Consider the following 113774-nt stretch of genomic DNA (forward strand, 5'->3'; position numbering starts at 1 on the left):
GTGGAGGCCAAGGCTCTGTGCAGTCAGGTTCTTCCACTTCTAACTCAAGATAATAATTCTGGATAGTTCTCACTATATTGGGTCATTATTCTGCTGAAATCATAAAAGGGTCACAACATGGGAAGCACAACATTGTCAAGGCTGCCATTGTACCCTGTGGCCTAAAGGTTTTACTGGAACCAGGGGCCGAAACCATGGAAACTGCCCCTGCCCCATTACTCCAGTTTTACATTGAGTGTTAAAGGAACAGTAACATTAAAAAATTAAAGAGCTTTAAAGTAATAAAAATATAATGCACTGTTGCCCTGCACTGGTAAAACTGGTGTGTTTGCTACAGAAACCCTACTATAATTTATATAATAAGCTGCTGTGTAGCCCCGGGGGCAGCCATTCCTGCACCGGTACAGCTGGGGTGTTTGCTACAGAAACCCTACTATAGTTTATATAAATACCCCGCTGTGTAGCCCCGGGGGCAGCCATTCCTGCACTGGTACAGCTGGGGTGTTTGCTACAGAAACCCTACTATAGTTTATATAAATACCCCGCTGTGTAGCCCCGGGGGCAGCCATTCCTGCACCGGTACAGCTGGGGTGTTTGCTACAGAAACCCTACTATAGTTTATATAAATACCCTGCTGTGTAGCCCCGGGGGCAGCCATTCCTGCACTGGTACAGCTGGGGTGTTTGCTACAGAAACCCTACTATAGTTTATATAAATACCCCGCTGTGTAGCCCCGGGGGCAGCCATTCCTGCACTGGTACAGCTGGGGTGTTTGCTACAGAAACCCTACTATAGTTTATATAAATACCCCGCTGTGTAGCCCCGGGGGCAGCCATTCCTGCACTGGTACAGCTGGGGTGTTTGCTACAGAAACCCTACTATAGTTTATATAAATACCCCGCTGTGTAGCCCCGGGGGCAGCCATTCCTACACTGGTACAGCTGGGGTGTTTGCTACAGAAACCCTACTATAGTTTATATAAATACCCCGCTGTGTAGCCCCGGGGGCAGCCATTCCTGCACTGGTACAGCTGGGGTGTTTGCTACAGAAACCCTACTATAGTTTATATAAATACCCCGCTGTGTAGCCCCGGGGGCAGCCATTCCTGCACTGGTACAGCTGGGGTGTTTGCTACAGAAACCCTACTATAGTTTATATAAATACCGCCGCTGTGTAGCCCCGGGGGCAGCCGTTCCTGCACCGGTACAGCTGGGGTGTTTGCTACAGAAACCCTACTATAGTTTATATAAATACCCCCGCTGTGTAGCCCCGGGGCAGCCATTCCTGCACTGGTACAGCTGGGGTGTTTGCTACAGAAACCCTACTATAGTTTATATAAATACCCCGCTGTGTAGCCCCGGGGGCAGCCATTCCTGCACTGGTACAGCTGGGGTGTTTGCTACAGAAACCCTACTATAGTTTATATAAATACCCCGCTGTGTAGCCCCGGGGGCAGCCGTTCCTGCACCGGTACAGCTGGGGTGTTTGCTACAGAAACCCTACTATAGTTTATATAAATACCCCGCTGTGTAGCCCCGGGGGCAGCCGTTCCTGCACTGGTACAGCTGGGGTGTTTGCTACAGAAACCCTACTATAGTTTATATAAATACCCCGCTGTGTAGCCCCGGGGGCAGCCATTCCTGCACTGGTACAGCTGGGGTGTTTGCTACAGAAACCCTACTATAGTTTATATAAATACCCCGCTGTGTAGCCCCGGGGGCAGCCATTCCTGCACTGGTACAGCTGGGGTGTTTGCTACAGAAACCCTACTATAGTTTATATAAATACCCCGCTGTGTAGCCCCGGGGGCAGCCATTCAAGCTGGAAAAAAGCAGAAAAGGCACAGGTTACATAGCAGATAACAGATAAGTTCTGTAGAATACAATGGTGTTTTATCTGTTATCTGCTATGTGCCTGTGCCTTTTCTCCTTTGAATGGCTGCCTCCATGGCTACACAGCAGCTTATTTATATAAATTATAGTAGACTTTCTGAAGTAAACACACAACTTTTACCAGTGCAGGCAGCAGCACATTATATTTTAGTTACTTTTATACACTTTATTTTTTTGGTGTTACTGTTCCTTTAAAGTCAAGGCCGTCAGGAGCAGGAAGTAGGGACTAAAGAGGTAGTTGGCTCTGGGGAACAAGCAATGGTCCAGTGATGGGGTATCAAATTTGTAGTCAGATCTCAGGCAGAGATCAGGGCAGGCAGCCATCTTGATAGTGAGGAACAGGACAAAAGTCAATAAGTCGAATATCAGATAATAACTGAACAAAGAGGCACAGCCAGGAACTCCATCGGCCACTGATCCATGGTCCTGGTGGAACCTTTATTTTGACTATGGAGCCAGAACATTGGTGATGTGATATAAGAACATGGGGCTTGGTAACTCTGTTGTTCTGCTAAAGGTTGGTGGCTCTCTTTCATACCATTGCACACCTTCTGCCATATCTCAGACCCGTCCAGTCTCCTCCACGTCATCAAGGCAAATATCTATGTAATGTAATTGAAGTGCCATATTTCTTCATTTATTTGAGGAGTATATTGCAATGGCAAATCCTTGTTGTTGGCACTATATGGTCCATTGTGGTGCACTTTGGTGGGACCCTCCTCTGTATCTGAGACTGGGGCTGTGCAGGCACAGGGCTGGGGTAAGTGGCTGTGGGACAAGCCCCTGTGCTGTGTGTGTAATATCCCATTTACTTATCTGTGTATAGAGGGTGGGACACAATACATGAAAAACTGCTCTAAATGCCAACACTAACTGCCCCACTGATCCTGATAACTGTTCCCTGCTCTGATCTGCTCAGTCATAACCCACCCACCAACCAACCAACCAGGAGACACTGAATGGAAAGAAGAACCAAATGTAAGTAATTAGCAAAGCTTCCTCTTGTGCTATTAGGGCTCTGGCACACGGGGGAGATTAGTCGCCTGCGACAAAACTCCCTGTTCGCGGGCGACTAATCTCCCCGAGTTGCCTACCCCTGCCATCCCACCGGCGAACACGCGGCGGGGCGATTTCAGGAAATCGACGAAAAAGACTCACGAGTCTTTTTCGGCGATTTGCGCGAAATCGCGCTGCCGCGTCTGCCATCCCGCCAGCAACTTACATGTTCGCCGCATACTGAAGAGTCTAAACTGGAGGCTGGCATAAGGTCTGGGCAGAGCACAGTTTTCAAGCAGTTACGGACATATTTGAACCCAAAGGTATTAAAATAAAAGCACTTACTTCTATATAACATTATTTTACATAGTTTAGTGCATTGTAAAAATGTATGGTATATATCCCCTTTAATGCTCCCAACTCCAATTGCAGGAACAAGGAACAAATTTTACACAGATCAGCTGGGATTCTCATTGGAGGATTCTTTTGCATATTTATGCAGCCACTGGCTCTGGGGAGCTGGGAAATGTTTCATTAAACAAAAACACTAAACCCCACATTACATTACAGGGCAACACAGGAACCAGTGCAGGCTGCGTATTATGATTCTAATTATTAATCAGCTTCTATGGCAGATATTACCTGATGTGCTGTTTTGATAATTTACTATGTTCCCTAAGCTCCACCTCCCAACAGCAGCCCAGAGCCCACTGAGCATGTGCAAGCCCTAAATCTTACAAAAGATGGTCTAACAAAGTAACAAGATGGCGGCCCCCTGTGGACAACTTTGAAAGCATAAATCATTACTGTAATTAGGCTTCTCAATCCCTGGGCTTGTGCAGTAAGTTCATAATGTTTATATTTATGTTCAGTATCAAAATACAGCATTTCTACTGATTTTCAATGTTAAACTTTAATACCCTGACAGCAGAGATGTGCGAGAACATAAATCGTTTTACAAGTTCCTTTGGGGAATGGAAGGGGGATCCAAATCAAATGTGGTTTTGATATGAGTCAGCTGTTATGGTGATAATATAATAATATATTCCTTTATCTTTATACATTGTAGTATAGGTTGTAAGACTTACTAACCAAGGATAATAGAATAAGGGGTAAGAATCACAGGAGGAATATGAAATTGTGTTTTTGAAAGGTAATAACATCTCTGAAGGGCAGTAATTATTTGTTAATGAAGCCATAGTTTAGTAATATATAAGAAACCCACATAACGTTTAAGGTGTAGTTAATTAAGATTGATATTAAATCCTGCATATTTATCATCTAGAAGGCGGGGCAATAACTGATCTCCCCAGTCATTATGTTATACCCCATGAGTTATTTGTATTTATATGTCCAGTAATATACAAATTTGTGAGATATTTTGACTAAATCGTCATTAGTACCTGATTATCAGCTCAAACTAGCAACATTATGTAAAAAAAAGTTATTAATATTAGTGCTGGGCGGTATGACCAAAAATTTATATCACGGTATTTTTCAAAATTATATCGGTATCACGGTATTTGACGGTATTTTTTCCCCATGCATGATTAGGTGACCACCCCAAACACCCCCCCCCGCCACCCCAAACACCCCCCCATCCGCACCCCCCCCACTTCACATAAATATAAATTACTGGCCAGGCAGCCGCAGGCACCCCCATAAAATATGCAGGCCAGGCACCCCCGACAGCGCACATTGGTGTTCAGTGAGTGGAACTCAACTTACCTGGTTCCTCAAGCTCCAGCGATGTGTCCGACTCCGAGTGATGCGTCCTAGCGACGGCGCTTTTGTAGAGTGTGCGCACTGACGTCACGCGCGCAACCCGGAAATACTAAGAAAAATTGCCAGGAGGCGCGCACACCGGTATGCCGGTATGTTAAAAATTTATATCATTTTTTTTTTAAAAAACGGTGTTCGGTATATACCGGTATACCACCCAGCACTAATTAATATTGCATTTCTTAAATTGGTAATGAGCCTTGAATATATAAAATGAATGAAATACTTTTGTTTGCTGTATAAAGATGCTGATGCCGTATCAACAGGGCAAATGTGTGATAAACGGCAGGAAGCACAAGTGCCGCTCTCTGGGATTAACTCACATATTATTATGATGAATTGGGGTAACAGCATAAATGGAAAATGTACTCACATTAATGAGCACGAGGATATATATTATTTTATACCTCAAAGAAATAATAAAGTGAATTTGATCATGTACCTCACTTTTCAACTTTTATTGAATAGATCACTAGACTAATAGGTTTGAGTTTTACCCACCTTTGTGTATTCCTGGGCACTTTGGGTACATTTATATGAATGTTTAGAAGTGTCTCTGTGTAACATGTTTATTGATATTGTTTCTCATCCATGGAAATGTAACATTATAGGTTTAAATTAGTTATTACTTTTGTAAAAGAGTAAAATAAGGGTTTATTTTTTTCCCCTTATAGTACTGACCGTACCGTACCCCTAATTTCATTTGGTTTGTTTATGTTTTGTTAAAATAATTCAGTTTTTAGTTTCTTTGTAAATTCATCATACACTTACATAATACACAAAAGCTCACATTTTATTTCTTTTTTTTTTTCCAGACAGTAACAAGTTCTGCATGGAATGATTGGGTTATTATATACCTATAAATATATATATATAGGGTTAGTGACACTGATATTCAGTGTAGGTCAGGGATAGAGGAGACACAGAGAATATTCATCTGTCGGTAACAGGAATGGAGACGTCACCCAAGGAAACCTGATGTAAAAGTGATGGAATCGTAACAGAGACTGGGATTTAGGATAAAATTGAGGACTATTTGGAGATACAAAGTGGAATTTCAGCAAATGACAAATGGAAGATGATTGAAATGTATCATTAACCAGTGATAGTCTGGCTACATTTGGACTCTCTTCTAAAGAGGTTGTATCTGTGCCTGTTATTCCAGCTGGTGTTTCCCCCACAGACTGTGTTTGCTGTTAAAGGCCTACCTAAGGGGGGGGTGATGAATCTGTTCTTAAGCTGAGCCAATGAAACTTATTATTAATCCTGCAACAACTGTGTCACTACCCCCAGTGTTGCCCCTGCCTGCTACAGTATCTGATACTCACTGACTGATAATCTAATAGCCTTCCCAAGCCTGCATAAGCCTAAAGCAGTACCGCTTACCCACGCTGCACCTGTTCCTGACTCTGTATAGACTGGGTTCTAGCTCTGAGGAGCCAGAGAATGGCCAGGGCCTAAACAGGGTGTTGGTGAATCCCTGTACCAGTGCGGCTCCCTTATTCCCCATAGGGACTCAGTAGCTCAGGCCTGAATGGGTGTCACGTATTATTGTGTTCTGAGCCTTGCAAGGCCAGAGAATCAAGGAAAGCTCTTACAGGGAATGGATAAAGATTCCCAAGAGATGTTCCTGGAATCATTCACAGAAGTAATGTTTGCAGTGTCGGACTGGCCCACAGGGATACCAGGAAAACTCCCGGTGGGCCCAAGTGTCAGTGGGCCCTCCTGATTCTAACAATTTGACCTAAAAGTGGCCATACACGCTAAGATTCCAAGGTCACCAAGCGGATCTTCTCCCGATATCCCCACCTACGGGTGGGCAATATCGGGCAAATTCAGGCTAATTAGAATGACTGGTTTAGGTGCAGTCGGTTTGGGGACCGGATCAACAAGCTGATGCGGTCTCCAATCCGACTAAATTTTTAAACCTGCCCGATCAATATCTGGCCGATTTCAGACCACATATTGGTCAAGTAGGCCTGTCGTTAGTGCCCATACATGGGCCCATAAGCTGCCAAGTCAGTGTAAGGGACGGATATCGGCCGCTAGAATCAGTCCGTGTCTGGCCACCTTAAGTTTGGGAACAAAGAGACTAAATATAAAGAATAAAGATTATAGCATGTTGAGTGAGAAGCAATGAAAAATAGTTTAGAGAGTGGGCACATGGTGTAGGATTTTCTGGTGGGCCCCTGGCATCCCAGTCCGACACTGAATGTTTGCCAAGTGCTGTATAAAATAATGTGTTAAGAAATAACAAGAAACTATTCATTAAACTGATTTCTGGACACCTGTAATACTATTGGCTCCTGCTTAGGTACATGATGGTACTATGCTGTAGAAAGACGGGATGAAGAACTTAACAACTACAATCAAATAGAGAGGGATAAGGGAGGTTACATGGAGAGTTCAATACTAAAACATTGGGGGACAATGACTAAAGCTGAATCCAAAAGGAAATAAAGTCCATCTGAGTTGGAAGAGACAGGCTTAGGGATAGTTAGATTAGAGCTTATATCCTATCGCTGTTTCCCATCTCATTACATGATAATGAATTGTTATTACATAATATTTACATCATGGACATTTCACAGGTTCCAAGAGACGTTTGAAGATCTGATGAGTTTTTCCCATGGACTTTACATCCCTGAGTTTCAAATAAAATTATAACCTTGTAGATTGTAAGCTCTTTTGGGCAGGGCTCTCTTCCCCTCCTGTATCGGTTACTGATTGCTTTATATGTTACTCTGTATGTCTAGTGTATGTAACCCACTTATTGTACAGCACTGCGGGGTATGAGGGCGCTTTATAAATAAATGTTAATAATAACTTATACATAATAATAATAATAATAACAATAATAATAATAATAATAATAATAATAATAATAATAATAATAATAATAATAATAATAATAATAAATGTGTTGAATGAATAGGGGATACATTTGAGGGGAATTATGTAAAATATGTTCATACAGAATTATAGTGACACAGTATATGGAATGTACCCCTGCCAGTCACACTGACTTGTAAGTTAATTTGGGAAAGGACTGAGCCGCCTTTTAACATATGTTCTTGCCTTTTATAGATACTTGGGGGGTCGGGACATACTGACACCCGGCATATACCCTGGGGCACAAGCCTCTCTCTCTTCCCAGGAGGGACAGACAGGTCTCTCTTCCTGAGAGATGGGCACACACCCAGGCACACACACACACACACATATATGAAACATACACACATATCACATATACTTAACATTATATTTATATGCATTAATTATACAGAATATTCCTGTGAGCTGCCAAGGGTATGAGTGACTGGCTGTTTGTACTCTGCATATAATTTGTAACTCCACACAATAAAGATATTTTGTTATCACCTTGGTGAGTGGTACTTTGACCATAATACTTACACAAAAATTTTATAATAAATACTGTACATGATATTCTACAGTAAAAGTGTTGCATCTCCACCAGGAAGTACTGCAGAACATAGAATCTGCTATCTGAGGCACTTCAGGCCTTTTATTCACAGAACACAGATTCAAGGATTAAAGCTGTGTAGAGTATTATGTTTACTTGCAAAGCCAGCAATAGGTAGTCCAGTGGCTCCTTCTTATTATGTTGGGTTGAAAACCCCACAGACTGTTCTTCGACTTGGCTTATTCTTACACTACTCCTCCTACAGTTTTAGGGGTACAATACCCAAACTCCCCACACTTCTTCGCCCTATAATGGAGCAGGTTGCGTGTGCTTTTCTAAGGGATACCACCCCCTGACTTTTTGTGGCGCTGCTTTGAACACCCCCTGTTGTACAATATAGGGATATTATAAGTCAGAGGAGTTCCATGGCCATATAAAGGTTATTTGTGGCTCTTGTATATTATATGGTGAATAAAGTACCCCCTATTGTAACATATAGGGATAATATAAGGCACAGAGGAGTTCCTTATAATATATAGTGAATAAAGTGCCCCCTATTGTAACATATAGGGATAATATAAGGCACAGAGGAGTTCCTTATAATATATAGTGAATAAAGTGCCCCCTATTGTTACATATAGGGATATTATAAGCCCCCGAGGGGTTCCTTATAATATATAGCGAATAAAGTACCCCCTATTGTAACATATAGGGATATTATAAGCCCCCGAGGAGTTCCTTATAATATATAGTGAATAAAGTGCCCCCTATTGTAACATATAGGGATATTATAAGCCCCCGAGGAGTTCCTTATAATATATAGTGAATAAAGTGCCCCCTATTGTTACATATAGGGATATTATAAGCCCCCAAGGAGTTCCTTATAATATATAGTGAATAAAGTGCCCCCTATTGTAACATATAGGGATATTATAAGCCCCCGAGGAGTTCCTTATAATATATAGTGAATAAAGTGCCCCCTATTGTTACATATAGGGATATTATAAGCCCCCAAGGAGTTCCTTATAATATATAGTGAATAAAGTACCCCCTATTGTAACATATAGGGATATTATATACCTGAGGAGTTCCTTATAATTTATAGTGAATAAAGTGCCCCCTATTGTAACATATAGGGATATTATAAGCCCCCGAGGGGTTCCTTATAATATATAGTGAATAAAGTGCCCCCTATTGTAACATATAGGGATATTATAAGCCCCCGAGGAGTTCCTTATAATATATAGCGAATAAAGTGCCCCCTATTGTAACATATAGGGATATTATAAGCCCCCGAGGAGTTCCTTATAATATATAGCGAATAAAGTGCCCCCTATTGTTACATATAGGGATATTATAAGCCACAGAGGAGTTCCATTGCCATATAAAGGTACGACCATTGAAGAATGGAGTGTTCAGCCTTGAGAATATTACCTTTGCAGGTGCTGAACAGTGTATATAACCTGGCACGGGACAGAGTATATAGGAACAACCATGTTTGCGGTAGCACCCAACACCCTCGTGGAAAGTTGCAAAAAGTGGATTATTGGCTCCAAAAAGTGTAAATAATACACAATGGCTCAGGCTTGAGAAAGGCCAAGTGGGGCCCAAAACGTTACCTTGTATTAACTATACTCCCTGGTGCAACTTGCACCTTGAGTCCGGGGCGCTACATATACAGGTTTTATACAGGCCATGGAACTCCAAGGTGACTTCTCATATCCTCATATTTTACAACAGCGGGTACTTTATTTATTATAATATACAAGGTCTAAGCTAAAAAACTGTAAAGCAAAAAAGGCATGTATAAAAATCAACAAGAACAATCATTTTAGGGCAAACTTAATTGGGAGGGTAATGTGAATGAGTCTCCCCTGAGCAGCTCTGAAAAAACCAAGAGGCAGAATGAAGTGAAATGAGAAATCATTCTTTATTAGACGTATTCTGTACTGTTTAATATAACAACAAACAGAAACATTTAGTTATTTTTTATATAAAAGAATCATATATAGATGATTATATAGATTATATATAGATGATTTCCTATTGTACCCCCACCCCCACCCCATACCCAACAGCAACCATAGCCCCCCAATCTATACTGGAACTAAACAAAACCTTGGGGGTATTTCTCTTTCATAACAGGGTAGAACTGGGACCCTTATGCTGCCCAACCTGGGTCTGTAGGCTGCCTGGCAATGGTGTATATGTACAGCCCCTTCGTCCCTGGTTTGAGAATAATAGCCCCGCATATTACTAACTGAAGAAAGAGGCAATAACTTTGTTCTTTACAGCATTTAGTCCGCGTTGCATTCTTTCCATCACTGTTTTTGATTCTTGTAGGTGTTTGTGCTGCTCTGGGAGTAGGGCCTCCCCACTGCTGATCTTCCTGATGATCTCTGCATCTTCTCTCACTGCCTTTAGGGACTGGATCCTCTCCTGAAACCCAGGTTTGGCTTCTTGTTCCTCACTCTGTATCATCAGGTCGATGTATTCAGTGGCCGTCAGGGGGTTGGGTCTGAGGGCAATTTCCTCCAGGCGCTTGAGGCTCTGGGATGATTTGTCAATAAGTACCAGCACAACAGCTTGTACATTACAATAGTCATCCTCAAGCTTTTGGAATATCTTCTCTGCATTCATAATCTCCCCAGAAGCTTCTTCATACTTTGCTTTCAGCTCAGCGTAGGTCTTTTTCTCTTTTATTGTCGTATAACTGAACTTGTATGCTTGATTGTGATGCACACTCCAGACACATTCGCCCGGGCACATGGTACAGTAGCCATTTGTAATAGCTGAACAGTGGATTTTGTCCTTGTCATCGCCATAAATGCAGTAATCATGGCAAGTAAAATGGCATTTTGCACAGTTGGTAATGAAGTAACCATTGACTTCCTCCTTTACAGAAATGTTTCTCTCTACTTCATATTCAAAATCCTTATTTGCATTCATAAGATCCTTGTTCTGCTGCAAAGCCAACTCAGTTTTCCTTAGTTCTTCTAATTTCAGCAGCCCAGCCTTAATTTGTGGCTGTAAAGCCTGAAGGCAAATCTCCAGCTGTTTTCGTTCCTGAAGAACCTCCTTGGTCAGCCTAAGACTTTTGGCTTCTTTTTGATTCATGGACTGGAAAAATGTGTTCATGCTTGATCCCCCCATGGCCCAGAACATTTGATTGAAACTGTAATTGCTTGGCTGGTTATCGGCAAACAGGGCCGAGTTATTAAACTTAAAGTGAACTGGGTCCCCATTCTGGTCCAGAGGGCAGGGAATCTCAGCGGTTTTAATTGCATCTAGAACTGGGGGTCTTTCCCCATCTGAGAAGTTGACGAGAACCATGATGTTGTCCTTAATATCCTTTCCAAAGATTGAAAACACTGAATTAAAAATATATTTCTGGGAATGAGTTAAACGAGCCAAAGAGGACTGAACTACAAAGCACACGGCATCGATCTGGTCAATGCCATGGTTACTTGAAAAGAATCTGTCAATAGCTTCTGTGATCTTTTTATCCTGCTCTATCCCTCGAGTGTCACCAAATCCTGGGGTGTCTATCAGGGTGAGGGAATAAGGAATTCTGTATTCTTCATGATGGTGAATGACATAGGCTGTGACTTCAGACGTCTGGCTGTGAGCTTCAGACTGGTTAGTGACCTCGTGTACAAGTTTGAACCGAAAGTCGTCTTCCCAGTCCACTCCCAGGATGTAGTTGGCCATCCCATTGATCAGTGTTGTTTTCCCTGAGCCTGTAGCCCCAACTAATAAAGCCACTTTCTTTGGTTTCCCTGGATTTTTCTGCCCTAAATTGTACTTGCGATATCCCTTATTACTGAACTGGGATGAGAGCTGATACACAGAAGGTTTTGTTTCACGTAGTAAAGTGCTGCTGCCAAGGAGTTTTGCCTTCATGTTAGAGAGTTCTTCTCCAAATGTTGGACCTGCAATCTTGCTGGACCTTGAGTGAAATTCTTCTCCACGTTTTTCAGCTGCACTAGTAGGAAGGGTTGTCTCCTCTTTAGTAAGAGAAAAATAAGAAAAACATTATAAATATGTTATATTTTTGAGCAATACATATTATTTCTATTTATTGTAAGCTTTTATGTTTGTATTTACAACTGTGTTCTTTTGCATTTATTCATGGTCTTGAATAATGATGAGCAAATCTGTCCAGTTTAGCTTTGTTTTGCAAAATGGCAAATATTCACAAAATGCATTCAAGTCAATGGATGTTTTTTGCTGTGACTTTTTCCAAGAATAGTCACCAACTAGAAAGGGAAGTTTGAGAACAAACTTCATGTTGGGTTGAAAAAGATGGAAGTCACTGAATGGGCTCCGCCCACTTTCTCTAACCTTGGACCACAGTTATATAGTAAAAACCACTGTGCAAAGTTAATGACCCTGGTTTTAATAGTGTCTGAATGGCAGCAACTTAAATTTCCCCACTGAAAGTCAATGAGTGACATCTGATTGGTGGTTGGTGGCTCCGCCCCTATTTCTAACCTGGAACTGCAGTTACCCAGTGACTAACTCTGCGAAGTTTAGGGGCTGTAGGATTAATAGTTACAGAACGGCAGCAATTAAAATTTAAACCAATAAAAGTCAATAGGTGAATTGTGATTGGTGGTTGGTGGCTCCGCCCACTTTTTCTAACCTTGAGTCAAAGTCACCCAGTGACAAACAGTGGGCACCCTGGCATAAATAGTGTGAGAATGGCAGCATTTTAAATTTAAACCAATAAAATTCAATGGATGAAATCTGATTGGCTATTAGTGGCCCAACCCACTTTTCCTATTTTTGAACTGCAGTCCCCCAGTGACCAACTTTGAAAATTTTGGCATTCATTGTGAGGCTGACAGCATTTTACACCATTGAAAGTAAATAGATGAAATGTGATTGGCTGTTGGTGGCTCCACCCACTTTTTTCTAACTTTGAATGGCAAATACCCAGTGACTAACTCTGGAAACTTTAACAACCCTGGAATTAATATTTAAATAATGGCATCAGTTTAGATATAAACCAATGAAATCTAATGGGTGGAAATGGATTGGCTGCTGGTGGCTCCTCCCACTTGTTTGGGAACCCTGACATAAATAGTGTGAGAAAAGCAGAATTTTAAATTTAAACCAAAAAAATTCAATAGGTGAAGTCTGATCGGCTGTTGGTGGCTCCACCCACTTTTTAAAACCTAAAAATGCAGCCCCCTAGTGGCCCTGGTGTTAATACTGTGAGACTGGCAGCAGGTTTAATTTCCCATTTAAAATCAATAGGTAAAATCTGATTGGCTGTTCACAGCTCCGCCCACTTTTGGGCATCCAACAATCATCATATTTTCATTCAGTCTGAGCCCATGACTGTGTGATTCAAGTTTGGGGGGTGTGGCCTCAAAGCTGTAAGTTTGGCAGCAGTTTCAATTTCCCCATTAAAGTCAATGATTGAAATTTGATTGGCTGTTGTTGGCCCCTCCCACTTTGGGGGTCATCAAACAAATGTCGCTGTTTCATTCGGGTGACCCCATGATTATGTTATTCAAGTTTGGGGGGTGTAGCTTCAAAGCTGTAAGTGTGGCAGCAGTTTGAGAATCTTCCCTGTCAAAGTCAATGGGAAAATTGGGGGGTTCGGAGCGGCGCCACAAGAAGAAGACGAAGAAGAAGAAGAAGAAAAGAAGAGATATAGAGATAATGATGGCATTTTCTCCCGTCATTATATGGCACAGGAATCAGACATGGGGATAAAGGGACAGACTTGTTCAGTGCTGGGAAACTGTGCTTATTGCTCCCAACTCCAATTGCAGGAACAGAGAACAGGGAGCCGGATTTACTCACATCAGCTGGGATTCTCATTGGGGGAAAGTTTTATTGGGCAATATTGCTTTAAGAATACAGCCCTGATGTTGCTGGACTACAGCTCCCAGCATGCCTCACCCTTCATTATATGTTACATTATTCTGGGATTGGTGGTCCGGCAACAGCTGAGTAACGTTTGGTTGAGCCGCGCTGTGTCGCAGGGTTTAATTCCCCATTAAGTCAGATTATATTTTATACAGCTCTGGTTACTGTGCTGTCTGATACTCTCTTAACTTTAATAAACTACTTATCTTCAATCAAACTGACCAGTCCAACAGTCTCTTTTTAACACGGCTCCATGTCCCACTTTTTTCTGTTACCCCTGGGTGATGGGGTGGGACAGCTCCTGCCCTAACAACTGAACACCCCTTGGTTGCACCGGTACAGCTGGGGTGTTTGCTACAGAAACCCTACTATAGTTTATATAAATACCCCGCTGTGTAGCCCCGGGGGCAGCCATTCCTGCACTGGTACAGCTGGGGTGTTTGCTACAGAAACCCTACTATAGTTTATATAAATACCCCGCTGTGTAGCCCCGGGGGCAGCCATTCCTGCACCGGTACAGCTGGGGTGTTTGCTACAGAAACCCTACTATAGTTTATATAAATACCCCGCTGTGTAGCCCCGGGGGCAGCCATTCCTGCACTGGTACAGCTGGGGTGTTTGCTACAGAAACCCTACTATAGTTTATATAAATACCCCGCTGTGTAGCCCCGGGGGCAGCCATTCCTGCACTGGTACAGCTGGGGTGTTTGCTACAGAAACCCTACTATAGTTTATATAAATACCCCGCTGTGTAGCCCCGGGGGCAGCCGTTCCTGCACCGGTACAGCTGGGGTGTTTGCTACAGAAACCCTACTATAGTTTATATAAATACCCCGCTGTGTAGCCCCGGGGGCAGCCATTCCTGCACTGGTACAGCTGGGGTGTTTGCTACAGAAACCCTACTATAGTTTATATAAATACCCCGCTGTGTAGCCCCGGGGCAGCCATTCCTGCACTGGTACAGCTGGGGTGTTTGCTACAGAAACCCTACTATAGTTTATATAAATACCCCGCTGTGTAGCCCCGGGGGCAGCCATTCCTGCACTGGTACAGCTGGGGTGTTTGCTACAGAAACCCTACTATAGTTTATATAAATACCCTGCTGTGTAGCCCCGGGGGCAGCCATTCCTGCACCGGTACAGCTGGGGTGTTTGCTACAGAAACCCTACTATAGTTTATATAAATACCCCGCTGTGTAGCCCCGGGGGCAGCCATTCCTGCACTGGTACAGCTGGGGTGTTTGCTACAGAAACCCTACTATAGTTTATATAAATACCCCGCTGTGTAGCCCCGGGGCAGCCATTCCTGCACTGGTACAGCTGGGGTGTTTGCTACAGAAACCCTCCTATAGTTTATATAAATACCCCGCTGTGTAGCCCCGGGGGCAGCCATTCCTGCACTGGTACAGCTGGGGTGTTTGCTACAGAAACCCTACTATAGTTTATATAAATACCCCGCTGTGTAGCCCCGGGGGCAGCCATTCCTGCACTGGTACAGCTGGGGTGTTTGCTACAGAAACCCTACTATAGTTTATATAAATACCCCGCTGTGTAGCCCCGGGGGCAGCCATTCCTGCACTGGTACAGCTGGGGTGTTTGCTACAGAAACCCTACTATAGTTTATATAAATACCCCGCTGTGTAGCCCAGGGGGCAGACATTCCTGCACTGGTACAGCTGGGGTGTTTGCTACAGAAACCCTACTATAGTTTATATAAATACCCCGCTGTGTAGCCCCGGGGGCAGCCGTTCCTGCACTGGTACAGCTGGGGTGTTTGCTACAGAAACCCTCCTATAGTTTATATAAATACCCCGCTGTGTAGCCCCGGGGGCAGCCATTCCTGCACTGGTACAGCTGGGGTGTTTGCTACAGAAACCCTATTATAGTTTATATAAATACCCCGCTGTGTAGCCCCGGGGGCAGCCATTCCTGCACTGGTACAGCTGGGGTGTTTGCTACAGAAACCCTACTATAGTTTATATAAATACCCCGCTGTGTAGCCCCGGGGGCAGCCATTCCTGCACCGGTACAGCTGGGGTGTTTGCTACAGAAACCCTACTATAGTTTATATAAATACCCCGCTGTGTAGCCCCGGGGGCAGCCATTCCTGCACTGGTACAGCTGGGGTGTTTGCTACAGAAACCCTACTATAGTTTATATAAATACCCCGCTGTGTAGCCCCGGGGGCAGCCATTCCTGCACTGGTACAGCTGGGGTGTTTGCTACAGAAACCCTACTATAGTTTATATAAATACCCCGCTGTGTAGCCCCGGGGGCAGCCATTCCTGCACTGGTACAGCTGGGGTGTTTGCTACAGAAACCCTCCTATAGTTTATATAAATACCCCGCTGTGTAGCCCCGGGGGCAGCCATTCCTGCACTGGTACAGCTGGGGTGTTTGCTACAGAAACCCTACTATAGTTTATATAAATACCCTGCTGTGTAGCCCTGGGGGCAGCCATTCCTGCACTGGTACAGCTGGGGTGTTTGCTACAGAAACCCTACTATAGTTTATATAAATACCCCGCTGTGTAGCCCCGGGGGCAGCCGTTCCTGCACTGGTACAGCTGGGGTGTTTGCTACAGAAACCCTCCTATAGTTTATATAAATACCCCGCTGTGTAGCCCCGGGGGCAGCCATTCCTGCACTGGTACAGCTGGGGTGTTTGCTACAGAAACCCTATTATAGTTTATATAAATACCCCGCTGTGTAGCCCCGGGGGCAGCCATTCCTGCACTGGTACAGCTGGGGTGTTTGCTACAGAAACCCTACTATAGTTTATATAAATACCCCGCTGTGTAGCCCCGGGGGCAGCCATTCCTGCACCGGTACAGCTGGGGTGTTTGCTACAGAAACCCTACTATAGTTTATATAAATACCCCGCTGTGTAGCCCCGGGGGCAGCCATTCCTGCACTGGTACAGCTGGGGTGTTTGCTACAGAAACCCTACTATAGTTTATATAAATACCCCGCTGTGTAGCCCCGGGGGCAGCCATTCCTGCACTGGTACAGCTGGGGTGTTTGCTACAGAAACCCTACTATAGTTTATATAAATACCCCGCTGTGTAGCCCCGGGGGCAGCCATTCCTGCACTGGTACAGCTGGGGTGTTTGCTACAGAAACCCTCCTATAGTTTATATAAATACCCCGCTGTGTAGCCCCGGGGGCAGCCATTCCTGCACTGGTACAGCTGGGGTGTTTGCTACAGAAACCCTACTATAGTTTATATAAATACCCTGCTGTGTAGCCCTGGGGGCAGCCATTCCTGCACTGGTACAGCTGGGGTGTTTGCTACAGAAACCCTACTATAGTTTATATAAATACCCCGCTGTGTAGCCCCGGGGGCAGCCGTTCCTGCACTGGTACAGCTGGGGTGTTTGCTACAGAAACCCTACTATAGTTTATATAAATACCCCGCTGTGTAGCCCCGGGGGCAGCCATTCCTGCACCGGTACAGCTGGGGTATTTGCTACAGAAACCCTACTATAGTTTATATAAAATACCCCGCTTTGTAGCCCCGGGGGCAGCCATTCCTGCACTGGTACAGCTGGGGTGTTTGCTACAGAAACCCTACTATAGTTTATATAAATACCCCGCTGTGTAGCCTCGGGGGCAGCCGTTCCTGCACCGGTACAGCTGGGGTGTTTGCTACAGAAACCCTACTATAGTTTATATAAATACCCCGCTGTGTAGCCCCGGGGGCAGCCATTCCTGCACCGGTACAGCTGGGGTGTTTGCTACAGAAACCCTACTATAGTTTATATAAATACCCCGCTGTGTAGCCCCGGGGGCAGCCATTCCTGCACCGGTACAGCTGAGGTGTTTGCTACAGAAACCCTACTATAGTTTATATAAATACCCTGCTGTGTAGCCCCGGGGGCAGCCATTCCTGCACTGGTACAGCTGGGGTGTTTGCTACAGAAACCCTACTATAGTTTATATAAATACCCCGCTGTGTAGCCCCGGGGGCAGCCATTTAAGCTGGAAAAAAGAAGAAAAGGCACAGGCACATAGCAAATAACAGATGAAACACCATTGTATTCTACAGAGCTTATCTGTTATCTGCTATGTAACCTGTGCCTTTCCCCCGGGGGCTACACAGCAGGCACTAAAAGTTAATTTAAAGGTGAACAACCCCTTTAATGAAAAGTGAAAATGTTTGTTTAAAGAAAGTTGAGATCTTTTATATAAATGTAACTTTTTTTCAGTTTGATTTATTATTACCTGGGATGAGCTGATCATTGTGGCCATTACAGCGAGCTCCAAGGGAGGACGGACGCCCCTGTCCTGTTGACTGTCCAGAAATCTTTTTCCGCGCGTGGCCGCTTGTGCCGCTCATCCTGCCAAAAGGAACAGAAACAGGAATATAACAGCGAGACGTTAAACGCGCAAATCAGCAGTGATGAGCGAATTGTTTCACAAAACTTGTGCAAAATTTTGGCAAGAAAATTTGCAGTGGCATCAAAATAGGTGCGGTCACATAAGAAAAAGGCTTGTGCGTCAAAAAGTTTTGTGCACGTCACAATAGACATACAGCACTCTATTAAAGGAGACATGTAGGATAAACAAACCCCTAACCCTGTAGGCAATTAGGAATAATATCCGGTGCTGGTTTTACTTAGGGTTAAACATTAACCTTTTTTCTGCCAACGACGTATGAGAAACGTTGTGGCAGAAAAAGGATTTAACTGCCAATGACGTGTCTCATACGTTTCTAGCGATGACAGCCCCCTGGGCAACGAGCTGGGGGGGCTGTCATGTCAGTCCTGCAACGCAATGGTCCTAGAAGCAGCAGACGCGATTGCATCGCGTCTGCTGCTTCTTCCTGCTTCCCCCCAGCACCGACCTCTTCAGGACAGAAGAGATGGCTTTTTTGTTGCACTTACACACATACACACACACTTACATACATTTACACACACTTACATACATTTATACACACTTACAGCACACAATTTAGCAGTTTTATTTTTATTTTGCACACTTATATACACTTATATACACACTTACACACTGTCACACAACTTTTACATATGTACACACATGTACACACATGTATACAAAAACTTTTTTTTTTTTCATTTTACCACTTTGATTTTAGTTTCTTTTCCCTAAAAACTGTTTATTTTGACAGCATGACTATTGGATCAGATATTCTGACCACTAATTACACTGTCATGTGACTTATTTTGTTGTTTCACTGATTTGCACAATTTTTGTGGTTTTATTGCATTTTTATCCCTGTATTAGTGTTTCTAATCTGTTTTTTGCGTAGCTTTGCCAGGTGTAACTTTGGTGTACAAAAATAACTTTATCTATTTTGAATTCATCAGAATGTGTACTTTCCACAAATATATGGTTTTCTGGGGGTCTCTGTATAGTTAGGGGGGTTACGGCACATAATACACTGACAGGGGTCTCTGTATAGTTAGGGGGGTTACGGCACATAATACACTGACAGGGGGCTCTGTATAGTTAGGAGGGGGGTTCCGGCACATAATACGCTGACAGGGGGCTCTGTATAGTTAGGGGGGGTTACGGCACATAATACACTGACAGGGGGCTCTGTATAGTTAGGGGGGGTTACTGCACATAATACGCTGACAGGGGGCTCTGTATAGTTAGGGGGGGTTACTGCACATAATACGCTGACAGGGGGCTCTGTATAGTTAGGGGGGGTTACTGCACATAATATGCTGACAGGGGGCTCTGTGTGCAAAAGCTGAGTTGGCAGGCGAGAAATCCTTATGCGCTATTTTCATTTTGGGTTCAGTACATACCGCAGACTTTGGTATATCTATGCATATTGGGCATCAAACTGCTCAGTAGCCCTTAGGTGTTCCTATTTGGGGTGACTTGTCTTTATCTGATCTTTATCAAGAAATTGTGAGAGATTGTAACATTTTTATGCGATTTTCTGAAATGTCATAAAAATCTGCAAACTTAGGAAAGCTTTACAGCTTGGTACTTTGGAGCAAAAAGAAATGTTTACCCATTATAGATTCGGGGGAATGTGTACTTTGCAAAAATATATGGCTTTCTGGGGTGAGCGTACTTTTTTGTAGCTTTATCCCACATAAATGATGGAAATTTGTTGATTTTGCAGGAGCTGAAATGATAGATCATATGGGGGTATGTTCCCATTGGGGCCCCTACATGCCACATACTTAGGTAAACCTATACATATTGGGCATCAAACTGTTCAGTAGCCCCCTGGCATTCATATTTAGGGTGTTTTATCTCGGTACCTAATGCTATGTGGGAGATAAGATGCTGCAAAGTGGAAGCTTTGAGGGGATTTTTGGAAATGTCATCAAAATTGGCAACTTTAGAAAAGCTGTGCGGCTTGGTACTTTGGAGTAGAAAGACACGGGTACCCATTTTAGATTCGGGGGAATGTGTACTTTCCAAAAATATATGGCTTTCTGGGGTGAGCGTACTTTTTACTAGCTTTATCCCACATATAATGATGTAAATGTGTTGATTTTGCAGGAGCTGAAATGACAGAAATGGCAGATCATATGTTCCCATTGGGCCCCTACATGCCACATACTTAGCTAAACCTATACATATTGGGCATCAAACTGTTCAGGGGACCCCTGGCGTTCAAATTTAGGGGGTTTTATCTGGTTACTTTATGACCTGTAGGAGATAAGATACTATAGACTGGAAGCTTTAAAGCGATTTTTTAAAAAATTCACAAATTTTGATAAAAACCAATAACTTTAGGAAAGCATTGCGACTCGGTAGTTTGGAGCAGACAGACAGTTGTGCCTATTCTGGATTCCCCAGAATCTGTTCTTTCCAAAAATGTACAATTTTCTGGGATAAACCTTCTGTTAGTGGGAGTTTTGGCCTTGAAATCTAAAGTATGCAGCTTTCTGGAGCAGTGCTTTGGGAATTTGGTAGGTACTGCTGGGAGTTTGTGACCTATACTAAGTGAGAAATCGCCATAAAACTATATATATTTGGTATTGGCACGTTCAGGAGACATGGGACTTTCCAAATCAGTTGTATATTTGTGCATAAAATAATTTTTGTTTCTAGTATGTGTTTATATTATGAAATTTTTTTTTTTTTTTTCATTTTTAGACCTTTAGAAGCCTATATCTTGTTACAGAATTGGAATTACTCAAAAATGAAAAAAGCGATATATTGTTTTCCTGGGTAAACTAAAAGTCCCCCCGAGGAAAGGCCCCTAAAGTTAATCCTATCTGTAACAATGGCCCCTTTATTGGAGCTCCCTATAGATCCTCTCAGGTCCCTGTCTGGGTTTCAAATGAGGGGTTGGCGTGTCCTAAGAGTCCCTCTAGGTAGATAGGGGTAGGGGAGCCCTGTTATAGTACCACTCTAGGGGTGTAAGGGGGGAATAGGGACCCCATGAATGAGGTAGGTAGATAGGGGTAGGGGAGCCCCAGTTATAGTACCACTCTAGGGGTGTAAGGGGAGAACAGGGACCCCATGAATGGGGTAGGTAGATAGGGGTAGGGGAGCCCCTATTATAGTACCACTCTAGGGGTGTAAGGGGGGAACAGGGACCCCATGAATGAGGTAGGTAGATAGAGGTAGGGGAGCCCCCTGTTATAGTACCACTCTAGGGGTGAAAGGGGGGAACAGGGACCCCATGAATGAGGTAGGTAGATAGAGGTAGGGGAGCCCCTGTTATAGTACCACTCTAGGGGTGTAAGGGGGGAATAGGGACCCCATGAATGAGGTAGGTAGATAGGGGTAGGGGAGCCCCAGTTATAGTACCACTCTAGGGGTGTAAGGGGAGAACAGGGACCCCATGAATGAGGTAGGTAGATAGAGGTAGGGGAGCCCCTGTTATAGTACCACTCTAGGGGTGTAAGGGGGGAACAGGGACCCCATAAATGGGGTAGGTAGATAGAGGTAGGGGGGCCCCTGTTATAGTACCACTCTAGGGGTGTAAGGGGGGAACAGGGACCCCATGAATGAGTTAGGTAGATAGAGGTAGGGGAGCCCCTGTTATAGTACCACTCTAGGGGTGTAAGGGGGGAACAGGGACCCCATGAATGAGGTAGGTAGATAGAGGTAGGGGAGCCCCTGTTATAGTACCACTCTAGGGGTGTAAGGGGGGAACAGGGACCCCATGAATGAGGTAGGTAGATAGAGGTAGGGGAGCCCCTGTTATAGTACCACTCTAGGGGTGTAAGGGGGAACAGGGACCCCATGAATGAGGTAGGTAGATAGAGGTAGGGGAGCCCCTGTTATAGTACCACTCTAGGGGTGTAAGGGGGGAACAGGGACCCCATGAATGAGGTAGGTAGATAGAGGTAGGGGAGCCCCTGTTATAGTACCACTCTAGGGGTGTAAGGAGGGAACAGGGACCCCATGAATGGGGTAGATAGATAGAGGTAGGGGGGAGCCTGTTATAGTACCACTCTAGGGGTGTAAGGAGGGAACAGGGACCCCATGAATGGGGTAGGTAGATAGAGGTAGGGGAGCCCCTGTTATAGTACCACTCTAGGGGTGTAAGGGGGGAACAGGGACCCCATGAATGAGGTAGGTAGATAGAGGTAGGGGAGCCCCTGTTATAGTACCACTCTAGGGGTGTAAGGAGGGAACAGGGACCCCATGAATGAGGTAGGTAGATAGAGGTAGGGGAGCCCCTGTTATAGTACCACTCTAGGGGTGTAAGGGGGGAACAGGGACCCCATGAATGAGGTAGGTAGATAGAGGTAGGGGAGCCCCTGTTATAGTACCACTCTAGGGGTGTAAGGGGGGAATAGGGACCCCATGAATGAGGTAGGTAGATAGAGGTAGGGGAGCCCCTGTTATAGTACCACTCTAGGGGTGTAAGGGGGAACAGGGACCCCATGCATATGCAAATTCAGATTCAGATTCTGATCAGGTTTCAGCCATATCCCCATAAAGATGTGGGATTTATGCAGAGGTGCATCCCTACTTATAATAACTATATTAAATGAGTGAATGTGAGAAGCAGAGAGAAATGATGAAATTACAAGGAGATGGGAATCACTTACCTTCCAGCAGTGGATAAATAATAGGAGACCTGTGCTGAGACCCAGACTGGAGCTGAGCTTGGGGAACCCAGAGAGGCAGTGGGGCAGCTCAGTGATTGGGTCCCAGGGAGAGAGGGGTCTCTGGGAGAGGAGTGGGGGATACTGGGGTCCCACAGCCGTATATATAGAGGCACCAAGGGAAAGTGAAAGGAACTTGCCTGAACCACTGGTTTCTGATTAGAAACTGCCTCGCCCTTTCCCTGATGAGCAGCAATTTAACTGTGAGATTAGATAAGAGCTCTGAGTGTTTCTGGGAAATACATATATACTGTATATAGCAAGTACAGGAGCCAAGGCATAAAATACTAAGCAGAAAAGCTGTGCAACCTCAGCAACGTGTAGTTAGTAACCAGTAACCAGTAGTTACCCATCCTGCACTGAACACAAGGCTGGCGGGTAGTTAGTGTTGAACTGTAACTTTATTCTTCCAGGAGAGCAGGGCTGGCCCCAAGCTAAGCGCTTACATGTTTCTTATTACTGATACCCCTAGATCTCTCGGCTGCTTCTGACCCTGGGGACCCCCCTCCCCCAGTTCCCCCATTCCCTTGGCTCTCATTACACTGCCCTGGTTTTCCTCTTACCTCTCATATCTCCCCCGTACAATGGGGCATTATGCTCTCCCTTCCTCTTGCCTCCCAGAGGTACCTGTCACAGTTACCAACTCACTATCACCCCATATCCCAGCCCGGTGCCTTGGGGTTACCCCCATTCTGCCCTGTCCTTCACTCCACATATCCACTCACTTATCCCATTCTGTCACTTTCCCCCAACAAATATTTCCAAAATAAGATAATTTATCCCTAAATAAGCTTCCAAAATTCTTATTCCCTCTCTCATCCGATCCTGGCTGGACCCATAACTCTCTATTAATTGTTCTCCCCCCCAGAGACTCCAGTTCATAAAGAATACTGCTGCCAGTCTCATGTACCTCTGCACCCACTTCTCCTCTGCCCTCTCTGTACTCTCTGTGCCACTCTGCCAGTCTCTGTGCTACTTTGCCAGTCTCTGTGCCAGTCTGCAAGTCTCTGTGCCACTCTGCCAGTTTATGTGTCACTCTGCCAGTCTCTGTGCCACTCTGCCAGTCTCTGTGCCACTCTACCAGTCTCTGTATAACTCTGCCAGTCTCTGTGCTACTTTGCCATTCTCTGTGAAAGTCTGCAAGTCTCTGTGCCACTCTGCCAGTTTATGTGTCACTCTGCCAGTCTCTGTGCCACTCTGCCAGTCTCTGTATCACTCTGCCAGTCCCTGTGCTACTTTGCCATTCTCTGTGCCAGTCTCTCTTCTGTGCCAGTCTGCAAGTCTCTGTGCCACTCTACCAGTCTCTGTATCACTCTGCCAGTCTCTGTACCACTCCCCTTCATCTGCCAGTCTTTGTGCCAGTCTCTCTGCTGTGCCAGTCTGTCAGTCTTTGTGCCACTCTGCCAGTGTCTGTGATGTGCCAGTCTGCCAATCAAAATTTAAAAAATGCCCCTCACATTGAGTGGTAACTTTGCCCCCCTACATCTCTGTACTCATCTCCAGATACCAACTTACCTACTTGTTATTCTCTTCTACTGCCCCCCTTCTCTCTCATTCCCTCCTCACTCACATTCAACAGGACCCCCCTTCTCTCTTATTCTTCCCTCACTCACTCACACTCACTAGGGCTGCCCCCCTTCTCTCTCATTCCTCACTCACACTCACTAGGGCTGCCCCCCTTCTCTCGCATTCCCTCCTCACTCACACTCACTAGGGCTGCCCCCCTTCTCTCTTATTCTTCCCTCACTCACTCACACTCACTAGGGCTGCCCCCCTTCTTTCTCATTCCTCCCTCACTCACACTCACTAGGGCTGCCCCCCTTCTCTCTTATTCTTCCCTCACTCACTCACTCACTCACTCACACTCACTAGGGCTGCCCCCTTCTCTCTCATTCCTCCTCACTCACACTCAACAGGCCCCCCGTCTCTCTTATTCTTCCCTCACCCACTCACTCACACTCACTAGGGCTGCCCCCCGTCTCTCTTATTCTTCCCTCACTCACTCACTCACACTCACTAGGGCTGCCCTCCCTTCTCTCTTATTCTTCCCTCACTCACTCACACTCACTAGGACCCCCCTTCTCTCGCATTCCCTCCTCACTCACACTCACTAGGGCTGCCCCATTCTCTCTTATTCTTCCCTCACTCACTCACACTCACTAGGGCTGCCCCCTTCTCTCTCATTCCTCCCTCACTCACACTCACTAAGGCTGCCCCCCTTCTCTCTCATTCCTCCCTCACTCACTCACACTCAACAGGCCCCCCTTCTCTCTTATTCTTCCCTCACTCACTCACACTCACTAGGGCTGCCCCCCTTCTCTCTCATTCCTTCCTCACTCACACTCACTAGGGCTGCCCCCTTCTCTCTTATTCTTTCCTCCCTCACTCACACTCACTAGGGCTGCCCCCTTCTCTCTTATTCTTTCCTCCCTCACTCACATTCACTAGGGCTGCCCCCTTCTCTCTTATTCTTTCCTCCCTCACTCACACTCACTAGGGCTGCCCCCTTCTCTCTTATTCTTTCCTCCCTCACTCACACTCACTAGGGCTGCCCCCCTTCTCTCTTATTCCTCCCTCCCTCACTCACACACACTCACTAGGGCTGCCCCCCTTCTCTCTTATTCTTCCCTCCCTCACTCACACTCACTAGGGCTGCCCCCCTTCTCTCTCATTCCTCCCTCACTCACACTCACTAGGGCTGCCCCCCTTCTCTCTCATTCCTCCCTCACTCACACTCACTAGGGCTGCCCCCCTTCTCTCTCATTCCTCCCTCCCTCACTCACTCACACTCACTAGGGCTGCCCCCCTTCTCTCTCATTCCTCCCTCACTCACTCACACTCACTAGGGCTGCCCCCCTTCTCTCTCATTCCTCACTCACTCACACTCACTAGGGCTGCCCTCCTTCTCTCTCATTCCTCACTCACACTCACTAGGGCTGCCCCCCTTCTCTCTCATGCCTCACTCACTCACACTCACTAGGGCTGCCCCCCTTCTCTCTCATTCCTCACTCACACTCACTAGGGCTGCCCCCCTTCTCTCTCATTCCTCACTCACTCACACTCACTAGGGATGCCCCCCTTCTCTCTCATTCCTCACTCACTCACACTCACTAGGGCTGTCCCCCTTCTCTCTCATTCCTCACTCACTCACACTCACTAGGGCTGCCCCCCTTCTCTCTCATTCCTCCCTCACTCACACTAACTAGGGCTGTCCCCCTTCTCTCTCATTCCTCACTCACTCACACTCACTAGGGATGCCCCCCTTCTCTCTCATTCCTCCCTCACTCACACTCACTAGGGCTGTCCCCCTTCTCTCTCATTCCTCACTCACTCACTCACACTCACTAGGGCTGCCCCCCTTCTCTCTCATTCCTCCCTCACTCACACTCACTAGGGCTGCCCTCCTTCTCTCTCATTCCTCACTCACACTCACTAGGGCTGCCCTCCTTCTCTCTCATTCCTCACTCACACTCACTAGGGCTGCCCCCCTTCTCTCTCATTCCTCCCTCACTCACTCACACTAGGGCTGCCCCCCTTCTCTCTCATTCCTCACTCACTCACACTCACTAGGGCTGCCCTCCTTCTCTCTCATTCCTCACTCACACTCACTAGGGCTGCCCCCCTTCTCTCTCATTCCTCCCTCACTCACACTCACTAGGGCTGCCCCCCTTCTCTCTCATTCCTCACTCACTCACACTCACTAGGGCTGCCCCCCTTCTCTCTCATTCCTCCCTCACTCACTCACTCACTCACACCCACTAGGGCTGCCCCCCTTCTCTCTCATTCCTCCCTCACTCACTCACACTCACTAGGGCTGCCCCCCTTCTCTCTCATTCCTCACTCACTCACTCACTCACACTCACTAGGGCTGCCCCCCTTCTCTCTCATTCCTCACTCACACTCACTAGGGCTGCCCCCCTTTTCTCTCATTCCTCACTCACACTCACTAGGGCTGCCCCCCTTCTCTCTCATTCCTCCCTCACTCACTCACACTCACTAGGGCTGCCCCCCTTCTCTCTAATTCCTCCCTCACTCACTCACTCACACTCACTAGGGCTGCCCCCCTTCTCTCTCATTCCTCACTCACTCACTCACACTCACTAGGGCTGCCCCCCTTCTCTCTCATTCCTCACTCACACTCACTAGGGCTGCCCCCCTTTTCTCTCATTCCTCACTCACACTCACTAGGGCTGCCCCCCTTCTCTCTCATTCCTCCCTCACTCACTCACACTCACTAGGGCTGCCCCCCTTCTCTCTCATTCCTCACTCACTCACACTCACTAGGGCTGCCCCCCTTCTCTCTCATTCCTCCCTCACTCACTCACTCACTCACACCCACTAGGGCTGCCCCCCTTCTCTCTCATTCCTCCCTCACTCACTCACACTCACTAGGGCTGCCCCCCTTCTCTCTCATTCCTCCCTCACTCACTCACACTCACTAGGGCTGCCCCCCTTCTCTCTCATTCCTCCCTCACTCACTCACACTCACTAGGGCTGCCCCCCTTCTCTCTCATTCCTCCCTCACTCACTCACACTCACTAGGGCTGCCCCCCTTCTCTCTCATTCCTCACTCACTCACTCACACTCACTAGGGCTGCCCCCCTTCTCTCTCATTCCTCACTCACACTCACTAGGGCTGCCCCCCTTTTCTCTCATTCCTCACTCACACTCACTAGGGCTGCCCCCCTTCTCTCTCATTCCTCCCTCACTCACTCACACTCACTAGGGCTGCCCCCCTTCTCTCTAATTCCTCCCTCCCTCACTCACTCACACTCACTAGGGCTGCCCCCCTTCTCTCTCATTCCTCACTCACTCACTCACACTCACTAGGGCTGCCCCCCTTCTCTCTAATTCCTCACTCACACTCACTAGGGCTGCCCCCCTTTTCTCTCATTCCTCACTCACACTCACTAGGGCTGCCCCCCTTCTCTCTCATTCCTCCCTCACTCACTCACACTCACTAGGGCTGCCCCCCTTCTCTCTAATTCCTCCCTCACTCACTCACTCACACTCACTAGGGCTGCCCCCCTTCTCTCTCATTCCTCACTCACACTCACTAGGGCTGCCCCCCTTTTCTCTCATTCCTCACTCACACTCACTAGGGCTGCCCCCCTTCTCTCTCATTCCTCACTCACACTCACTAGGGCTGCCCCCCTTCTCTCTAATTCCTCCCTCACTCACTCACTCACACTCACTAGGGCTGCCCCCCTTCTCTCTCATTCCTCACTCACACTCACTAGGGCTGCCCCCCTTTTCTCTCATTCCTCACTCACACTCACTAGGGCTGCCCCCCTTCTCTCTCATTCCTCCCTCCCTCACTCACTCACACTCACTAGGGCTGCCCCCCTTCTCTCTCATTCCTCCCTCCCTCACTCACTCACACTCACTAGGGCTGCCCCCCTTCTCTCTCATTCCTCACTCACTCACTCACACTCACTAGGGCTGCCCCCCTTCTCTCTAATTCCTCACTCACACTCACTAGGGCTGCCCCCCTTTTCTCTCATTCCTCACTCACACTCACTAGGGCTGCCCCCCTTCTCTCTCATTCCTCCCTCACTCACTCACACTCACTAGGGCTGCCCCCCTTCTCTCTAATTCCTCCCTCACTCACTCACACTCACTAGGGCTGCCCCCCTTCTCTCTAATTCCTCCCTCACTCACTCACTCACACTCACTAGGGAACCCTCCTTCTCTCAAAAGACCTTTTTCATTTTCTTTGAGAGTCCATTCCATGTATCTTAGCAGATCCTGTGATAATTTAGGCCAGAACCCCATCTGTTCCCATTAATACCCAAACTCACCCAGAATCCCCTTATTTATTTGGAACTGACAAACCTACACTTCTGACTGTCAGGCACTGGGGGCTCTATAGGTTCAGCTCTGAGTGACACAGAGGCGCGTGAGTTGCCAACGTGCTGTACCCTCCGGCCTGAGTGACACAGAGGCGCGTGAGTTGCCAACGTGCTGTACCCACCGGCCTGAGTGACACAGAGGCACGTGAGTTGCCAACGTGCTGTACCCACCGGCCTGAGTGACACAGAGGCACGTGAGTTGCCAACGTGCTGTACCCACCGGCCTGAGTGACACAGAGGCGCGTGAGTTGCCAACGTGCTGTACCACCGGCCTGAGTGACACAGAGGCGCGTGAGTTGCCAACGTGCTGTACCTCTGGCCTGAGTGACACAGAGGCACGTGAGTTGCCAACGTGCTGTACCCACCGGCCTGAGTGACACAGAGGCGCGTGAGTTGCCAACGTGCTGTACCACCGGCCTGACTCCATCATAGCGATGAGCGAAATATTTCACCAGGGTGGATTGGGGCAAAACTCTGCATTTCACCATTGGTGGATTTTTTTGCAAAATGGGCATAAAAAATTTGTCATGGTCGTGTCAAAAAACTTGCACGGTAGCCGTTTCCAGTTTTACGCAGTTTCCGGCAAAGTGAAACAGACTCATCGCTACTCCGTGATACTCACATAGCAACAAGCAGAGCCGGCACGTCCCCCAACTGAATGCCGGGCTTTTCCTTTCATTTTCCTGTAACTCCACTGATTCCGCTAAATGTCTCCCCTCCCCAAGCTCTTCGGGGAAAGGATGAAACAGAGTTAATAATTAAGTCTTTGTTCTACCGGCCCGACCCACTCCCATGGTTCTGTTCCTCTCCCCGTGTCGCCCTGACATAGTGACAAAGGCAGCCGTCTCACCGGCGCATCCCGTCGCTCCCCTGGGTCAGACTCACAGGGATGTGAAATCTAGTAGGGACAATTATCTTCAGCAAAATGACATTTGGATCCTATTAATGAATGTTTATACACAGAGCTAAATGCAATTAGTTGCTAATTTTAAAGGGGATATAAACCCTGCTGCATAGCATTGCTCAACCAAAGTTTAATATAAGAAATCACATAGGAAAAAAATCAACGAAACGTTACTCAGCTATTGCCGGACTACAAATCCCATATAATGAAGGGTGAGGCATGCTGGGAGCTGTAGTCCAGCAACATCAGGGTTGTGTTCTTAAAGCAATATTGCCCAATAAAACTGCATTAAAATGCAAGAAATCCCCCAATGAGAATCCCAGCTGATGTGAGTAAATCCGGCTCCCTGTTCTCTGTTCCTGCAATTGGAGTTGGGAGCAATAAGCACAGTTTCCCAGCACTGAACAAGTCTGTCCCTTTATCCCCATGTCTGATTCCTGTGCCATATAATGACGGGAAAATGCCATCATTATCTCTATATGTAAGGTACCAGCAAGGGGCCTGACACAGTGCTGGCAATCAGAATTCTCATTGGTCACTTCTCTTGCATCTTTAAGTTTTGGGTCAGTAGAATTGGTTGGTGAATGGGTTTCCATGTGTAATTATGTTTTTCAGCAACTTTAATAGAGAACTAGGGGGCGCAGTGGGACGGCTTTATGGTTGGGTTTATTGTCCCTTTAGAGGTGGCCATACAGCTCCTGCCCTTACAACTGGAACACCCCTTGGTTTTACCTGGAAGGTACAAAGTTTATGAGGGACTGGAGGGAGTCAAGCCCGACTTGTGGAAACCAAAGACAATGAACAAGTTTGGTGTCTGGGGGAGCACAAGGAAGGTGGGTTCCCCTTAGGGCCTTCTTGCTTTCCCATAACCTGGGCAGGTAGGGGCATTGCCCACAATGCATCGTTCAGGAGGAAACATCTCTGCACACTTTTTGGGGGTGCCCATTGCACAGGCCCTGCTTGGTGCCCCAGAACATGACTGAGAGACTGCGTGCCCATATGGAAGGGGCAATCCTGGAGGCCTGACATCTTATGAACTGTGTTACGGATGGTTTGTTGTTTTCCAGGAATTGCCTCCTTCTATGGAAAGGGAGGATGATAATCCAGGGCTGTCGCAGGGTAGGTCACAGCCGGCTCTGAGGCTACAGTATCGGGGAGAGCCCCCAATAAAAAAAATGTTCTGTGACCAGGAAGCTCTTCCCATATATATATATATGGAGTGTGTGTGGTGAAAGATACAATATGTGCATGTAAGAGAAGCCCCTCCCATATATACAGTGGGGGAGGGGATACAATATGTGTTTGTACCCAGGAGTTTGGGTTCCTATAAAGCACTGTCTCCGGGTTGGGGGGGGGGGGTCACATTTTGCTCCTCCCTCTCCCCATGTGATCCTGAATCCAGTTGTACATCCCATAAATACAGGGAGGAGCCCATACTTGTAAAACAACTCTTATGGGTTTAAATTTGGGCAGGGGCTTTTTTTCTTTTTCTCATTGTTTTTCATTTATATAATTTTTTTCTAAATCATCAATAAACTGCCCCCAATCTCAGTGATAGAAAGGAAACCCAACGTAGAGCTCCCAGGGTTTAGACAAAGCTTTAGGGGCCACAGCTGGGCCTGGGCCTCACGCATCTCTTCTACTCCTTGCACTACAATTTGGCCCCTTACAGAACCAAAAGAAGCCCCCGGCACGTCTCTACTCTACCCCAGTGCAACACAACCTGCTAAGCCACATGCCTATATCACTGTGCATAACTGGTATGGCCGGTATGGTGAGATGGAGCTGAACAGAGATTTTTGCGCAACCCAATAGCCATGGGCAAGGGTCTTCATTCCACTACTCCCACTCTATATCTTCAGATGATGTATGAATGTTTCCTCAGTTACACAACACACTGTATAAGAATTTTGACCTCCTCCACAGAGAATTTGGGGTTGGGTAGGGGAGAGGCAGCCATTTGCTGGAATGTGAGGGATAACAATATAAAAGTATGTAGCCATAAGTGCCAGACTTGTTCATGGGTGAAAATCTGTGCTTATTAAACACAATTAACCATTTTTACACTTGAAGCTGTTGTGACTGATCAATTTCAGTGCACTGGGACTTCCAGGTAGGGTACCTAGATAGATGGATGAACTACAGCGGAGTTTCGTCCCCCCCCCCCCCCCACCTGAGACTCCTGCTGAAAGAGCCACAGAGCTCGTTAATAATTACCCGAGGAGCTATTAAGCCCTCTAGTTTTCTGCCGCAGTCTTTCACCGAAGTCCCTGCACACAGGAAAATAAACACTTATTGGTGTGCATGATGAAATCCAAGATGGCGGCCGCAAAAGAAACTGATAAAACGCAAGTACCGTGTTTTCCCGAAAATAGGGCATCCTCCAAAAGTAAGGCACCCCCCCCTTTTCACCCCCCTCGGAAAGTAAGGCACCCCCCGAAAATAAGACACCCACCTCGCGCCATCGAGCCGTCACCACAGAAGCCGTCTGAGCGATGCGACTTCCTGTTTCCCCTGTGCGCTGCCTGCGTGGTCTCTCTGGCGCCGTCGCGCTGTCGCGCTGTCATAACACATTGAGTGGTGACGTTGCGACGGCGCGAGAGAGAGCACGCAGGCAGTGCACAGGGGAAACAGGAAGTCGCATCGCTCAGACAGCTTCCATGGTGACGGCGCGAGAGAGACCACGCAGGAAGCACACAGGGGAAACAGGAAGTCGCATCGCTCAGACAGCTTCCATGGTGACGGCATGAGAGAGACCACGCAGGCAGCGCACAGGGGAGAGAAGGCAGGCGTAGACAAGGCGCAGGTACCGGTAAGAACGAGAATGTGACACAGGAGGATCAGAGGACACAGAAATAACAGAGGGGGCAATAAAAAAAGGCACATGAGGATCAAAGGGGCAATCAAAGGACACAGGAGGATCAGAAGGGGTTACTAAAATGGTAATCCCCCCCCCCCGATTCTCTTGTGTCATTTTGATTCCCCCCTCTGTGTCGTTTTAAGTGATCGCCCTCCCCCCACCCAGATACGGTTATTACCATACAGGTAATAAATGTCCTTTTTTTCAACAATAAATGTGTACTGTATTCTTCGTCATGGAAAAATAAGACATCCCCTGAAAATAAGACCTAGTGCATATTTTGGAGCTTAAAAAAATATAAGACAGTGTCTTATTTTCGGGAAAACAGGGTACGAAATATAATGCACCTACAAATATAAATTACAAGAAAATAGCAATAGAATTGGCTAATCTCATAAATCCAAACCTTACACAAGGCAATTGGCAGAAAAGTAGAAGAGAGAGAATCCACTTTAGATGATTTGTGGCCTCCATTATTCAGTCTCTGGGGAAAACAAGATCAGAATTGGAGAACAAAACAGATGACTTGGAAAACAGAACAAGGAGGAATAATCTGCATCTTGTGGGCTAACCAGAGTCATATAGCAACGATTCTCTTCTTGACTTACTCATTTTTTTTACTGAAGCCTGAGCGTGCTTCATATCACCCAAGTGCAAAAAACGTGCTCACATAAAGTGCAACACAAGTGCAGGTGGGTGCAAGTTGACTTAGTCCCAAAAGGGACTGAAGTCTGTAAAAACCCCAGGGCACCGGCCAAAAGGCACAAGTGAAAAGGAGTCTTCAGGCCCACCTTCGCCCCTTAGGCTAGGGTGAGCCCCTTTATCCCCGACCTCCCCGGCCAAAAGTCACAGGAGGAGGCAAGGGTCTTCGGACTCCCTTCACCGCAAGGCTAGGGGAGTCCCTTTCTCCATCTCTCTCCCCACCGAAGTAAAGGAGAGGTCCGGACATCAATGGACCTCCGAAGAGATCCCGGCAACAATTTGCGCCCGCTCCAGGGGCCGGTTTCAGGGAGAGAAGGAGCCTAATGGCCACACATCCCTCCCCTAGATTAGTGCAGCCCCGAAGGGGAAGCACCCAATCCAAAAAAGTGCAAAAAGTGCATAAGTGCCATAAAAATAAATAGGGGTGGGGTAAAATTCATAAAAAGTGCAGTGACCTGCCCCAGCCTATCGGCCGGAATTTAAAAAATGTTATGCCCTAGCCAAAAGGCCCGGGACATAAGAGCGAGTGGAAAGCATAAAAAGTGAGGATGTGCGCATACCCATATTGCCCGTGACAGTCAAACACGTGCAGTTAGGGTACCTCAGGTTCGCAACGCCTGGGGCACTTCAACTCAGGCTCAATATGCATTTCCAGCCCTCTGGCCAGAGGATCAAGTGCCTCTCTGCCTCAGCAGTAGGGAGGGCCCCAGTTATGACATCCCTTAGCTAGGATGTCAAACCCCCCCCACGCTTCAAGCAGATAGTACACTTGATCTTAGCCAAAAGGCCAAGAAGCAATCTTCTTGACTTACTCATGAACTGGTTACCAAAAAAGCATAGGTATACAGAAGGATATACCTACTTTCATTATTGAGTGTGGATTCACAAACAAGTCAAAAGGGTTGAGGAGACCACCTCATACATATGCAAACAGCCCACAGGAATTCTGGAAAATGCCATTTACATGGGTTTTTCCTATAGGCTGCAGCTCACCCACTGGGTTTTGAAAGCAGAACCCATTATTGAGTGTGCACATAGGATTGGTCCCTGTTTAACAAACAGCAGTAAAAGGCCACAAACCGTTATCGCCAGATTTCTTGACTTTACAGCAAAGTCCAAGATTTTGCAAGCATATAAAAAAAGTAATAACTTGTTACTGGATGGTCACACACTTCTGATTTTCCAGGATTACTCAGTTGCACTAATAGGAGACGTCTTTTTTCAAAAATATGTCGTGTTGTTTCCGATTATGATTTGCACTAACATATCCAGCCTTGCTTAACATTTTTTTTTACTGGCAGGAACTCAAATTTTTGACAATCCTGTTGAAGCTGAAAGACTTGTTCTTAAGATGGAAAGATATGACCTTAATCAGCATATAAAACTCCAAAGAGCAGGGGCCTGGCATCGCTAGAAAAGTGCAAAAGAAAGACAATAAACATAATGGTTGCTCGGCGACGCCCCAGATCCCCACAACTTGTGAGAAACATTTCTCCTCAAATGCAGTCGGATACGGTTCAATTACAATAAGGCTTGTTTACTGTTTCAAAAACAATGAAATAAACATTGAAGGGTGTTTTATTACTTGTGGTGGGGGACGGAGTCCTACGCTATAGGCTGTACTTCTTTTGTAAGAGTCATTTGGTCTCTTTTGTACCTCAGAGAAAAAGAGTCGAGAGGGAATGACGACTAGAGTATTTCACTTACATATTACAAATAAATAAGGTTGAGGCTCAACAGTGTAGTGCAGGGTTTTCTGATCAGCTTAGGTAGAGTCACCGTGTGGTTCTACAGACAAACAAATAAGGTTGAGGAGACTACCTCATACAGACAAAAGCAAACAAAAGGAACTCTGGGAATGAATTCCAAACTCTTAAAAAAATCCCATTTCCATGGGTTTACCCTATAGGCTAAAGCTCACCCACTGGGCTTAAAGCTGAAGCCGGGATAATAGCTGATCAGATTCCCAACTACAGACCGGTTTCACCATTCTTGAGGCTCAACAGTGTAGTGCAGGGTTTTCTGATCAGCTTAGGTAGAGTCACCGTGTGGTTCTACAGACAAACAAATAAGGTTGAGGAGACAGCCTCATACAGACAAAAGCAAACAAAAGGAATTCTGGGAATGAATTCCAAACTCTTAAAAAAATCCCATTTACATGGGTTTACCCTATAGGCTAAAGCTCACCCACTGGGTTTGAATCTGAAGCCGGGATAATAGCTGATCAGATTCCCAACTACATTCAGCTTCAAACCCAGTGGGTGAGCTTTAGCCTATAGGGTAAACCCATGGAAATGGCATTTTTTTAAGAGTTTGGAATTCATTCCCAGAATTCCTTTTGTTTACTTATATATTACTCAACTGTTCTGATCACTTTACATTTTTCTTGTAAAATGAATATTATCGTTGTTATGGTTGTTTTGGTTAAAATACTGGTTAAATGTGCTGGATTGTATATTTGTACAAGTCTGTTTTGTCGTATATTAATGAATCGTTACTTGTACTATATCCTTAAACCTTCATAAATGGAGAGACTTGAAATTATCTCATGGAATGTTAATGGTTTAAATTCGCCAATCAAAAGATCCGGGATTCTAAATGAACTTAAGACAAATTCAAGCATCTCTTTATTACAAGAAATTCATTTAAATAATATAGAAAATTACAAACTTAAAACATCTCGGATTGGAGACATTTTCAAAAAGAAAGGAGGAGGAGCTATCTTAATAAACAAGAGATTGAAATATGAAGTTATTTCCTCCAATAAAGATGAATTGGGAAGATTTATACATGTGCAAATATTAATACAGAACAATACTTGGAATATGTGTTCTGTTTATGCGCCCAATGATAATAACATCAAAATGTAACTCAACTAATTAGTTCTCTAAATTCTGACAATTTAATTCTAGGTGGGGACTTTAATCAGTCTCATTCCTGGATTCTTGATAAATGTGGTCCCAATAAAAATTTGAATAACAAAAATTTCAAATGAATTACAGATTTATTAAATCAAACCAATCTGAGAGATACATGGAGAATCTTTAATCCTATGTAGGGACCCATAGGGTTAACAAGTCCCTATGGCTTTAAACCCTACAACTTCCTTGGTTTGTGCTGTTACTGGGCAAGACCCATGTATCAGTTTAGAGTTGGCCTATGTGTCTTATTGGTTAACAGGGAGACCACACCCTGGGCACTATGATATAGTGCTTAGCAGGGGGTGGGGCTACCTCTTTGGCTGCTTCTACTGACCCAGGTGGGAGACCCACTGAGCCTGGGATCAACAGGGCCCCAGTAAAGTGAGTACCCTAGAGGCTAAATCTAGCTCTAGTGAAGGTGGGGAAAAGGAAGCCCTTGTTTTGCCAGCAGTTGAGACCAGTGAGCAGTGGCTGTAATGCTGTGCCAGCTTTAAAGAGAGATCTAACCCTGCGGTTAGATGCCTAAATCCTGGGATTGACCCATATGAGGAAAGGTATTTAAGTCTACCGTGTGTGGCCCCTGTGTGGGGACAGGTGTTTTTCATGTGCCTGCTATGTGGGAGCAACTGCCTATTCCAAAGGGCCAGGGGTACTTTGGGGCAGGTAGCACTACCTGGGGAAAGAGCTCTGGGGGAGGGACTTTGCCAGGACTAAACTGAACAGGGGTATTTCCCCAGGAGGGGAGGGTGCGACTGTGTCCCTAGAGAGACTGAGCCAGTAGTGGCTAAACCCACACAGGTTCCCAAAGCAGGGTTATTACTGTTGCATGTTAATGCTATTTCATTTTCACTTCATTATATAAAGTTGATATTTGCTTTTCCCCTTGAGGTGTGCTCCTCAGTGTCCACTAGGGGGCAGCACTGCACTAAAATCCCAGTTCCCAGTACCTTTCACCTGCAAAGGGAACCAATCTCCTGTATAAAGCCCAAAATAAGTGAATGCGCCAAGAAAGGGTTACACCTACAAGTAAAGATTTAACTTTTTTCCCCATCCTCATGGTACAGGTACAAGGATTGATGACATCTTTACCTCAACAAATGTTATTAATTTAATTGAAAACACTGACATTGGTAGTTTCTCACATTCAGGCCATGCCCCTATTAATATACTACTGAGAATGGTTTATAACCAAATCTTATATTCCTTGGAGATTTCCCTCTTTTTTTTTATATAACAGACCTGATTTTCAAGAATTCTCAAAGAAAAATAGGCAAACTTTCCATTGGATAATTCTGAAGAGAATCCCATGTTACTCTGCGACACCTGGAAATCCACTATTAGCGGTGAAATTATTTCTTTTTGTAGCAACTTTTATAAAGAGATTAATTCTTAAATTATTAAGCTGAGAAAAGCACAAAAAGATGCCTTTATCCCTTTACAACTAATCCTAGCTGTTCTAATTGACTCCAATATGAAAACTCCATAAAAGATTTAAAACTCTGGCTTGATACGAGGGATCAAATGAATATGTCATATTCTAAATCTAAATATTTCAATTTTGGTTAGAAAGCTAACAAGCTTTTATCAAACATTATTAAAAATGAGAATAGATATGATTCCCTCTCATCTATATAAACCAAAGATAATACAATTATAAGAGACTCTGTCCAAATAGTGGAAACATTCAGAGATTTTTATGAAGAATTATATTCTTCCACAGATTCTACATGGAGAGGAAATCATTTTTTTTACCCAATTAAATTTTCCTGTAATTACTCAAGATGACTTGAATTTCTTAAATTTGCCAATTTCTGAAGAGGAGATTATCACTACAATCTCTTAATTAAAAAAAGAAAAAGCAGAAGGTCCTGATGGTTTCACTAGTCCATTCTACAAATTAATGTCTAAAGAATTTTCACCAATTCTTACTAAAATTTTCAGTGGCATCCTATTTCAAAAACAACTACTTCCTGCAAGTCTACATACTGTACTCATATAAGAATTATACACAAACAAGGAAGAGATCCTATGCTTATGAATGTATATAGACCAATAACCCTGATGAACCAGGATATCAAAATTGTATCCAAGATTCTAGCTAACAGACTTTCAGCCATCATTTCAAAGCTAGTGTCTTCAGAACAAAGGGTTATATAAAGGGATAATAATAAAAATATTATGACACTACTGAAAGTTATATATACGGCATCATCTAATAAAATCCCCATGTCTTTAATAAGTATTGATGCAGAGAAAGCATTTGATAATTTTGCTGGCATCATTTTCAAGATACTTTAAAAGCTTTTGTTTTTTCTGGTCCTTTTATGAACTTAATTAATTCTCTTTATTCATCACCTAAAGCTCAAATTTTAGCAGCAGGAGAACTTTCCAAACAATTCATTACTCACAGAGGAACACAGCAAGGTTGTCCACTTTCTCCATTATTATTTAATCTGTCTTTAGAACCATTCATAAGTATTCTGTCTAAAGCTCATTGTCTACAGGATTGGTTATTAATGGGATATGTAACAAACTGACTGTTTTCGCAGATGATATGTTATTAATTGTCAGAGACCCAGATAGACATCTTGCAGATATTTTGGAAATTTTTTACCAAATTTGGTAGAATCTCTGGATATAAAATAAATGTTTCCAAGACAGAAATAATGGATATATGGTTCAACTTCTCCAAGGATTCTAAATCAATAGAGAAACCCAAGTCATTTATCAAATATTTAGGTATTTATTTACCAGCGGAACTCAACAGGCTCTATTCTTTAAATATCTGTCTGTTGGTTAAGAATGTAATTAATTTATGTAACAAATGGATAAATGTTCCCTTAAATTTGAAAGGTAGAATAGACTTTTTAAAAATGCTCATATTTCCAAAATTGATGTATCCTATTATAAATCTTCCTCTTCTTGCCAAACACAAAGATATTAAGGCATTGGATACAAGTTTACTACAATTCATAGGGAGAAATAAAATACCAAAAATTGCCTTGTATAAACGTAGGGATTCCAAAAAGAGAGGGGGGTTAGATTTAAGAGACTTTAGATATTTTAATCTCTCAGCTTTGGCTAGCTATATCTTGGAATGGCTTTATGGAGGTGACAGATATATCAATTTTCATCTAGAATATTTATCTGATTCTAATGAGAACATTATTGAATTACTACATCGTAACTGGAATAAACAACCTAAAGAAGCAAGAATTAACCCAATTTACAGAGATACAATAATCTGTTGGAAACGATTGCATAAAAGGTTTAAATCTAACTAGCAATTAACATCATACTTACAGGTTTATTGTAATAAAGACTCTTCTCCCTCTACTCAAGCTCCTGTCTCCACAGCCTGGAAACAAAAAGATAAGATTTTTAAGAGACATCAGATATTAAGATGAATTTAAATTAAAATATCCGATCCCCTCAAATGAGAAAATATCTCCAATTGTCCCACTGGTCCAAACACTTATATAAAAAGATCAATTCAAAATAAAATAAGAATAATCCAAAGTGCTTCATGGAAAAATTCAGATACATCTCCATATCTTTTGGAATCTTCAGCTAAAAAGTAGTCAGATTTCGTAAAAGGTTCAAATTGATCCTCCTCAATTATCATCATTTATTGCTTCTTACGTAGCTCGATTTGGGAATGTTCCACTTGTTATTGGCTGCCGCAAGATTATCTATTTTGAATAAACTGATTGATATCAACCCTCCAACAATAAAACTTCTTTTTAAAGAATGTTTGGACCTTTGTTCTCATGAATTTCAAATTCTCTGATCTAAAGGTTTGTAAAAACTTTGGGAAAAGTGGAAACCATTTCTGGATCATTTACATGAAAATGAAAACAAGAAAATGTTAGTTATGAGCCCCTCTCCCCCACCACAGAAGTGGCCAGGGAGTGAGAAGAGTATAAAGATGCCTAACTGTTCACTACACTTTTGTTTTACTGTTTTATTGTTGATGTTATTAAGTTCATTATTATGCTATGACCTACTTAACAAAATAATCGGTACAAACTTAGAATGTTTGTATATAAGTACAAAGATAAACATAACTATAAATTACAAACTTTGCGTTGCCAAAAAGGGTATCCGCATTAAATCAGGCCCAGTCGGCTCCACCTCTTTTGCCAAAAGTACAAACAAACCCATTAGCTATACAAATACCAATATCGATGGTTAAGCTACTATCTCTAAATGTAAAGGGATCAAATTCCCCGATTAAAAGGAAACTAATACTAACAGAGCTTAAAAAACAACATGCAGATATTGCGCTCCTCCAAGAGACGCACCATACAAACGATGATGTATGAAGGCTCCGAGATAGAAATTACCCTCACTATTTTTACGCCTCAAACAGAACTAAAAAGGCAGGGGTTGCGATATTATTTCACAAAAACTCTATTTTCCAACTTGGGCGAAAGGAGGTGGACCCGAATGGCCGATATATCATAATAGAAGGCACTTTGGAGGGAGTTCAGGTAGTAATAGCTAACCTATATGCCCCAAATGTTAGACAGGTTCGTTTTCTACAAAAGGTACTCAATAAGATAGCTCTATATCAAAACCATAAGGTAATATTGGGTGGAGATTTTAATATGGCTCTCTCCCAGTTGAGAGACACTATGAGACCCCACTCTACCCTACCCAATAAAGACGCAACCCTCTGTTCCCAAAACTTCAGAAAACTGATAAGGAAAGCTTTACTCTTAGATATATGGAGGATTAAACATCCAACCCAGAAAAATGATACCTTTTACTCACATCCCCACAAAACATTTAGCCGCATTGACTATTTTTTTATATCACCCAAACGAAGTGTGCAGAATTTAAAGGCACATATTGACCAAATCACGTGGTCAGATCATGCCCCAATTCTGCTAACCATCCCATTGCAAATGGACCATAGCATAATAAACTGCTGGAGGCTCAATGAATCACTACTAACCCCCAAGGAGGCCCAACAAACACTCACCGAAAAGATTAAAGAATACTTTTTACTAAATAAGGAGACTACACTAGACTCAGCTATATTATGGGAAGCACACAAAGCTTGCATTAGGGGTGAATTCATCTCACTAGCTAGTGCAGTTAAAAAAAATAGGAACAAAACCGTACAGGAACATTTATTCCCAAAAACCTACAAAACGTCTCCTATTAGATATTATCCAAAAGAGAAATAGCATAAGGGAAACTATGCTCCACACAGTAGAAAAGTCGCTGAGATGGACACAACAAAAATACTATGAATATGCTAACAAATCACATACCCTACTGGCAAACAAACTAAGGGGAGAAAGAGCCAAAAACACCCCAACAGTGATACAGCACAAAGAGAAACTAGAATCCAACCCAGGAGAGATTGTAGAGTGCTTTAAGGAATATTATAAACAATTATATAACCTCCCCCAACACAGACCCCTAAAGAAGTTTTAACTCAATTCCTCCAAGACAGTAAACTCCCCACCCTAACCATAGAAGAACTAAAAGCCTTAAACATACCAATAACTGAGGAGGAAATAACAGAAGTGGTCAAGCACTTACCCTCCAACAAAACCCCCGGCCCAGACGGTCTGACATACAAATACTATAAACTATTTATAAAAGAATTATTACCCTGTTATGTTAGATCTCTATAATGGGTACCTGCAAGGGACACCAATACATAAAGAGACCTTGAAATCTTACATTACTGTGATACCAAAGGAGGGAAAAGATCCCACTTCCTGCGCAAATTACAGACCCATCTCTCTCCTAAATTCAGATTTGAAAATTTTCACGAAAATCCTGGCAAACAGACTAAACTTAATCTTACCACGATTAATCCACTTAGATCAAGTGGGCTTCGTGAAATATAGACAACCCGGAGACAATACACGACGGGTTATAAATCTCATTGATAGCCTAAATAGGAGAGAAGAGGAAGCTCTAATATTAAGCTTAGACGCCGAAAAGGCATTCGACCGTCTGGACTGGGGTTTTATGTTTGCCACTTTAGAGACCATGAAATTTCAAGGTCCATTCCTCCAAGCACTCAGAGCACTATATTCTTGCCCAACAGCGATAGTCAAGACAGCAGGACTTCTCTCACAGCCACTCCATATCACAAACGGGACACGGTAGGGATGCCCGCTATCCCCACTTCTATTTGTTCTATGTATAGAACCCCTAGCAGCCCAAATACGACAAAACCCAAATGTAAAAGGGGTGACAATTAAAAACAGGGAATATAAAATAAGCCTATATGCGGACGATGTCCTTCTAACAATAACAAAACCGTTACTATCCCTACCAAAGCTACACCAAATAATAACCATATATGGGCAGCTCTCAGGATACAAAATTAATAACAATAAGACAGAAGCCCTTCCAATACATATTCCAGCCCCGAGAGTAAAACTACTACAACTTAACTTTAACTACAATTGGCGAAGAGACACGCTGAAATATTTAGGTATCCATCTTACGACCAACTACGACACTTTATATAAACATAACTTTATCCCAATGTGGAAATGTTTGGCCACAGAACTCAACACATGGCACAGCTACAATCTCTCCTGGTTTGGTAGAGTGGCAGCAATAAAAATGAACTTACTCCCTAGGCTACTATATCTCTTCGAAACCCTGCCAATACCAGTACCAAAACTAACATTCAAACACTTCCAAAGCAAATGCCTCAAATGTATGTGGGTGAGAAAGAGACATAGAATACGGGTACAGATTCTACAGGCAAAACGCACACAAGGGGGCATAGGACTCCCCAACTTCTATAAGTACTACATAGCCTCACACCTTAGACAAACAATATACTGGAACCAGAAAACAGCACACACTAAATGGGCAGAAATTGAAATGCTACAACTAGACTCAATACACCCTGCAGCCTTACTATGGTCTGAAGATTTGAAATGGGATATAGGACCCCTATCCAAACCAGCTCAATTTAATCTTAAACTCTGGCTTTCTAAAGATAATTTGCTACGGTCTAATCCCGCAACATCTCCATTCACACCTTTCCTAAAGAACCCTAGATTTAGTTTAGGAATGGAAAAACATTTTATCAAAATCTGGGAACACACTAAGGTATTTCAGATCTATCAACTGTTTAATGGGAAAACATGTAAATTCATGGATAAAGTAGAAATAACCCAGTATTACCAACTTCATGGTTTGAAAGACTATATGTACTATCAATTACGGCACTATGTCAACTCCCTGTGCTCAAGACTGCAAAAACGAGACCTAACAAACTTTGAACATATCTGCCTACGGTCAACATCACAGAGAGGCATGATCTCCACACTATATAACATTCTTATTGACCAAAACATGGATAATTCACCGCATCCCTATATGTTACATTGGGACAGGGAACTTGGCATTCACATAACGTTGGAACAATGGGAAAAAATCTGGACAGTGGCTGCTAAAACCTCCATATGCTCCACTTTCAAGGAAAACCTATACAAAATAATATTCGAATGGTACCATACACCATCTCTTCTCCGAAAACTTTTCCCAGAAACACCATCCACATGCTGGCGCTGTAATCATGACCAAGCTACGATGTACCATATATTCTGGGCTTGCCCAATAATAGCAACCCTATGGGACAAAACCACAGAAATCCTCTCAAAAATCACCTGTCTCACTTTGCAAAAACACCCGCTGTCACATCTCTTACGATTACCGCTACAGGGAATAGGCAAGTGGACACAAAAGGTGGTGCAAAGTGTACTGCTAGCGACTGGAAATCTCCTACAATGCCAACTATACCCGAATTGATCAATAAGGTGCAGCTTATTCGGAACATGGATTACTTAACAGCCATACTCCATGATAAAACATTACCCTTTCCGGTTTTTATGGGACTCATACTATGGACAGCTACATAATCATGTAGACATGACCTGAACCGCAATACGAGCACAGAGCAGTAACCAGAACTTTTAGAACCTAACATGACGTGAGCAACGTCGGATCTTGACCCGCCCTTCTCCCAACCTTAACCCCTTTGCCTGTTTTTACTTACCAACCCCAATAAACACACGGACACCAATTCTTGGGATAAAATGGCCGCAGAACATTTATTAATAACAATTAGAGTTTTAATTTAAAATATATCATAAGAACAAATAAGATAGAAAACAACTCATGAACACAATACAAATGTTTGTATAACAAACAACCAACTTTGAATAAACATAAACCATAACATACACCATAACAACCCAATAACTGCGCAGCGCAACTGGCGCTGCCAGCTGCCCTTCCATTCCGGAACCCCCTACCCAACAAAACTCACCTCCTAATCCACTTACTTACCCCTGAGGTTCCAGGCATGCCATCCCCAAACAATTAACAAACTCCCTTCCTAACCCAACCATTGTTTTCCCCCAACTGAATCACCCCGCCAACACCACTCGTTGCTTCCACCTCTATAGGGAGGGAGGGTGGGCGTTTTCCTATGCTGCCTAAAATGGATGAGGAGCGGGAACATTTTCCAGCTATTTATACCCCAAACGAAACAACCAATCAGATAACAAACTGGGAGTGGCTATGTCTGTCCTACTGCTACGTCATGCCCCTGCTTCCCTACGTTTCCCTACGGGTCATTGGGCTACTGTTACCTAAGATTACCTATCAGACCTATGATAGAAAGATATGCGGAACCCATGGCAAAAGCAAAAGCTAAAACAAAAACAAATACAAATACTAAAGTATGCATTTGATATTTTTGCACTATTTACTGTATACATTTATTTTGACTATTATGAACATATGTACTTACTAAACCCTAAAAAGGGATACTGTAATGTCACCTTGATTTGACAATGTCTTACCTTGTTTTTCTCTAAAAATAAATAAAAACATAGTTCAAAAAAAAAAAAGAAAATGTTAGCTATTCACAATTTTACCATAAAATACCTTTAGTTAGGAACCCAGCCCAATACTAATTTGTTATTGTTGATTTTCAAATATGTTATTGTATGCATTGGTGTAGTGTTTAATCCTATATGGATGTTACATGTATATGCAGTGATTATATGTTTATATATAAAATAAAACTTTCAGTGCACTTTGTGCAATGGTTTTGGCTCTAAGAAAATCTGAAACATAATTTTTAGGAATCAGTCAACTGCACTTTACGTTTGGAATCTCTTAGCATTTTGTGTTATAGACAATAGGGCTCATTTAGGAACTGTCTCATAGCTGTCTCATAAGTAATGTCTCATAGCCCGTTGCACAATAACATTTTGTCTCACCATTTTTGTCCCACCTCCCATTACAAAATGAGCACAATACTTACATAGGGTTGAAAAAAGACCAGAGTCCATCAAGTTCAAGCCATTCAAGTAAACCCAGCACACCTAACCCACACCTACCAATCTATACACTCACATACATAAACTATATATACACCCACTAGTACTAACTGTAGGTATTAGTATCACAATAGCCTTGGGTATTCTGCTTGTTCAAGAACTCATCCAGGCCCCTCTTATAGGCATTAACAGAATCTGCCATTACCCCATCTCTAGGGCATTCCCCAACCCCCTCACTGCCCTCACCGTGAGGAACCCCCTACCCAACATCCCCCGGCAGGGCATTCCCCAACCCCCTCACTGCCCTCACCGTGAGGAACCCCCTACCCAACATCCCCCGGCAGGGCATTCCCCAACCCCCTCACTGCCCTCACCGTGAGGAACCCCCTACCCAACATCCCCCGGCAGGGCATTCCCCAACCCCCTCACTGCCCTCACCGTGAGGAACCCCCTACCCAACATCCCCCGGCAGGGCATTCCCCAACCCCCTCACTGCCCTCACCGTGAGGAACCCCCTACCCAACATCCCCCGGCAGGGTATTCCCCAACCCACTCACTGCCCTCACCGTGAGGAACCCCCTACCCAACATCCCCCGGCAGGGCATTCCCCAACCCCCTCACTGCCCTCACCGTGAGGAACCCCCTACCCAATACCCCCCGGCAGGGCATTCCCCAACCCCCTCACTGCCCTCACCGTGAGGAACCCCCTACCCAACATCCCCCGGCAGGGCATTCCCCAACCCCCTCACTGCCCTCACCGTGAGGAACCCCCTACCCAACATCCCCCGGCAGGGCATTCCCCAACCCCCTCACTGCCCTCACCGTGAGGAACCCCCTACCCAACATCCCCCGGCAGGGCATTCCCCAACCCCCTCACTGCCCTCACCGTGAGGAACCCCCTACCCAACACCCCCCGGCAGGGCATTCCCCAACCCCCTCACTGCCCTCACTGTGAGGAACCCCCTACCCAACACCCCCCGGCAGGGCATTCCCCAACCCCCTCACTGCCCTCACCGTGAGGAACCCCCTACCCAACATCCCCCGGCAGGGCATTCCCCAACCCCCTCACTGCCCTCACCGTGAGGAACCCCCTACCCAACATCCCCCGGCAGGGCATTCCCCAACCCCCTCACTGCCCTCACCGTGAGGAACCCCCTACCCAACATCCCCCGGCAGGGCATTCCCCAACCCCCTCACTGCCCTCACCATGAGGAACCCCCTACCCAACATCCCCCGGCAGGGCATTCCCCAACCCCCTCACTGCCCTCACCGTGAGGAACCCCCTACCCAACATCCCCCGGCAGGGCATTCCCCAACCCCCTCACTGCCCTCACCATGAGGAACCCCCTACCCAACATCCCCCGGCAGGGCATTCCCCAACCCCCTCACTGCCCTCACCCTGAGGAACCCCCTACACTGCTTCAAATGGAAGCTCCGTTCCTCTAATCTAAAGGGGGGGCCTCTGGTGCGCTGATTGTTTTTATGGGAAAAAAGAACATCCCCCATCTGCCTATAATCCCCTCTAATGTACTTGTACAGAGTAATCATGTCCCCTCAATGATTGTATAGATGCAGGGGATCCCTGGAGTTTCTGACTGGGGGGGAGAAATGGGGGTGACCCCTTGCATAAAATCACAGGTGACTATTGAGGGAGCAGACAACTGCTGGGCCCCAGTTACTGACACCCCTGAAGGAGGCCATAGTTCCAGGTTCTTGTTGCAGAGGCAGAGACTTTAGAATCCATTCAGTCAGCTGGATCAGCGCCTTTCCATAGAGAAGCCACATAGGGCTCACTTATGTGCAGAAATGCCCACTGTAATTGTTATTGTGAGGGGGAGATGTACTTGACATATTTAAATGCATCAAAATGCACAGGATTCCACTTCTTGTTAGTTGGGAATTAAACGTAACTGCGCTGGGACTATGCCATATTATGAGCTCGATGTTACAATAACATTTGCCCGTGATCCTCTAGGCACAAGTATGGGGCATCTATTGACTGTAACTGGTAGATATAGTGATAAATGGTAACGGCTTAACCCTATTCTGACATCTATACCTGCTGCACTTATAGGGCAACTGCACCTCAGGGCAATGGCACATAACTTCTGTGTTCCCCGTGCATTTTTTTTCTTGGGGTTGGGCAACAACATTTTGAAAAAATCTCTCTCTATAGACTGACATAGCAATTGCACTGACCCAACTAGTTCAAATATGGGGCAAGTGTTTTTTTTTTTTTGCTCAAAAATGCTCACTGCATTTTTTCTCCTACCAGCGAGCATTCATGTGGGAGAGGGGCCTTTGTGTCGGCAAGAACAAAGAATGGGTGGTATTTCCTGTGTATTTCGCAACAGAACCTGAGAGGTAAGTTCCTTTCACTTTCCCTTGGTACCTGTATGTGTATATACTGTATATAAGGCTGCTGTCATTCTGGGATGTACAGTCTCACTCCTGTCCTGGAACCTCCTCGCTCGGAACCTCTGCCTGTGGGACCCAATCACTGAGCTGCCCCACTGCCTCTCTGGGTTCCCCAAGCTCAGCTCCAGTCTGGGTCTCAGCACAGGTCTCCTATTATTTATCCACTGCTGGAAGGTAAGTGATTCCCATTTCCTTGTAATTCATGGATCCTGAAATGTCATCATTTCTTATTTTACATACCGTATATACTCGAGTATAAGACGATTCGAATATAAGCCGAGGTACCTAATTTTACCTAAGAAAACTGGAAAAACGTATTGACTCGAGTATAAGCCTAGGGTGGGAAATGCAGCCGCTACTGCTAAGTTTCAGTAATCAAAATAAATACCAATAAAATTACATTAACTGAGGCATCAGTGGGGTATATGTGTTTCAATATTTATTTCAAAGAACAACAGTAAACTAGCTCTGTAAGTGGAGAAGAGGGTCAACAAAAACAATATGAGTACTACCCCACGCTCATTGCACATTGGCAAACTGGCAGCAGACCCAGTCCCGGAGAACAACATATAAGGGGAAATAAGTATTGGGACTGGGAGCCAGCCAGGGCGCTGGAGGGTCTGGTTGCGGGGGGGCCTAATTTGCACACAAAGGAGAGAGGGTGCTAGTCTGGAGGGACCCATGGCACCCGACTCGAGTATAAGCCGAGGGTGACTTTTTCAGCACATTTTGGGTGCTGAAAAACTAGGCTTATACTCGAGTATATACAGTATTTATAGTTTTGGAACAAAATGAACTACAATCGTATGATACAAACAAAAGGGCCACTAAAGGCAGTGGTGTAACTGCCCTGTGGGGGGGGGGGGGGAGAGGGGCACAAAAAAGACTTTTATCTGATGTTTTATTTTTCCCAATCAAGGCATTAACTTAACCAGTATGTGGGTGTGCACAGTGCTGTACATAGTGTCCCTGCTACTGGGGGGTCCCAGTGATGTTTGGGTGGAGCGGCAGATGCAGGAGGAACACTTTGCATTCAGTTATATGTAAAGAGACAAAAAGAAACACCTATTTTATGAAATTTGTCAGGCTATTTAAAGTTTGAACACATTTCTGGGGATTTTGCGGTCTTTTGTGTTATTACAGTTTTGCTAATGAAGGTGAAGTTGCCCTTTAAAGGAACAGTAACACCAAAAAATGAAAGTGTTTTAAAGTAATTAAAATATAATGTACAGTTGCCCTGCGCTGGTAAAACTGGTAAGTTTGCAGCAGAAACGCTACTATAGTTTATATAAATGAGCTTGCGGCTTGTAGAGGAGAAGACTGCCCATTAACCAACACCCATTCTTTTTAAAGGCATAAGACCACCATTAAAGGTACGGGTGTGGGGGTGCTGAACCCACATGGAAGTTTGGCCATTCTTCCTGCAGTCCTCTCCTTTACAAGCCGCAAGCAGGGGAGGATTGGGCCTGGGGAACCAGGCAATCTCTCTATATAAGCTAAAGGCATGGGAGTGACTAAGCCCTCTGATTCAAACCAGCCCCCAGGGCAAGAATGGCAATAGTGCACGGGAGTGCCAGCCTTTGAAAAATATGACCAGAGGTAAATAGATAGGACCACCATACGGGGTTTACCTTGACGTGGTATGGGGGCTTACCAATCTTATGATCATAATTCTGTAACTAAAAACCCCTGTTTTTTTGTCAATATACTGTATGCACTAGCATGAAACTAACAGACAATTTACTTATGAAACAGGGGACCAGGGAATGTGCATTGATCAATCCCTTTTTCTTTTTGTATGTTTGTAGCTTATTAGTTACACTTGTATCTCAGTGCAGGGGGTGAGTATTCTGGGCTCTGCCAAAAGCCCCCTTATTTAATTATGTTTGGGAAACTTTGTATCTTTTTTGGCATTCAGTGCAGGAGATCGAAGGGAAATGAGGCACTTTTCTATAAGAATCTGGGACTGGGGGCTGAGCTGGTAAAATCGGGACTGTCCCATGAAAATCAGTTCATTTTTAACCTTCAAGTATAATTAAGAGAGAATTCTATAGCACTACATAAAGTTTGTGAAACAGGTTTTTCAGGTTAGTTATTGCAAAAATCCAAAAAGTAGGAAAAAAGCTTCAGCAGATTTACTGCAAACCATTTATTGTGGGTAGTGGTAACACGACATGTTTCCGGTCAATAGCCCTTTTGATAAAGGGTGCACTTGATAAACGGTATTGACCGGAAACATGTCGTGTTACCACTACCCACAATAAATGGTTTGCAGTAAATCTGATGAAGTATTTTTCCTACTTTTTGGATTTTTGCAGTTGTATTTGGTTGCAGCACAGAGCGACAACTGGGAGAAAAAACCCCCTACGCTGCTTCAAATGGAAGCTCCGTTCCTCTAATCTATAGGGGGGGCCTCTGGTGCGCTGATTGTTTTTATGGGAAAAAAGAACCCCCCCATTTGCCTATAATCCCCTCTAATGTACTTGTACAGAGTAATCATGTCCCCTCGCAAGCGCCTCTTTTCCAGAGAAAACAACCCCAACCCTGACAGTCTCACCTCATAGTTTAACCCTTCCATCCCCTTAACCAGTTTAGTTGCAGTCTCTGCACTCTCTCCAGCTCATTAATATCCTTCTTAAGGACTGGAGCCCAAAACTGCACTGCATACTCACTTTTACTGCCCCCCCATACTCACTGTTACTGCCCCCCCATACTCACTGTTACTGCCCCCCCATACTTACTGTCACTGCCCCCCATACTCACTGTTACTGTCGCCCATACTCACTGTTACTGCCCCCCATACTCACTGTTACTGCCCCCCCATACTCACTGTTACTGCCCCCCATACTCACTGTTACTGCCCCCCATACTCACTGTTACTGCCCCCCATACTCCACTGTTACTGCCCCATACTCACTGTTACTGTCCCCCATACTCACTGTTACTGCCCCCCCATACTCACTGTTACTGCCCCCATACTCACTGTTACTGCCCCATACTCACTGTTACTGCCCCCCGTACTCACTGTCACTGCCCCCATACTCACTGTTACTGCCCCCCGTACTCACTGTCACTGCCCCCATACTCACTGTTACTGGCCCCCATACTCACTGTTACTGCCCCCATACTCACTGTTACTGCCCCCCATACTCACTGTTACTGCCCCCATACTCAGGGTGAGGCCTTACCAGGGACCTATAAAGAGGCAAAATTATGTCTCATCCCTTGAGTCAATGCCCTTTTTATACAAGACAGCACTTTATTTGCTTTAGTAGCCACAGAATGACACTGCCTGGCATTAGACAACTTGTTATCAACAAAAACCCCTAGATCCTTCTCCCTTAAGGATACCCCCAACTCACTCCCATTCAGTAGATCAGTGCTGTCCAACTTCAGCGGTGCCGAGGGCCGGAATTTCTCTAGCATACATGGTGAAGGGCCACTAATGGTAGCCAGTTTTGGCCACTCCCCTTTTTTGAACCACACCCACTTCAAACCTCACCCATTTTATCACAATGGTGGTAGTGCAGCAAAACCCCAAATGCTTGGTCCTCACTGCGGGGATATCAACAGTTATACATATATGAAAGAATTATATGATGTCATATTAAGATATACCCTTAAATCCATATGCCTCCTCCTCCCCTGTGGATAGCACAGCAACCCCCAGTACATAATTACACACCTTAGGGACCATTTAATGGCTGTTTCCAACTACTAACAAACTCCCAGAACAAACCCCTGCCAGGTTCCCCTCTCACAGGCAGCATAGGGCAGGCAGAGTATGGCACACACAGGCAGCATAAGGCAGGCAGAGTATGGCACACACAGGCAGCATAGGACAGGCAGAGTATGGCACACACAGGCAGCACTCTGCCTCCCTTATGCTGTCTGTGTGTGCCATACTCTGCCTGCCATATACTGCCTATGTGTTCCATACCCTCCCTGCCCTATACTGCTTATGTGCCATACTTTGCCTACCCTATGCTGACTGTGTGTGCCATATACACATGCATACAGGCCAACCAATCACAGTCCTGTCTGGCTGCTCCCTAAAAAACTGAAGGAGAACTAAAGTCTAAAATTGAAAATCATTAGAAATGCTGTATTTTGTATACTGAACATAAACATAAACATTATGAACTTACGGCACAAGCCCAGAGGCTGAGAAGCCTAATTACAGTAATGATTTCTGCTTTCAAAGTTGTCCACAGAGGGCCGCCATCTTGTTACTTTGTTAGAACATCTTTTCTAAGATTTAGGGCTTGCACATGCCCAGTTACCCTGGCCAAAAGGAGCAAGGGCTTTCAGACTCGGCTTTACATCATGGTTAGGATTCTACCAAAACATCTCCCAAGAAACTAGAGACAAATACAGGTTAAAGCCAAAGCTTAATGGCCATGTAACTCTCCCCTAGGTGTTTGGGGCAGAGCCCTAATGGGCTGATCTACACCACAAAACCTAATGTAAATTTGAAAATGTGACAAACATCTAAAAGTGAATAATGTTCTGTACCTTAGCCCTGGGGGGGGGGTGTAAGGGGCAGATACAGTCACTGTGTTACATACAGAGAAGTTATTGGGCTGATGGGCACTAAAGTGAATAATATTCTGTACCTTAGCCCTGGGGGGGGAGTGTAAGGGGCAGATACACTCACTGTGTTACATACAGAGAAGTTATTGGGCTGATGGGCACTAAAGTGAATAATATTCTGTACCTTAGCCCTGGGGGGGGGGGGGTGTAAGGGGCAGATACAGTCACTGTGTTACATACAGAGAAGTTATTGGGCTGATGGGCACTAAAGTGAGTAATATTCTGTACCTTAGCCCTGGGGGGGGGGGGGAGTGTAAGGGGCAGATACACTCACTGTGTTACATACAGAGAAGTTATTGGGCTGATGGGCACTAAAGTGAATAATATTCTGTACCTTAGCCCTGGGGGGGGAGTGTAAGGGGCAGATACACTCACTGTGTTACATACAGAGAAGTTATTGGGCTGATGGGCACTAAAGTGAATAATATTCTGTACCTTAGCCCTGGGGGGGGGGGGTGTAAGGGGCAGATACAGTCACTGTGTTACATACAGAGAAGTTATTGGGCTGATGGGCACTAAAGTGAATAATATTCTGTACCTTAGCCCTGGGGGGGGGGTGTAAGGGGCAGATACAGTCACTGTGTTACATACAGAGAAGTTATTGGGCTGATGGGCACTAAAGTGAATAATATTCTGTACCTTAGCCCTGGGGGGGAGTGTAAGGGGCAGATACAGTCACTGTGTTACATACAGAGAAGTTATTGGGCTGATGGGCACTAAAGTGAATAATATTCTGTACCTTAGCCCTGGGGGGGGGGAGTGTAAGGGGCAGATACAGTCACTGTGTTACATACAGAGAAGTTATTGGGCTGATGGGCACTAAAGTGAATAATATTCTGTACCTTAGCCCTGGGGGGGGGTGTAAGGGGCAGATACAGTCACTGTGTTACATACAGAGAAGTTATTGGGCTGATGGGCACTAAAGTGAATAATATTCTGTACCTTAGCCCTGGGGGGGGGGGAGTGTAAGGGGCAGATACACTCACTGTGTTACATACAGAGAAGTTATTGGGCTGATGGGCACTAAAGTGAGTAATATTCTGTACCTTAGCCCTGGGGGGGGGTGTAAGGGGCAGATACACTCACTGTGTTACATACAGAGAAGTTATTGGGCTGATGGGCACTAAAGTGAATAATATTCTGTACCTTAGCCCTGGGGGGAGTGTAAGGGGCAGATACACTCACTGTGTTACATACAGAGAAGTTATTGGGCTGATGGGCACTAAAGTGAGTAATATTCTGTACCTTAGCCCTGGGGGGGGGTGTAAGGGGCAGATACACTCACTGTGTTACATACAGAGAAGTTATTGGGCTGATGGGCACTAAAGTGAGTAATATTCTGTACCTTAGCCCTGGGGGGAGTGTAAGGGGCAGATACAGTCACTGTGTTACATACAGAGAAGTTATTGGGCTGATGGGCACTAAAGTGAGTAATATTCTGTACCTTAGCCCTGGGGGGGGGTGTAAGGGGCAGATACACTCACTGTGTTACATACAGAGAAGTTATTGGGCTGATGGGCACTAAAGTGAGTAATATTCTGTACCTTAGCCCTGGGGGGGGGGTGTAAGGGGCAGATACAGTCACTGTGTTACATACAGAGAAGTTATTGGGCTGATGGGCACTAAAGTGAATAATATTCTGTACCTTAGCCCTGGGGGGGGGGGTGTAAGGGGCAGATACAGTCACTGTGTTACATACAGAGAAGTTATTGGGCTGATGGGCACTAAAGTGAATAATATTCTGTACCTTAGCCCTGGGGGGGGGGTGTAAGGGGCAGATACAGTCACTGTGTTACATACAGAGAAGTTATTGGGCTGATGGGCACTAAAGTGAATAATATTCTGTACCTTAGCCCTGGGGGGGAGTGTAAGGGGCAGATACAGTCACTGTGTTACATACAGAGAAGTTATTGGGCTGATGGGCACTAAAGTGAATAATATTCTGTACCTTAGCCCTGGGGGGGGGGAGTGTAAGGGGCAGATACAGTCACTGTGTTACATACAGAGAAGTTATTGGGCTGATGGGCACTAAAGTGAATAATATTCTGTACCTTAGCCCTGGGGGGGGGGTGTAAGGGGCAGATACAGTCACTGTGTTACATACAGAGAAGTTATTGGGCTGATGGGCACTAAAGTGAATAATATTCTGTACCTTAGCCCTGGGGGGGGGGGGAGTGTAAGGGGCAGATACACTCACTGTGTTACATACAGAGAAGTTATTGGGCTGATGGGCACTAAAGTGAGTAATATTCTGTACCTTAGCCCTGGGGGGGGGTGTAAGGGGCAGATACACTCACTGTGTTACATACAGAGAAGTTATTGGGCTGATGGGCACTAAAGTGAATAATATTCTGTACCTTAGCCCTGGGGGGAGTGTAAGGGGCAGATACACTCACTGTGTTACATACAGAGAAGTTATTGGGCTGATGGGCACTAAAGTGAGTAATATTCTGTACCTTAGCCCTGGGGGGGGTGTAAGGGGCAGATACACTCACTGTGTTACATACAGAGAAGTTATTGGGCTGATGGGCACTAAAGTGAGTAATATTCTGTACCTTAGCCCTGGGGGGAGTGTAAGGGGCAGATACAGTCACTGTGTTACATACAGAGAAGTTATTGGGCTGATGGGCACTAAAGTGAGTAATATTCTGTACCTTAGCCCTGGGGGGGGGTGTAAGGGGCAGATACACTCACTGTGTTACATACAGAGAAGTTATTGGGCTGATGGGCACTAAAGTGAATAATATTCTGTACCTTAGCCCTGGGGGGGGGGAGTGTAAGGGGCAGATACACTCACTGTGTTACATACAGAGAAGTTATTGGGCTGATGGGCACTAAAGTGAATAATATTCTGTACCTTAGCCCTGGGGGGGGGAGTGTAAGGGGCAGATACACTCACTGTGTTACATACAGAGAAGTTATTGGGCTGATGGGCACTAAAGTGAATAATATTCTGTACCTTAGCCCTGGGGGGGGGGGAGTGTAAGGGGCAGATACACTCACTGTGTTACATACAGAGAAGTTATTGGGCTGATGGGCACTAAAGTGAATAATATTCTGTACCTTAGCCCTGGGGGGGGGAGTGTAAGGGGCAGATACACTCACTGTGTTACATACAGAGAAGTTATTGGGCTGATGGGCACTAAAGTGAATAATATTCTGTACCTTAGCCCTGGGGGGGGAGTGTAAGGGGCAGATACACTCACTGTGTTACATACAGAGAAGTTATTGGGCTGATGGGCACTAAAGTGAATAATATTCTGTACCTTAGCCCTGGGGGGGGAGTGTAAGGGGCAGATACACTCACTGTGTTACATACAGAGAAGTTATTGGGCTGATGGGCACTAAAGTGAATAATATTCTGTACCTTAGCCCTGGGGGGGGGGGAGTGTAAGGGGCAGATACAGTCACTGTGTTACATACAGAGAAGTTATTGGGCTGATGGGCACTAAAGTGAATAATATTCTGTACCTTAGCCCTGGGGGGGGGGAGTGTAAGGGGCAGATACACTCACTGTGTTACATACAGAGAAGTTATTGGGCTGATGGGCACTAAAGTGAATAATATTCTGTACCTTAGCCCTGGGGGGGGGGTGTAAGGGGCAGATACACTCACTGTGTTACATACAGAGAAGTTATTGGGCTGATGGGCACTAAAGTGAGTAATATTCTGTACCTTAGCCCTGGGGGGGGGTGTAAGGGGCAGATACACTCACTGTGTTACATACAGAGAAGTTATTGGGCTGATGGGCACTAAAGTGAATAATATTCTGTACCTTAGCCCTGGGGGGGGGGGGGAGTGTAAGGGGCAGATACAGTCACTGTGTTACATACAGAGAAGTTATTGGGCTGATGGGCACTAAAGTGAATAATATTCTGTACCTTAGCCCTGGGGGGGGGGGAGTGTAAGGGGCAGATACAGTCACTGTGTTACATACAGAGAAGTTATTGGGCTGATGGGCACTAAAGTGAATAATATTCTGTACCTTAGCCCTGGGGGGGGGGGGGGTGTAAGGGGCAGATACAGTCACTGTGTTACATACAGAGAAGTTATTGGGCTGATGGGCACTAAAGTGAATAATATTCTGTACCTTAGCCCTGGGGGGGGGGAGTGTAAGGGGCAGATACAGTCACTGTGTTACATACAGAGAAGTTATTGGGCTGATGGGCACTAAAGTGAATAATATTCTGTACCTTAGCCCTGGGGGGGGGGGTGTAAGGGGCAGATACAGTCACTGTGTTACATACAGAGAAGTTATTGGGCTGATGGGCACTAAAGTGAGTAATATTCTGTACCTTAGCCCTGGGGGGGGGGTGTAAGGGGCAGATACACTCACTGTGTTACATACAGAGAAGTTATTGGGCTGATGGGCACTAAAGTGAATAATATTCTGTACCTTAGCCCTGGGGGGGGGGTGTAAGGGGCAGATACACTCACTGTGTTACATACAGAGAAGTTATTGGGCTGATGGGCACTAAAGTGAATAATATTCTGTACCTTAGCCCTGGGGGGGGGGTGTAAGGGGCAGATACACTCACTGTGTTACATACAGAGAAGTTATTGGGCTGATGGGCACTAAAGTGAATAATATTCTGTACCTTAGCCCTGGGGGGGGGAGTGTAAGGGGCAGATACAGTCACTGTGTTACATACAGAGAAGTTATTGGGCTGATGGGCACTAAAGTGAGTAATATTCTGTACCTTAGCCCTGGGGGGGGGAGTGTAAGGGGCAGATACAGTCACTGTGTTACATACAGAGAAGTTATTGGGCTGATGGGCACTAAAGTGAATAATATTCTGTACCTTAGCCCTGGGGGGGGGAGTGTAAGGGGCAGATACACTCACTGTGTTACATACAGAGAAGCCTTTACACTGGGGCAGTTTATTCCCAGAGGGGCTGTTTGTAACAGCAAAGTGACTAAAGCTTTTGTCTCAGCTTCTGCCTCTGTTTCCAACCTTTGTAACTTATATTTGTTACACAGCTCAGTATTTGGGATCATTACAAGGGGGAAAGTCACCCAATAAGGATTCAGCTAAAGTCTCTCCCCAAGCTCAAAGTGCCAGACAGGACTGTGATTGGTTGGCCTGTATGCATGTAGGGAACAGGCAGAGACTAGAGCAAGCAGGCAGGGGAAAGAAGAATATTGTGAGTCGCTCCCTAAGCTCAGTGACATCAGCCAAGAGCAGACTGAGCATGTGCAGTAGTTGGGCAAAAGATGGAGAGCTACTGGGGGCATCTTCAGGGGCATGGGGCTTTATTAGCTATGTGTTTTGGGCCCCTGTACCAGCCCAAAGCCCCCAAAGCTCTATAGAAATAAAGCCCCATGCCCCTGAAGATGCCCCCAGTAGCTCTCTATCTTTTGCCCAACTACTGCACATGCTCAGTCTGCTCTTGGCTGATGTCAGTGAGCTTAGGGAGCGACTCACAATATTCTTCTTTCCCCTGCCTGCTTGCTCTAGTCTCTGCCTGTTCCCTATTAAACATGCATGCATGAAAAAAAGCAAGTCTAGTTGATTTGACTTATTACTACAGATAGGGATTCCCCTGTACTAAGCACAATTCAGCAGTAAAATAAATATGTATATTGCCCTATTGTTATATTTCTGCTAATTTTCTTCCTTTCGGCAGGATGAGTGACAGAAGCAGCCATGAAGGCTCAATGCCTGTAGAAATCCCAGCGCTGGGGCGTCCGTTCTCCCTTGGGGCTCTCTATAACTGCCATGATGATCAGCTCATCCCAGGTAATAAATCAGTAGAATTATCCATCTGACACACAACCCCAGCAATTGGATTAATGAGCTGTAGCTCTATAGGTATTTGGGGCTCCTTTATCAATGTTCCCTCAGGGGTAGGGCTCTGCCCCATATGACTCCCCACCCCAGCTGGGCCTGCAGAGAAGTACGGGGGGAGATTCTCCAATCTGAATGATAACACAATATTCCATGACTATAACAATTTATATGGTGACACCCTTTTTAGGACGGACCAATAAAAAAGGCAGGAGTTTCAGTCTTTATGTAAAGCCAGAGAACAGCCAATCTCTATAAATTATATAAATTACCAGAGATTGCACTGGGGTGTGTAGAGAAGCCCTTTGGGTAAAGATTTCAGCTGGCCTTATAGTGATCCGTCATGATTTGTATGGTGTCCTTTTTATTATCAAATGACACTGTTACACAGCAAATAATTCATTCTGCCATTTAACCTTTTATTCTTGAGGCAAAAAATCTATTTTGTAGCTGTAATATTAGTGTGTAGGTGAAGGAGCCAGCACTGCACAATAGAACTGCTTTCATATAAGCAATTGTTTCTCCTATTCAGTGCTATCTGAAGGAGTCATGGCGGGACTATTGGGTGCTATTTCCATATCTACCACTGGGTGAAACATGGAGCTTCTATCAGTTCAGGCAGCTGAATCCTTCAGTATAGGTGTAGAGCTGCTATTTTGCTTCCTTCACAATGTTCTGTTGATTGGTTGCTGGTGAGGAGGGGAATCACTCCAACTTGCAGCACAGCAGTAAAGTGTGCCTGAGTCTGAGCTTTCAGCCAGCACTACACATTTGAACTGCTTTCAGCTAACCTATTGTTTCTCCTATTCCCATGTAAATAGAGGAGTCCCAAGCCGGACTTGGATTTCTTACTATTGAGTGCTATTCTGATACCTACTAGGAGCTGCTATCTTGCTCCCTTCCCATTGTTCTGCTGAACGGCTGCTGGGTGTGAGGGGGGGTATCGCCTGAGTCTGAGCTTTCAGCCAGCGCTACACATTAGAACTGCTTTCAGCTAACCTATTGTTTCTCCTACTCCCATGTAACTGGAGGAGTCAATAGATATAAAGCCCCATGCCCTGAAGATGCCCCCAGTAGCTCTCCATCTTTTGCCCAACTACTGCACATCCTCAGTCTGCTCTTGGCTGATGTCACTGAGCTTAGGGAGCGACTCACAATATTCTTCTTTCCCCTGCCTGCTTGCTCTAGTCTCTGCCTGTTCCCTATTAAACATGCATACTAGCCAACCAATCACAGTCCTGTCTGGCACTTTGAGCTTGGGGCGAGACTTTAGCTGAATCCTTATTGTGGGGCTTTTCTTTCCCCCTTGTAATGATCCCAAATACTGAGCTGTGTAACAAATATAAGTTACAAAGGTTGGAAACAGAGGCAGAAGCTGAGACAAAAGCTTTAGTCACTTTGCTGTTACAAACAGCCCCTCTGGGAATAAACTTTCCCCGTATAAAGGCTTCTCTGTATGTAACACAGTGACTGTATATGCCCCTTACACTCCCCCCCAACTACAAGATAGTAAGGGAGTCTTATTTGTGGAGGAGAATCTTTATTTTCTGTATAAGGTACCATGTTTTGGTTAAGAAGATAGATATTTCAGAATGTGGTCTTTCCATTTTTAATGGAAGGTCATTGATAATATATTTTGGTCCTTGATTTTGGGGCCTGTGATATCTTTATGGTTTCTAATGGCTGAAGCCAAAGGCTCAATACTTAGGGCAAATAGTAGGAGAGAAAGGGGACAACTTTGTCACGTGCCATTCTGTATAGGGACGGAACATTTATTTGCTCCTGGGAGCTTTTGAATTGCGCTCAAAGAAAGGGCCTTCCAGTTTTAAGCAAGGAAAGAAGGTCCATTATATAGTCCCAGTGTAGGCAATCAAATGCCTTTTTTGGCATCTAGTATTAGGAGGAGTGCTGGTGTTCTGTTCTTATGGATGATCTCTATCAGGTCATTGACACACCTGGTGTTATCCCCAGTCTGAATCTATGAGTTTTGGCATAAGTGGCACTAACCTATTAGCTAGGATTTTTGTGAAGACCTGTAGCTGCTGCATTGACTTGGATCCTTACCTTCTTTATGTAGGTAATGCAGGAGGATAGCATCGAGGGAGGGATCACCTCTCCTGCCAAAAAGAAAAGTAAAAGTATAAAAAGTATATGAGTTATCATTAGCATGGTGGACATGCCACACACATTGAAGTTGAGGCCCTCAAAGTAATTGTCTAAACTTTGGACACTGGGTTTTACAGCCATTTTGTAGGGGAGCAGATAATCGCTCTTTGAATTGATTTTATTGATTTAAGATTACAACCCTGATGTTGCTGGACTACAGCCCCCAGCATGCCTCACCCATCATTACATGTGATCTAGTTTTTGGTCTTAGCAGCAAATAATACTATTATATTAGCGCCACACAGATAAAATTGGAAGTAAGCAATCAAAACACAAATTAAAATGAAGGCAAAGGAACACAATTATAAATGAAGAGAAATTTCTATAAACAGAAAGAATCTCAGTTACTCACAAATATAACAATATCCTGCAATATCTATCTCTTATTTTTCAGGGGTCACTTTGTGGGACGTTGAAGCTTTGAATAAGGATGTGGTGGTGCAAAGCCAGGAAAACACTTCATTTGAAATCATAGCATCTGATTCTCTCTCAGACAAATCCTCCGCTATGAACATCTCTGCGTCTCTGAAAGCCAGTTTCCTTTCTGGTCTGGTAGATGTTGGTGGATCAGCCACTTACCTGAATGATACAAAAACCTCTAAACACCAAGCCAGAGTCACCCTCAAATACTCCAGAACCACAAGGTTTGAACATCTGACCATGAATCAATTAGGAATTCAGAACGTGACCTACCATGATGTCTTTGAAAAAGGGACAGCCACTCATGTTGTTACTGGTATTTTATATGGGGCAAAGGCTTTCCTGGTGTTTGATAGTGAGCGCTCCTCATCAGAAAAAACACAGGATATAAGTGGAAGTCTCCGTGTTATGGTCAAAAAAATTCCTTCCTTTTCAATTGATGGAGAGGGAGCAGTGAAACTGAATGAGAATGAGAGGGAAATTGTGAGCAACTTCAACTGTAGGTTCCATGGGGACTTTGCTTTGGACAAAAACCCAGTCACTTTTGAAGATGCCATTAAGGTCTATGCCAGCCTGCCAACACTGTTGGGGGAGAATGGGGAGAAGGCCGTGCCTATGAAGGTCTGGCTGTATCCGCTGAGTAAACTAGATACCAGAGCTGCTCGGGTTTCTCAACAGATTAACGAGAAACTTATTTTGGGGGCTGAAGAGATCCTGCAGCAGATGGCAGAGGTTGACATGCAGTGTAATGATTTGTTGAGACACCCGGCCGCAGTCACTTTCCCTGATATCAAGAACAAGATCAGCAAATTTAGGGACCTCTGTCAGCAATTCACTATTACATTTCAGAAACAGCTGGCCAAAGCCCTACCTGCTATTCGCCGGGGGAAATTACAGGAGACTGTCCTGGCAGAGATCTTATTGAGATGCCAACAATCACCATTTGGGAAGGTCCACATTGAAGAGTTTCTGAGCAGAAAACAAGAGGAAATAAATATTGTGGGTTCCTACATGAGTTGTTTAGCAAATATCCCCACGTTCCCCTCAGAAGAGGACGTCAATCAGGTGTTTTTTGATCCCATGGTTGAGTTTGTAATTGGTTTCAACTTTACTTCATTAAAAGAAGAAGATCTCTGTGTTTCTGATCTTAGCCACTGGCTACAAACTGATACTCTGATAAGTGCAGGGAAGGTCTATGAGAAAAAGGAGGTCACACCATGGTTCAAAGACAAAGATGTACAAATCAAGGGAAGAAAATATGTAAGAACATTTAAGGAATTTGCTCATAATAATGAAGGTAAAATACATTCCCGATTTATTGTGTCATCTACTCTGGACCTGCAGAATCGTGGATTCTCCATTTACCTATATGCATCTGATAAGTTAGTGAGCAAAGTCTTCGAGCCTCCAGCTAAACCCAACCTCCCAAATATCAGCAGTAAGGCCCATGATAGTATTGAGCTCACCCTTAATCCTGCTGACTTTGGGAAGGGATTTATAGAAGGTTACATTGTTGAATACAGGGAGGCCGGACAGAATAGCTGGTCTAGTCTCAGAACAGGCAGCAATGTTGTTAGGGTCACAGGATTAAAGCCCAATACAAAGTATCAGTTCCAATATCGGGCAGTGTGTAAAGCAGGAGTCAGTGCAGTCAGTGATGTTACTAAAGAGGAGCCAACCCTTCCCACCAATCCTACCAAGGACATTAACAAGATCAAAATGAATCTCCTTGGCAGCAGCACTTTACTACGTGAAACAAAACCTTCTGTGTATCAGCTCCCATCCCAGTTCAGTAATAAGGGATATCGCAAGTACCATTTAGGGCAGAAAAATCCAGGGAAACCAAAGAAAGTGGCTTTATTAGTTGGGGCTACAGGCTCAGGGAAAACAACATTGATCAATGGAATGGCCAACTACATCCTGGGAGTGAACTGGAAAGACGACTTTCGGTTTAAACTTGTACATGAGGTCACTAACCAGTCTGAAGCTCACAGCCAGACGTCTGAAGTCACAGCCTACGTCATTCACCATCATGAAGAATACAGAATTCCTTATTCCCTCACCCTGATAGACACCCCAGGATTTGGTGACACTCGGGGGATAGAGCAGGATAAAAAGATCACAGCAGCTATAGACAGATTCTTTTCAAGTAACCATGGCATTGACCAGATCGATGCCGTGTGCTTTGTAGTTCAGTCCTCTTTGGCTCGTTTAACTCATTCCCAGAAATATATTTTTAATGCAGTGTTTTCTATTTTTGGAAAGGATATTAAGGACAACATCATGGTTCTCGTCAACTTCTCAGATGGGGAAAGACCCCCAGTTCTAGATGCAATTAAAACCGCTGAGGTTCCCTGCCCTCTGGACCTGAACGGGGACCCAGTTCACTTTAAGTTTAATAACTCAGCCCTGTTTGCCGATAACCAGCCAAGCAATTACAGTTTCAATCAAATGTTCTGGGCCATGGGGGCATCAAGCATGAACACATTTTTCCAGTCCATGAATCAAAAAGAAGCCAAAAGTCTTAGGCTGACCAAGGAGGTTCTTCAGGAACGAAAACATTTGGAGATTTGCCTTCAGGCTTTACAGCCACAAATTAAGGCTGGGCTGCTGAAATTAGAAGAACTAAGGAAAACAGAGTTGGCTTTGCAGCAGAACAAGGATCTTATGAATGCAAATAAGGATTTTGAATATGAAGTAGAGATAAATGTTTCTGTAAAGGAGGAAGTCAATGGTTACTTCATTACCAACTGTGCAAAATGCCATTTTACTTGCCATGGTAACTGCGCTTATGACGATGACAAGGACAAAATCCACTGTTCAGCTATTACAAATGGCTACTGTACCATGTGCCCGGGCAAATGTGTCTGGAGTGTGCATCATAATCAAGCATACAAGTTCAGTTATACGACAATAAAAGAGAAAAAGACCTACGCCGAGCTGAAAGCAAAGTATGAAGAAGCTTCTGGGGAGATTATGAATGCAGAGAAGATATTCCAAAAGCTTGAGGATGACTATTGTAATGTACAAGCTGTTGTGCTGGTACTTATTGACAAATCATCCCAGAGCCTCAAGCGCCTGGAGGAAATTGCCCTCAGACCCAACCCCCTGACGGCCACTGAATACATCGACCTGATGATACAGAGTGAGGAACAAGAAGCCAAACCTGGGTTTCAGGAGAGGATCCAGTCCCTAAAGGCAGTGAGAGAAGATGCAGAGATCATCAGGAAGATCAGCAGTGGGGAGGAACTACTCCCAGAGCAGTATTTACAAGAACCAAAAACAGTGAAGAAAAAAGGAAAATTAATTCAGTATATTAAGGGCAAGTCACAAAGTGCAATAGATACTGTTTCCTCGTTTTTCAGCTTTTCAGATTAGAGAGGAAGGGGCTGTACACATCAAGATTGTAGAATATTAATTTCTTACTGATTGTGTCAGGGGGGAACCTCCTTACATGCACTCATACCTGGGTCTTGTATGATTGGCTGCTGTTGGGTACGGGGTGGGGGTACAATAGGAAATCATCTAATATGATTCTTATATATAAAAAACATGACAGTTTCTGTTTGTTGTTATATTAAACAGTACAGAATACGTCTAATAAAGAATGATTCTCATTTCATTTCACTCTGCCTCTTGGTTTTTTAGAGCTGTTCAGGGGAGACACAGAATAATGTAACATATAATGAAGGGTGAGGCATGCTGGGAGCTGTAGAGTAGCAACATTGTATTGTGTTCTTAAAGCAATATTGCCCAATGAAACTTTCCCCCAAATCCCCTGCATTAAAATGCAAAAGAATCCCCCAATGAGAATCCCAGCTGATGTGAGTAAATCCGGCTCCCTGTTCTCTGTTCCTGCAATTGGAGTTGGGAGCAATAAGCACAGTTTCCCAGCACTGAACAAGTCTGTCCCTTTATCCCCATGTCTGATTCCTGTGCCATATAATGACGGGAAAATGCCATCATTATCTCTATATGTAAGGTACCAGCAAGGGGCCTGACACAGGGAATCAGCATTCTCATTGGCCACTTCTCTTGCATCTATAATGACGGGAAATTGCCATCATTATCTCTATATGTAAGGTACCAGCAAGGGGCCTGACACAGGGAATCAGCATTCTCATTGGCCACTTCTCTTGCATCTATAATGACGGGAAATTGCCATCATTATCTCTATATGTAAGGTACCAGCAAGGGGCCTGACACAGTGCTGGGAATCAGCATTCTCATTGGTCACTTCTCGTGCATCTTTAATTAAGTTTTCAGTCAGTAGAATTCTTACTGGTTGCAACCAAAAAATGTCATGTACGGAGCAACATAACCAACCAACATAACAAAATCATACCTTTATTCAGTCTCCTTAAAAACATATTGTGCAGAACAAAACCATACGCTTGACGCATTTCGTGGTCTCTCACCACTTTTTCAAAAGCTGCATGGTTCAGAAAATGCCCTTTATAGGCAAATACAACTCCTCCCACCCATTTTGTTAACCCTTACAATATGTGTAAAGTTAAAACCATTGTCCATAGGAGGAGGGTGACTTTTTGTTTGGGGAGGCTAAAGATGGGCCATACACAGACTGACCTACAGCTAATGTGACACTTAAGGTGGCCATACACGGGCCGACTATAGCTGCCGATATCGGTCCCTTGGACCGATTCGGCAGCTAATCGGCCCGTGTATGGGGAGAGCAGATCGGCCTGGCCGACCGATATCTGGCCTGAAATTGGCCAGATCTCGATCGGCCAGGTTAGAAAATCTGGTCGGATCGGGGACCGCATCGGCTCGTTGATGCGGTCCCCGATCCGACTGCCCCATTGCCGCCCACATAATCCGATCGTCTGGCCCCAGGGCCAAACGATCGGATTATTATTTTTTTTACCTAAATGGTCCCCGATATCGCCCACCCGTAGGTGGGGATATCGGGGGAAGATCCGCTCGCTTGGCGACATCGCCAAGCGAGCGGATCTGCTCGTGTATGGCCAGCTTTAGTGGATTCACTGCTGGCGTAAAAAATTAACCTCCCAACTGCCTCTTGCCGTTCCCACTGACTCCCAGGGATACTGTACAAAAGTGCGGGGGGGGGGCTTTTTTTTTTTACCCTAAAATGTTTAGTATGTAAAAGTATTCATACGCGCACTTCTGTTAGGGGATCTGCAAACATTTGTGTTTGGGATCAGTTAGCTTAAAGGGCTAGTTCGCATTCAAATTCACTTTTATTTTTAATGGTTTTTCAGTTATTTAGCTTTTTGTTCAGCAGCTCTCCATTTGGTATTTCAGCAGCTATCTGGTTGCTAGTGTCTTATTTACCCTAGCAACCAGGTAGTGGTTTAAACAAGAGATGGGAATATGAATAGTTAAGGGGCCTACTTGGAAAAATAAGTAATACAAAATTATAATAATAATAAAATTGTAGCCTCACAGAGCAATATTTTTTGGCCCCCATTTGAAATCTGTATAGAGGCAGAACAGAGGCAAATTATTCAAAAAAATTAATTAGGACGACCAATTGCAAAGTTGCTAGGAATAGGCCATTTTATAACATACTAAAGGTTAACTTAAAAGTAAACCACCCCTTTAGATGTGTTTATGTTAGTTTTATAGCAAGAAAGGCAGTGGGTACTGACTCCCCATTATATACAGTGAGAAGCAGTGGGTACGGATGGCAGATATTCAGGCCCTGGCACTATAACACTGGCACTGATACACAACATTGGCCCCACTGTAACTTACTATAAATGAACAAAACAATGACAAAAAAAATAGTAAGTGCAAAAAACAACAACAAATATATAAACACACAATGAGCTTTTTCAGAGGGAAAGACTTAACTTACCCTCCATCTGTTAGGGTAGGGGATAGATTATAAATTATTAGAGATGTCAGGTCAGGAAAAAAAAATTTAATGTCAGCTAGTGATTCTTTAGAACTGTATAGTGCCTGTGTATAGTACCTGTGTATAGTACCTGGGTATAGTGCCTGTGTATAGTACCTGGGTATAGTGCCTGGGTATAGTGCCTGGGTATAGTACCTGTGTATAGTGCCTGGGTATAGTGCCTGTGTATAGTGCCTGTGTATAGTGCCTGGGTATAGTACCTGTGTATAGTACCTGGGTATAGTACCTGTGTATAGTGCCTGGGTATAGTACCTGGGTATAGTACCTGGGTATAGTACCTGTGTATAGTGCCTGGGTATAGTACCTGGGTATAGTGCCTGTGTATAGTGCCTGGGTATAGTACCTGGGTATAGTACCTGGGTATAGTACCTGTGTATAGTACCTGTGTATAGTGCCTGGGTATAGTGCCTGTGTATAGTACCTGTGTATAGTGCCTGGGTATAGTGCCTGGGTATAGTGCCTGGGTATAGTGCCTGTGTATAGTGCCTGTGTATAGTACCTGTGTATAGTGCCTGGGTATAGTGCCTGGGTATAGTACCTGGGTATAGTACCTGGGTATAGTACCTGGGTATAGTGCCTGGGTATAGTGCCTGTGTATAGTACCTGGGTATAGTACCTGTGTATAGTACCTGTGTATAGTACCTGTGTATAGTACCTGGGTATAGTGCCTGGGTATAGTGCCTGTGTATAGTGCCTGTGTATAGTGCCTGTGTATAGTGCCTGTGTATAGTACCTGTGTATAGTACCTGGGTATAGTGCCTGGGTATAGTACCTGGGTATAGTGCCTGGGTATAGTACCTGGGTATAGTGCCTGTGTATAGTGCCTGTGTATAGTGCCTGTGTATAGTACCTGTGTATAGTGCCTGGGTATAGTACCTGTGTATAGTACCTGTGTATAGTACCTGTGTATAGTACCTGGGTATAGTGCCTGGGTATAGTGCCTGGGTATAGTGCCTGTGTATAGTGCCTGGGTATAGTGCCTGGGTATAGTGCCTGTGTATAGTGCCTGGGTATAGTGCCTGGGTATAGTGCCTGTGTATAGTACCTGGGTATAGTACCTGGGTATAGTGCCTGTGTATAGTGCCTGGGTATAGTGCCTGGGTATAGTACCTGTGTATAGTGCCTGTGTATAGTACCTGGGTATAGTGCCTGTGTATAGTACCTGTGTATAGTGCCTGTGTATAGTACCTGGGTATAGTGCCTGGGTATAGTGCCTGGGTATAGTGCCTGTGTATAGTACCTGGGTATAGTGCCTGGGTATAGTACCTGTGTATAGTGCCTGTGTATAGTACCTGGGTATAGTGCCTGTGTATAGTACCTGGGTATAGTGCCTGTGTATAGTACCTGTGTATTGTGCCTGTGTATAGTACCTGGGTATAGTGCCTGTGTATAGTACCTGGGTATAGTGCCTGTGTATAGTGCCTGGGTATAGTGCCTGTGTATAGTGCCTGGGTATAGTGCCTGGGTATAGTACCTGTGTATAGTACCTGGGTATAGTGCCTGTGTATAGTGCCTGGGTATAGTACCTGGGTATAGTACCTGGGTATAGTGCCTGTGTATAGTACCTGGGTATAGTGCCTGTGTATAGTGTCTGTGTATAGTGCCTGGGTATAGTGCCTGTGTATAGTGCCTGGGTATAGTGCCTGGGTATAGTGCCTGGGTATAGTACCTGTGTATAGTGCCTGGGTATAGTACCTGTGTATAGTACCTGGGTATAGTGCCTGGGTATAGTGTCTGTGTATAGTACCTGTGTATAGTACCTGTGTATAGTACCTGTGTATAGTGCCTGTGTATAGTACCTGTGTATAGTGTCTGTGTATAGTACCTGTGTATAGTACCTGTGTATAGTGCCTGGGTATAGTACCTGGGTATAGTGCCTGTGTATAGTACCTGGGTATAGTACCTGTGTATAGTGCCTGGGTATAGTGCCTGGGTATAGTGCCTGTGTATAGTACCTGTGTATAGTGCCTGGGTATAGTACCTGTGTATAGTACCTGGGTATAGTACCTGTGTATAGTACCTGGGTATAGTACCTGTGTATAGTACCTGTGTATAGTGCTTGGGTATAGTACCTGGGTATAGTGCCTGTGTATAGTACCTGGGTATAGTGCCTGGGTATAGTACCTGTGTATAGTGCCTGGGTATAGTACCTGGGTATAGTGCCTGTGTATAGTACCTGGGTATAGTGCCTGAGTATAGTACCCATGTATAGTACCTGTGTATAGTACCTGGGTATAGTACCTGGGTATAGTGCCTGGGTATAGTACCTGGGTATAGTGCCTGTGTATAGTACCTGTGTATAGTACCTGGGTATAGTGCCTGTGTATAGTACCTGGGTATAGTACCTGTGTATAGTGCCTGGGTATAGTACCTGGGTATAGTGCCTGGGTATAGTGCCTGTGTATAGTACCTGTGTATAGTACCTGGGTATAGTGCCTGGGTATAGTGCCTGTGTATAGTGCCTGTGTATAGTACCTGTGTATAGTACCTGTGTATAGTGCCTGGGTATAGTGCCTGTGTATAGTACCTGGGTATAGTGCCTGGGTATAGTGCCTGGGTATAGTACCTGTGTATAGTGCCTGTGTATAGTACCTGTGTATAGTACCTGTGTATAGTGCCTGGGTATAGTGCCTGTGTATAGTGCCTGTGTATAGTACCTGTGTATAGTACCTGTGTATAGTGCCTGTGTATAGTGCCTGTGTATAGTACCTGGGTATAGTGCCTGTGTATAGTACCTGGGTATAGTGCCTGGGTATAGTGCCTGGGTATAGTACCTGGGTATAGTACCTGGGTATAGTACCTGTGTATAGTGCCTGGGTATAGTGCCTGTGTATAGTACCTGGGTATAGTACCTGGGTATAGTACCCATGTATAGTACCTGTGTATAGTACCTGGGTATAGTGCCTGTGTATAGTGCCTGTGTATAGTACCTGGGTATAGTACCTGTGTATAGTGCCTGGGTATAGTGCCTGTGTATAGTGCCTGTGTATAGTACCTGGGTATAGTACCTGTGTATAGTGCCTGGGTATAGTGCCTGTGTATAGTACCTGGGTATAGTGCCTGGGTATAGTGCCTGGGTATAGTACCTGGGTATAGTACCCATGTATAGTACCTGTGTATAGTACCTGGGTATAGTGCCTGGGTATAGTACCTGGGTATAGTGCCTGGGTATAGTACCTGGGTATAGTGCCTGGGTATAGTACCTGGGTATAGTGCCTGGGTATAGTACCTGTGTATAGTACCTGTGTATAGTGCCTGTGTATAGTACCTGGGTATAGTGCCTGTGTATAGTACCTGTGTATAGTGCCTGTGTATAGTACCTGGGTATAGTGCCTGTGTATAGTGCCTGGGTATAGTGCCTGTGTATAGTACCTGTGTATAGTGCCTGTGTATAGTACCTGTGTATAGTACCTGGGTATAGTGCCTGTGTATAGTGCCTGGGTATAGTGCCTGGGTATAGTACCTGTGTATAGTACCTGGGTATAGTGCCTGTGTATAGTGCCTGGGTATAGTACCTGGGTATAGTGCCTGTGTATAGTACCTGGGTATAGTGCCTGTGTATAGTGTCTGTGTATAGTGCCTGGGTATAGTACCTGTGTATAGTGCCTGGGTATAGTACCTGTGTATAGTACCTGGGTATAGTGTCTGTGTATAGTACCTGTGTATAGTACCTGTGTATAGTGCCTGGGTATAGTGCCTGTGTATAGTGTCTGGGTATAGTGCCTGTGTATAGTACCTGTGTATAGTACCTGTGTATAGTGCCTGGGTATAGTACCTGGGTATAGTGCCTGTGTATAGTACCTGGGTATAGTACCTGTGTATAGTGCCTGGGTATAGTACCTGTGTATAGTACCTGTGTATAGTACCTGGGTATAGTACCTGTGTATAGTACCTGTGTATAGTACCTGTGTATAGTACCTGGGTATAGTACCTGTGTATAGTACCTGTGTATAGTGCTTGGGTATAGTACCTGGGTATAGTGCCTGTGTATAGTACCTGGGTATAGTGCCTGGGTATAGTACCTGTGTATAGTGCCTGGGTATAGTGCCTGGGTATAGTACCTGTGTATAGTGCCTGGGTATAGTACCTGGGTATAGTGCCTGGGTATAGTACCTGGGTATAGTGCCTGTGTATAGTACCTGGGTATAGTGCCTGAGTATAGTACCCGTGTATAGTACCTGTGTATAGTACCTGTGTATAGTGCCTGGGTATAGTACCTGGGTATAGTGCCTGTGTATAGTACCTGTGTATAGTACCTGGGTATAGTGCCTGTGTATAGTACCTGGGTATAGTGCCTGGGTATAGTACCTGGGTATAGTGCCTGTGTATAGTACCTGGGTATAGTGCCTGTGTATAGTACCTGTGTATAGTACCTGGGTATAGTGCCTGTGTATAGTACCTGTGTATAGTACCTGGGTATAGTGCCTGGGTATAGTACCTGGGTATAGTGCCTGGGTATAGTACCTGGGTATAGTGCCTGGGTATAGTGCCTGGGTATAGTACCTGTGTATAGTGCCTGTGTATAGTGCCTGTGTATAGTACCTGTGTATAGTGCCTGGGTATAGTGCCTGTGTATAGTGCCTGTGTATAGTACCTGTGTATAGTACCTGTGTATAGTGCCTGTGTATAGTGCCTGTGTATAGTACCTGGGTATAGTACCTGTGTATAGTGCCTGGGTATAGTGCCTGTGTATAGTACCTGGGTATAGTGCCTGGGTATAGTACCTGGGTATAGTACCTGTGTATAGTGCCTGGGTATAGTGCCTGTGTATAGTACCTGGGTATAGTGCCTGGGTATAGTACCTGGGTATAGTACCTGGGTATAGTACCTGGGCATAGTACCTGTGTATAGTGCCTGGGTATAGTGCCTGTGTATAGTACCTGGGTATAGTACCTGTGTATAGTGCCTGTGTATAGTACCTGGGTATAGTGCCTGGGTATAGTGCCTGTGTATAGTACCTGGGTATAGTGCCTGGGTATAGTGCCTGGGTATAGTGCCTGTGTATAGTACCTGGGTATAGTACCTGGGTATAGTGCCTGGGTATAGTACCTGGGTATAGTGCCTGGGTATAGTGCCTGTGTATAGTACCTGGGTATAGTACCTGTGTATAGTGCCTGGGTATAGTGCCTGTGTATAGTACCTGGGTATAGTGCCTGGGTATAGTACCTGGGTATAGTACCTGGGTATAGTACCTGGGCATAGTACCTGTGTATAGTGCCTGGGTATAGTGCCTGTGTATAGTACCTGGGTATAGTACCCATGTATAGTACCTGTGTATAGTACCTGTGTATAGTACCTGGGTATAGTGCCTGTGTATAGTTCCTGTGTATAGTACCTGGGTATAGTACCTGTGTATAGTACCTGGGTATAGTGCCTGGGTATAGTGCCTGTGTATAGTACCTGGGTATAGTGCCTGGGTATAGTGCCTGGGTATAGTGCCTGTGTATAGTACCTGGGTATAGTACCCATGTATAGTACCTGGGTATAGTACCTGGGTATAGTACCTGGGTATAGTGCCTGGGTATAGTACCTGTGTATAGTACCTGGGTATAGTACCTGGGTATAGTGCCTGGGTATAGTGCTTGGGTATAGTGCCTGTGTATAGTACCTGTGTATAGTGCCTGGGTATAGTACCTGTGTATAGTACCTGGGTATAGTGCCTGGGTATAGTACCTGGGTATAGTGCCTGGGTATAGTGCCTGGGTATAGTACCTGTGTATAGTGCCTGGGTATAGTACCTGGGTATAGTACCTGGGTATAGTACCTGGGTATAGTACCTGTGTATAGTACCTGGGTATAGTGCCTGTGTATAGTACCTGTGTATAGTACCTGGGTATAGTGCCTGGGTATAGTACCTGTGTATAGTACCTGGGTATAGTGCCTGGGTATAGTACCTGTGTATAGTGCCTGTGTATAGTGCCTGGGTATAGTGCCTGTGTATAGTACCTGTGTATAGTACCTGGGTATAGTGCCTGGGTATAGTACCTGGGTATAGTACCTGGGTATAGTGCCTGGGTATAGTACCTGTGTATAGTACCTGTGTATAGTACCTGGGTATAGTACCTGGGTATAGTGCCTGGGTATAGTACCTGGGTATAGTACCTGTGTATAGTACCTGTGGGATGAAAACTGCAGCAAAAGTTGAGAGTTGGTTCTTAAGTAAAGTTACAGCTGCAGATTCTTCTTTTCAGTCTTCTTTTTTACACTGCTTCCAGTTTGCAAAATCTCCCGATCCCTGTGTGCATCTGTGCTCTGATTGGTCAATTTTACTGTCTGTCAAGAAAGCTGTGCTCTGATTGGAGAATCCACAAGAAGAAAGATCCAATCGGAGCACAGCAAAATGGGCTTCCAGGAACCTATTTCCAGGACAGTGCAAAAACGGAGTAAGGTGGGTTTTTTTTTTTGTTTTTTTTTAATGTGCCAAGCAGGTTTGGGGAGGCTTAGCCTCTAGCCTTATGGGAAATCCACCTATTGTACATAATACAAAACTTACAAATATATATAGAGCTTATCAGCATCCATCAGCCACTGGCAGATAAGAAACAACATATAAGTATGGATACATATGTCTAAGTCCAAACCCATGTAAGAATACATATATACGTGAGTCCATATCAGGTACTCACATATAAGTACTCACATAAAAAATACAAAATACCCATCTGTCAATAGAAACAAGTTCACTCTCTGTTCATGCCTCCTAGTGACTCTATGGTACCCAGCTGATAGATCCAAAATGCTTCTCTACGTAACAACCTATTCTCAAAATCACCTTTCCTTATATTAAACCCGCATGAATCTATAATCTGAAAATAAAAATCCATGTTCCCTCCATGTTTATCCAGGGAATGTTTAGCTATGGCCGATTTGGTATCCCCTCTCCCTATGGCCGATTATTGGTATCCCCTCTACCCATGGCTCCAAAATATGTTCACACGCTTTACGGACAGTTTTGCCCACATACTGGGCTCCACATTTACAAGTAATCAGATATATCACCTTATGAGAAGTGCAATTAAATTACTGTTTGATATATTTTCCCAGTGTGCATGCTTTTAAATTCTCTTTACACCTTTATATATTGACATGCTTTACATCTTTTTCTCCCACAATGATAATTCCCATTATTTTTAAGCCAAGAAGAATTGCTATTTATTTGTTTAGACACATATAAACTCCGGGAAAGTTGAGATTCAATATCCCTATCTTTTTTATAGACAAAGGAAGGTTTCTTATCCAAAATAGCAGCCAGTACAGGATCCTCTAGCAAAATTCCCCAATAATTCATAATACTCTGTAACACCTATTTGGCTATGATATGGCAAAACCCAGGCTAGTGATAGGTATAGAGCATGTGTTACATGCGACCTTAATACACAGGAGTGGGCCTCCGCTATATGGGAGGTATTGATGGAGCTGAGGGTGTAGTTGAACTACAACTAGGTAGAGCGTGTGTGGTGTAGATGGAATAATGGACGCCAGAAAGGTTCTTGCTCATGAACTATAGTACAATTTATTGGACAAAGGCACAGCTTAATAGTGCAGCAGGGTATACTCACAGACACAGCAGTATATGAGGTCACAGATAGTACAGCAGATGTGACACTTTAGGCACAGAATAACCCACTTGGAGGATGCACAGAGGATTAGTTGACACCTGAGATATAGACCTTTCAGAAGGGAGTGTTCCGGCCGACTGTGCTCCAGGGGAGAGCTCCTAACACTGGTACCTGGCGTCTAATTAAACCGGTCCCTAAAGAACGACTACAGAGCCGGGGTGGACTAAACCCTTTGTTACAACTCCTGGTTGGGGCTATTGACTGCCCTTGCTAAATAATCTGACTACTCTCACCACTTCTAGAGGGTGCTATAAGTAAACTGTCTGTGCTGGCTAGTTCTCATTCACGGGGCCCTGTCCCCGACTTACAAAACTGGCAGTTCTCTTTACTGAGACCGTGTGTCTCAGGCCCGATGACATGCAGCCTGAGAGAACAGCAGCCAAAGAGGAAGACACTTCCTTGTGCAAGACACTATATAGTCTGCACAAGGGGAGTGGTCAACCTGGCTAAACCTATAGAGGGCAGCCTAATAACAATAATCTGAGTGTAGAGGGCTCTGCCCTATTACAACACAGATAACATAAAGATAAGGGATAACACCATAGGGAGCTTAACCCTATGGGTCCCTACATTCACCCGGGGGAAGAATCCATTCCGACCCGGCAATGGCAAATAACAATAAGTACACTTTTCAAGCAAAAACAGTAGTGCATTGATTTAGTGCAAAAATACAGTACCCTTACATCCACTTCTGATACCCTCTCCTGAGGAGTATCTGGTACATTGGATATCTGCAAAGAAAGATTAGGCACATACAGCAACTTATTGAATCATATACACTTTGAGTGTCCCGTAGGATCACTCCAGTGCAACATGGGAATTTCCCAGGCACTTTCTTAGCTGTAACAGAATTTTGATTTAAACAAAATATTAACTGTTTCGTTGCTGTAAACCATATACATTCATGAGTGTCATAATGGATCACTCAGGCACTTTACTTATAGATCCATGAAATACCATCTGACTCTGCAACAGAGGTATGACAGGCACAATACTTAGAGAATCTTGAGTCACCTTCCTGCCCCTAAACAGGGGTGCTCAGGTACACACTTAGGTATCCTAGATATACCACCTGTAACCTGCAACAGGGATATAACAGATACACTTACACATGAGGACGATCCTGCCTTCACTCAGGGGTCCCCAGGCACATGCTTGGCTGTAAAGAAATTGTTATTGGGCACAATTTAAACTGTAATACATCCCCACCCATAAACTTTATTAAGTCCAGGCCTTCCACCCCCAACCCAGTGTTCATGGATGTCTCGACATGCACTTCGTGGTGTGGATCAGGCAATGAAGTAGAAGTTGTAGTGGGATGGGGCGCAGCAGTCTTTTGTTGTACACCCAACTATATACAAATTTCAAACTTTACAGTCTCTCAGGGTTGAGAGTCCCAAACTTGAAAAGGAAAAACAAATCCACTCTGTGGATATATAACTGAAGAAGGGGGTCACACCCTATGGCAGCATACTGGCAGTCCTTTTAGGAGTGTGCCCAAAATGGTGGGTGTTGCCCTTAACCTTTAGGGATCCACAACCCACCTCCCACCCGGGGGAAAATCCCATCTGGTGAAGGGAAACCTGGAACCGGCATGGGAATTTTTAATCAATGCAGATCTCGGTCAAATTTGGCCTTGGTAGCTGCATATGAAACATAATAAGCCGGGTGTGGCTTGTCGATCCTTCCTCTTCCAGGAAGAACCATCCACACTGAGGAATCCTGGTTCTCATGGTACTTGCCACAGGACCTGACACGATGCTTGAGTATGGTTCGGCCGACCCACCACTCACGGGCGATATTAGCCAGGTATTCAGCATCCTGGTTCCTCCTAGTGGTGTGTTGGTGTAGGAGGCCTCCTGGAATCAGGCCTTCCCGACGGATCAACTCTCCGTAGAGCCATTCATCTAAATGTCTCTCCACCTCATCATAAACCCATTCCGGGGCATAAGGCATGTAGAAGCCCCACAGCTGGTACACTTTTTCATTAATGAGCCGCTGCACCCTGGATACTGTTCTGTGTTTCTCAGGGTCTGCCCTTCCCTGGGCAACCCAGCAGGACATGTCCTTGCTGACTGCATGGGGAGGTGGTGGAGTTGCAGGCCAACCTGGTGGATCATTAGACGATTCCACTTGTGGTCTGGATGGCTCAAAAAGTCTATGCCCTTCTGGAAGGGAGCTTTCGGGGAGTGAGCTAAAGTCCATGGCGGCCCAATTAGGGTTAAACTGCCTTCTTGGTACCTGCGCACTCAAAAATATGCCACTCCCTGTGGATGGCGAGGATGCACACAGATCCAGATCCTCAGAACTGTTGTAAGGAGACAAGAGAAAATTTCCGGAAGACTCCGTAAGCGATGGGGATTCAGACCTAACCGGGTCTGTTCTGGAGGCTGGTATAGCAGGGTGTGGTAGGCTGGCACTTGGTGAGGCGCCCTCCTTGCATGGTGATGGGGACTCTAACCTCACTATGGGCCCACCCCAACAAGTATTGTTACAGCCTGGGCATCTGGCTTGCACATCCCCCAAGGCTTGCTCAAATTCTTGATTGCAGCAGCCACTATAGGGTACCAACCATGTCTCCTCTTCCTCCCCACTCTTTTGGCCAAATGTTCCCAGCCACATGTATCGATGCTGGGAGTTTGGGCACTGCACAGAGATGTCTGTGGTCTCTAGCTTAACCTGTGGTTTGTCGGTAGCGCCGGCCATTTTAGAACTAGAAAGGGAAATGTCCATGGAATAAATCACTCCGCAGCCGCAGCAGTGAATGTTGGACTCCCTTTGTAGCTGGTCCCAAAACGCTATGGCGGCCTTTAGGCGGCCCTGAGGATCAATTATTAGCTGCCGGGTTTATATCAGTCTCTGGCAGACTAAAGGTGAGGTTTATACCGCAGCCGCGGGGTACTCACAGTTAGGGAAGTGTCCGTAATGCTTATCCAAGGCCCGTCCGGGTCCCTGGTACCATACGGTTTTCCGATTTAGCGCCGTTCAATCCCTACTGCAGCCGCAGGTAGGGTAGGCAGTGTAGATGGGGAATCCCCCTTGTGCATTCAGCCCAGGCCGCAGCCGCTGGTCCTGGTGCTGCTGAAGTCCCAGTTCCGCAAGCTCTCTCTGCGTCCGCAGGTAGAGGCAGGACTACTGGGTGAGCAATAGATAGCTTCCTGAGTGCTTTTTAAGTGGCCGCAGCCGCGTACCGCTTCAACAAGACAGGAGCTCTAATATGGCGCGTCCGTTAGCTTCACAGGCGAGGCACAAAATGGCCACCGTGACGTCAGCTCCTGCCCCCTCCCCGGTGAAATCTCGTCAACAACTTGATTCACGCGGGATTTCAGAGTAAAAAAGAGCGCCAAAACCAGTAATGGTGATTGACAGGGGCGCTGGCCAATGGGAATACTCGGGGAGAACCTTTCAAGCCCGAACCCACGGCCAATTACATATCAGGGTTTACGATCAGGACTGCAGGCGCCTTTGTCTATAGCGATCAGCAGTGCCTGTCAGCAAAATTTTAAAGACACACACACAGCAGCTCAGTCCCTCAAGGCAACGGCTCTGGGTTAAATAAATTGAATATATCAATACAAAAAGCACGTTGGGCGCCAAATGTAACACTTGTTTGGCTATGATATGGCAAAACCCAGGCTAGTGATAGGTATAGAGCATGTGTTACATGCGACCTTAATACACAGGAGTGGGCCTCCGCTATATGGGAGGTATTGATGGAGCTGAGGGTGTAGTTGAACTACAACTAGGTAGAGCGTGTGTGGTGTAGATGGAATAATGGATGCCAGAAAGGTTCTTGCTCATGAACTATAGTACAATTTATTGGACAAAGGCACAGCTTAATAGTGCAGCAGGGTATACTCACAGACACAGCAGTATATGAGGTCACAGATAGTACAGCAGATGTGACACTTTAGGCACAGAATACCCCACTTGGAGGATGCACAGAGGATTAGTTGACACCTGAGATATAGACCTTTCAGAAGGGAGTGTTCCGGCCGACTGTGGTCCAGGGGAGAGCTCCTAACACTGGTACCTGGCGTCTAATAAAACTGGTCCCTAAAGAACGACTACAGAGCCGGGGTAGGCTAAACCCTTTTACAACTCCTGGTTGGGGCTATTAACTGCCCTTGCTAAATAATCTGACTACTCTCACTCCTGGTGCAAGACACTATATAGTCTGCACAAGGGGAGTGGTCAACCTGGCTAAACCTATAGAGGGCAGCCTAATAACAGTAACCTGAGTGTAGAGGGCTCTGCCCTATTACAACACAGATAACATAAAGATAAGGGATAACACCATAGGGAGCTTAACCCTATGGGTCCCTACAACTCCATACCTCACAACCGATATTTATGGCACTTCCCGCTGTCCCAGATTCATTGTTAGATGTCCCGCTTTTCAGCTTTGCCATTTAATTGGTTGCTGTGCCTGCTCTGGGGAATAAAGCCCCGCCCCCTTAACTCTTCAATCTCCCCTGCTACACTCAAGCTCACAGCCTTACCTTGATGTTTAATTGTCCTGGGAGGAGCATTTGTGACAGGCAAGGGTTAACTATTGGCATTGGCTGCATCCCTCTCCTGCTCAGTGGGTCAGGGGCTGAGGGGGCTCTGTCTTTTATCAGGCAGAAGAGGCTGCTGTGTTTATTTGTGTGCTGGGCAATTTCACCTTCCCTACTGTGTATAGGGGACATTGTGTGTGGTGGGGCTCCTGTGTATGGGGGGGCACCTGTGTATGGGGGTACTGTGTATGGGGGGCACCTGTGTATGGGGGTACTTTGTGTGGTGGGGCTCCTGTATATGGTGGGGCTCCTGTGTATGGGGGGGGCTCCTGTGTATGGGGGTACTGTGTATGGGGGTACTGTGTATGGTGGGGCTCCTGTGTATGGGGGGGGCTCCTGTGTATGGGGGTACTGTGTATGGGGGTACTGTGTATGGTGGGGCTCCTGTGTATGGGGGGGCTCCTGTGTATGGGGGCGGGCTCCTGTGTATGGGGGTACTGTGTATGGTGGGGCTCCTGTGTATGGGGGAGGGCTCCTGTGTATGGGGGGCACCTGTGTATGGGGGTACTGTGTATGGGGGACAAAACTGGTACTTAGTTAAAACTCACTTATAACTGACTGCCTTCTCTCTATATTTGTATTTTAATGTAGGAGTTGCTATATTGTTTTCCTTAGGTAGTACAGTATGAGGGTATAGCATATTTGCGTCTGATCCCGCCATTTCATCTATATAAAAGGAGTATTTTTACAAAAAATGGGGTGTGGTGATTGGGGTGTGGCCACAAAAGTGGGCGTGGTCAAAAAATTTGCCGTAATACATCCGTATTTTAGGTGTTGCTACTTTACTACTGAGTTGTGTAGCCAATTTATCACTACCTTTCTCCCTCAATAGATCATTCCTGTTGCTCGCTACTGCTCGTTCATATGCTGATTTAATTATATCTGTGCTATAACCCCTTTCAAGGAAGCGATCCCACAATTTCATAGCTTGGTCATGAAAGGTGTCCCATGTTGAGCAGATCCGACGCAAGCGCAGAAACTGTCCAACTGGGACACCTCTCTTACAATTTGCTGGATGAGAGCTTTCAAAATGTAATAAATAGTGATGGGCGAAAAGTTTCGCCAGGCATGGATTCACGGCGAATTTCCACGTTTCGCCATTGGCGGATTGTTTCACGAAATGGATGAAAAATTTCGCTGCGGAAAAATTCGCCGCACGTCCAAAAATTGTAGCCGGTGTAAAAAAAAAATAGTCGCGGGCGACAAAATAATAGCTGCACGACAAAATAATAGCCGCGTGCAACAAAACAATAGCCGTGCGACAAAACAATAGCCGCAGGCGATGAAACAATAGCCGCAGGCGACGAAACAATAGCCACGTGACAAAATAATAGCCGCATGCGACGAAACAATAGCCGCGCGCGACGAAACAATAGCCGCGCGTCAAAATAATAGCCGCGTGCGACGAAACAATAGCCGTGCGACAAAACAATAGCCACGGGCGACGAAACAATAGCCGCGTGCGACGAAACAATAGCCATGCGACAAAACAATAGCTGCGGGCGACGAAACAATAGCCATGCGGCAAAACAATAGCCGCGCGACAAAATAATAGCCTTGTGCGACAATTTTTTTTGTCGCATGTCATTTTCGCCGTTTCGCGGATCTTTTGAAAGATTCACGAATTTTTCGGCGAAGCGAAACGGAACAGATTCGCTCATCACTAGTAATAAAGTGTTACACGTGATAGGTTTCCTATAAAGATCCATGTGTACTCCAATGTTAGTGGATGTTAATTGAACATCCAAAAATTGTGTGTATATGTGACTCATAAGTGAAGGCAAGGCCTCTAACTCTATTATTACAAAAATTCACAAATTCCCTTAGTGAAACTTCATCCCCATCCCAGATCCCCAGACAATCATCTATATAACGAAAAAAAAACACACAATTTGTGACCTATGGGGGTTAGACAATCCAGAGACGAATTCTTATTGGGGAATTATGTTTTTCATCAACTTCTATAGAGAACTAGGGGGCGCAGTGGGGCAGCTTTATGGTGGGGTTTAGTGTCCCTTTAAGGCAGTAATCCCCAACCAGTGGCTCGGGGGGAACATGTTGCTCCCCAACCCCTTGGCTGTTGCTCCCAGTGGCCTCAAAACAGATGTCTATTTTTGAATTCCCGCCTTTTGGTCAAGTTTTGGTTGCATAAAACCAGTGTACTGCCAAACAGAGCCTCATGTAGGCTGCCAGTCCATACAGAAGCTACCAAATAGCCAATCACAGCCATTATTTGGCACTCTCATGGACATTCTGCATGCTTGTGCTGCTCCTTAACTCTTTGTACATTTGAGTGTGGCTTATGGGTAGTAAAAAAAAAAAAAAATTGATAGTGACAGCTGCCTTTAGAACTCCTCTCTGACTCCATGAGAGGCTCTTGAATGCACGGTGAAGCTGCTTGGGATTATGGGTACTGATTTAAAAATGTATATAGGTATATGGAGGTATCTTCAGCCAAGGAGAAGTTAGTATAGCGGCCTGGTGCAGCCATAGTTATGAACCATATGGTTATATAATACACAAGAGCCATGAATATCCCAGAATGATACGCTTATAATTGGTGATTAGTGATGTCATTTCTGTCACATGACTCACTGAAACTTGTGCATTATAATAAATAAAGTCATGTTGTAAAATATGAGAATATTGGAAGTCTCATGTCAGAATATAAATGTCAAGCAATATAATATTTTTGGAATAAGCCACCGGTGGAGATTTGTGTCCAGCCCATTACACACGGGGAGAGGCCAAACTGTGCCAGTAGGTGTATAGGCAGAACAACATGTAAGCAGTAATTACCCTTTAATCACACACCTACACATGGAAACACGAAGGGTGCTGGGAGTTGTAACAATCAACACTTTCTTTCTTCAACAAGGTTCACACCGATAAAGCCCTTGTTGTTCCACCACAGGCACACAGATCATAACACAACAGGATACAGTTTACAGTTACCCATGCCAGATTAGAGTAACAGTCAGGTTGAAAAATCTTTTCCCCAGGCAAGTTCATTTCCTGCTCCCTCCAGTGTTCCCTTCCCACTCTCACCATCAGCCTCCAGTGCCTTCCTAGGGGTCCAGTCAGCCTCGCCAGGTGCTCTGCAGTGGAAGTCCAACACTGTTTGCCACTACTTGCCGAATCCCAGAAGGCCTTCCTACACCCTCACTATCTACTTCAACCCTGACTGGTGGGGTACCCGCTGGGAAACTACTCCAACTCACTCCTTGGTGGGGCTTTTTAGCTGCCCATTCTCACTAACCTGGGCTTTCTCACACCATTACAGTATGCTATAACACAAGCTAGGCCCTCACTAGCTAGTTTGCCTACCTCTTCCTGTTTCAGGCCCTTCTGCTGGTCAGATGACTTCCTGCGTGTGCCTGTGAAAGGTCAAAGCTCACTTCCAAGGAATGACAGAACAGGAGATAATGCAATGCTCACTCGGAAAAGGAAATGTATTGGTTGGGGGCACCAAGCATAGAATAGCAGTACCGCATTCATCAGCTTCTCACAAATGTGTGTGTCCCTACCCTGTGACCCTTTGAATAAACATCATTAACATAAGTAATTACGTATTATTACCTTTGTAATTTCATTGGTTAACACATTAATATACAGAATAAGACAATTATTTTATTGGATTAGGTAGTTAAGCGCCACCTGGGGTAAGGCAAGATGCCCAGGGAAACAGGACTATATCTTGGCCATTCTCACTTCCCTCTGTACCTAAAGCCATTGGGCCACATCCTGACCCTCACACATGAGATCCTGTTGAGCAGAACATTTGCAGAAACGTTCCAGACATGGAAGGCTGCAGGGCATATTATTACGTAGGTAAAAGGTTATCTGAGCCAATCTTCTGGGCAATGCAAGCTCAGGTCTAGGAAGCAAAGCAAAAATCAGATCTAACTAGCTAGTTTGCCTACCTCTTCCTGTTTCAGGCCCTTCTGCTGGTCAGATGACTTCCAGTGTCTGCCTATTTCCCATGATGCATTCCCCTTGCTCTGCCACTCCCCTCCTTTAATACCCTTCTTAACTCCTCCCTCTGGGACTTTCACACTCTCCCTCTCTAGCTCCCTCTAGAGGCCCCTTTTTACATGACCCACTAGCTCCATCTTGTGGCCACAGCTAGAAATTACCCTAAAATTAAAAATCATTAGAAATGCTGTATTTTGATACTGAACATAAATATAAACATTATGAACTTACTGCACAAGCCCAGAGGTTGAGAAGCCTAATTAAAGTAATGATTTATGCTCTCAAAGTTGTCCAGAGGGGGCCGCCATCTTGTTACCTTGTTAGACCATCTTTTGTAAGATGGCTTGCACATGCTCAGTGGGCTCTGGGCTGCTGTTGGGAGGCGGAGCTTAGGGAACGTAGTAAATTATCAAAACAGCACATCAGGTAATATCTGCCATAGAAGCTGATTAATAATTAGAACCATAAATGCAGACTGCACTGGTTCCTGTGTTGCCCTGTAATGTAATGTGGGGTTTAGAGTTTTTGTTTAATGAAACATTTCCCAGCTCCCCAGAGCCAGTGGCTGCATTAATATGCAAAAGAATCCCCCAATGAGAATCCCAGCTGATGTGAGTAAATCCGGCTCCCTGTTCTCTGTTCCTGCAATTGGAGTTGGGAGCAATAAGCACAGTTTCCCAGCACTGAACAAGTCTGTCCCTTTATCCCCATGTCTGATTCCTGTGCCATATAATGATGGGAAAATGGAAACTGTGCTTATTGCCCCCAACTCCAATTGCAGGAACAGAGAACAGGGAGCCGGATTTACTCACATCAGCTGGGATTCTCATTGGGGGATTCTTTTGCATATTAATGCTGCCAATGCGGGCCCTAGAGAGCTGGGAAAGTTTTATTGGGCAATATTGCTTTAAGAATCCAACCCTGATGTTGCTTGACTACAGCTCCCAGCATGCCTCACCCTTCATTATATGTTACATTATTCTGGGATTTGTAGTCCGGCAACAGCTGAGTAACGTTTGGTTGAGCCGCGCTGTGCAGCAGGGTTTAGTTTCCCTTTAAGCCCCCAGCACTGGGGAAACTGGGGCAGAGAGGCCCAATCAGCAGTGGTGGATCCAAAAGCCTGGAATCCATGTTGTCCTGCTGGTTCCATGGTATTACTATTGTATAACCGTTTGGGACGTTCTTGCTGAATGATATTGAACTACAATGACCCATGGTGAGTTCCCCTGCTCAGTGCCCCCCACCCCTGTCCCTGCCCCATTCCCCCCCCACCCCCATGCCCCACCCACCTTCCCTGCTGTTTGAGATAAGGGAACATTACAGAGCTTAGAGAAACCAATAGCTGATAAGGGATTCCTTTGTACTGTTACATCCAACTGATACGGAACATTAATACAAGAGTCAGAGTTTATTCTATTGCCCCCGGCTGCCATATTGTCTGTATTCTCTCTCCCTGTAAATAAACTACTGAGCCCCATATAACCTACCAGCCTGGCCAACACTTTATGGGCTTCAACAGAGGCCACGGGGCAGTTCAGCATTGTCTTTGGGTAATTTCCTTCCAACTAATGTAATGATAGTGTGTGCGAGTAGGGACCTCTCTGGCGTCCATATTTCCCACACTGCACTACACAGCTACAGTGAGTTGTAGTCCAACTACACCCTCATCTCCGGTCCAGGTCTCTTCCACCTAAGCGAAGGCTCATCCTAAGAAAGGGAGTAACACATGCTCTTATATCACTACTAGCCTGGTTTTAACCCTTTATAGACAAAATAGTGTTAAAAATAACGAAGCCATTGCCTTGAGGGACTGAGCTGTTGTGCACTGTATCTTTAAATTTTCTTGACAGGCTGCCGGACGCAATAGGCAAAAGGCGCCAGGAGCACTGATCGTAAAATCTACATTCTAACTGGCCGTGGGTTCGGGTCTTGAAGGATCTCCCCGTGTATTCCCATTGGTCAGCGCTACTGTCAATCAATGTAGCAACATTTAGGCGCTCTTTTCTGCAAATCCCGCGAGAGGCGGGTTGTTTGTGAGAGTTCATCGGGGGTTGGCCGGAAGGTGACATCACGGTGGCCATCTTGTGCCTTGTTTGTGACTAGAGCGGCCGTGTCTGCCTAAGCTTCTGCATTGCGCTAGACTGGGGGTGGTTCGCGGCTGCTTCCACCTACAGACCCTGCAGGACTGAAACGGATTTAAAAGAATTCCTTAATGAATTGAATTCCAATTATATGAATTTGGAATTTGATCTGAGTTACAGTAGAGAAAAAATAAATTTTTTAGACCTAGAACTATACGTGAAACAGTCAAAAATACAATCCAGAACATACTTTAAATCAGTAGATGTAAATAACTATGTATTAGCCTCAAGTAACCATGACTCAGCTTGGCTTAAAAACATACCCTATGGTCAGTTTAGGAGAGTGAGGAAAAATTGCAGTGAAATAGGAGAGTTTGAAAAGCAAGCAGAGGTGATAACAGAGAGGTTTCAAAAGAGAGGGTATAAACCTAAGGAAATAAAAGAGGCAAGAGAAAAAACTAAGAGACTAGAGAGACAACAACTGCTGGTATATAAGGACCATGATCAAATAGAAGGAAATGAGAGGTTTGACTTTATAACACAATACAATCCTCAAAGTAAGGAAAAATAATCAAAAAACATTGGGAAGTCTTGAAATTAGATGCAGATTTATATCAACAATTACCAAGCGAACCGGGAATAATATTTAAAAGGGCAACCAACTTGAAACAAAGGGTGACAAGGAGCTGTATACCCCCAGAAGCAAAATCAAAGGATAAAAGCTTAGTGGGGTATTATCCATGTGTCACCTGCAAAGTGGGTAAATATGGCAAGAAAACAAAAAAATTTACATCAAATGTAACAAATGAGGAGTTTCAAATTGATACAATAATAAGATGTACAACTAAGAATGTTGTCTATGTGCTAGAATGCTCCTGCGGCCTACAGTGTGTGGGAAAGACAAATCGAAGCATAAGACAGAGACTAGGAGAACACATTGGTAATATTAAGAAAGGTCTGGGGACACATAATGTCTCAAAACATTTTAAACTGGCACATAACCAAAACCCAAAGGGGCTAATGTGCTACGGTATAGAGATAATAGAACCAAATTGGAGAGGTGGAGATATAGTGAGACATACATTGCGTAGAGAAAGTTGGTGGATATACAAATTAAAAACATTAAACCCGCTAGGCCTAAATATTGATTACAATCTGAGGGCATTTTTGTGATTCCAAAAAAGTTTTCTAAAAAAATGTAAAATAATTTTTTATGAATGGGTTAACAAAGTGTTTTTACATGAAAGGGTTAAAAATATTTTTATTGGCTATTCTATGCTGTTTTATGCTGATATAAAAATCTATTGGTTTTTTATGCTGTTTTAATACTTATAAAGTTGGAATTGATTGAATTCTCTAAGCACAAAGTGAACACATGGACTTAGAGACATTGTGCAAACAAATGGTACAATAAAGTTTGGACATTTTGAACTGTGGGATATTTAAACATAGCCAGGATGTAGTGAGGTCATCGCTCAGGAGGAAGCCGGAAGTGGCGAAACGCGTCAGCGGTGAGAGAGGACGCAGAGGAGGAGCACTATACAGGGCAGGACTGCTGAACCCAGGAACGACACTGCAGGTCGGGAACAGGGAAAGAAAAAGGAGCAGCCCCCTGATCCATCCCAGTGACTCCTGCGCAGCCTATACTCTGTGTGTGAGGGTATTGGGAAGTTTTATTTATATTAAAGTATTTAAGTTTTTACACATATGGCGTATGCATTTATCCCACAGTAAGTGCACAGAAGGGGAAGGGAAGCGGAAAGGTCGTGGAATTAACCTAAAGTTGCTAAAGTTGGAAATGTACCTATGTGAAGTGGTTCCTAACACTGCCTGAAAGTAACAGGTGGGAAAGCAGAGAGTCGGGAGCTACAAGTGAACCAATTGGCTGCCATATAAACCCAAAGGGGTCTGTAAGTAGCCATATAAACCCAAGGGGGTCTGTAAGTAGCCATATAAACCCAAGGGGGTCTGTAAGTAGATTGGCAATCGGAAAGGGATATCACAACTGGGCACAAAAGTGGGATATAAGTAAAAGTCATCACTGGTGTTAAAAAGCACATGGGAGTGCACATTGTGAAGTAATAACAGTATTACACTATATTTTTTTTTTTCTTCTTTTCCTCATAAGACCTCATCGCTAAGTCTAAAGCAGAAGAGGGCACTTTGGAGTTATTTATTGAATTTTATTTGACCTGGGACACGAGGTATCTGAAATGAGGAGCATACACTGAGAATTGCACTTATTTATATTTGTAAAAGTTATATTCCTCAGCATCGTCCTGCCTGACCGGGACAATGGTTAAGGATAAACCGGCGACTGAGGGTGAGGATCCGTGCCCTGCCTTCTAAGTGGCTTCAAGAGGGACTAGCCGGCCACACCACGTAAAAGCATTACTACTCAGCCTGCCCCAGGGCCGCCATCAGGGGGGCACAGGGGGTACGATTGTCCCGGGCCCGGACGTTTTTAGCTTTAAAGGGGGCCCGGCCGCGCTAAAGTTTTCTTAGCTCAGGCCCCCTTTAATCAAGTCCGGGCCCTCACTTCCTCCGGCTCCGGCGGTGTCCTCTGGTATGTGCCGCTACTTCTCCTCTTTTATAAGGTTGCGCCTGTGCGTGCTGACGTCACACATACGGGGCGCAACCTTATAAAAGCGCAGAAGTAGCGCAGAGCCGCGGCACATAGCGGAGGACACCACGGCAGCAGGCCGCCCGGCCCTGGGGGAACCTGGATAAAGCTTTGTGGGGGGGCCTGGGGGAACCTGGATAAAGCTTTGTGGGGGGGCCTGGGGGAACCTGAATAAAGCTTTGTGGGGGGCCTGGGGGAACCTGGATAAAGCTTTGTGGGGGGGCCTGGGGGAACCTGGATAAAGCTTTGTGGGGGGCCTGGGGGAACCTGAATAAAGCTTTGTGGGGGGGCCTGGGGGAACCTGGATAAAGCTTTGTGGGGGGGCCTGGGGGAACCTGGATAAAGCTTTGTGGGGGGGCCTGGGGGAACCTGAATAAAGCTTTGTGGGGGGGCCTGGGGGAACCTGGATAAAGCTTTGTGGGGGGGCCTGGGGGAACCTGAATAAAGCTTTGTGGGGGGGGCTGGGGGAACCTGGATAAAGCTTTGTGGGGGGCCTGGGGGAACCTGAATAAAGCTTTGTGGGGGGGCCTGGGGGAACCTGGATAAAGCTTTGTGGGGGGCCTGGGGGAACCTGGATAAAGCTTTGTGGGGGGGCCTGGGGGAACCTGAATAAAGCTTTGTGGGGGGGCCCTGGGGGAACCTGGAGAATGCTTTGTGGGGGGGCCCTGGGGGAAGCTGGAGAATGCTTTGTGGGGGGGCCTGGGGGAAGCTGGAGAAAGCTTTGTGGGGGGGCCTGGGGGAAGCTGGAGGATGCTTTGGGGGGGGGCCTGGGGGAAGCTGGAGAATGCTTTGGGGGGGGCTGTTTAGGGGGGCACTGGCTACCAAACTTTTAGGGAGCCCTGGGCTGGCTAGCAATGATTTAGGGGGTACCTGCCCTGGCACCAATGCAAAATGTAACTCCTGGACACCAATGTTTTAGGGGGCCCTGGCTACCAATGTTTTATGTTCTTTGTATTGATGGGAGGGGTCACTGGGGGAGGGGCCATTGGGGGTGTGGGAGGAGGGGGGGCCCAGAAAACTTTTTTGTGAGGGGCCCCGTGATTTCTGATGGCGGCCCTGGCCTGCCCTGCCTAATGGAGTGAGCTCCATGGGATAAACCGGCGACTGAGGGTGAGTGACCGGACCTCACCAGAACCCGGCCTGGACCAGCCGGCCGGAACACTTCATGCATTGTTACTCAGGCTACCTTGCCTACTACGTGGCTGCAAGAGGGATGAGCCGGTGGACTGAGCCATCTTCCCCCGGTACAACTAGGACCAGCGGCTGCAGCCTAGCCCCAGCACTCAGAAAAGAGACTCTGAGTACCCCACGGCTGTGGGTGAACTACTTCAAAGTCAGCCAGCCCTTCCAAAAGTCATGAAGTGGCTGAATTTTTTTTTAACGCATTACACATACAAAATGGCTGACCATGCCATTCCCTGCGCGCTTACCCCAGAGGCCCCAGAAAGTGGGATCCAATTACTGCCTCCACAATGTTTGGCTGGGTACCTTCAGGTAGAGATATGAAGAGGACGGGTCCAAGTGGGTGGAGGCCTACTGCGGCTGTTGTGGCCAGGAGATCTCCCAGGCTTGGCGAGACCTGGATGCAAGATGCCCCTATTGTAAAACCAGGTGCTGGACTGAACCAATGGTCAGGGCTGTGGGCCCATCTTCTATAAAGGGTGACAGTGCATCCACCTGCACCACTAGGCCTGCAACGACAGTGCTGGTAATGGCGCCACCAAAACCCACTCCAAATTCCCTTGAGGAATCATCAGGGGACATTCTTTTATCATCCTCAAAATCCTCAGAGAGTGAGGACCTTTACACAGCACCCACAGAGATAGAGGGAGAGGAGGCAACCACCATTGCTGAGCACACTCCCCAGAAAGGTGTGTTGCTTGGAGCTGCAAGCGCAGAGCCAGAGATATCAGAAGCTGAGGCCAAGTTGCAATTACTCAGCTTGATGGCCGGCCGAGGAAGGGCAAGATCTGCAACTCACGCGCCTCTGTGTCACTCAGGCCAGAGGTACAGCGCGTTGGCAACTCACGCGCCTCTGTGACACTCAGGCCAGAGGTACAGCACGTTGGCAACTCACGTGCCTCTGTGTCACTCAGGCCAGAGGTACAGCACGTTGGCAACTCACGCGCCTCTGTGACACTCAGGCCAGAGGTACAGCACGTTGGCAACTCACGCGCCTCTGAGACACTCAGGCCGGTGAGTACAGCACGTTGGCAACTCACGCACCTCTGTGTCACTCAGGCCGGAGGGTACAGCACGTTGGCAACTCACGTGCCTCTGTGTCACTCAGGCCGGAGGGTACAGCACGTTGGCAACTCACGTGCCTCTGTGTCACTCAGGCCGGAGGGTACAGCACGTTGGCAACTCACGCACCTCTGTGTCACTCAGGCCAGAGGGTACAGCACGTTGGCAACTCACGTGCCTCTGTGTCACTCAGGCCGGAGGGTACAGCACGTTGGCAACTCACGCGCCTCTGTGTCACTCAGGCAGAGGGTACAGCACATTGGCAACTCACGTGCCTCTGTGTCACTCAGGCCGGAGGGTACAGCACGTTGGCAACTCACGCGCCTCTGTGTCACTCAGGCCAGAGGGTACAGCACGTTGGCAGCTACACTGCCCACTGGGTGAATCTGGTTATGGCTGGGAAGCAGGGAATACGTGGTTCCACAACAGTGGAGTTGGTGTCACCACCACGGGTTGCATGCGGGTCTGCCACCACCTCGACTCCTCCTTCACTCTCTAACTCATCTTCTAACTTGGCTTCTTCCTCGGCTTCTTCCTCCTCTGCTGCTGTGTCCTCCTCCACACCTGTGCACCCCCAGCTCCCCATAGGCTATTCGACGTGCCAGGTACGCCGTTGTCATGCTGTCTTGGGCATGATGTGCCTGGAAAGCAGAAACCATACCGGATCTGCACTCCTGTCATCTCTGCACTCACAGGCCGATCGGTGGCTGACCCCACACCAACTGAGGATCGGAAAAGTGGTGTGTGACAACAGAAGCAATCTTTTGGCAGCACTTAGACTGGGCAATTTAACACATGTGCCCTGCATGGCACATGTTCTAAATTTAATAGTCCAACGGTTTGTCTCGAAGTACCCAGGATTGCAGGACATTCTCAGGCAGTCCAGGAAGGTGTCTGGCCATTTCAGACGTTCCTACACAGCCATGGCACACCTTGCTGACATTCAGCGGCGACACAACTTGCCAGTCCGGCGTTTAATTTGCGACAGCCAGACTCGCTGGAATTCAACGCTCCTCATGTTTGAACATCTGCTGCAACAACAAAGAGCCGTCAATAAATACCTGTTTGAACTGGGTGGTAGGACTGGATCTGCAGAGCTGGGGATTTTTTCCCCCCGTTACTGGGTGCTTATGCGCGATGCCTGCAGGCTCATGCGCCCTTTTGACGAGGTCACAAATATGGTTAGTCACACTGAAGGCACCATCAGCGACCTAGTACCCTTTGTGTTCTTCCTGGAGCGTGCCGTGCAACGAGTGACAGATGAGGCCATAGACCAGCGTGACCAGGAGCTGGAAGAGTACGTATTTGTGGGCGGAATCACCAGAACGAGCCCAGGCACCTGCTGCAATGCAGGGAGAGGTGTCAGAAGTGGAGTCAGAGGAGGAAGGTGACTTTGTGGAGGAGGAAGACCAACAGGAGCAGGCTTCCCAGGGGGCTTGTGGTCACCTTTTGGGGACCCCTGGTCTTGTATGTGGCTGGGGGGAGGAGACGGTGGTGGATGAGGACGTAGTCCTTGATAACGAGGAAGGGGAGATGGATACCTCTGCATCCAACCTTGTGAGAATGGGGTCTTTCATGCTGTCATGCCTGTTGAAGGACCCCCGTATCAAGAGGCTTAAGGAGAAGGACCTGTACTGGGTGGCAACGCTACTAGACCCTCGTTACCAACGCACCAAAAGTCCGAAAGGATGCTGCATTTCCAAACCAGCCTGCAAAACATGTTGTACAATGCTTTTAAGGGTGATGTCACTCCACATTCCAGGGGCAGAGGTGCCGGTAATCCTCCCACGAGCACACCTGCAAGGACAATGCACTTTGGCCACTCTGTAATGTCAGACATGCAAAGTTTTTTCAGTCCAAGGCAGCGGCAGGACCCTTCTGGATCCACCCTCAGAGAACGCCTCGACCGGCAGGTAGCGGACTACCTGGCATTAACTGCAGATATCGACACTCTGAGGAGCGATGAACCCCTGGACTACTGGGTGCGCAGGCTTGATCTGTGGCTAGAGCTGTCACAATTTGCCATAAACCTCTTGTCTTGCCCTGCCTCAAGTGTCCTCTCAGAAAGGACCTTCAGTGCAGCAGGAGGGATTGTAACTGAGAAGAGAACTCGCCTAGGTCACAAAAGTGTGGATTACCTGACCTTTATTAAAATGAATGAGGCATGGATCTCGGAGGGTTACTGCACGCCGGAAGACTTGTTCTGACTGCCCATGCAGCTGTCCTTCTCTGCATGCCGCATGACTATACTCACAGCTGTCCTTTAGCGTCCTCCTTTTTGGACAGGTAAATCCTGAGTTTTTCTGGCCTCTGTGCTTCAGTGGCTGCGACAACAAAAACCTAATTTTTCAGGAATGTACACAGTCCTGATTTCTCAGGGTTCTGCAACAGCGGCAAAATCGTATCTTTTATGGTCACCGCAGGGGATCAATAAAGTTGGACAAACCTGGGCCCACACTGCAGAATCAGTGTTTTTTGGTTCACGTCACTGTACATTGAATTGCCTCTGCCTGAGCGTGCACGTGCGCACAAGCATGGTGACTGCTAAAGACACCACTACAGAAATATTCCCACCGACAGGACGAACGTCCTGGAGGTGACAAGCAACTAGTAAAAACTATTATTCGCTCACTTGACGGTATCATTAAAGCTTATTGCGGTTTTTTTCGTTGCAGTAAACGCGGCGTTTTGTCTTTGCGTGGGAACCGGCCGTAACCTTTACACGACTTGATTGGCATGTAGGCGCGGACATTTAAAAGCAGTTTATTACACAAGTTTAGGAATGTAGTGTGATTTCTGCCCTTTAGAGCACAAAACGCAATTCTGTGTCAACAACGTATTTTACAGAGAAGTTTTTGCCCTTGATGCCCCTCCTGCATGCCACTGTCTAGGTTGTGGCACCCTTTAAACAACTTTAAAATCAGTTTTCTGGGCAGAAATGGCTTTTCTAGGTTTTAAAGTTCGCCTTCCCATTGAAGTCTATGGGGTTCGCGAACGTTCGCACTTTTTTGCGGAAGTTCGCGAACGGGTTCGCAAACTTTTTTTGCGAGGTTCGCTACATCTCTAGCGCTGGAGTGTGTCCTCTCACCCCAATCTGTAACTGCCCCCGGTAAGGTACAAAGAGATAGCTGGGAGGGGGGGCTGGGAGACAGGAGAGAGTGTCAGACAGTGCCTGAACCAGCAGTGTCCCAATGTGGGGGTGAGGGGGAGAGGTTTCCCCTAGGGGTCTCCCTGGTGCAGTCAGGTAGGTTACCTGCAGTGAGGGTTAAACAACGTGGGGTCCCTGATCCTGTACCCAAACTGCCTGAGGTGTTGAGTGGGGGACAGCAGATGGGCCAATCTCAGGAGTCAGTGCAGGGGTGTGGGGGACAGGTGGGTAGGACTCAGAGTAGGGTCCCAGTAGGTAGTGCCACTCACACTGGGGGCAAGGATGGTAGCTGGGAGCCAGGTAGAGCTCCAGTGCCAGAACCAGTGCTGGGAGGGGGGCGGGTAGTCAGGAGTCAGGGAGGGATTGCTGATGGTACTGGTTGCCCCTAAGGCAGCTACTAACCAGAGGGTGTGCCCAGAGGGGCAGGGTATGTGGCTAGAACCCAGTAGTTCATGCCAGTCTGGGACTGGGCAGGTCAGTGCAGGCCAAGTGGGCATAGACTGGGTGGAAGGCTGCCAAACAGTGTCCGAGTTCAGGCCCAGGGAATGGGGGACTAGGGACCGGCAGGAGGGCCCCACATGCACTCAGGTAACTGCAGGGACAGAAGAGAACCAGTTGGGAGCAAGAGACCAAGTGCCTACGGTGGGCAGTTACAGTTTGTGGCCTAGTACCCACACTGGCACCCCTTGCAGTGAGGGTACAAACAAGGATGGAGTTAACAGTATACGTATATTTCTCCTCTCCAGTACCATGGATCAGGTGGATATAGATCCTAAGGAAAGAGAGTTCAGGCCTGGGAGGTAAACTAATTTCTACAATTGTTTAATAAGTATAATTTATTTGGTAATGACCCGGATTGGTACAAAGGTTAATGCATACTGGTAGTGGCAAGGTTATTATCGGCCTGTGGGGCCTTATACCTTGCCCCCTCTTGAAGGGGGAGGTGTCATGCCAGGCCATATTGCCCGGGCATTGTAACAAGGTAAAATGGCAGCATTTGCGTTGTGTCCACCAGACACCCCTAATTAACCCAATACTCTCTATCAACATCTGGTTTCGGGCTCCGGCAGAGACCCTTAATTAAATATACAACCAGGGACTGCGGGAAGGTGACAACTTCATCAGACAATGCGGGACCAGCCCGTTGGGGCAGGAAGTTGGGGTCTTTGATCTGTTGATAAAGAGAGGCAATTGTGGCCCTAAGAACAGCAGGGGGCGCAGCTATGAGAAAATATGGATTATAGAAAGGGATCCATATCTCTACTGCTTTAATCCACATCCTCATAAATCACATGGGATTTATGAGAAGGCCCCAGACCAAACAGGGGCGGCCTATACCCACCAGTTAGGGGGATAGTTTCTGGGGGGCTGGGACAGGAGACACCCCTCATGTTTGGTATCACTTTGATCCCCCACATATGGGTTAAAACAATTCCCTACTTTCATAATAATATTGAGTTCTGGCAAGTGCCAATATTATATGAAAAGAAACTGGCATGAGAAGTACAGCTCTCTAAAGAGGGTGGGTGGGGACCACCCAAAGGGGTCATGTGACCAGTTCCTGGGCACTCCCTCCTCATGCATATGGTAATGAGGGAGGGGCCCAGTGGGGAATAAAAGCACACATGCCCAGGTATTCTTTAGCTCATTCTGGAGGCCGCAACTTATGTTGGGGGGGGGGGCTCAGGACTTTCAACCTCTTGCCTCAGAGGCCACAGGATATTCGGTAACGTACTTAGGATTTCTCTGTGTTTTTATCCCCTTTTATTTTTATAACTGCTCTGCAACATGTATGTCTGTTTGTAACATTCACTGTTTATATATAACACATGCACTGTCCACTTTGGAATATTAAATACAAAATTTAATAAGTTTTTCTTTGTGCTCTATTGAACCTTTATGCCTTAAGAAGAGTGTGTATGTAAATGTGTTTAACCCCTTGCTAGTTATAAGGAAAGTGTGTCTGCTTAACCTTTTGTTTGCTGGCGGGAAAGTTGTGTGTTGTCTGTAGACTAACTTGCATTGTGTGCGTGAGTGCGTAGCTAGGAGTCTGGGGGGATTTGCCTGGGAAGTGTCAGGGTGCAATAGAACCTCTAGATTTGGGTGCTTGCGGCCTTTATACGCGGTGGTGGCAGTTTGTTAAGTTTAGGCGGGTTGGGGCTGTTTGGGGTTTGATTGCATGAGTTAGCGAATAACTGTGTAGTTGATGTGTTAACCCTTACAGCTGCCTGGTCACGTGCGTCTGTGGTGGCGTTCGTGACAAGGTATTTCCCAGAAACACTCAGAGCTCTTATCTAATCTCACAGCTAAATTGCTGCTCATCAGGGAAAGGGCGAGGCAGTTTCTAAACGGAAACGGGTGGTTCAGGCAAGTTCCTTTCACTTCCCCTTGGTGCCTGTATATATACGGCTGTGGGACCCCAGTATCTCTCACTCCTCTCCCAGAGACCCCTCTCTCCCTGGGACCCAATCACTGAGCTGCCCCACTGCCTCTCTGGGTCCCCCAAGCTCAGCTCCAGTCTGGGTCTCAGCACAGGTCTCCTATTATTTATCCACTGCTGGAAGGTAAGTGATTCCCATCTCCTTGTAATTTCATCATTTCTCTCTGCTTCTCACATTCATAGTTACATCCAAGTAAACCCAGCACCCACAACCCACACCTACCAATCTATACACTCACATACATAAACTATATATACACCCACTAGTACTTGATAGGGTTAAATTGCTTAATGCTGAATTTACACAATTTTGTTTTCAATCATGAAGGCCTGTGAATGTGTTACTTCAGTTGTTATGATTATCCTCACTATCTTGTCTTTGTCCAAGTTGCTTTTGGCCTTGATTATCTCAGCTAATATTCAAGGCTAAGAGATCATAATAAAGCTTCAGCAGCTAATTAAATCATTTCTGTATTTCTACTAATAATTGCAATGTACCCACCCATGATACGTAAGCATAATGGGATGTGTTTTTCTATCTACTATATAAGTAATATCAAAACAAAATAAAGTTGTACTTGTTTGCAATACACATACTGGTTGTATCGTTTGTACAAGTTCCCTGATCAGCGCACATGCGCAGACGATATCAGATGTTTCGCCGACTCACAGATTAAATCGAACCGGTTCGTGACTGCTTAGATACAGTGCAGAGAAGCACAGACGGAGTTAAAAGATTAACCCTTACAGTACTAACTGTAGGTATTAGTATCACAATAGCCTTGGATATTCTGATTGATCAAGAACTCATCCAGGCCCCTCTTATAGGCATTAACAGAATCTGCCATTACCCCATCTCTAGGGGCATTCCCCAACCCCCTCACTGCCCTCACCGTGAGGAACCCCCTACCCAACATCCCCCGGCAGGGCATTCCCTAACCCCCTCACTGCCCTCACCGTGAGGAACCCCCTACCCAACATCCCCCGGCAGGGCATTCCCCAACCCCCTCACTGCCCTCACCGTGAGGAACCCCCTACCCAACATCCCCCGGCAGGGCATTCCCCAACCCCCTCACTGCCCTCACCGTGAGGAACCCCCTACCCAACATCCCCCGGCAGGGCATTCCCCAACCCCCTCACTGCCCTCACCGTGAGGAACCCCCCACCCAACATCCCCCGGCAGGGCATTCCCCAACCCCCTCACTGCCCTCACCGTGAGGAACCCCCTACCCAACATCCCCCGGCAGGGCATTCCCCAACCCCCTCACTGCCCTCACCGTGAGGAACCCCCTACCCAACATCCCCCGGCAGGGCATTCCCCAACCCCCTCACTGCCCTCACCGTGAGGAACCCCCTACCCAACATCCCCCGGCAGGGCATTCCCCAACCCCCTCACTGCCCTCACCGTGAGGAACCCCCTACCCAACATCCCCTGGCAGGGCATTCCCCAACCCCCTCACTGCCCTCACCGTGAGGAACCCCCTACCCAACATCCCCCGGCAGGGCATTCCCCAACCCCCTCACCGTGAGGAACCCCCTACCCAACATCCCCTGGCAGGGCATTCCCCAACCCCCTCACTGCCCTCACCGTGAGGAACCCCCTACCCAACATCCCCTGGCAGGGCATTCCCCAACCCCCTCACTGCCCTCACCGTGAGGAACCCCCTACCCAACATCCCCCGGCAGGGCATTCCCCAACCCCCTCACTGCCCTCACCGCGAGGAACCCCCTACCCAACATCCCCCGGCAGGGCATTCCCCAACCCCCTCACTGCCCTCACCGTGAGGAACCCCCTACCCAACACCCCCCGGCAGGGCATTCCCCAACCCCCTCACTGCCCTCACCGCGAGGAACCCCCTACCCAACATCCCCCGGCAGGGCATTCCCCAACCCCCTCACTGCCCTCACCGTGAGGAACCCCCTACCCAACATCCCCCGGCAGGGCATTCCCCAACCCCCTCACTGCCCTCACCGCGAGGAACCCCCTACCCAACATCCCCCGGCAGGGCATTCCCTAACCCCCTCACTGCCCTCACCGCGAGGAACCCCCTACCCAACATCCCCCGGCAGGGCATTCCCCAACCCCCTCACTGCCCTCACCGTGAGGAACCCCCTACCCAACATCCCCCGGCAGGGCATTCCCCAACCCCCTCACTGCCCTCACCGTGAGGAACCCCCTACCCAACACCCCCCGGCAGGGCATTCCCCAACCCCCTCACTGCCCTCACCGTGAGGAACCCCCTACCCAACATCCCCCGGCAGGGCATTCCCCAACCCCCTCACTGCCCTCACCGCGAGGAACCCCCTACCCAACATCCCCCGGCAGGGCATTCCCCAACCCCCTCACTGCCCTCACCGCGAGGAACCCCCTACCCAACATCCCCCGGCAGGGCATTCCCCAACCCCCTCACTGCCCTCACCGTGAGGAACCCCCTACCCAACATCCCCCGGCAGGGCATTCCCCAACCCCCTCACTGCCCTCACCGTGAGGAACCCCCTACCCAACACCCCCCGGCAGGGCATTCCCCAACCCCCTCACTGCCCTCACCGTGAGGAACCCCCTACCCAACATCCCCCGGCAGGGCATTCCCCAACCCCCTCACTGCCCTCACCGTGAGGAACCCCCTACCCAACATCCCCCGGCAGGGCATTCCCCAACCCCCTCACTGCCCTCACCGTGAGGAAACCCCCTACCCAACCTCCCCCGGCAGGGCATTCCCCAACCCCCTCACTGCCCTCACCGTGAGGAACCCCCTACCCAACATCCCCCGGCAGGGCATTCCCCAACCCCCTCACTGCCCTCACTGTGAGGAACCCCCTACCCAACATCCCCCGGCAGGGCATTCCCCAACCCCCTCACTGCCCTCACTGTGAGGAACCCCCTACCCAACATCCCCCGGCAGGGCATTCCCCAACCCCCTCACTGCCCTCACCGTGAGGAACCCCCTACCCAACATCCCCCGGCAGGGCATTCCCCAACCCCCTCACAACCCCAACCCTGACAGTCTCACCTCATAGTTTAACCCTTCCATCCCCTTAACCAGTTTAGTTGCAGTCTCTGCACTCTCTCCAGCTCATTAATATCCTTCTTAAGGACTGGAGCCCAAAACTGCCCCCCATACTCACTGTCACTGCCCCCCCATACTCACTGTTACTGCCCCCCATACTCACTGTTACTGCCCCCCATACTCACTGTTACTGCCCCCCATACTCACTGTTACTGCCCCCCCATACTCACTGTTACTGCCCCCCATACTCACTGTTACTGCCCCCATACTCAAGGTGAGGCCTTACCAGGGACCTATAAAGGGGCAAAATTATGTTTCACCCCTTGAGTCAATGCCCTGTTTATACAAGACAGCACTTTATTTGCTTTAGTAGCCACAGAATGACACTGCCTGGCATTAGACAACTTGTTATCAACAAAAACCCCCAGATCCTTCCCCATTAAGGATCCCCCCAACTCACTCCCATTCAGTAGATAGTTTGCGTTTATATTATTCCTACCAAAGTGCATAACTTTGCACTTATCAACATTGAACCTCATTTTCCAGTTTGCTGCCCAGTTTCCCAGTCAAATCTCCCAGCAAAGCGGCACATCCTGCATGGAACTTATAGTTTTGCCCAATTTTGTGTCATCAGCAAAAATAGAAACAGTACTGTCTATGCCCCCCCCCAGGGCATTAATAAACAAGTTAAACAGCAAAGGCCCAAGGACTGACCCCTGCGGTACCCACTAACCACACTGGTCCAATTAGAAAATGTTCCATTTACCCCCACTCTGTGTACTCTATCTGTACTCTATCTGCACCCACAGGCACCCACAGGCAGCTGCACAGGCACCAACAGGCACCCACAGGCACCCACAGGCACCCACAGGCAGCTGCACAGGGAGCCACATGCAGCCACAGGCACTCACAGGCACCCACAGACACCCACAGACAGCTGCACAGGCACCAACAGGCAGCCACAGGCAGCTGCACAGGCAGCCACAGGCACCCACAGGCACCCACAGGCAGCTGCACAGGCAGCCACAGGCAGCCACAGGCACTCACAGGCAGCTGCACAGGCAGCCACAGGCACTCACAGGCAGCTGCACAGGCAGCCACAGGCACCCACAGGCACCCACAGGCAGCTGCACAGGCAGCCACAGGCACCCACAGGCAGCCACAGGCACCCACAGGCACCCACAGGCAGCTGCACAGGCAGCCACAGGCAGCCACAGGCACTCACAGGCAGCCACAGGCAGCCACAGGCACTCACAGGCAGCTGCACAGGCAGCCACAGGCACTCACAGGCACCCACAGACACCCACAGACAGCTGCACAGGCACCAACAGGCACCCACAGGCAGCCACAGGCACCCACAGGCAGCTGCACAGGCAGCCACAGGCACCCACAGGCACCCACAGGCAGCTGCACAGGCACCCACAGGCACCCACAGGCAGCTGCACAGGCAGCCACAGGCACTCACAGGCAGCTGCACAGGCAGCCACAGGCACTCACAGGCAGCTGCACAGGCAGCCACAGGCAGCCACAGGCACCCACAGGCAGCTGCACAGGCAGCCACAGGCACTCACAGGCAGCTGCACAGGCACCCACAGGCACCCACAGGCAGCTACACAGGCATCCACAGGCACCCACAGGCAGCTGCACAGGCACCCACAGGCACTCACAGGCAGCCACAGGCAGCCACAGGCACTCACAGGCACCCACAGGCACCCACAGGCAGCCACAGGCACCCACAGACACCCACAGACAGTTGCACAGGACACAAGACTCTCTCTTTCTATGGCTGGAGCTCAAAGCTTCTCCCAAGCTGAGCACCCACAGCCTCTCTGGTTACTGGCAGCTCTTTCTCTCCTTCCTGCTTCACTGGGTCTGGCTCTGGCTGCTGCAGCAGGGATCCTTTATAACCTCGGCTGGTCCAACCCATGGATTTGGCTCCAAAGCCAGGGACTCCCTGGTGCAATGGGCTCCCAATCAGATTGTTTCCCTGCCTGCAACTGGGCTGAATGATATCACAGACAGAAAATCAGAGGAAAGGGTTATTGGATCCCTTATATATATTTATACATAAAGCATATGAAGCGCATGAAATTAAATATTATAAGCAGACTCTGCTTGATGAAGTGGACCTGTTCCTCTGGCGTTCCACCCCGCACCGGCAGCCATGGGGTCAGACAAATAATGAAAAAGTCAAAAGTTATACCCTATGAAATTTCTGCATGTGGGTTCTCTGTTGTGGTGGGCACTAAGCAATACCCTTTTGAGCATTTATTAATACAGGTATAGGACCCGTTATCCAGAATGCTTGGGACCATGGGTATTCCGGATAAGGGGTCTTTCTGTAATTTGGATCTTCATACCTTAAGTCTACTAAAAAAACAATAAAACATTAATTAAATCCAATAGCATTGTTTTGCATCCAATAAGGATTAATTATATCTTAGTTGGGATCAAGTACAGGTACTGTTTTATTATTACAGAGAAAAGGAAATCATTTAACCATTAAATAAACCCAATAGGGCTGTTCTGCCCCCAATAAGGGGTAATTATATCTTAGTTGGGATCAAGTACAGGTACTGTTTTATTATTACAGAGAAAAGGAAATCATTTAACCATTAAATAAACCCAATAGGGCTGTTCTGCCCCAATAAGGGGTAATTATATCTTAGTTGGGATCAAGTACAGGTCCTGTTTTATTATTACAGAGAAAAGGGAATCATTTAACCATGAAATAAACCCAATAGGGCTGTTCTGCCCCAATAAGGGGTAATTATATCTTAGTTGGGATCAAGTACAGGTACTGTTTTATTATTACAGAGAAAAGGGAATCATTTAACCATTAAATAAACCCAATAGGGCTGTTCTGCCCCCAATAAGGGGTAATTATATCTTAGTTGGGATCAAGTACAGATACTGTTTTATTATTACAGAGAAAAAGGAATTAAATTTTAAAAATCCTAATTATTTGATTATAATGGAGTCTATGGGAGACAGGCTTTCCTTAATTCGGAGCTTTCTGGATAATGGGTTTCCGGATAAGGGGTCCGATACCTGTATGGCCATCAGATGCCATCACAGGAAATCCTAAGTATTCAGCAGGAACAGCCCCCTAAGTTTGCCCATAGCCTGTACAGAGAGATACCATAAAACTATGGCACATAGGGATTCCCCTGTACTAAGCACAATTCAGCAGGAACAGCCCCCTAAGTTTGCCCATAGCCTGTACAGAGAGATACCATAAAACTATGGCACATAGGGATTCCCCTGTACTAAGCACAATTCAGCAGGAACAGCCCCCTAAGTTTGCCCATAGCCTGTACAGAGAGATACCATAAAACTATGGCACATAGGGATTCCCCTGTACTAAGCACAATTCAGCAGGAACAGCCCCCTAAGTTTGCTCATAGCCTGTACAGAGAGATACCATAAAACTATGGCACATAGGGATTCCCCTGTACTAAGCACAATTCAGCAGGAACAGCCCCCTAAGTTTGCCCATAGCCTGTACAGAGAGATACCATAAAACTATGGCACATAGGGATTCCCCTGTACTAAGCACAATTCAGCAGGAACAGCCCCCTAAGTTTGCCCATAGCCTGTACAGAGAGATACCATAAAACTATGGCACATAGGGATTCCCCTGTACTAAGCACAATTCAGCAGGAACAGCCCCCTAAGTTTGCCCATAGCCTGTACAGAGAGATACCATAAAACTATGGTGGCATAGGGATTCCCCTGTACTAAGCACAATTCAGCAGTAAAATAAATTGGAATAGTGCCCTATTGTTATATTTCTGCTAATTTTCTTCCTTTCGGCAGGATGAGTGACAGAAGCAGCCATGAAGGCTCAATGCCTGTAGAAATCCCAGCGCTGGGGCGCCCGTTCTCCCTTGGGGCTCTCTATAACTGCCATGATGATCAGCTCATCCCAGGTAATAAATCAGTAGAATTATCCATCTGACACACAACCCCAGCGATTGGATTAATGAGCTGTAGCTCTATAGGTATTTGGGGCTCCTTTATCAATGTTCCCTCAGGGGTAGAGCTCTGCCCCATATGACTCCCCACCCCAGCTGGGCCTGCAGAGAAGTACGGGGGGAAGATTCTCCAATCTGAATGATAACACAATATTCCATGACTATAACAATTTATATGGTGACACCCTTTTTAGGACGGACCAATAAAAAAGGCAGGAGTTTCAGTCTTTATGTAAAGCCAGAGAACAGCCAATCTCTATAAATTATATAAATTACCAGGAATTGCACTAGGGTGTGTAGAGAAGCCCTCTGGGTAAAGATTTCAGCTGGCCTTATAGTGATCCGTCATGATTTGTATGGTGTCCTTTTTATTCTACCCCCCAGGGCTAAGGTACAGAATATTAATTACTTTAGTGCCCATCAGCCCAATAACTTCCCTATGAAGCAGTTGCATGGGGGTGTGTGTGCATTACACACGGGGAGAGGCCAAACTGTGCCAGTAGGTGTATAGGCAGAACAACATGTACAGGGGAACCTCTGCACAAACACTATGTTCCTTCCCAGGATGCAAAGTGACTGACACTGAGCTCAGAGTTTGTGTCTCACTATTATAAACAGGCTGAGTATGGCACCCCCCAGTCTGTATGGCACCCCCAGGCTGTATGGCACCCCCAGGCTGTATGGCACCCCCAGGCTGCTCAGCACCCCCAGGCTGTGTATGGAACCCCCAGTCTGTATGGCACCCCCAAGCTGTATGGCACCCCCAGGCTGCTCAGCAAACATTTGCTTTTGTTAAAGTTTTGCTTGTGTTGTAATTATTAGAGTAAAGAAAGCATCAGAGAAAGTTTTTTGGTTATAAAGAGCCATATTTATCTTCTGAACTGATATTTTAGGGGATGGGAATATTTGTGAGTCTGTTGTTAACAAGTTACATTTATATTCTAATCTAAACCCTGTATAGGGAAGGGTGTATATCATATACTGTAATATAATGTGTATAATAGGGCAGCACTAATTTATATGTACCTGTACCCATGATGCACCTGTGTCTCTGTGCTAATTAGATTCCCAGCACTATATCAGCCATTTTGATCTTATCTTACATATAGAGATAATGATGGCATTTTCCCGTCATTATATGGCACAGGAATCAGACATGGGGATAAAGGGACAGACTTGTTCAGTACTGGGAAACTGTGCTTATTGCTCCCAACTCCAATTGCAGGAACAGAGAACAGGGAGCCGGATTTACTCACATCAGCTGGGATTCTCATTGGAGGATTCTTTTGCATATTAATGCAGCCACTGGCTCTGGGGAGCTGGGAAATGTTTCATTAAACAAAAACTCTAAAACCCCACATTACATTACAGGGCAACACAGGAACCAGTGCAGGCTGCATATTATGATCCTAATTATTAATCAGCTTCTATGGCAGATATTACCTGATGTGCTGTTTTTATAATTTACTACGTTCCCTAAGCTCCGCCCCCAACAGCAGCCCAGAGCCCACTGAGCATGTGCAAGCCCTAAATCTTAAAAAGATGGTCTAACAAAGTAACAAGATGGCGGCCCCCTGTGGACAACTTTGAAAGCATAAATCATTACTGTAATTAGGCTTCTCAATCCCTGGGCTTGTGCAGTAAGTTCATAATGTTCATATTTATGTTCAGTATCAAAATACAGCATTTCTAAGGATTTAGACTTTAGTTCTCCTTTAACACAGACTCCCAAAAGATACCAGGCTGCTGCTTTTATAGCCTCCAAACTGCTCTATGCTGCTCCCGGGGGGTCAGTATCTACTCTTTAAATATTCATTCAGAGAGGCTGCCCCACCCCTTTAGGGAGTGGCTTCTCTGAGAGCTCCAGGTAAGCGCTTTATTCCACTTTACTTTATACAAGCAATTGCAGTGTTCTGTATAGAAACAAAGCAGCTTTATGCACCCACTTATATATACACTTGGGGCAAACAGAGCTCTATAAGCAGTTGTTTCAGCCCCATATAAAACTCCCAGCACAGCCGGGGCACAGGCTTCTAACAAAGTAGGCCTCAGTTTGTTACCCAAAGCTAATACACATATATACCACATATATACACACAGATTATACACATAGCTATTTACACTTACTACAATTACTGACCAGTAAAATTAACATTTAAACAAACAAGCAACTTTTTTTTAGCTAAATTCACTCCATCACACAAAGTAACAACATGGCAGCCACAAAGATAGTAAGGGAGTCCCATTTGTGGAGGAGAATCTTTATTTTCTATATAAGGTACCATGTTTTGGTTAAGTGGATCCCTAGATATTTCAGAATGTGGTCTTTCCATTTTTAATGGAAGGTCATTGATAATATATTTTGGTCTTTGATTTTGGGGCCTGTGATATCTTTATGGATTCTAATGGCTGAAGCCAAAGGCTCGATACTTAGGGCAAATAGTAGGAGAGAAAGGGGACAACTTTGTCACGTGCCATTCTGTATAGGGACGGAATGGTTATATGTGCCTGGGAGCTTTTGAATTGCTCTCAAAAAATGGGCCTTCCAGTCCAATCAAGGAAAGAAGGTCCATTATATAAGCCCAGCATAGGCAATTAAATGCCTTTTTCGGCATCTAGTATTAGGAGGAGTGCTGGTGTTCTGTTCTTATGGATGACCTCTATCAGGTCATTGACACACCTGGTGTTATCCCCAGTCTGAATCTATGAGTTTTGGCATAAGTGGCGCTAACCTATTAGCTAGGATTATTGTGAAGACCTGTAGCTGCTACATTGAATTGGATCCTTACCTTCTTTATGTAGGTAATGCAGGAGGATATCATCGAGGGAGGGATCATCTCTCCTGCCAAAAAGAAAAGTAAAAGTATAAAAAGTATATGAGTTATCATTAGCATGGTGGACATGCCACACACGTTGAAGATGAGGCCCTCAAAGTAATTGTCTAAACTTTGGACACTGGGTTTTACAGCCATTTTGTAGGGGAGCAGATAATTGCTCTTTGAATTGATTTTATTGATTTAAGATTACAACCCTGATGTTGCTGGACTACAGCCCCCAGCATGCCTCACCCATCATTACATGTGATCTAGTTTTTGGTCTTAGCAGCAAAAAATACTATTATATTAGCACCACACAGATAAAATTGGAAGTAAGCAATCAAAACACAAATTAAAATGAAGGCAAAGGAACACAATTATAAATGAAGAGAAATTTCTATAAACAGAAAGAATCTCAGTTACTCACAAATATAACAATATCCTGCAATATCTATCTCTTATTTTTCAGGGGTCACTTTGTGGGACGTTGAAGCTTTGAATAAGGATGTGGTGGTGCAAAGCCAGGAAAACACTTCATTTGAAATCATAGCATCTGATTCTCTCTCAGACAAATCCTCCGCTATGAACATCTCTGCGTCTCTGAAAGCCAGTTTCCTTTCTGGTCTGGTAGATGTTGGTGGATCAGCCACTTACCTGAATGATACAAAAACCTCTAAACATCAAGACAGAGTCACCCTCAAATACTCCAGAACCACAAGGTTTGAACATCTGACCATGAATCAATTAGGAATTCAGAACGTGACCTACCATGATGTCTTTGAAAAAGGGACAGCCACTCATGTTGTTACTGGTATTTTATATGGGGCAAAGGCTTTCCTGGTGTTTGATAGTGAGCGCTCCTCATCAGGAAAAACACAGGATATAAGTGGAAGTCTCCATGTTATGGTCAGAAAAATTCCTGCATTTTCAATTGATGGAGAGGGAGCAGTGAAACTGAATGAGAATGAGAAGGAAATTGTGAGCAACTTCAACTGTAGGTTCCATGGGGACTTTGCTTTGGACAAAAACCCAGTCACTTTTGAAGATGCCATTAAGGTCTATGCCAGCCTGCCAACCCTGTTGGGGGAGAATGGGGAGAAGGCCGTGCCTATGAAGGTCTGGCTGTATCCGCTGAGTAAACTCGATACCAGAGCTGCTCGGGTTTCTCGACAGATTAACGAGAAACTTATTTTGGGGGTTGAAGAGATCCTGCAGCAGATGGCAGAGGTTGACATGCAGTGTAATGATTTGCTGAGACACCCGGCCGCAGTCACTTTCCCTGATATCAAGAACAAGATCAGCAAATTTAGGGACCTCTGTCAGCAATTCACTATTACATTTCAGAAACAGCTGGCCAAAGCCCTACCTGCTATTCGCCGGGGGAAATTACAGGAGACTGTCCTGGCAGAGATCTTATTGAGATGCCAACAATCACCATTTGGGAAGGTCCACATTGAAGAGTTTCTGAGCAGAAAACAAGAGGAAATAAATATTGTGGGTTCCTACATGAGTTGTTTAGCAAATATCCCCACGTTCCCCTCAGAAGAGGACGTCAATCAGGTGTTTTTTGATCCCATGGTTGAGTTTGTAATTGGTTTCAACTTTACTTCATTAAAAGAAGAAGATCTCTATGTTTCTGATCTGAGCCACTGGCTACAAACTGATACTCTGATAAGTGCAGGGAAGGTCTATGAGAAAAAGGAGGTCACACCATGGTTCAAAGACAAAGATGTACAAATCAAGGGAAGAAAATATGTAAGAACATTTAAGGAATTTGCTCATAATAATGAAGGTAAAATACATTCCCGATTTATTGTGTCATCTACCCTGGACCTGCAGAATCGTGGATTTTCCATTTACCTATATGCATCTGATGAGTTAGTGAGCAAAGTCTTCGAGCCTCCAGCTAAACCCAACCTCCCAATTATCAGCAGTAAGGCCCATGATAGTATTGAGCTCACCCTTAATCCTGCTGACTTTGGGAAGGGATTTATAGAAAGTTACATCGTTGAATACAGGGAGGCCGGACAGAATAGCTGGTCTAGTCTCAGAACAGGCAGCAATGTTGTTAGGGTCACAGGATTAAAGCCCAATACAAAGTATCAGTTCCAATATCGGGCAGTGTGTAAAGCAGGAGTCAGTGCAGTCAGTGATGTTACTAAAGAGGAGCCAACCCTTCCCACCAATCCTACCAAGGACATTAACAAGATCAAAATGAATCTCCTTGGCAGCAGCACTTTACTACGTGAAACAAAACCTTCTGTGTATCAGCTCCCATCCCAGTTCAGTAATAAGGGATATCGCAAGTACCATTTAGGGCAGAAAAATCCAGGGAAACCAAAGAAAGTGGCTTTATTAGTTGGGGCTACAGGCTCAGGGAAAACAACATTGATCAATGGAATGGCCAACTACATCCTGGGAGTGGACTGGGAAGACGACTTTCGGTTTAAACTTGTACACGAGGTCACTAACCAGTCTGAAGCTCACAGCCAGACGTCTGAAGTCACAGCCTACGTCATTCACCATCATGAAGAATACAGAATTCCTTATTCCCTCACCCTGATAGACACCCCAGGATTTGGTGACACTCGGGGGATAGAGCAGGATAAAAAGATCACAGCAGCTATAGACAGATTCTTTTCAAGTAACCATGGCATTGACCAGATCGATGCCGTGTGCTTTGTAGTTCAGTCCTCTTTGGCTCGTTTAACTCATTCCCAGAAATATATTTTTAATGCAGTGTTTTCTATTTTTGGAAAGGATATTAAGGACAACATCATGGTTCTCGTCAACTTCTCAGATGGGGAAAGACCCCCAGTTCTAGATGCAATTAAAACCGCTGAGGTTCCCTGCCCTCTGGACCTGAACGGGGACCCAGTTCACTTTAAGTTTAATAACTCAGCCCTGTTTGCCGATAACCAGCCAAGCAATTACAGTTTCAATCAAATGTTCTGGGCCATGGGGGCATCAAGCATGAACACATTTTTCCAGTCCATGAATCAAAAAGAAGCCAAAAGTCTTAGGCTGACCAAGGAGGTTCTTCAGGAACGAAAACATTTGGAGATTTGCCTTCAGGCTTTACAGCCACAAATTAAGGCTGGGCTGCTGAAATTAGAAGAACTAAGGAAAACAGAGTTGGCTTTGCAGCAGAACAAGGATCTTATGAATGCAAATAAGGATTTTGAATATGAAGTAGAGATAAATGTTTCTGTAAAGGAGGAAGTCAATGGTTACTTCATTACCAACTGTGCAAAATGCCATTTTACTTGCCATGGTAACTGCGCTTATGACGATGACAAGGACAAAATCCACTGTTCAGCTATTACAAATGGCTACTGTACCATGTGCCCGGGCAAATGTGTCTGGAGTGTGCATCACAATCAAGCATACAAGTTCAGTTATACGACAATAAAAGAGAAAAAGACCTACGCCGAGCTGAAAGCAAAGTATGAAGAAGCTTCTGGGGAGATTATGAATGCAGAGAAGATATTCCAAAAGCTTGAGGATGACTATTGTAATGTACAAGCTGTTGTGCTGGTACTTATTGACAAATCATCCCAGAGCCTCAAGCGCCTGGAGGAAATTGCCCTCAGACCCAACCCCCTGACGGCCACTGAATACATCGACCTGATGATACAGAGTGAGGAACAAGAAGCCAAACCTGGGTTTCAGGAGAGGATCCAGTCCCTAAAGGCAGTGAGAGAAGATGCAGAGATCATCAGGAAGATCAGCAGTGGGGAGGAACTACTCCCAGAGCAGTATTTACAAGAACCAAAAACAGTGAAGAAAAAAGGAAAATTAATTCAGTATATTAAGGGCAAGTCACTAAGTGCAATAGATACTGTTTCCTCGTTTTTTAGCTTTTCAGATTAGAGAGGAAGGGGCTGTACACATCAAGATTATAGAATATTAATTCCTTACTGATTGTGTCAGGGGGGGAACCTCCTTACATGCACTCATACCTGGGTCTTGTATGATTGGCTGCTGTTGGGTACGGGGTGGGGGTACAATAGGAAATCATCTAATATGATTCTTATATATAAAAAACATGACAGTTTCTGTTTGTTGTTATATTAAACAGTACAGAATACGTCTAATAAAGAATGATTCTCATTTCACTTCATTCTGCCTCTTGGTTTTTTCAGAGCTGCTCAGGGGAGACTCATTCACATTATTCCCCCAAATAAAGGGGATATAAACCCTGCGGCACAGCGCGGCTCAGCCAAACGTTACTCAGCTGTTGCCGGACTACAAATCCCAGAATAATGTAACATATAATGAAGGGTGAGGCATGCTGGGAGCTGTAGTCCAGCAACATCAGGGCTGTATTCTTAAAGCAATATTGCCCAATAAAACTTTCCCAGCTCTCTAGGGCCCGCATTGGCAGCATTGAAATGCAAAAGAATCCCCCAATGAGAATCCCAGCTGATGTGAGTAAATCCGGCTCCCTGTTCTCTGTTCCTGCAATTGGAGTTGGGAGCAATAAGCACAGTTTCCCAGCACTGAACAAGTCTGTCCCTTTATCCCCATGTCTGATTCCTGTGCCATATAATGACAGGAAAATGCCATCATTATCTCTATATGTAAGGTAATATCTAAATGGCTGATATAGTGCTGGGAACCTGATTAGCATTGTCATTGGTCAATACTCGTGTATATATATTTTTTTTCCTTCAACCTCCATAGAGAACTAGGTGGAACCTACAAATTATCCCATTGGCACAGAGACAAAAACACATTCTACAAACAACTCTCTCTGACACTCACATTACACTGACCAAAGCAAAGGGTTGCTGAGCAGCCTGGGGGTGCCATACAGACTGGGGGCGCCATACAGACTGGGGGCACCATACACAGCCTGGGGGCGCCATACACAGCCTGGGGGCGCCATACAGCCTGGGGGTGCCATACAGCCTGGGGGTGCCATACAGACTGGGGGTGCCATACAGACTGGGGGTTCCATACAGACTGGGGGTGCCATACAGACTGGGGGTTCCATACACAGCCTGTTTATAATAGTGAGACACAAACTCTGAGCTCAGTGTCAGTCACTTTGCATCCTGGGAAGGAACATAGTGTTTGTGCAGAGGTTCCCCTGTACATGTTGTTCTGCCTATACACCTACTGGCACAGTTTGGCCTCTCCCCGTGTGTAATGCACACACACCCCCATGCAACTGCTTCATAAACACTTTGTGTGAGGTTATTGGGCTGATGGGCACTAAAGTGAATAATATTCTGTACCTTAGCCCTGGGGGGGGGGGAGTGTAAGGGGCAGATACACTCACTGTGTTACATACAGAGAAGTTATTGGGCTGATGGGCACTAAAGTGAGTAATATTCTGTACCTTAGCCCTGGGGGGGAGTGTAAGGGGCAGATACACTCACTGTGTTACATACAGAGAAGTTATTGGGCTGATGGGCACTAAAGTGAATAATATTCTGTACCTTAGCCCTGGGGGGGGGGGGGGGGGGGTGTAAGGGGCAGATACACTCACTGTGTTACATACAGAGAAGTTATTGGGCTGATGGGCACTAAAGTGAATAATATTCTGTACCTTAGCCCTGGGGGGGGAGTGTAAGGGGCAGATACACTCACTGTGTTACATACAGAGAAGTTATTGGGCTGATGGGCACTAAAGTGAATAATATTCTGTACCTTAGCCCTGGGGGGGGGGGAGTGTAAGGGGCAGATACAGTCACTGTGTTACATACAGAGAAGTTATTGGGCTGATGGGCACTAAAGTGAATAATATTCTGTACCTTAGCCCTGGGGGGGGGGAGTGTAAGGGGCAGATACAGTCACTGTGTTACATACAGAGAAGTTATTGGGCTGATGGGCACTAAAGTGAATAATATTCTGTACCTTAGCCCTGGGGGGGGGTGTAAGGGGCAGATACACTCACTGTGTTACATACAGAGAAGTTATTGGGCTGATGGGCACTAAAGTGAATAATATTCTGTACCTTAGCCCTGGGGGGGGAGTGTAAGGGGCAGATACACTCACTGTGTTACATACAGAGAAGTTATTGGGCTGATGGGCACTAAAGTGAATAATATTCTGTACCTTAGCCCTGGGGGGGGAGTGTAAGGGGCAGATACACTCACTGTGTTACATACAGAGAAGTTATTGGGCTGATGGGCACTAAAGTGAGTAATATTCTGTACCTTAGCCCTGGGGGGGGGGGGTGTAAGGGGCAGATACACTCACTGTGTTACATACAGAGAAGTTATTGGGCTGATGGGCACTAAAGTGAATAATATTCTGTACCTTAGCCCTGGGGGGGGGGGGGGTGTAAGGGGCAGATACACTCACTGTGTTACATACAGAGAAGTTATTGGGCTGATGGGCACTAAAGTGAATAATATTCTGTACCTTAGCCCTGGGGGGGGGGGGGGGTGTAAGGGGCAGATACACTCACTGTGTTACATACAGAGAAGTTATTGGGCTGATGGGCACTAAAGTGAATAATATTCTGTACCTTAGCCCTGGGGGGGGGGGTGTAAGGGGCAGATACAGTCACTGTGTTACATACAGAGAAGTTATTGGGCTGATGGGCACTAAAGTGAATAATATTCTGTACCTTAGCCCTGGGGGGGGAGTGTAAGGGGCAGATACACTCACTGTGTTACATACAGAGAAGTTATTGGGCTGATGGGCACTAAAGTGAATAATATTCTGTACCTTAGCCCTGGGGGGGAGTGTAAGGGGCAGATACAGTCACTGTGTTACATACAGAGAAGTTATTGGGCTGATGGGCACTAAAGTGAATAATATTCTGTACCTTAGCCCTGGGGGGGGGGGGGTGTAAGGGGCAGATACAGTCACTGTGTTACATACAGAGAAGTTATTGGGCTGATGGGCACTAAAGTGAATAATATTCTGTACCTTAGCCCTGGGGGGGGGGGAGTGTAAGGGGCAGATACAGTCACTGTGTTACATACAGAGCTCAGTATTTGGGATCATTACAAGGGGGAAAGTCACCCAATAAGGATTCAGCTAAAGTCTCTCCCCAAGCTCAAAGTGCCAGACAGGACTGTGATTGGTTGGCCTGTATGCATGTAGGGAACAGGCAGAGACTAGAGCAAGCAGGCAGGGGAAAGAAGAATATTGTGAGTCGCTCCCTAAGCTCAGTGACATCAGCCAAGAGCAGACTGAGCATGTGCAGTAGTTGGGCAAAAGATGGAGAGCTACTGGGGGCATCTTCAGGGGCATGGGGCTTTATTTCTATAGAGCTTTGGGGGCTTTGGGCTGGTACAGGGGCTCAGAACTCACAGCTAAACATTTCTAGCCATATTCTTTTTTAGATTTTAGTTGTCCTTTAAACTAACACCCTTTTCCACCCCCCTACAAACATGACATGTACAGGGGAACCTCTGCACAAACACTATGTTCCTTCCCAGGCATGCTGATTTGCATATGCAAAGTGCCCAGTTGGTAATAAATAATCTCACGTGATTCTCCAGCCTGTCAGTCCCACCCCCTCACAGCTTTAAGTCTTGATGATTGAACATGTTTCGATGTACAGATCATGTGATACAGTTTTGTTGTTTAAAAATTTGTTCTATAGAATAAAGTATATTTTTTTCAATTAAAAATCTGTAATAAATAGGCAGGGCCAGAACTAAGCGTGGGCAGAAGAGGTAAAAGTCTAGGGTGCAACAGTGGGGGGAAACTGGGCACCTCCCTTGTCCAGGCCCTTGCTGCTCAGGTTGCCTGGGGCTTCCGTCCGGCTTGGCCAGCACTGGGCTGGGTGGCAATCTTGCTCAGTTTGAGTCTCACTATGGTAAGTAGGTGTGATGGGTCTCTGGGGAGCTGGAAGGAAGCTCTACTTATTGGGTTATTGTTAAAGGGTTAAGGGCCATATAATAGGGCTAAGGGCCTTAGTGGGGATAGGCCAATTCTCTCTGATGGACAGAAGAGGATCCACTCAGATCTGCTCCTGACGAGCACGTTGTTGGTGTGAGTGCGGCTACTGGGAATGGGAATTGGCACAAAAATGTATCCTCCGGCCAGTGCTGAGCCTGTAGGTGGCGCTACACACACCCAGGGGCAGATATGGGCGGAACCCACTTCTCTCCACCTGTGCACAAAGTAGGGATCATCCAAACCCACTTTTTTCGGTTCAGCTGTACCCCCGAACCCACCCTGATGGATTCTGCCAAACCCCGAACCTAATCCGAGTCCTATTTCTAATTAGCAAATGCTAATTAGGATCAGGAAGGGTTAAAAATGGGCACATGGCAAAATTCTCCCCCCTCCTACCATTTAACCCTTCCAAATGCTAATTAGCATATGCTAATTGGGGTAATAACGAAACCAACAGGGAGGCTTGTTAGAGATATTGTGTGCGAGAGACGAGGGCTCCTGTGCTCCAGTGTT

The 113774-nt window shown here is 46.0% G+C and overlaps 3 protein-coding genes across 5 annotated transcripts; 2 read left to right on the forward strand and 1 right to left on the reverse strand.

The window, feature by feature from the left end:
* Window positions 1-10005: 10005 nt before the first annotated feature.
* Window positions 10006-60535, reverse strand: LOC100486918. 3 transcript variants are annotated; one of them, XM_031904108.1, is made up of 4 exons: window positions 60482-60535; window positions 39580-39634; window positions 18200-18315; window positions 10006-12101 (listed from the first exon to the last, which is right to left on the reverse strand). In XM_031904108.1, exons 3-4 carry the CDS (start codon window positions 18312-18314, stop codon window positions 10351-10353), a joined length of 1866 nt encoding a protein of 621 aa, XP_031759968.1. In that variant the 5' UTR covers window position 18315; window positions 39580-39634; window positions 60482-60535; the 3' UTR covers window positions 10006-10350. The 3 variants fall into 3 exon arrangements, with proteins under 3 accessions (XP_031759968.1, XP_002942916.2, XP_031759967.1); XM_002942870.4 differs by lacking the exon at window positions 60482-60535 and adding an exon at window positions 45083-45146; XM_031904107.1 differs by lacking the exons at window positions 39580-39634; window positions 60482-60535 and adding an exon at window positions 22981-23177.
* xbg100491922 (XenBase Gene 100491922) lies at window positions 48013-64630 on the forward strand. Its single transcript, XM_031904106.1, has 3 exons — window positions 48013-48209; window positions 58257-58369; window positions 60978-64630. The coding sequence occupies exons 2-3, from the start codon at window positions 58258-58260 to the stop codon at window positions 64379-64381; spliced, it is 3516 nt and encodes a 1171-aa protein (XP_031759966.1). The 5' UTR covers window positions 48013-48209; window position 58257; the 3' UTR covers window positions 64382-64630.
* A 30212-nt stretch (window positions 64631-94842) lies between these two features.
* Window positions 94843-109510, forward strand: LOC116411664. Its single transcript, XM_031904428.1, has 3 exons — window positions 94843-94877; window positions 102419-102531; window positions 105862-109510. Exons 2-3 carry the CDS (start codon window positions 102420-102422, stop codon window positions 109263-109265), a joined length of 3516 nt encoding a protein of 1171 aa, XP_031760288.1. The 5' UTR covers window positions 94843-94877; window position 102419; the 3' UTR covers window positions 109266-109510.
* The last annotated feature ends 4264 nt before the right edge of the window (window positions 109511-113774 follow it).

Source organism: Xenopus tropicalis, chromosome 6 (genome assembly GCF_000004195.4).
Source record: "Xenopus tropicalis strain Nigerian chromosome 6, UCB_Xtro_10.0, whole genome shotgun sequence".
NCBI lineage: Eukaryota > Metazoa > Chordata > Amphibia > Anura > Pipidae > Xenopus > Xenopus tropicalis.

What these genes read in the sequence shown, in the direction of transcription:
- LOC100486918 (XM_031904108.1), bottom strand. Translation starts at nt 18,314, where the DNA reads ATGAGCGGCACAAGCGGCCACGCGCGGAAAAAGATTTCTGGACAGTCA. An exon ending in CAATGATCAGCTCATCCCAG is followed by an intron (nt 12,102 to 18,199) that starts GTAATAATAAAT and finishes CTCTTACTAAAG; the next exon opens with AGGAGACAACCCTTCCTACT.
- xbg100491922 (XM_031904106.1), top strand. Translation starts at nt 58,258, where the DNA reads ATGAGTGACAGAAGCAGCCATGAAGGCTCAATGCCTGTAGAAATCCCA. An exon ending in TGATGATCAGCTCATCCCAG is followed by an intron (nt 58,370 to 60,977) that starts GTAATAAATCAG and finishes CTTATTTTTCAG; the next exon opens with GGGTCACTTTGTGGGACGTT.
- LOC116411664 (XM_031904428.1), top strand. Translation starts at nt 102,420, where the DNA reads ATGAGTGACAGAAGCAGCCATGAAGGCTCAATGCCTGTAGAAATCCCA. An exon ending in TGATGATCAGCTCATCCCAG is followed by an intron (nt 102,532 to 105,861) that starts GTAATAAATCAG and finishes CTTATTTTTCAG; the next exon opens with GGGTCACTTTGTGGGACGTT.